Source organism: Lytechinus pictus, chromosome 14 (assembly GCF_037042905.1).
Source record: "Lytechinus pictus isolate F3 Inbred chromosome 14, Lp3.0, whole genome shotgun sequence".
Classification (NCBI taxonomy): Eukaryota; Metazoa; Echinodermata; class Echinoidea; order Temnopleuroida; family Toxopneustidae; genus Lytechinus; species Lytechinus pictus.
Genome location: NC_087258.1, coordinates 14,073,044 through 14,216,248, shown reverse-complemented (window position 1 = coordinate 14,216,248; position 143,205 = coordinate 14,073,044). Strand labels below are relative to the sequence as shown.

General features: G+C 36.9%; 5 protein-coding genes across 6 annotated transcripts; 2 read left to right on the top strand and 3 right to left on the bottom strand.

Moving 5' to 3' along the window:
* Positions 1–4,734: 4,734 nt before the first annotated feature.
* On the bottom strand, positions 4,735–17,822 carry LOC129276216 (trypsin-like). The gene is made up of 5 exons (XM_054912629.2): positions 17,468–17,822; positions 15,318–15,510; positions 11,012–11,259; positions 7,878–8,026; positions 4,735–7,179 (listed from the first exon to the last, which is right to left on the bottom strand). Exons 1-5 carry the CDS (start codon positions 17,529–17,531, stop codon positions 7,015–7,017), a joined length of 819 nt encoding a protein of 272 aa, XP_054768604.2. The 5' UTR covers positions 17,532–17,822; the 3' UTR covers positions 4,735–7,014.
* A 9,995-nt stretch (positions 17,823–27,817) lies between these two features.
* On the bottom strand, positions 27,818–34,968 carry LOC129275826 (trypsin-like). Its single transcript, XM_064109644.1, has 5 exons — positions 34,645–34,968; positions 33,677–33,872; positions 31,263–31,519; positions 30,957–31,105; positions 27,818–28,381 (listed from the first exon to the last, which is right to left on the bottom strand). The coding sequence occupies exons 1-5, from the start codon at positions 34,706–34,708 to the stop codon at positions 28,214–28,216; spliced, it is 834 nt and encodes a 277-aa protein (XP_063965714.1). The 5' UTR covers positions 34,709–34,968; the 3' UTR covers positions 27,818–28,213.
* Positions 34,969–65,970: 31,002 nt separating this feature from the next.
* On the top strand, positions 65,971–76,267 carry LOC135156687 (glutamate carboxypeptidase 2 homolog). Of its 2 annotated transcripts, none has more exons than XM_064109662.1 (7): positions 65,971–66,124; positions 67,044–67,430; positions 68,446–68,586; positions 69,690–69,822; positions 71,636–71,761; positions 73,321–73,504; positions 76,140–76,267. In XM_064109662.1, exons 2-7 carry the CDS (start codon positions 67,066–67,068, stop codon positions 76,250–76,252), a joined length of 1,062 nt encoding a protein of 353 aa, XP_063965732.1. In that variant the 5' UTR covers positions 65,971–66,124; positions 67,044–67,065; the 3' UTR covers positions 76,253–76,267. The 2 variants fall into 2 exon arrangements, with proteins under 2 accessions (XP_063965732.1, XP_063965733.1); XM_064109663.1 differs by lacking the exon at positions 65,971–66,124 and adding an exon at positions 66,273–66,867.
* Positions 76,268–86,393: 10,126 nt separating this feature from the next.
* Positions 86,394–109,994, top strand: LOC129276586 (aminopeptidase NAALADL1-like). Its single transcript, XM_054912973.2, has 11 exons — positions 86,394–86,473; positions 87,561–87,742; positions 88,925–89,047; positions 91,506–91,588; positions 92,439–92,570; positions 95,404–95,489; positions 96,356–96,446; positions 96,978–97,230; positions 101,009–101,093; positions 103,716–103,808; positions 104,303–109,994. The coding sequence occupies exons 1-11, from the start codon at positions 86,421–86,423 to the stop codon at positions 104,499–104,501; spliced, it is 1,380 nt and encodes a 459-aa protein (XP_054768948.2). The 5' UTR covers positions 86,394–86,420; the 3' UTR covers positions 104,502–109,994.
* Positions 106,846–136,412, bottom strand: LOC129276584 (inositol 2-dehydrogenase-like). The gene is made up of 7 exons (XM_064109214.1): positions 136,384–136,412; positions 134,835–134,905; positions 128,437–128,545; positions 122,736–122,863; positions 122,203–122,426; positions 120,865–121,030; positions 106,846–113,468 (listed from the first exon to the last, which is right to left on the bottom strand). The coding sequence occupies exons 2-7, from the start codon at positions 134,851–134,853 to the stop codon at positions 113,350–113,352; spliced, it is 765 nt and encodes a 254-aa protein (XP_063965284.1). The 5' UTR covers positions 134,854–134,905; positions 136,384–136,412; the 3' UTR covers positions 106,846–113,349.
* Positions 136,413–143,205: the final 6,793 nt, after the last annotated feature.

Genomic DNA, 143,205 nt, shown 5'->3' with positions numbered 1-143,205 from the left:
TTTCCGGGGGGGGGGGTAACAAATTGAAGATTCTGATATGCCTGTAACGCAATGTAATACATGTATTTGAGGGAACTTGTACATACAAAGCCTTAAAGGCCTTTTCTTAAGTTCTTTCATTTCATTTCCTATTTTTTTTGTATTAGTATTGGCATATTACATGTATGTGATTAGCATGTATGTTGTACTTTGTAAATATCTTTTAACGAAATTAAATAAATGGATCACATCAATCAATCAATCAAACCACGCAGCAAATAGATATCACAATCAGATAGTATTTTTACGTTTTTGTAGTACACAGATTTGGAAAAAAATGACATTGGCACTTTTTGCCATCTTCAACAAGATCGATATCTAAATTATTGACATTCCGACATGAAAACTGGACATTCTAAGCACTTTTTTGGTCATCTTTAACAAGATGAGTATATTATCTAACAATATTCAAGCGCCATGAAAACTATTGACATTCGGACCATAAAACTGGACATTCTAAGTGTTTTTTAAACGTATCTCGCTCATCAGAAAATGCGAGAGTGTAGCTCGATCTGAAAATGTTTAATCAAGCACTTGCATTTTTTTAAATCATGAACAGGATGCGTATCTCATTGAAAACAGAAGAATGAAAACCAAAATCAGGAGCAAGAACACTTTGTGCGTATTGATTGGAAACGGGTCCCATGTGGCGGTATTCTGACCAGATAATTATCTCATTCAAGCATTCAAGACAATGCGAGTGCGGATTTTAGTTTTATATGATGACCTGGGGAGCGTTTCATGAAAGGACTTGTCGGACGTTTTATCCGACAAGTCCTATTTTATCCGACAGTTACTATAGTAACAGTGCTTCTCAACCAATCAGAATCCAAGAAAGTTGTCAGATCTGACAACTTGTCGGACGAAAATATTGATGAAACGCCCCCCAGGAAGGTTTTTTCTTATCATGATTATTTTCCAATTATCCACCCCTTGTTTCTTTCACCTTTCTTCCTCCTTTTTCCCTTTCTTTTGTCCTCTCCATGTTTTCCTGTACCCTTTTCGCTGTCAATAGCGGGGGGGGGGGGGATCGCGCCGGGCGGCAGCATCCCCCCCCCCTTGATCCGCACACATTGTAACATTTTTTCTTACTCTTACTCAGTTTTAAAACATGTTATCCCATGTCACCTCAATCCTTTTGTTAACCTTTTCTTTATTTTTTTCCCCGGAGTATTTGTGATTGCTGCCCCCTCTATCTCTCTCTCTCTCTTGCATGCTCTCTCCCTCTCACATCTCTGGTATACGCACACACATCCACGCACACTACTGTCGATCTCTCTCCATCAGACCTCTGTATACCCCTTTATGTACAATACGAGTAGGGAAAATTAATTTTTCACAAAAATGATCACTAAACTGCAAGTAATTGTTATTTATGGACGAAGTAATATGTGACAATTAATCGTCAATACTAACATGATATATCATTTGTGTCATGTATGGGAAAATTGTTGTATTTAATATTCAAAATAGCTGCCATTGGCCCAAATAGCCATTATTTTCTATGGCAAAGGGGCCAACAAAAATCGCAAGAGTGAGCACTAAAATGCATATTATTAAGAGAAACGAGTGGAATACTGACTAAAAACACAATTGCTAACAAAATATATTATTTTATATGCCATGTATGTGATAAATGCTGTATTTTGATATTCAAAATGGCCGCCAAAGGCCCTTACAGTATTATGCCATGATAAAGAGGACCAACGAAATCACAAGAGTGAGCACTGAAATGCATTTATTTGTGATGGATAAATGGGATACTGTCTAAAAAACACATTTTTAACGAAATATATAATTCAGGTTTAAAGTTTGTGTTTAATACTGTAATTTGACTTTCAAAATGGCCGCCATAGACATTGATTGTATTATGTACAATGCGAACAAGGAAATAAACCATAAATGCACATAATTGTGATCAATGAGTAAAATATTGTCTGAAAGCATAATTTCTAACAAGATATATCAGTTCTTCTGCCAGGTAGATGATAAATACTGTATTTTGAAAGTCAAAATGGCCGCTACAGGCCCCAACAGTATTATGTACAATGCGAATGGGGACAAATGATTTTAACAGATTTTGGCTTTGCTTGACTAAATGATGTTGTATGAGTGAAATATTGTCTGAAAACATGATTACTAACGAAATATATCATATCATCTAAAATTTAGGTGATAAATGTTATATTTCAAAATTCAAAATGGCCGCCATATGCCCTTTTGTGAGAATCCTCATTAAAATTGTACATAATACAATAAGGGCTCATGACGGCCATTTTCCATTTCAGAATGCAGCATTTATCACCTTAAATGCACCAGATATGATATACCTCGTTAAGAACAATGGATTTAGACAATATTTCACTCTTACATCACAATTATATGCAATACTTATAGTCAAGCAAAGCCAAATTCTTTCCAAATTATATGTCCCAAATTACAATGTACATAATACTTTTAGGACCTATGGTATCCATTTTGAATTTCAAAGAACAGCATTTATAACCTCCATGACCAATATATGTGATGTATTTATTTAGAAATCATGTTTAAGACAATATTTTACTCATACATCACAGTTACATGCATTTTATGATTTTCACTCTTGTAAAAAGTAGATTCCCTATACGCATGTAACATAATTTAGTTAGGGCTTTATCAGCTATTTTGATTGTCAATATACAGTATTTATCACTTAGTACATGGCAGAAGAAATGCTTTATGTCATAAAATCATGTTTTCAAATAATGTTTTATCATACAATAGGATTTTATGGATTTCAGAGTCGAGTAATCAAAATTCTTACAAAATTACACGTCCCCATTTAAATTGTAAATAATACTGTTGGGGCCTATAGGGACCATTTTGAATTATACAATACAACATTTATCTCATGCATGACAAAAGAAATGATATGTTTTGCTAGAAAACATGTTTTCAGACATTATTTTACTCGGTGATCACAATTACATGCATTTTTTAGTTCTTACTCTTGTGAAAATTAATTTCTCCAATCGCATTTTACATAATGTATAATGGGCCTATGGCGGCCATTTTGAATGTCAAAATACAGCATTTATCACATAAATTGCATTAATATTTCGTTAAAAATTGGGTCTATGGCGGCCATTTTGAATATCTAGAAACGATTTTTTTTTTTTTGTGTGTGTGTGTCAAAAATCGTTTTTTCAGAGAGTGTTTCTCTCCTGCAACGCAAATACATACATTTTATAACCAATGTGCGGGCAATTTTATGATTTTCATGGGTAATTTGCATATTTTGGCGGCCAGATTGGATTTTGCCAATTTGCGGGAAATGCTCAAGGTTACACGAGTGGCATCATTCAGATTCGTAATCAGCACCCTCGAATTGACAAGAAGCCATATAAAAAATATTGTATATATGAAAAAACAAGGTTTGGTCAATTTTCTATGGGGCCTATCCTGGACTATTAGAGAGATTTCCTAAATTGATAACAGTGCGGTCTGAAATACGGAGGGGGCACTGTCCGAACCATCTTCTCGTCGCTTTTTCACTGACCAAATGCAGTCAGTCAGCAAGCCCTGAAAAAGTAGATTTTTTATCCAAGTGATATTCATGACTAGAGGGTTTTTGCATTGTAAATGAGCTTGGTGCGGACGAAAACACCTCTTTTTATTCGGCCATTGCTGCTCTAAATATTGACCAAATTTCATGTTTTTGCTATCTTTATAAAAGAAGAAAAATCATTCTTTCAGTTCATGTGTCTGGATCTTTAAAAAGAATTTGTAACATAGGTGAAACGTTTGATCTAAAACATGAAACAAAATAATTATTTTCATGCAACAAAACTTGTTGTTTTTACACTTAATTTCTGGTTGGGCCCAAATAATTTTTGAATTATGATAAAGCTGAAGATCTAAGCTTTAATATGATATATTTTTATAAGAAGCGGTATCTTAGATGGGTCAGCAGCCAGCTTTCCATAGGCCAAGTACATTTAGCAGTTTGAAAACAAGAATACTGCGCTCTGATTGGTCATAGAGACCACAGACCAACGCAAATTCCAATGTTCCCACACTGGGCCTCTGCAAAGTCACACACACCATGTCGTAATCTCTTCAAATTACCCGCGCCTGTTGTTTTGAAAACACTATTCAACCAATCAGAACTCTGGATTTTATGCTACTCAGAAATTTCAGAAATCTCGTCTTGCATTTTGGTGGAAAAAGCTGGCTGCTGACCCATCTAAAAGGTGCCACATATCAAGAGTGACATTGTAAGAAAGTATAGAGTTTGAGCTCTCTGATGATATGAATAATGTTTGTGCCTAAAACACACAATTTTGCACAATTTGCAAGAGAAAAAAAAGAGGAAAATTCCATTTGAGGCATCTTTTCATGCATAAAATTCACTTATTTATCAAAATATTTTATTCAAAAGAAATGATCAGTATAAGAGTATTGTTTACTCTTTCATATGGTACAAAATAATCAATTTCACTCAAGGAAAAAGTGGTTAAATTCTTTGAGAAACAAAGTCTCACAATTTAGGAGATTTTCCAGGGACATAGATAAATTTTGCTCAATTGCTCATTAACACAGGGGCTTGCAGACTGACTGAAATGTCTCTCACCCAATCAGATGCAAATATTTCAGTAGCTTGTAACAGTGGTAGAAAAAATAATTTACAAAAGGCTTGGCGAAGCGTTCCTTCTGTTAAAGGGAAGTTCATCCTGACGATAATTCATTTTAATAGATTTCAAAAAATAAAAATAAAGAAAAATATTGGTAATGGTTTGATGAAAATCCATAAAAAAACGACTGAGTTGTGAATTTTTGAAAAATGTATTGTGATGTCACAGACGAGCAGCTCCTCCAGTATGTTGCGTGATATAAATTCCCCCAAAATTGAATTTTCTGGAAAAAAAAAAGAAGAAGATTTTTTATGTGCGCGGGATATATCATCAGCCACATCATATTTTCATAACCCCTTTCATGAGAAAATATTATTAATCCTCATGTTCCGTTAAAAAAATGAATTTACGGACTTATATACATGACATATGGAGTAGCTTTACGTGTATGACGTCCAAAATTAAATGCCTTAATTTCTCATATAGAACTTTCGTATTTTTTTGATGGATTTTCATCAAATATTCATCAATATTTTCATTAAAACCAAATAATTTTGAGTGTGAACTTCCAATTTAGCAAAAAACACATTTCAATCCTTGAGTCTCTCTTCCCTTTTGCACCATGAACTCATTCTAACTCTCTCTCTCTCTCTCTCACACACACACACACACACACACACACTCGTAATTATCTAAGGCTAATATTTACTCTACAGTGCGTCCCAGAAAAAACGAAACCGAGATTTATCGATGATTTTTTATAACTTAATCACAAATATAATAGACAAGTGACCTACCATTGTAAAGCGTAGAATCCCCTTTTTCATCTGAAATTACTTAATTTTTTTTTCATTCACGCATGAGTGAGCAAAAACAATTTGAAGAGGGGATACCAAAAAGTCACTTGGCGGGATGTATCTGGGTTTCATAAAGAAAACCACATTTTAAAAAAGTTCAATATCTGCCTTTTAAATTGATACCTAAATTACAGAAAATGGCCAAGAAATAACAAAGTTCTGGTTATTTGAAATAAAGCTTGAATTTCGATAATTTCATAAAATGAAGAGGTTTTACAGGCTAGCGTTCCGAGTCACTCGACACTCCGTTTTGTTGACGATCAGCCATGCATTAAGTCTTTTGTTAACCGTGCGATAGCTTCTGTGGGAAAACGGTGAAAACACATTTATTTAATGAAATTATGGAAATACAAGCATTGTTCGAGGGAACAGAACTCTTTTACTTCCTGACCATTTTCTGTGATTAAGGTATCAAATAAAAGAGCAGATATTGAACTTTTTAGGCATGTGATTTTCTTTTTGAAATTCAGATACCCCCCGCCAAATGAGTTTTTGGTATCCTTTCTTCAATTTTTTTTTGCTCACTCATGCGTGAATGAGGAATAATCTAAGTAATTTCAGATCTAAGCTTTACAATAGTAGGTCATTTATCTATTGTATTTGTGATTGAGTTATGATAAATCTCGGTTTCGTTTTTTGTTGGACGCATTGTATAATAAGATATACAAGACAAAATTTTGTTGCATGCAATGTCCTCCGTCTAGTATTTTATTACCTGTCATAATTCATCAGTATAATTTATTCAGAGATTCATAATAGTTACACCGACGTGACATATAAGCCCGGCCGGTTATGTGTGTTTCCCTTCCCCCTCTCACCATCATTGTGGCATGGAGGTACCCCCATCAACATACATTTATACTCTTCTACCGCTGGCGAAATGAAGACTGACAAGTTTGGAATGTCATGAAAATTAGCGCTACCTCGTCGGTAGAGGTGGAACCAGATACCAGATTCCCTCATTTACAATATCCTAATATTAGTTGTTATTTTGTGACCATTATAAATTTTGATTTCTACCTTCAAGTTGCTATATCAAGAGCTTGATGATGACAACCGAATATCATCACTATTCGTGATATCGATAGCTTTATTGACGTAAGAGTTCGATCATCCTACCGATCGAGGCAGACGATAGATCATTACTCTGTAAGTGACCGGGTCAGCGGTGTTCAAACCCCACCATCGGTGCTTACAGAGAACTACCGGTACATCAAGTTACACCCGTTGCCAGGTGCTATTAAACATATTCTTGGGTTAATTTAGCACTTTTCTGGGGGTAGTGTTAACAACTGAGGATGCGATCCTTGCTAAACACAAATTGGTCGTGTTCTACACACCGTACCAGTACTACGTGTAGGTTTTGTAGGATATTTTTACTAGGATCTTTAGGGCCACATCATCAATAATTCTCAAGATCTACCAAAAAGTTCTATTTTTACTGTACACTTGAATCAGTCTCGATTAACCCGGAGGAACTGTGATTATTATTCAATAGCGCCTTAATTAGAGGCCATGGTGTCAGCAATCCAATCCAAATAGTTGACGACATTGGTATAGACCCCGTAGTTACCCGCTTGGGCACATCCATATCCCCAGCTCACGACTCCAGCCAGTTCCCAATAACCGTCTCTATTTTGCACCACCATTGGTCCGCCGCTATCACCCTGTATGAAAGAATCGAAATGAATACAATTCTCATATATTTCTAAGCAACACACACAGAGATACATCCATCCGATCGTAAAAGGTTTGGCTCTAATTCAATTATTGCATTTGCTTATGTTTTCATTCAGTCCCACCAATAATTATTAAGAAATCGAATATATATATTTTTTAATTTCTTTGAAATTAATAAAAAACCATAGAAAACTTAAATGATGTGATATCATATAAATTAATGATAAATAACCATAGTGGTCTAAAACTGGTTGATGTAGAAAAGGAAGCATTCAGTTTTAAATTGAGGTGGTATGGATGGTAGGTAAACGATACAAATTTTGATTGGAAATTATTGATTTGTAGGCCAGACGGATCCAGCTTTCCCCATCAGCCACCAAAAACCGATATTTTTATTCTTGAAGGGGGAGGGGTACTCCTAAGGACTGAACTGATTTTAAAGTACACTTCACTGCAAATGAGACAACATGGTTCACAATGCCTAAATGAATAATGCGAGCGTGAAGCGCGAGCTTTAATTTTGTCCTGTATATTTTATTTAGACCTGAAAATCTAACAATATGAGGAATTTATCATGAACAAGGTGAGGGCTTGACTTCTTGGTGGTTGAACGACGGCCATTTCATTCCAGCCGATTCTGCTTGATTTCTAATAAATTTCACGGGGGCCCACTCAGTCCATTTACCTGGCACGAATCCTTTCCTCCTTCTGGGTATCCAGCACACACCATCTCAGCCGGGTAAAACTCGCTCCCGTAAGAAGCCGTGCAAACTGCATCTGAGACGATCGGCACTCCTACCTGATTAAGAAACGTGGTAGTGCTTCCGCCTGAACCTATAATCATGATAAATGTCATTGACAATTAGTTGTATCTGCTGCCAACTGCAAACAGAAATTACTCTCCCAGATTGCTTCGAATTTAATTACCAAATCATAAAAGCTAAGTTTACAGCTCCTCTCCAAACTTTAAGAATTTGAATTAAAACCAGATTCGGTTGTAACTACAGTGAACAACCAAAGATTGGATTCATTTTTGTTCCTTTAAGGTAAAGAAGAAAATCATTTTCAAATCTATTGAGATGTAAAATTTAATGCTTAGTTTTAACAGTTAACTTTGAAGTTAATCCTTGGGATGAATATGAATTCAATGTTCTTCGGTCAGTATTAACAGCCGATCTCGATTTAAGTTTTTAATTCTTTTTAATTCATGAAATTTACATGATTGAGAGGGTTTACGCTCTAAACTTAGATATGATTATTTACATTGACGTCACCATCCGAAAGAAGTGACCAAGGCTCGAACTTCAAACCTCTGCATGATATATATTGAAAAATATTCAGAAAGTTATATCATATTTACCCCTCTCTTTTTCCTATTCTTTCCTTTACTCTTTTTTCATTGGTCGTGATTTTTCTTGGGGGTGGGGGCAAGAGCCCCCCCCCCCTCCCCATCTGTACGCCACTGATAGTATGATTAAAATGATTCTAAAACTATGGTTATAAATTTGACCATAAATCGTATCCTATAAGGTAACTCTACATGGGGGGAAGCCAAAACAGGAGAGGGGTGGTCCTTACTAAAGTCTAACGGGTTTAATTACATCTTAGCTTTATTCTTACAAACAAGTTAAGGTAGATCTACCTCATAAGGAGGCAGATTCGTAAAGCTTTCGTTAGTTAAGAGTGACTTTCAGAATGACTGGTGAACCTGCATGCAGGGCCAAATATATACCGCACCGAGGTCCGCAAGACCGTGTGCGGTATTTTATACCATGTTTATTTACCATTATAGTGGAATATATGGGTTTTTTAGAAATTAATTTGTTGTCATGGCAACGACCAAACACTTTATTGACATATTTCGTAACAAGCATATTCGTGTTCAGCACCCTCAAAATTGGGGAAATGGAAAAAAGTTCAGATTCTTACAGAATTTTTGAAAAACGACTAGGAGCTGTGTACTCTTATAATGTGACCGGGCAGGTACAGTTGCCCGGTTTGTCGGCGCGCGATTTGCCAGGAGACAGCGCTCGAGCTTTATAGCCCGTATTCTGAAGTTAGGTTTAACTTAGACCATGGAGAGAAAGGGGATTTCCCCCTAATCAGCCTCGTATATGGTTACACTTCGTAATTCCGAAGGTTCTTTATTCCGAAGGTTCGTAATTCCGAAACACGTAAATTGCCTATACCTCGATGTTCGTTAATCCGAAAACGTAAAAGGGTTCGTTAATCCGAACATTTGTGGCGTTATTCCGAAGGTTCGTTGTTCCGAAGATTCGATAATCCGAAAACGAAATAAGGTTCGATGTTCCGAAGGTTCGTTAATCCGAAAACGAAATAAGGTTTGTTGTTCCGAAGGTTCGTTAATCCGAAAACGAAATAAGGTTCGTTGTTCCGAAGGTTCGTTAGTTCGAAAACGAAATAAGGTTCGTTAATCATTTAGTTTTCGGACTAACGAACCTTCGGAATTACGAACCTCACTTTGTTTTCGGACTAACGAACCTTCGGAATTACGAACCTCATTTCGTTTTCGGACTAACGAACCTTCGGAATTACGAACCTTCGGAAATACGAACCTTCGGAATAACGAACCTTCGGAATATCCGAACCTTTGGAATAACGAAGCTTCGGAATTACGAAGCTTCGGAATTACGAATGTATGCGTCGTACATGACTATTCAAATAATTCGCTGGGAAGTCAAGCTGACTTTCCAGCGAATGTGCTTTTATGAAATGCAAAGTTGCTAGCATAGCAAGTAAAAACTGCTATTCTACCAGAGTTGCTATGATAGCAACTCTTTATGAAATGGGCCCCAGGTCTGCACATTTAAAGGTGCAAAGTTGAACCTATTTTCTTAGTGTGTATGTACAAAGCAAGTGGAGCGCCTCTGGCAGTCTCGCCTGCATTACGCAATTCAATAAAACAGCAGTGCTGACTTTGAAAATAACTATATTCATTCACTAAAAACAACATTCATTATGATAACATAAATTATGTTCATTGAACCTAAATAGCATTTGACCTTGATCGTATGACTAGCTAAGAATTGTGCAAGACGATCAGTGATACTTGATTGCCCTTATGTCCACATTTCATGAACTAGATCCATAAACTTTTAAAGCTATGATGGAAATTAATACCCCCAACACAGCCAAAGTTCGTTGACCTTGTTCATGTGGCCTGAAACTCACGCAGGATGTTCACTGATGCTTGATTACTCTTATGTCCAAGTTTCATGAACTAGATCTATATACTTTAAGAGTTATGACATTAAAAAAATTAACATTGGTTAAGATTTCGTTTTGATTTCCCCACATATGTTCATATTGACCCTAAATGACCTTTAGACCAGGGCCCCGTCTTACAAAGAGTTGCGATTGATACCACCAATCGCAACTATGGAAAGCCAGCAACGTCAACATCTAAAATTACATGTTTGTTCAAAATATTTTCTAGAAATGATGTATATTTAATACATTCACTGTTTTCTTGACAGTTCAGTATGCTTCTCTTTGTTTTCAAAGGATATTGAGCAAATCTCCTAAAGAAAAATTATGACATTGATGGATTTACATAATTATACTTGGGATTGATCGGATCAATCGTGACTCTTTGTAAGACAGGGCCCAGACCGCTGTCAAGACAGGTTTGTTGAAGCCCCGGCCTGCATCCTTACCCTAGCCGCGGCCTCGACAAGAGGCTAGCTCAAAGTATCCTATATATTGCCTATTAAAATTCGTGGATATACATAAATAATATGGCCCCATCACTTCAGACAGGCTCTATTTAAATAAGCACGAAATAAGAAAAGTACGTACTAGTGGTTCCCCAACCAGTGACATAGGCCATACTGCCATCCTGGGGTCTCTCGTTAACAAGGCAAGCTGGACTGATTGTATCACTGAAGGTGATAGGTTGGCTGAGCTTGATGAGTGCTATATCGTTTGTGAATTTAGTTCCCGAGTAGTCTTCATGAACGATGATGGTCTCTGCAGTGACTGTGTAGTCTCTGTCCGTTAATTTGTTGTGTGCTCCTAATACAAACGAGTAGTCCGCCGGCTTAGGCCTGAAAAGAAAACGCATACAAAATGACGAATTTTTATTTCCAGTTACTCGCTCAGTCTAGTCTGAGGGGCGGCGATCCGGGAGGGGGGGGGGGGGGGGCAGGGGGCTCAGTGCCCCCACTTTTGAGCACTAAAACATGTTCCTTTTTACCAAAGAAGAATGTCAATTTTTACAAAGTTGTTCTGCCCCTTTCACCCTGACAAAAACTTTATAGTAAAAATAACTGAAGAAATGTTAAAAATATTGATGAAAGTTTGAGGAACATCCATCAGAGATTTTTTGAAAATTATTAGAGTTTTATTTTTTATGAGTGACGTCATGAGCGAGCAGCTTAATTCCCATGTATCGTGAATTGAAATAAAAATTAAAGAAATGTCATTTTCTAAAGAAAAAGTGAAAATGTTTTTGATTGTACCTTCAGTACCTACAAACATCTTTGTGGACACCCGATCATGGAAGAAGAAATATTGGGTCATCATGAACCACTAAAAAATTAAAAAGTGTATGCATTTTGTATTATGCCTACATATAGGGAAGCTGCTCGTATATGACGTTACAAATAAAAAAAACTTAATATTCTAATATCTTTCTTAATCTTTGATGGATTTTCACCAAACCTTCGCCAATATTGTTCATGTTTTTCTATTTTTCCAACATTTCTTTAAAGTGGTAATTTTTACTTTAAGACCGATCTTGTCATGCCCGATCATGTTTTCCTTTAGCATCCTGTCGCCTTCGGCAGGTGCATCTTTTAATTGCAAAATCCATTTCGAATTGTGTTCATTGACCCCCCCTTTTTTTATTGATCTCTTTTTTCGTATTGAAATTTCTCTTCTGCAGTGTGCCCCTTTTCACCTCTGATCAAGTGCCCCGTTCCCCATTTGAATTTGCTCTTATTTACTTCTGATAAAACTGCCCCCATTTGTCTCGCCCACCTGAGGTGAAGGCGAGACTAAAGGCCACCGCACACCTTACAACTGTTCGCGATCCGATTTCGGAACAAATTGCATTTTGCTCATTTTCTGAAAATGTGAATGGAACATATCGTTTTATTTGAGGTTTGAATTAATTAAAAAAATACTAATATAACCATTTTGAAAGATTGCAAGCCTTTATTTCGGAGTAAAGGCCAAATCAGTTTCAATCGTTGCCAATCGTACGACTGCTATGACGTCATTACGACTAGATTTTAAATTCGCTTTTATTCTAAGAAGGATGACAGCATAGTTACAGATTTCAACATAGGTATTTGTACCATGCTTTAGAACATTACACAGTAAGATATTCCAAGTCTCAATGTTAGCATCAAATTCTACTACATTTTATTCTGAAATCGGGTCGCAGACCAATCGTAAGGTGTTCGGTCGCCTTAAGGGATTCAAATGTCGTCCGTCCGTCATCCGTCCGTCACAAACATAACTCTGCAACCGTACGTCACTTTCACCCAAACTTGGGTTGTCGATGTACTTAGGCGACCTGCATGTGATGCTGCAGGCTGAGGTCACATGGTACGGTCAAATGTCATTTTGAGATCACATTACAGTTTATGTGCAAGACTTTCTTATGACACATAACTCCTCAACCGTAAGTCACTTTTCACCCTAACTTGGATGGTAGATGTACTTAAGAGACCTGCATGTTATTGTACAGTCGGAGGTCACATGGTAAGGTCCAAGGTCACTTTGAGGTCAACGTTAAAGTCTACATTCAAGACTCTCTTTTGACACATAACTCTCCAACCGTAAGTGTTAATCACTTTTCACCCAAACTTGGGTTGTAGATGTACTTAGGAGACCCGCATGTTATGGTGCATCCGGAGGTCACATGGCAAGGTCAAAGGTCATTTTGAGGTCAACGTTAAAGTTTACGTGCAAGAATAAAACATAACTCTGCACAAAACTCTGCAACCGTAAGTCACTTTTTATCCAAACTTGGGTTGTAGATGTACTTATAATCTGGGTTTTAATTGAGCAAGGTGCCACTCGGAGAAGGCGAAATGTCCATACGGTGCTTCTAAACCAGTTCTTTACGCTGAATATGAATATATGAAGTAAATGGCTGTATCCTGAAAATTAATCTGTGAGGGCGCTTTTTTCAAAGGCCGCCATATTTTTCAGGAAATTTGAATTTTCGTACATAGATTTTGACACAAACATTCAATTGCCACAAAATTAGCGTCATATGAAAGATAGATAATTTGTTGTTTTTAGTTATTAAAAGGCACGTATACAGAGAAGACACGACTGTGTGTATTCTATTTAACGAACATATTTCGCCTAAAGAGGGCATTTGGTCCCTCACCTTACAGTGCCATCGGGGAGGCAAAATATGGACCCTCATCATCCTATTCCCTGATAACATGGCCCTATTATGTTCTCTTTAAGCAATAAAAAATATCTTTCGTGAGGGAATTTTCTGACGCTGATTTTCTCTTCAAGAAACAAAATCATTTCAAGGGAAATAATTTTCTATACCATTTTAACAGGCCCTAGCTACTACAAAAATTCAGAGTTGTAGTCAGAACCAGAATAGACGACGAGGGAAGTTCTACGACTACATATTTCAAACTTTTTTTAAACCACTCGCTGGCTACGCTCTCTCGCAGAATGTATAGCTACATGTATTGTATATATGATTTGTTTTTAATAATAAGAAATCTGCTTCAAAAAGGGTACATTACCACAAAACAGTACACAAAGCTACTTCAGGCAAAACGTATAATGTAATGCAGTGGCGTAATGAGCCAACATTTTTTTTTTTTTTGGGGGGGGGGGCTAGATATGGTGTATCGTGTTAAGTTTAAAAAAGGAAAGACATATTTATTACAAAATCCAATTTTGTGATAGATTTGGAAATAACATTTAGAAAATAATATATCGCACCCTTCTCGTTTTTGTTTTCTTGGTCGTGAAAAGTGTTTGTGGACAAGAGCCCCCCATCTGTACGACACTGACCATAAATATATATGAATATAAAATCATAGAGTGTACATATGCATTAGATAATACAAAATATGACTGGAATCATAATAATAGCAAATTGCTTGTAAAGAATTGCCCAAGAACATGAAGAAGACATTAGTAACAAAATTTGCATTAAACAACTTGAAAATAAAAAAAAAAGAGGCAAACTTCATCTGCATACAAATGCACAAACACACTCACACTCTCATGCACTAAACCCTGATGTTAGATTTTTCATTGAATAGACCCTATATAGCTTTTTAACACGAGCAATCTGATATTAGAGAAATTGGGAGCTGATTCCACTTAGTGAGGAAAAAAGTCTATTTCAGGTGACTTTTTTATTGCCCTAAGATTTAGATTTCGCGCGGTGAGAAGTCGACCAAACATCTGAACTTATGGAAAAGTCATCACAAGTACACTCCCAGCTTATAGAATTTCATGAAAAATTATTCATTTAAAGGTCAAGTCCACCTTGTTGATGTTGATTTGAATAAATAGAGAAAAATGAAACTAGCATAACGCTGAAAATTTTATCAAAATCGGATGTAAAATAAATAAAAAGTTTTGACATTTTGAAGTTTTGCTAATTTTTCACAAATCAGTGATATGCACAATCCAGTGACATGCGAATGAGACAGCCGATGATGTCCCTTACACACTATTTCTTTATTTTTTTTACTAGGTGAATTATACAATATTTCATTTTTTTTAACGGATTTGAAAATAAGGACCAACTTGACTAAAACGTAAGTATTAAACAATGCTAATTCCACATGTTCAGAGAGGAGTTAGTTGCTGTTACACTTGATAATGAGGAGAAAATAAGAATATTTCATATTTCATATAATAAAATACAAAACGAGTAGTGAGTGGATGACGTCATCAATCTCCTCATTTGCAGATCGAACATGATGTGCATATATAACTGTTTTGTGATATCAAGCAAAACTTTAAAATGTCATAACTTTCTCATTTTACATCCGATTTTGATGAAATTTTCAGCGTTGTGCTTGATGGATTTTCTCTTTTAAAGTCAGTATGCATATATTATTGAACCTCGTAATGGAGTCGAGAATGCAAGCCTCGAACTTACCTTCTACCAAAGCAATGTCCCGCGCAGACGATCCATTGATCATCAATAATGGAGGCGCCACACATATGAGCCCCATTCCTATTAAGGACCAGTGTCTGCCAAGGCCAGCTGTGTGGAGAAGCCACTGTACCCCCTACTATAAGCGATGATATATCCTTTGGAGGATAATATGGGTTTCCACACTCAGTGGTCGCTGGAAATAAAATATAAAAAACAATATTGTTGTTGTTGTTGATAGTAATATTAATGATGATGATAATAATAGTAACAACAACAACAAATACAATAATAATGATAATCATTATTATTATAATACTAATAATAAAAATAGGCCTAATATTGTAATTTACCCAGGGTATTGTTCCCCCACCTGGCCCAGCTTAACATGATGATTTTATTATTATGATGGTGACGATGATAATAATAATAATATCAATAACGATAATAATAATTTTGATGATGACGATAAATAATAAAACTATATTGATGATGGTATAGTCGAGACTAAAATCGAATCCGTGCAGACACTTTCAAGATCGATGTGTGTGACTGAGAAAATAATCATGCACTAAATCTCTTGGACAAATTAATATATTGTAGGTTTTTCAGTCACTTTATATTTCACTTTTTAAAGCACTGAAGAATGATTTTCGGCAGTTCGGGTGCGATCTTTTTTTTAAATTATTGTTATGATTATTAATTTTTTCTTACATCACATATAACATGTCACCGACACAGGTAACAATACCTTAGAACTCAGATTTGTGTTTTTGTCAAAGCAAAGTTAGCCTATTCCTTGATAATAGTAATGATGATAATGATACTACTATAGTCTACTACTACTACAATTACTTCTACTAATACTACTACGACTACTACTAATACTACTAATACTACTGCTACACTGCTTCTTTTACTGTACTTATATTGCTGTAATTATTTCAATCACTACTTCTGATGAAAGTAATTAGATTAACAGGATTATTAACAAAACCCATGAATTCCACGGATGGCTGTGGTAAGAGAACTGAACCAAATTAAACTTTATTCAACTTTATATTGTTCATGGCATGAAAATATTCAGGGTCATTTTTTTTAAGACCCAAACGAACAAAGATAAAGCAAATAAAACGGGAAAATCTAATACTCGGTTATTTTCCTGGCTTAGGCAATTGATAGAATTACTGTCAATGACCCTGTCTGACAAAAAGTTGCAATAGATGAAATCATTAACTACTTAGTAATCAATAGCTGACACAGGAAACATAAAAAGGAAGTGTGCACCGTACATTTTTTTCATCGTTTTACGAAAAGAGGCGCAACAATTCGATCAAAATAATGATGTATGGCTAATACGATATGTAAAAATACCAGGCCCAAGGCGTATAGGCTGGGGTGCACCCTCTCGCTGAGGCAGAGGAGTTCCGACACTGTCAAACGAAACAAGAGTATTTTGTACCCGTTCTTCTGCTTTAAACAGCTGATTTTCCCAATTTTATTTCCACCTCCCCAAGATGTGCACCTCCCCATGCTCAAAACAGCCTACGCACTTGCTTGCCGGTAGTGACGTTATCGGCTTTCCATAGTTGAGCCACTTAAGGCATGATCTTATACATCGAACCAGGTTTTTAAAACAGGGTTGACATAGTGCCTACAGCCTACTGCTTCTGCAAGTGAAATAATCTTATTATAAGCTGAATATTTGGAACAACTTTCCAGACAATATTAAGTCATGTTCAACAATATACTCATTTAAAGCTATACTATTAAAAGAAAAACAATCGAATCGTAATTATGCATCCCCCTCTTTAAGTTAATTATTCAACTGCCCTTTACTTCACCCGCACCTGCACCTGCATTGCACCCACTTGATCAATGAAGAAAGAAATGTTTGTACCATTTTACATAGCCGCAATCATTTTCAAGCTTATCCGCTCACGATGGCGGTCTCCTGCATTCGTTTAAACTGTTATTTTCTTTTAATTGAATGTTGCTTCTTGTTGATATTTATTTTTCATTGCTTTATTATGACTATTGCTTTATTGTTTTGTAAAACATAAATGTATCACCCAGATGTTATGTTGCATATTTATCTTGAATGCAGAAATAAAATAAAATCAATCAATCAATATGTGATTATAGTGCCTTACCTTCCGGTATGATCATAGCCTGGATGGCGCCCAAAGCGCAGGCGAGTACGAAGAATCTCAGCATGATGAAGAGTTGATGTCCGATGAACAACTTGAAGAAAGAAGTCCCTTGAATGGAGACAGGACTGAATCGGTGTTCTACTTAACCATTTTTCTTCCGGAAAGGGTTAGTGAAATTGCTTGGGAGTTAAGGGTCTAAGACCCTCCTTTTCACTTCCACCATTGGCTTTCTGCCTTTGCATTTTTTTTTCTTATCTTATATTGTTTACCTATTGAGTGAGATGCCACGTTGATGATTATATACCCCTACATCCGCAGTGACCGACCACGCCCTATGCAATGGTATCTTCAAATGAACAAATAAAGTAATCAATCATTTCGTCGCGAGAATACTATTTTGAGGTGTTTTTATGCAGTCAGATGGGCAGGTACCCATGGTATTCCAAAGTAGAATTAAGACATATTATCATCTATTCATCACGATAGGACTACCGACTGAAAGTTCGCTCAACTCGACACACTTGTATCTTCCGCGTGACATTGTGAAAGGGGTGTGACAGCTGATTTCTCTAACGAAGGATTTCATCATCAATTAGGAAAATAGAGTCTTCGTTTCAATTTCAATTCATTTTATTAATAATTCATAAAATGCAAAGCAGATATATACAATAAAATGTGTATGGGAATCACAACAAAAGCCTATGGCTTGCTAAACAGTGATCCCCTTATATACGAAACATACATTATGACATGGTAAATCAAGAACTTTCGTTCCATCTTTCTGTTTAACCAATTAATCAATTGCCATGCACTTTTTGCATACTTCATAAACCAGGCATTACCATGGTGTAGTTCTACCAACGTCCTCAACGGCCCAAAATAAATAGTTTTTTCTCAGTCTGTATAGCCATTGGTGTGACGGTACAACAGAATGGTCAGTTGAAAGAAAATCCATTTTGAAACAAAATTATCACAAAATTATCTGTTGATGAATTTTATGAATTATCAATTATTTTTTTTAAGTTGACGGATCATTGGAAATCAATAATGCTCATCTTACTAGCTTCATCTGATATCAGGATCAACTACTGAATTATCGAATACACAAAGTCATGAAGAAATTGATATGGCCTTTATGAGTAATGTTTAACTAAATATGTACTGTAAACAACAACACATTATACCATTAATGGTCAGTTCTTAGAGACGCCGCATAATACTATATAAATAGTGCATATATTGACCGAGCGAGCAGTTCAGAAGGAATTTTTTTAAGGAAAAGTATTTAAAATGAATCGCAAATATTCTGGAGGAAAAGAATAAGACAGTTCGTTCGATTCACCCCAAGTGCATTTGATTGACATATGAAATGTGATTACGTGAGTAATAATTGTCACAGATTGCTTTACTATGTTTCTCTTTGAACGAAAATTTCTCATGTACTTCGTATCCGAATTGTTTGTCTATCTATGATAGTAATCTTCGGAGAGAAGATGGTAAATATTTTGTAATACAATGGTGAATATTCCTGGCTCCCATACTTGAGCACCTGGGTTCGTGGGTTCGAACCTCGATGCAATCTTTCCCCAAAGCAATTTTTGCACCCCGGATGATGTTGAACCGGTCCTATGGGGAGCGTTGTGGCCCAGTGGATTAGTCTTCTGACTTTGAAACAGAGGGTCGTAGGTTCGAATCCCAGCCATGGCATAATTTCCTTCAGCAAGAAATTCATCCACATTGTGCTGCACTCAACCCAGGTGAGGTGAATGGGTACCTGGCAGGAATTGATTCCTTGAAATCCGTGTGCGCTGTAATCTTAGTAATTACGGCTGCCAAGCTACAGCTGGGGTAATAATATCCAGGTCATTTGGAAGCGCATAGAGACATTATTTATAATGTGATATGCGTTATACAAAATTGTTTTTTATTATTATTATTATTATTATTATGGGAGTTGATAATGTCTTTTTCCTGGCCTCCAATGGGAGTTGATAATTTCAAGAAGAACGTTATTGTCAGCATGATCAGCATTAATAACATATATGCTGAAGTCGATTTAAAGGGAAATAAAACCTTTGGAACAAGTAGGCTTGTGTCGAAACAGAAAAATCTAAGATTAAGAACAAAGAGAGTTTGAGAAAAATCGGACAAACAATGAGAAAGTTATGAGCATTTGAATATTGCAATCACTAATGCTATGGAGATCCTCCCATTGGCAATGCGACAAGGATGTGTGATGTCACATGTGAACAACTTTCCCTTTGATGGACTATAAAATACCCTCAAAATGTCTCTTTTTGCTTTTTGTTATGGTGATACAAACTCTTTATCCATGATGTATTCTTTAAAAATCTGTATTACATGCCCTCCTATAGAAAGAACACATGATCTACTGATAGATGTGATAAAAGAGGCAATTTAAGTAAAATATATACTAAAGTAATGGGGAGAGTTGTTCACAAGTGACATCACACATCTTTGTCGCATTGCCAATTTGAGGATCGCCATAGCATTAGTGATCGCAATATTCAAATGCTCATAACTTTCTCATTATTTGTCCGATATTTCTCAAACTTTCGTTGATCTGTTTCTTTAATTTTCTGTTTTCACACAAGCTATCTTGTTCCAAAGGTTTCATTCTCCTTTAAAGAAAACATCCCCCATATAGTTAGATAATACTGTACACCATGATAATTTCATCATGTTATGTTGATCATTGCCTTGCATAGCATAATCTAGACCAATGCACTGCTGGCTCACACCTTATTATACCCACGTGACATCGACATGTTATTAGTTTCGTGCTTTATCCCACATGAAACTATCTTTTGAGGAATGCATTTGGTAATGAGCTGAGCTGTCATCACAAAAAAGAGAAGGGGATTTTTTTATACTTTACTCGTTTTACGAACATTGCCTCTGTTGGAGAAACCATTGCCGTACGCAGAATTTTTTTCCGGGGGGGGGGGGCAAGATGCATAATCTTTTTCGAATAATTTTGAGAGCGAAAGAGCGAAGCAATCGAGCTTCTTGTGGGGGGGGGGGGGGATTTTGCATTTTCGAAAGTGAAATTAAAGTAGAACTATATTGAAAATCGTAAAAATGGAGAATCATATATCAAATTAAAGGAGAAAATAAGGAGAACACGATGGTGTAAATCATTTATCATGGAGACCGATGGAACTCAGTTAATTGATAGTTTAAAGTTCTCTCTCTGAATGCTTCAAACACGCAGAATTACGTCCGCGAAATTGGGGATTTTTTATGACGTCACTTTCTGTACGAGAGGCGTGATTGGCTCTCCAACGTGAAGCTCCACTTGCATGCAAAACATGTTGCGAGGGTACGTTTTCTCTACATTGTCACTGAATACTTCGATCCCGAAATGAAAGAAAACCCAGAATTTTATCTAGATTTGGATTTTCAAATTGATGATTATGAAGATGAAGAGAATGATGATGAAGTTTCTAGCTCTAGAAAAACAAAGTGACGTGGATAGAGGTATACATTTAGGGGAATTACGCCGGTGATTATGAGTCGGACAATTCAACTTGCATGCCGATTCGCTACCAACACATGCAGCTGATAGCTGCACCGCGGGTCAAATCCATGAAAATGAATTCCATCACGACCACATCCAGACAGAGTCTCTTTCTTCTATCAACATCATAATGAGAATGAAAATAATGATATAACTGTACTTACAAACAAGTGAATATATCCGAACCTAGGCTGAAGGTAAATCAACTCAAGGAATAACAGCAGACGATATGCACCGACGATGAATTTCACGTGGCTGGGAGATTGTCACTCGTTCTGTTAGATAAAATTTCTATCTCATTATTTTGACTAAATTACGAAACTCGGAGAATTAGTATTCTACATAAAAAATTAAGTAACACCTGGTACTATATTTTTTGAATTACGATAAAACCTTTTTGAAGCAAAGAAAATGAGGTGAATTAAAATTAGATATAAAAGATCATCCGCCTAGCTCGCATTCGATTGTAAACAATCAGCAAGGCGAGCACATAGAGTTGGCTATGGGCGAGCAAGCCACTGAACTGAAAATACGTATTTTCAGTTCAGTGGAGCAAGCTGGCCATGTGCTTTTGATTGTTTGTTTACAATCGCATGCGGCTAAGTGGGTGATCCTTTATATCTTATTTTAATTTACCTCAATTTCTTTGCTTTAAAAATATTTTATCGTAATTCAAAAATTAGTACCAGGTGTTACTTAATTTTTATGTAGAATACTAATTCTCCGAGTTTCGTAATTTAGTCAAAATAATGAGATATACATTTTATCTAACAGAACGAGTGACAATCTATTCCAGCCACGTGAAATTCATCGTCGGTGCATATCGTCTGCTGCTATTCCTTGAGTTGATTTACCTTCAGCCTAGGTTCGGATATATTCACTTATTTGTAAGTACAGTTATTGTATTATTTTCCTTCTCATTATGTTGTTGATAGAGGAAAGAGACTCTGTCTGGATGTGGTCATGGGGTCATGCTGCATGGAATTCATTTTCATGGATTTGACCCGCGGTGCAGCTAGCAGCTGCATGCGTTGGTAGCGAATCGGCTTGCAAGTTGAATTGTCCTACTCATTACCGGCGTAATTCCCTTAATTTACCACCATCCACGTCACTTTGTTTTTCTAGAGTTAGAAACTTTATCATCATTCTCTTCATCTGCATAATCATCAATTTGAAAATCCAAATCTAGATAAACTTCTGGGTTTTCTTTCATTTCATGATCGAAGTATTCAGTGTCAGTGTGGAGAAAACGTACCCTCGCAACAGGTTTTGCATGCAAGTGGAGCTTGACGTGGGAGAGCCAATCACGCCTCTCGTACAGACAGTGACGTCATCAAATTCGAGTCAATTCAGAGACCGATGCGAGGCATATTTCGGAGAGGCATTTTAGCGCTTTTTAATTGGCGATTTCCACCTTATGTATTATTTTCGTTATTTTTGAATGACCTAATGGTAATCCTCACATCATTACCTCTCCACTGATATATAATAAGGCCATATTCATAATCAATATATTTCTCCTTTAAAGGATTTCGTGCATACTTTTGGTGAATTTTATGAAAATTTTCAGTAAGAAAAAGAAAGAAGAAGGAGGAGAGGAAGAAGATGGAAAGAAGAAGGAGGGAAGAAGAAGAAGTTGAAGAAGAGGAGAAAGAAGAAGAGGAGGAAGGAAGGAAGGAAGAAAGAATAAGAACGTTAAAGAATGGAAGAAAAAAGAAAAAGAGGAAGAGGGGGAGAATAAAGAAGGAAGGGTGGAAGCAGAGGAAGAGGAGGAAGAAGCAAGAAAGGATAGAAGAGGAGAAAGAAAATATGAGGAAGCAAGGATGGAAGAAGAAGGTGCAGGAGGAGAAGAGGAAAGAGAAGAAGAAAACGAAGGAAGAAAGAGGAGGAAGAGGAGAAAGAAGCAGAGAAGGAAGGAAGAAGTAGAAAGAAGAAGAAGGGAGAATAATGGAAGAAGAAATAGAAGAAAGAAGAAGAACTTGCATATGCACGCTCTCTCCCTCTCACATCTCTGGTATACGCACACATAATACAGTATGTAGCTACATGCACACTACTCTCGAACTCTCTCCATGAAGGCTCTATCATAATCCAGGAGCAAGGACCTGAAAAATGAGTTCGTACAACCCAAACCACAGAAAGGTTTGATACCATAGGTAGTTAGTATGGACCCTCTAGATAACTGCTAGGTAGGTAGTAGTCTCAAATTGTGGTATCACTTTTTTTTTTTACTACCGTTGAATATAATGAGCAATGTAAAATAGCTAAAGATGAAAAAAATCAACAACTTTTAAGGGGAAGGTAAAATGTAACTTGCCATATCTCCGCTTATATTTGTAATGAATACGTCATTCATGTATCAAAATTTTGCTGGGTGACGGCCCTCACGTTACAGCAACATTCAAAAGTGAAATTGAGATATCGAACCTTCAAAATAGGAATACACTAATGGCCAGTGTCCATTTCCATCTCAAGTAGATGTGAAAACATTGAGACGATAAATTGCTTTTGTGTTTAAATATGTGGCGCCCTATAAAACTATACTTGGATTAAATATGCCTTATTCATCACAAAATGAAGATTTTTTAACATTTTCAGATATGTTCTACTAGCCTGCGGGCTATAATTTTTATTTTTGTAGTGCCGTTATGTTTGGATCCAACGCTGCTTAAATCAATTAGAATTACTTTTTACTGGCGATATAATCTGATCCAAACTTAATTCATTACCGATGGCGTAGGACCCTGCCCTCAAAAATTAAAATGACGGGGCCAGACATTGAGTTTGGGGCAAAATGTCTAAGGAATTGTGCGCGACCGAAGCGATTGAGCCAAATGGGGGCCTCAATGGGGGCTCCAAAATGGCAGATTTCCCCATAAATAGGCAAATACGAAAAAGGGGTGTGTAACTTTGGCAGGCCCCAGAGGGGATAGGCTTCGATGTCCCAGCACTTCTTTATATGTAGCTGATAGAGAAAAACCTACTATTTTGTCCCTAAGTGATTTCATGACACTAAAAGTGGCTTTACTACATAGCAAAATTGTTCTTTTTGCCCTATGGGGCCTCAAAATGGCAGATTTTTACATAAATAGACAAAATACTGAAAATGGCTGGGTGACTTTGGCAGCCCCCTGAGCGGGAAGGTTGCCAGCACCTCTTTATTTATAACAGAAAGATAAGAGTTTACTCCTTTGTCTTTCAGTGGTTTCAAATGAATAAAAGAGGGTTTACTACATAGTACAAATGCTATCTGCCTCAATAGGGACTTCAAAATGGCAAATTTCCAAGAAACTTCGGAAAAGGATGGGGTGTCTTTGGCAAATGAACCCTTTAAGATAATTTACTATTTAAAGAAATTAGAAATAAATTGAGTTTGAAGAAAGAAAATGGAATATGGTTGGGATCAGATTATATCCCTAGTGAACAAGAAATGCTAATTGATTCATGCAGCGTTGGATATCAAACTAACGGCACTACAAGATTGTGAAAAGTAGCCCATGTATGGTAGTAAGTACATATCTGAAATGTTTAAAAATATTGCCAAAATCTTCATTTTGTTTTAATAACGCATTTTAGTCCCACTGTAGTTATATAGAGCGCCTTATGTTTAACAACACAAAATCACTTTATCGTATCAATGTTTTCATATCTACTTGAGATGGAGGTGGATATTGGCCATGAGTGTATTCTTATTTTGCCTCTTTTTTATTTGTTGACCGAATTTCAAAATGCTTCTTCTTCGTCATTTCAAGTCTGATTACAATTCTATTTGATTTATATGTTAGCATTAGGTAGGAGATTCAAAACTTCTACACAGAAGTTTGAAACTCATGAAATATGGTAATTTATGCGCATTTTTTGAAATTCATAAAAAATGCTTCTCCTTCGTTATTTGTTGACCAATTTTAATTTTTTTGTTGTTGCTTCTTTTGGTAGCACTTCATGAGGTTCATCAAATTTCTACACAGAGTTAAGCAATTTTGACTAGAAAATTATTTATGCTAATTTATATAAAATGTATTCATAGATCACAAAAAATGCTTCTTATATGTCATTTCTTGATCAATTTCAATTCTGTTTCCTCGATTTATGTCACCAATATAATTCACTACAGTGTCAACTGAGCTGAAATTAAAATTGTGTTAGATTTCGTTGCGAGATGCCTGATGAGCTCCACATCATTGATGTGCTAGTTTGCTATTTTACATCGCTCTTTAAATTTGACTGTAGAAGAAAAGTGATTCCACAATTTGAGACTACTACTTCCTTAGCAGTAATCTAAAGGGTCCATACTACGTACCCCCCTATGGTGTCAAACATTTTCTGTGGTGTGGGTTGCACGACTTCCTTAAATGAGGCTTCTATGAGATTTTGCTCCCGGACTATCACAACTCTATAGACACACATCAACAATCTTACGCTCAAATAGGATAGCTTTTTTCTGTTTACCTCCATGGGGATTCCAATCGTTCTGGTTCGTCACTCCCCCATCACACACATTCCCACACCCTCTCTATATCTCTCTCACACACACACCCACACCCTCTCTGTCACACACACACCGCACCCTCTCTCTCTCACACTCACACACACACACACACACCCTCTCTTCCATTCATATACACAGATCCATGGATTTCACATTGATTTATGTTTACCTCTCATTCTAACCCTGTGTGAGGGTGTGTGTGCGCGCGTATGTGTGTATTTGTGTGAAATAGGGGGAGGTAGAACGACGAACTAGATGATGAATGGAAAATCCATTGAGGTATAAGGATAAATACTTCAGCGTGCGCATGTGGATGTGTTAATGCATGGGCATGTAACGGTATATTTTGGTAAATTACGAAAGTTAACCAGTAAGTTATCACAATGTGTCGTAACATGCTTGAGAAGACCTCGAATCCCTGATAATTAAGTACAAATTCTATGGGAAAGTTTTCTCTACCACTTCCTCATCAAATTACCATTTCAAAATTTACAGTCTTGGTGGCCTCATTTTTAAAGCAGCTGTAACTTTCTTATTGCTTTTCCGATTTTTTCTTCTTCAAACTTTCACCATTCTGCATGTTTTATTATTTTCCCCCTCGCTTACACACCATTTTATGGTCAAGGTTGGATTACCCCTTTCATTTTTATATTTTTTGAATATTTTAAAAAAGAAAGGTTTGGTTATGTACCGCGTGATTGAGTTTCTGTCACCAACCCTAACATGCTTACACTTTTATCTGAATATCCGATGGGTGGGGGGGGGGGGGCACACACTCATACGATGTGAATGCCATGCTTGTCCCAGTAGGGTCCATGCTTGTCCACAAGACGTAAAAAGGTTTGATTTTTTTTCAATAGTGCCGTGCGCATGGTGTGCGGAAATTGTATATTTTTTACCCTGTGTCATAAAAAACAGAATATATGAGACATTATTTAGGGAAGTGAAAACGTGTTGACGGTATTCTGAAATTGAAGGAATATTTCTTGTTTTGGGGCACTTTGTGAAAGTTTAGGGCGACCATGGTGTCCACGTGTTAATGACAGCCCCCCCCCCTCGGATTTACTTTTCGTCTGTCTATCCGCATTCATCCCTATACTCCCTCCCGAGCTCTTATTTCTCTCTCTCCCTCTCTCCCCCTCTCTCTTCACCCTTTTCTCTTTCGCCTCTCTTCCGATTGTTGAGTTGATCTTACTTTGGTTCCCAGATATAACATGCATAGCTGCAAAAGAATAACACCAGACCGGTATCTATATCGGAAAACACCAGGGAAGTGTGGAAAACACCAGTTGAGAATCAAACCGATATTGGTTCAACATTGATTAGTGTTGTTTAGATGCCTATCTGGTGATAGCCTAAATGTCGAAGTGGTGCCATTTCAACACATCTCTGGTGCTTTCCAAGCTGGTGTTAAATTAACACCGGATTTTTGTAGTGTGAGTAAACAGAGAACTGACGGATTTAATCCCTATCAGAGAGACTTTCTTATGAGAACTGTATTGTTTGAAATACGGAAGGGGCACTCTTGGGGACCGTTAGTGAGCCATATTCTCGTCGATTTGTGATTGGCCATTTTTCTCCCACCCAATCAGATGCAAAGATTTCGGTAGCTTGTAACAGTGTTAGAGGAAATAATTGGCAAAAGGTTTGGTGAATAGCTCCATATGTTAAAGGGGAAGGTCACCCTGACGATAATTGATAACAATACAAGCAAAAAAAGCAAATAAATAAATGAATGAATAAATAAATAAAATATAAATATTGTTGATGGTTTGATGAAAATCCGTCAAACAACGACTGAGTTATGAATGTTTAAAGTTTTTATTGAGATGTCACAGACCAGCAGCTCTTCCATTATGTTGCATGATACAAATTCCCCGAAATACATTTTTTTTCTAAAAATAAAATAAAATAAAATGATTTTATCTGTGCGGGGGATATATCATCAGAGACATCATAACCCCTTCTATTAAAAAAATATATTATTCATGCTCTGATTAAAAAAAAAACGGAATTCATATTACATCATGGGGGAGCTGCACGCATATGACCTTACAAATTTAGAATTTTAATTACTCATAATTACTGTCTTTTTTTTATGGATTTTCATAAAATATTCACCAATATTTGTCTCGCACTTTCTGCTTTTATCAAAACCAAATGATTATGAGGGTGAAGTTTCAATTTAACAAAACCACATTTCAACTCTCGAGCCTTTCTTCTCTTTTCCTCCAACTCTTTCTCCCTCTCTCCCCCTCTCTCTCTCTCTCTCTCTCTCTCTCATCTGAGGCTAATATAATAAGATATACAAGACAAAGAGTTGTTGCATGCAACGTCCTCCATTTCTATTTATTATTCGTCATAATTCATCAGTATATTCATAGATTAAAAATAACTAGTACCCTACCATCGGTGCTTACAGAGGACCATACCAAGTTACACCCGTTGCCTGGTGTTATTATTATAGCATATTCTTTGGTTAATTTAGCACTTTCTGGGGTAGTGTTAACATCTAAGGATGTGATTCTTGCAAAACACCAATTGGTCATGCTCTGTACACCGTACCGGTACTACGTGTATGTTTTGTAAGATATTTTTCTAGGATCTTTAGGGCCACATAATTAATAATTCTCAAGATCTACCAAGAAGTTCTATTTTTACGGTACACTTGAATCAGTCGCGATTAACCCGGATGGACTGTAATTATTATAGCGCCTTAGTTATTGGCCATGATGTTGGAAATCCATCCCAAATAGTTGGCGACGTTGGTATAGACCCCGTAGTTACCCGCTTCGGCACATCCATATCCCCAGCTCACGATTCCACCCAGTTCCCATAAACCAGTTTGTTGATTTTTCACCACCATTGGTCCGCCGCTATCACCCTGTATAAAACCAAATGGGTAAAAATACTCATGGATTTCCAGGCACATGCACACAAACACACACAAAATTGACCTATAGACCCCGTAACGGAGTTTCAAGGCCCTGGTTCGACACAAAAATAGCTAAAATTACACTGAAATGACATCAACACATTTTTTGTATCGTATAGTATCAAGTGGAACGCCTCTGGCAGTCTTACGTGCATTTACGCAATTCAATGGAGCAGCAGTGCTGACTTTGAAAACGACTATTGACTAATTATTCCAACGAAATACCAATCATTATTATGTTAATAAAACAAAACTATTTTCATTGACCCTAAATGACATTTGATCGTAATCATGTGACCTAACACTTGTGCAAGAGGACCAGTGATGCTTGATTGCCCTGGCTTATGTCCACATTTCATAAACTTAGATCCATAAACTTCAAAGTTATGGTCGCAATTCTACAAATATCCCTAATAAGGTCAAATTTCATTGACCTTAAATAAACTTTGACCTTATATGACCTGAAACGCAGACAGGATGTCCACGGACACAAAAATTTAACCCTGCAGGATTATGACATCATTGACATCCGGATTCATACATTGCTTACTTTTGCGCAAATCAGGCGCAAATCAAAATTCTGATATGATGCTCCCCTCATGACCAGTCAATATTATATAAATATTATCAATAAACATGCATTTATCTCAAATTCCTTGAAATCCAATTTTTTTCCTATACGTTTTACTTTCTCACGTCGTAGGGAGGACGCGTCCCTCCAAATTCTTGACGGAACAGTCCCCCCTCAAAGAATATCCTGAAGGAATTCGAGAAAAAGTTGAAATTAGGGTAAAGAAGCCGAAGGAAGAATGAAAAGGATAAAGAAAGAAAGAAAGAGAGAGACAGAAAGAATGAATGAAATAAGGAAAGGAAGGAAAGAAAGAAAGAAAGGCAATAAGAAAAAAACGTTGCAGAGTCACAGACTGAAGTTTGAATGAATGGACCGAGATTTTCACGCATACGCCTCCCCAATCTGCAGCTCCCAAACGCAGTTGGAACAGACATCATTTGCCCGCTATTTTAGCCATTTTAAAGGCAGAAGAAGATGCAGACCATTTTCAGCCTATAAACCTTACGCATTGGCGTCATCGCGCTGCCATCTTTAAACAGAGGTCAGTGCCATTGGATCAGATGCATAAAAAGTAGCAATTGCTTTGTTAGGCTTTTGTTTGATTCCGAATGCATAAAAATGAACGAGAAATGCTTTCGCTATAGTAAGCTCAAGCTATTGGTAACTGCCTGCTAGCATTTGCTTAGCGATTAAATAATTGTTAAAAATTGTATGCGCAAAGCGACCCTTTTGCTTGTGCTGCGTTTTTAAAAGCATTTGCTTTGTTTTTTTCAAGCTCCGTTGGAGCAGCTTGAACGTTTGCTAGATCAGGGCGTTTGCGTTTTATATCATGTTTTGTTTTATAATCATGTTTTATAACCTAAGAGAGAATCCCAGGGTGCACAGTCGCCTACGTGATTGAACATGTTTTCTTCCTTGTAAATTCAAACCGAACGCCAAATGTACAACTTTATTAATTAGAAACAAGTTAAAGGAATAGTTTGACACCACGTCGAGGGACAAGATGTTACGTGAGAGAAGCGGTATTTTGCACCGCCTGCCACACTTATGCATTTATCATGTTTATAGCCCGCCCCCCCCCCCCCACACTCAGTGTTATTTAGGGTACGCCTATGCTCGTTCCCTCCCTTTGAAAGCACCCCCCTATCGAAGGTCTGCCAAAATTTCTGAACCCCCCTTTCGAGGGCTTTTCGCGGGCTTTTTCTACCTTGGAGACCCCCCTAAATCCGGAGCACTGCTCAATGTACCCCCTATCTCAGATGAGCTCTCTTTCCAACAAAAGGTCCGTGCTTTACTTTTCAAAATGAAATCATCCTGAATGAGCTTTTAAAACTAGCAGGAAGTTTCAGGAATTCGATTGCGGGATTTGATCAATTTTTCTATGTTATTCAAGATATTTTATAACCCCCTTTTAAAATTTCTCAGGAGTCCAAAGAGAGAGATAAAAAAACACCCCCTTTTTAAAGAAATCTCTGGGTGAAAATACAAAAACACCCCCCTTTTTTGCAAATCGCGGGCCGGACTTGTCCTGCGAAAAAGTACCCCTTTACCGGACATTTTGGGAACACGCATGCGGTCCTTCCGACCCCGGAGGGGGGGGGGGGGGTTATAGTCCCGCCTTTGTTCTGTGAGTCATGTTCGCACCAGCGTGACTTCGCTATTTCAAACCGCTAGAATTTGCTTTCTCAAGGCAAGAAAATGGTTTAGAGACAAGCAAAGGGTTATGCATACGAAATATAGCAGTAATTGGCTAGCAATTGCTTGAAAGCAATTGCCACTTATTATGCATCTGACCCTGTCTTACGCGCAGGTGGTGCATCTCTGACAACTCCGTGTAGGCGTAGGCCTATCCCTATATCCTCTGAGGGAGGGCGCTATAATCATGACGTCGCATGCATAAGGTTCATACCGCAGGTTAGGGTTTGACTCAACGAACATTCACGGTCTACCTACCTGGCACGAGTCCTTTCCTCCTTCTGGGTATCCAGCACACACCATTGTATCGGGGTTGTAAGAAAGTCTGTAAGCCTTTTTACAGGTATCATCAGAGACGACTGGGACTTGGACTTGATTAAGCCTCCTGGGGGTAAATCCGCCTGAGGCTATAATCATTATAATGATAAATATTGAAAAAAAATAACTGTTCTGAATGATATCATGTCATTGACAATAACCACACATGTTCTAAATCAATAACAACACGTAAAAAGAAAGAAAGAAAGAAAGAAAGAAGAAACAAAATCTACAGTATGTACGTACAGAGAGTTCCCCATCCAGTGACAAAGGCCATGTCGTTATCATTGGGTCTCGCGCTCACAAGGCAAGCTGTGCTGATTTCATCAGTGCACGTGACACTTTGGCTGAGCTTGATGAGTGCTATGTCGTTGTTGGTAGTGGATGATTGATAGTTTTCATGAACGAAGATCTCGGCTGCAGTATAATCTTGGCGACTTGATTCGCTTCCGCTTGATTTGTCGTGTACTCCTAATGCAAATGAGTAATCGCTAATTTGGGGGCTGAAAAGAAACCAATTTAAAACGTGTTTTTATAAAAAAAGACATTATATGATGGGGGCCTAGAAAGCTACACACTTTGTTTACAAACGATAAAAAAAGAAACCAATTTAAAACGTGTTTTTATAAAAAAGACATTATATGATGGGGGCCTAGAAAGCTACGCACTTTGTTTACAAACGAAAAAAAATATGACAATTTTAATATTTGAACAAATAATAATAATAATATTCCGCATTTATATAGCGCTTAACACATCGGAACGACGTCTCTAAGCACTTTACAGACATATTATTACCCCAGTCATCGGATCCTTGCATGCCCGCATACAATGTATGCACCTTCTCCACTCCCTGGGGAGCATTCCAACAAGAGTTCAAAGACTCAATTGCTAGGCATACTACATATAGGCTTTCACATCCTACCGGGTACCCATTTAACACCTGGGTGGAGAGTGGCAAAGTGTGGATTAACGCCTTGCCAAAGGACGCTATAGGCCATGGTGGGATTCGAACACACGACCCTCTGATTACAAGGCGAGAGTCAGAACCGCTACACCACGACGCTTCAAACAATTTACTTTTCACTCAGTAAATCCTTATACCCAAGAAGAAAATATCACAAAATTCACTGATACGAAAATCCCGACGTTTTTTTCCCCAAACCGATGTAGAAGGGGCCCTAAAGCTACGCACTCGATTTATCATGCAAAGAAATAGTATTTCCTGTGCATTAATTTCTAAATTATGATCATATTATTATAGGAAAATATGAAATTAAAGTGAATAAAACACACTAAAATTCCAAGGAGTTGCTGGTTTCCACTGCATTTTTGTAGCCTCTGTAGAATTTCTTTAAAAATAGGAATCGTTCGTCACTCTGCATAAGACTAAGAGCAAGTACCATGACTACCAAGACGAATCTGATCACTTAAAGACGGATCAGTTTCCCCGGTCTTAGTTTTTTGGCTGATACCCTATTTCAGCATGTGCCTTCCAATCAACATGCTTCATATTTGGAGCAGCAAACTTGAGAAGCAGACGATTTCTGATATGTAAAATGTGATATTATTCGATCCGGACACTTCCGGACGTACGTAAGGACATCAATAACATTGAGTGAGAGATACACGATCTATACACGTTATGTGCCACGTACATGTGGAATATTATGGAGAAACTTGGGGAAATTGAATTTTAAATGGTTAACAAATCAATGACAAATTTGCCTCTATATTAGAATGTGCAGAAATTTTCCCAAATAAAACACATGAAACTAAGATTACCAAAGGTAAACAAGAAATGCACATCGATTTTCCACATGATTTAAGTGATTTGTTATCAATTGCGCATACAATCTGTGAAATATAAAGTTCCAATCACGAACTGCTTCAGGCCCTTCTCACGGTAACGATCATTGGAGCAAAGTAGACAAGTATAAAGAGAATTTTAATCAGATGACAATAACAGTCACCTGTTAGTGAATTCATTAATCTATTGAATGTCCATCTCTTCATAGGTCCATGTTTCATGTTTTGTGTGTATGATATATTGCAGCAATCATGGCAATGATTTTCTTACACATTAAATCAGTATAGTCGATTATATTTTGATATTCTTGGGGAAAAAACAGGATAAATATTGTTTATTCTGATGATAGAATACAAAAGAATAAGTGTTCTGTTTGTCTCTTTTTCTTCTTTAAAAAAAAAAACTTTATCTGCAGTCTGGAGTAGAGGCCTACATTTAAAGGGGAGTCAATAATGACTTATTGCCAAATAAAAACAAGGAATGGAATGGAATGGGTGAACTGTGTGTGGTCTCACATTGACTGTTTGTGATAAATACATAGTCTTAAAATATACGTTTTCACATATCTACTAATACTACAGAGAATAAATTGACCTATAATTGTATTTGTAAAGAGAAACTAAAATGTTTTGAGAGGAAAAATAATTGTTTTGCTACTTGGTAACATAATTATTGCGGTATAAATGTATTGAGTAATTGATTAGCATGATATCATTCAAGTGGATCTGTATTACTAGACTATACTAGCATTATGGGTCGGGAAACTGGCCAGGTATGAGTAGTTGAGGACTCGAGATGGCGCTATTGGTTTGTATCTGCTTTAAGATTTTAAATTTTGCTTTGAACTTACGTTTTTCCAAAACAATGTGCCGCGCAGACGATCCAATCTTTATCTATAAGGGTGGCGCCACAAATATGTCTTCCTCCACTGAGAACAAGTGTCTGCCAAGGCCAGCTGTTAGGTTTGGCTTCTTTGCCCCCTACTATAAGCGCTGCCGTCTCATCCGGATTAATTGCCGGATCTCCACAATTCACGCAAAACTGATCTGGAAGTATAAAAATAATGTAATATTCAGTCTTGATGATGATAATAAATGATAATAATAGTAATAATGATAATAATGATAATAATTATGATAGTAGAATATGCCTAATAATGGTAATAATAATAAGCACCCCCCCCCACAACAACAAAACTTTTGAAAAACTCCAAACGAACAAAGATAAAACAAAGCAAACGGGAAAACCCAATTTTCTTGGCGTAGGCAATTGATAGATTTACTTTCAATGGCTCTGTCTGACAAACAGTTGTGAGAGATCAAATCCTTAACTACTTGACAAGTAATAGCTGAGACAGGAAACATTAAGTATGCATCATACATTTCTTTTCATCGTTTTACAAAAAGGGGCGCAACAATTTGATCAGAATAAGGACGTATGATTCATACGATATGATTTGTAGAAATGTCTTGCCGGTGGCGGAGTCATCAGTTTGTCATAGATGGGCCACTTAGGCGCGATTTTCTACATCACACCAGTTTGTGAAACAGGGTTTTATAGTTCACATCTGCATGCGTCCAGCCTACTGCTTCTGCAAGTAGAATTTGGTGAAGTGGCGTCAATAACTCGGCATGCGCTAAAGGTTAATGAGGAGAACATCCAGAGAGAAAAAAATGGTTGGTGATATCAGGAAATGCAGATGTGAATTGAGGTGTGCAATGGTTTATGATCAGTAAACTTTGAGACTTAAGGAAAGCTATAGGCCCATTTACTTGATATGAGCAAGACTTGGGATATGTGATGTATATAGTGCCTTACCTCCAATTTGGATCATAGCCTGGATGGCGCCCAAAGCACAGGCGAGTACGAAGAACTTCAGCATGATGACGAGTTGATGTCCGATGAACAACTGGAAGAAAGAAGTCCGTTGAATGGAGACAGGACTGGATAGGTGTTATATTTAACCATTTTTTTCCGGAAAGGGTTGGTAAAGTTGCTTGGGATTTAAGGGTCTAAGACCCCCCTTTTTACTTCCACCATTGCCCTTCTGTCTGTCAGTCTATCTGTCTGTCTGTCTCTCTCTCTCTTGCTATAATTCTCTCTTGCTTTCTCCCTGTTTGTCGCTCTCTTTAACAAAGTTTTTCTTATCTTTGTTTACTCATTGAGTGAGACGCCACGTTGATGATTATATACCCTTACTCCTCACCCATAATGACTGAACACGCCCTATGGAATGGTATCTTCAAATGAACAAATAAAGTAATCAATCCTCTCGTCGCGAGAATACTATTTTGAGGTAATTTTATGCAGTCAGATGGACAAGTACCCATGGTATTCCAAAGTAAAATAAAGACAAATTATCACCATCACGATAGTACTTGACTTCCGACTGAAAGTTCGTTCAACTCGACACGCGTGTATCTTCCGCGTGACATCGTTGAAAGGGCGTGATAGCTGATTTTCGTAAGGAAGGATTTCATCAATCATGTCAATTCGCAGAATGGAGTCTTCGTTTCATTCCATCTCTCTGTTTAATTGCCATGCACTTTTTGCATATTCCTAAACCAAGCATTACCATTATGGTGTAGTTCTATCAACGACCCAAAATATATAGTTTTTCTCGGTCTGTTCAGTCATTGGTGCAACTGTATTTAAATTATCTTTGTGTAGTTTAAACGAAGATGAAATTATCTTCGTCTAGGAGTTGAACGAAGATAAAATCATCTTCGTGTAGGTGTTAAACGAAGATTAGATTTATATTTGTGTAGGACAAACGAAGATGAAATTATCTTCATGTAGGTGTTAAACGAAGATGAAATTATCTTCGTGTAGGTTAAACGAAGATGAAATTATCTTCGTTTAGGTGTTAAACAGAGATGAAATCATCTTCGTGTAGGTTAAACGAAGATGAAATTATCTTCGTGTAGGTGTTAAACGAAGATGAAATTATTTTCGTGGAGATGTTATAAAACGAAGATGAAATTATCTTCGTGTAGGTTAAACGAAGATGAAATTATCTTTGTTTCGTTGTGAAACGAAGATGAAGTTATCTTCGTTTAGGTGTTAAACAGAGATGAAATCATCTTCGTGTAGGTTAAACGAAGATGAAATTATCTTCGTGTAGGTGTTAAACGAAGATGAAATTATCTTCGTGTAGGTGTTAAACGAAGATAAATTCATCTTTGTGTAGGTTAAACGAAGATCTTCATGTAGTTGTGAAACAAGATGAAATCATCTTTGTGTAGATGTTGAACGAAGATGAAATCATCTTCCTATATCATTTGTACAAACATTTTTTAAATTATTTATGTCGATTTATACATATTAAATTGCATTAATATAAATGTACATTTCGTTTGATTTTTTTTGTCTTGGAGGAACATTGTTATTGAGGGAAGAAGAGAGTGTGTCGAGGTTTAGAAGTGAGAAATGAGATATCTGGTTGGTTGCATGCAAAAATAGGATTGAGAAACCTACGAATCAGTCTCAAATTTTGAATAAAAGTGAACAAAGATCCGTTCATTTTGAAAAGATTTATTGTTTATAAGGATCAACCTTTGAATTGTCGAATACAAAGTCATGAAGAAATTGCTATGGCCTTTATGAATAATGTTTATCTAAATATGAACTGTACAAAACAACACATTATACCAATAATGGTCAGTTCTTAGAGACGCCGCGTAATACCTTCACAAGGATTTTTTGAGCAAAAGTATTTGAAACTGATTGCAAATATCATGAAGGAAAGAATAAGACAGTTCATCGTACGATTCACCCCAAGTACAGTTGATTGGCATATGAAATGTGATTACGTGAGTAATAATAATTGTCACAGATTGCTGTACTATGTTTCTCATTGAATGAGAATTTCTCATGTACTTCGTATCCAAATTGTTTGTCTATCTATGATAGTAATCTTCGGAGATAAGATGGTAATGTTTTTGTAATATAATGATGATGATTATTGGCTTTCATACTTGAGTACCTGGGTTCGAACCTCGATACAATCGATATTTTTCCGCAAAGCAACATTTTCTTCCCTGTTATTGTTTAACCGGGACTTCTGGGAGTTCATGATTACAAGAAGACATTATTATCAGCATTAATTGCAGTCGTTTATGAAGCCGATTGAAAGAAGAAAAAAAATCTCCGAATAGTTTGATAATACTGTACACCAAATTATGACAATGATTCAATAATGATTCAATAATATATATTTAACATATATTTGGATGTGAATAAGAATTTTTTAGAACTAGGTGAGATAGTCGATAGTGAAAGAGTAGTAGAAGAAGAAATAAAAAACAAAGTTGAAGATATTTTCAATCGCCAGTTCTTATTGGATTTACGTAATGATCGAGCAAATGATGTTGAACAAAAATAAATTGAGAACTTATAAACTTTTTAAACAGAATATACAAACAGAGAAATATCTATTAACTGTTAGGAATCTGAAAATACGGAAAAACAACTGTCGATTTAGAATAAGTTCCCATAATTTACCCATTGAAACTGGAAGACATAGACGTCCAAATAAAATACCCTCACATTCAAGAACTTGCAATAATTGTAATTCAGGAAGGGTTGGGGATGAGTATCACACGATAATAGAATGTAATGTACACACAACTGAAAGGGTGGTGTTTTTTTACAAAATAGCTGAAATGTATAAACAGTTTAAGAACCTTAGCGATGAAGACAAATTTATATTGATTTCATAATGAAACTTGATAATGAAAACATAATTGATAATTTTTGTAAGTTCTTCAAAGCGATTATTAACAAAAGGTGTGAGTTTTAACATCAAGTACATTTTTCTTTTTAAATTTCATTCAGGCTATCTAAAATCCACCAAAGCCACCATTACCAAAGATATATCTCTAACGTTATACATTTATTTACTTCCTGATTTGTATTCGATAATTAGATAACTTATGTATATTGCATTATGCTACACCTTCTTTATGTTAAATTTCAATTCGTCATTTCTCTTTGTATATAGATTATATATTTATAATAATTGGAAATCTATGTAAATTATTGATGTATTACTGATTTATACGACATACAGTTATGAATGTTTTTGTTTATGTTATCATTGTATATAGTTTAAAACAAAATATTCATGCCATATGTATGAAGTTTGTTAATAAATTCAAATTCAATAATGTTATGTTTATCATTGCCCCTCATAGCAGAATCTAGACACATGTGCCGCTGGCTCGCACCTTAAAAATGTGACAGCCAAAAGAAAATTAAACCTCATTAGTTTTGTGCTTTATTCCACAAAAAAATATTTCGGAATACATGTGGTAATGAACTGAGCTGTCAGCTTGGTACAACAGTATACATCACGATTGTACAACAGGACGGTCAATTTTAAAAGAAAGAAACATTTTGAAACAAAAATTATCACGAAAATAAATAATGTATATGGTCTACCCAGCGTGCTACTATAGTGTTTGAAATCAATAAGGATTCCTCATTTATCTTTTTTTTTTATATACCACAGTTAATTGACGACGCATTGGAAATTCATATTAGTACCAACCATCAACTACATACGGAAATTTGCTATTGTCTTTATGAATAAGATTCTTATTTATTGATGTAGGCCAACTATACTTTGTTTTTAAAGAGATTCGACATGAGGTATAAATTTGAGTGGAACATAGCTATCACGTTTCTAGACTTTGCTGACATACCATAATTATACAGTCACACAAACTGTATTGCTACTCTTTCTTCTGGCCCCTGGGTCCCCGTAACACAAAGCTTAGCGATGAATAGCAACTATGTGAAAACACTTCTGGTTCCTGGTCAGTATTTTGAACGAAATGCGCGAGTAACAAGGATTTTGATTGGTCAGTCAATCTAGCGATTGGTCGCTAATCTTTGTGTTACGGAGCTCAGGGCCCCGTATAGCAAGGCAAAGCTTTACGTTGAATAGCAAAATGAAATAACGCTTCTGATTGGTTACTGGTCAGTATTTTGAGACAAATGCGTGAGTAAAATGAATCTTGATTGGTCAGTCAGTCTAGCGATTGATCGCTAATATTTGTGTTACGGAGCCCTGGATTCGATAGTGTGACTTTTGTATGACTTCTTTCAAGAATGGACTCTAATGGCTCTCAGCATGCAAATATTACGATATCAAACAACTTTATATGTCATATCCTAAAAAAATAAACTGATGTAAATTCTTTTCATTCATTCATTCGTTGGCGAAACGTCGCAACAGTGAATTTATTTCCATTTCTTTTGATTTGATTTTTATATCTGAAAAATATGAATAAACAAATTATTCTTTTGTTTGATGGGAAATTCTATTAAAGAGGTACTCCGGGCTGAAAATAAATATAGCTTAATAAATAGAGCAAAGAGGTGCAAACTTCATCAAAATCTGATAACAATTAACGGAGTTCTTGAATTTTAAAGTTTAGCAATGTTTTTTTGAAAACATTTATGATTGTGCACATTGTCATGAATATCATAGGTAATGTACGTGGGCTCAAGATGTCCCCACTTTCATTTTCTTATGAAATAATGATTATCACAAATTTTCATATATGTCTCCTTTGTACTAAAAGAAGTTACAGTAATCTCTAATATAGTTTTAAATCATGGAAGACAAAATGGTAATAAGCATAATTATATAATAAAATACAAAAGAACAAGTGAGGATGTGACATCATCAATTTGATCATTGAATATTCATGAAGATGTGCATAGAAAGAACTGTTTCATTGAAATAATGCAAATATGTGAATTGTTATAACTTTGTCATTCCTTGTCCGATTTTGATCAAAATTAATGTACAGTGTTGTGTTTGCTGACTTTTCTTTATTCTTTCAATTAATATATTCAGGCCGGAGTACCCCTTTAACATGTTTAAAGAGCAAATACCGAGTTTTCGCAAACCTCGGGGACGCGTCATTATGTAGGGTCAGGTAACACATAAGTTAACGATTAATCATACACTCGATTTTTAAAATTGATTGTACATTATAGTCAATAGAATCAAACGTAAAAAAACTGTTCTCCAATCGTTGCTAAGCTTTGTGTTACAGGCCCTATAGATCATCTGCATCATCTGCTATGCATGTACGACTGGTCATCACATCAGCATATGCCCGCCTGAGCCCGAGGCGGGCCTCTACTCTGGCAGCTGGCTGGAGATATGCGAAAGGCTAGGCCTACATGGTAAATTATGACATGGAATGGTGTGATTTTTTTTAAAGTGAGTTACAACTTTGTCTAACAATTTGGTTATTGCGAGTAGAGAATTTTTTCTAATCTAAACTGGGCTGGTGGAATAATCTTATTAAGTGACAAAAAGGAATCCAATCTTCTGTAAACAATTTTTGTAATATATATTTTTGATATGCATCGCAAGAGGGCCGACAATTTGTAACTTGAGTAGGATCATCTATTTTATAAATCGGGATTACTTTGGCTATATTTAATAGATCAGGAAGCATCCAGTGGAGTGATAAGGTAAAGATAATAATGTTCCAATGGAGAAATAATATAAGTTATAATTTGCTTTGAGAGTTTTGTACTGATGCCATCATAGCTTGTTGACTTTTTTATGTTAAAGCTTGTACTATTTTAATTATTTCATGTCGGTCTGTGGGAAATATATTGTATTTTGATTTGGCTGGGAGAGATACTCTTTAAAATCCGTATTGTCACTATAACATTCTTGGAAGCTAAATTGGGACCGATGTTTGTAAAGAAACGGTTGAATGATTGTGTGATTTCAGCTGGTTGAGATATTTCTTCATTGTCTATTTATGTGGTTCGTTTTTGTTAATCAATTTGTTTATAACTTTCCACGTGGCATTTGTATTCCATCTGCATCTTTTAATTCCTTAGAATAATAAAAAAAAATTGATGAGCGGATTACGCTGTTAATAGTATTGCGATATTTTTTATACTTCTTGAAACTTTGTTCAGACGGTTAGAAAAATACGATTTATAAAGGTTTATTGCGTCATTTAATATTTAATATTTAATTCCTCGAGTGATCCATGGATTTCTTTTTATCATTTTTGCGTTGTTTTCTTTGAACAAGTGGTATATTTTTTATTATAATAAGTTAGTTTATTAATGAAATATTTGTAAGCTCTATTATAACATCATGTTAGTCTTGTTGTAGAAATGAAGCTACCATATAAAATTCCAGTCTTAAGGAATGCTGGTGTAAAGATGCGGGGCTTTGGGCCATGACCTCCCCCCCCCCCCCAAAAAAAAAAAAAAAAAAAAAAAAAAAAAAAAAAAAAAAAATTCACGACCAATAAAAAGGAGAAAAGAAAGAAATGAAAAACAAATCTATTCCCAAAATAGATTTTTGCAATGAACAGGTCATACTTTTTGTTCACTTGCTTTGCTCGCTTGCACCTTTTTAAAATTTAATTCTACCCATTACGCCATGTTTGGACCCTGAAATATTTAGACTCGTTACGCTACTGACCCCCCTCCCCCACACCTTAAATGAAATCCTTCACAGAAAACGATGTTTGTGTTAGTTATTCCCCCCTCACCCCCCCCCCCCCACACACGCACACACAATCATGAACACCGATCGACACCCGTGATGATAAACTTCCAAGTCATCGAAGAAATGGCAAGTTGTCAGGACTAAGATGGCAACGAGCGAGGTTTCTTGCTTAAAGCGATCCCCCAGGCTGAGTAAAAGCTAAATAAAATTCGCCGAGGAAAACGCTGATTATTTCATCAAAATCGGACAACAAACAGACAAAGTTATTGGATTTTTAATTTTAGCAATAATACAGCCAAGTTTTTTAATAAAGTGATGGAGTATCATACAACTCAATTCCTTTGACATGTTTGATGCCACTAGGATAAAATATGTTAGGAATAATGCTTCATTGGAGATTCCTGTCTAACTATAAGACTGAATTATTGCTCAGTTACAAACAAAATACACTTTTGTAATGATGCATGTACCAATTGATTTTCGTTGCCTCTTTCTACCAGAAATGCGTTATAAAAATGAATCACTTTATGAGATTTTGATAAATGAAACATTTTTGTATATTCACTGAGTGAGCAATTCATTAGGATTTTTTAAGCAAAAGTATTTGAAAAGAACTTCAAATATTCTGGAGGAAAAGAAGAAGACGGTTTGTCGTACGATTCACCCCATGTACATTGATTGGCATATAAAATGTGACTACGTGGGTAATAAGTGTCACAGATTGCTGTACTATGTTTCTCATTGAATGAAAATTTCTCATGTACTTCGTATTCGAATTGTTTGTCTATCTATGATAGTATAATCTTCGGAGAGAAGATGGTAAATATTTTTGTAATATAATGGTGAGGATTATTGGCTTTCATACATGTTCATACTTGAGTATCTTTGTTCGAACCTCGATGTAATCTTTCATTAAAGCGAATTTTGCACCCTGAATAATGTTTAACCGGCGCCAGTCATTTCGATGGAGTGGGTTCGTATCCCACCGCTGTCACCACGCCATGGGTAAATAAGGGCCAACTTAATGTAAAAGAAGTAAATAAACTAAGCAACTGTGAGGTTTCGTGTAACTGTCATTAATAACCATGGCCAAGAGACCAACACAAGGACTGGCGCGCTTACACTTAGCGCATGTAACATCGAATCGTCATTATAACACTAAAACAACATACTGGCGCGGGCCTTTTGGGAGTTGATAATTACAAGAAGACATCAGCATGATCAGTATTAATTACAGGGGCGGCGGAGCGAGGTTGAAAGTGGGGGGGGGGGGGGCACAGGGAAAAAGGGCTTTTCTTTTGAAATCTTAAACATGGCAGTATGCAGAAAGTTTTTGCTGAGGGTTGGAGCACGCGTAAACTGTCTGGAAAAAAAATCGAAAGCGAGCGAGCGAAGCGACCAAGCTTATCGTGGAGGCGCTTTTGCATGGTCCAGGCTGGAGATATTTATATCTCAATAGATAGAGTAAAAATCCCAAAGCAAAATGCTAAAAATTTGATCAAATCGGATAACAAATAACGAATTTATTGAATTTTAAAGATTTGCATTAAACAGTTCTAGGCAAGTCTTTATGAATATATCCATTAGGTGGGCTGATGATGTCATATCCCCACTTCTTCTTTTGTATTTTATTATGTGAAATTAGGTTTATTCAACATTTTTCTACCAAGAACTAAAACAATTGGATTGACAACTGATTAAGTGCATTAGTTATTTATTGCTGCAACTTATTTTATCATTATGGAGACACATTACACAATAAAATATGAAACATTTATGATTTCATGTTATAACATAAGAAAAAGGAAAGTGGGGATGTGACATCACCAGCCCACCTAATGAATATTCATGACCATGTGCATATTATATAACTTTTTTTTTGTACAAAATATTGATAAACTTTAAAATTCAATAACTTCGTTATTTGTTACCCGATTTTGATCAAAATGTTCACCACTTTGCTTTGTGAATTTTACTTTATTTATTGAGATATACATATTTTCAGCCCGGAGCATCCCTTTAAGTGAAACAGTAATTGGATTTTGTGAATATTTCTGGTGAATTTTTTGAACTTATCTGCAGTAAAAAAATATGTGAGTTTTCTACATTTCGGGGGGGGGGGGTGGGGCTACTGCCCTAAAAGGGGTTCTCTTCCTATGAAAGGGGCACTGTACACGCTCGTGAGGGGCATTTTTCTTGCATAAAAAGGGCACCTATTCAGTGCTTCAAAAATTGGGGAACACTGTGCCCCCCCCCCCGGATAGCCGCCCCTGATATATACTAAAGTCGATTGAAAGAAAATCTTTTCCCCAAATGGTTGGATAATACTGTAACCTTTACCAAATTATGATAATGATTTAATAATGTTATCCCGACAAATGCGCTACTAACTCTCACCTTATACGCACATGCATAGCAGCTCATTAGTTTTGTGTTTTATTTCAAAGGAAAATATCTAATAAGAATAGGCCTAAAGTTGGAAATGAGCTGAGCTGTGTTTATAAAAAGAATTGGACTTTTGTATAATAGTTTACTCGTTTTTTTCAACGTTGCCTCCTTTGGGGTAACCGTTTGATTTGGCATGTTTTCATGCTCTGAAGTTTTAAAATTTATTTTTAATAGTTATATTCAGCTCAATACCCTAAGCTTCACTCTAAATTGCATATATTTAGAATAATTCCGATCAACTTTTTTTATTTATCATTCCTCAAATTATTTTGATTGCATGATATTGTAAATGAAATAAAATCGTTCAACTTAAAATTTATATATACATTGTATTTGCGTTTTCTAATATTCTATTCATAGATAGATATTCTTAGAAGATTCTAGCTGTTCTAGGTCCCATCTTACAAAGAGTTACCATTGATCCAATCAATCTCAAGTATATGGAAATCCAATCTCCTTTGAAAACAAACTTGAAGAGAAGTGAATTACATCATTTCTATAAAATATTTTGAACAAACATGTAATTTTAGTTGTTGACGTTGCCGGCTTTCCATAATTGCCATTGATCGGATCAATCGCAACTCTTTGAAAGACAGGGCCCTGTACTCATAGCTATATAGATATTATTACTAATTTGCTATTCCATTTTGTGAATATAAATTGTCAAAGACATGTGTATATAGATTCATGAGATTGACTCTTTAAGTTAATATTATTGGAATAATCAAGTCAAAATGTTCATTGTGAATTATGAATCAATTATGTTATTGATTTCATGTTATACAATATTTTCACATGTTATATAATGATCGAGGATCATGAAGAAATAAAATATGATAAAAAAAAATATAGATCTACATACCGTTATTCTCATCCATGCACCTTAACTGTTTCCAGCAAAAGAGTGCGCACTTCGTCAAGCTCTATATACCGTATATCGATCGAGCCCTTCGAGCGAAACTGTTTGATCCTGCTGTCCTGTGGCTGTTGCTGTGATCTTTCCGTCAATTTGGTAAATTTGTAATTAATTATTATGAATTTCGTTTATTGATGTATTCACATGATTATTGGGTGCCGATTGTTGATTGAGTAGGGCTGACGCTCTTATAAAGGTAGCTTTGTCTCTGAAATTTCCATGAATTTTGACAAATATCTCGATCACATCAAAAAATCGCCTAACCCAGGCCAGGGTCAGGCACTTGTTCACTGCAACCATCCTGCCTGTGGGGAATCTACAGGTAGGACTATGGTATGCCAATGCTGTACACAGCACACACTTTAAAAAATCGGCATTATCGTGCTTTCTGACTCCGGAGACAAAAAAGATCTGGGGGACAAAATTTCTTACATAAGCTTAGTCTCGACACTGGGTCTGAAGTTCCATCCGCGCTCGAGTTGGCTCACGATCAAAATCTTCCAGCGCGTGCGCACGTGGCTATACTTTCTTATTATCCTCGATCTCCCTCTCTCTCCCTCAAATCTCTCTCATTTGCTTTTTCGCTTTTCGAGTGTTGGCTTGGACTAAATAAAGAAAAACTATTGGAAACTGGTTTGTTTGATTCTGCTCTTTCTTTTTCTAGAACGTTGTTATCATTGATGGGATAACTGACTAAAAATAAAATTCGTGTAGGCCTATATGAGGAAAATGCCTCACACTTTGTCAAATCATTCTTGAACTCCAACATTCAACAAACTAAATGAATATCAATAATCCCTGCAGCTCGATACACAGCTTTCACAAACTAATTACTTTCCCAAAAATGATATCTACATGATACTATATGTATATTACAAGCGTGCAGGATTGCCTAATTCATATAGACATGTAAATTTCATGGCTCGTTATGTACGCGTACCCAGCGCGTGCAACGTGCTTGTTAATTTCTCACACCTGTTGATTGACAGAAAGCCGAATTTGCATCTGTCTTCTGAAAGTTGATAGAATCAAAATCGTCCTAAATTTATTTAGTCAGTGGTCGACAATCAGATTGATGATCTTCCCAATTCAAAGTTCTGTCTTATTTTGTCAGCCAAGTGGGAATCTATAAAAGCCTCTCATGACTGACTGACTTAACTGACGAAATCTGAATAAAATGATCGGCCAATTTATTTAGTCAGTGTCACAAATTTTGTTAATCTCTCTTAAATGTTACAAAGGAAAAAAAATCTAATTATAAAATAACCCTGTCATATATCAATCTTACATTTTATTTAGTCAGCGATAATTCAGCCATGCAGGTTTACATTTTTTACTCCACTGTTTTCAAAGAAATTTCACTGTCATTTAAGTAACACATCGTTTGTCTCCTCTTCACTCTGCAACTTTTTACTATCCACAAAATAAATCACAGTATCAACTGTCTATATATTTATCTTCCTTTTTTACTCCATTTTTTTACGATATACGCACGGTAATTAACCTGTATATTCCATCAACCCCTCTTTTCCCTTCTCTTCAAAACCACTCTGCCACTTTTAGACAGTAGGCTATCCACTAAATAAATCAATTCAAACTGTCTATATCTTTATCTTCCTTTTTGACTCCACTTTTTTAACGATATACGCACGATAATTAACCTGTATATTCCATCAACCCCTCTATTCCCTTCTCTTCAAAACCACTCTGCCACTTTTAGACAGTAGGCTATCCACTAAATAAATCAATTCAAACTGTCTATATCTTTATCTTCCTTTTTGACTCCACCTTTTTAACGATATACGCACGATAATTAACCTGTATATTCCATCAACCCCTCTTTTCCCTTCTCTTCAAAACCACTCTGCCACTTTTAGACAGTAGGCTATCCACTAAATAAATCAATTCAAACTGTCTATATCTTTATCTTCCTTTTTGACTCCACCTTTTTAACGATATACGCACGATAATTAACCTGTATATTCCATCAACCCCTCTTTTCCCTTCTCTTCAAAACCACTCTGCCACTTTTAGACAGTAGGCTATCCACTAAATAAATCAATTCAAACTGTCTATATCTTTATCTTCCTTTTTGACTCCACTTTTTTAACGATATACGCACGATAATTAACCTGTATATTCCATCAACCCCTCTTTTCCCTTCTCTTCAAAACCACTCTGCCACTTTTAGACAGTAGGCTATCCACTAAACAAATCAATTCAAACTGTCTATATCTTTATCTTCCTTTTTGACTCCACTTTTTTAACGATATACGCACGATAATTAACCTGTATATTCCATCAACCCCTCTTTTCCCTTCTCTTCAAAACCACTCTGCCACTTTTAGACAGTAGGCTATCCACTAAATAAATCAATTCAAACTGTCTATATCTTTATCTTCCTTTTTGACTCCACTTTTTTAACGATATACGCACGATAATTAACCTGTATATTCCATCAACCCCTCTTTTCCCTTCTCTTCAAAACCACTCTGCCACTTTTAGACAGTAGGCTATCCACTAAATAAATCAATTCAAACTGTCTATATCTTTATCTTCCTTTTTTACTCCACTTTTTTAACGATATACGCACGATAATTAACCTGTATATTCCATCAACCCCTCTTTTCCCTTCTCTTCAAAACCACTCTGCCACTTTTAGACAGTAGGCTATCCACTAAATAAATCAATTCAAACTGTCTATATCTTTATCTTCCTTTTTGACTCCACCTTTTTAACGATATACGCACGATAATTAACCTGTATATTCCATCAACCCCTCTTTTCCCTTCTCTTCAAAACCACTCTGCCACTTTTAGACAGTAGGCTATCCACTAAATAAATCAATTCAAACTATATCTTTATCTTTTTTGACTCCACCTTTTTAACGATATACGCACGATAATTAACCTGTATATTCCATCAACCCCTCTTTTCCCTTCTCTTCAAAACCACTCTGCCACTTTTAGACAGTAGGCTATCCACTAAATAAATCAATTCAAACTGTCTATATCTTTATCTTCCTTTTTGACTCCACCTTTTTAACGATATACGCACGATAATTAACCTGTATATTCCATCAACCCCTCTTTTCCCTTCTCTTCAAAACCACTCTGCCACTTTTAGACAGTAGGCTATCCACTAAATAAATCAATTCAAACTGTCTATATCTTTATCTTCCTTTTTGACTCCACTTTTTTAACGATATACGCACGATAATTAACCTGTATATTCCATCAACCCCTCTTTTCCCTTCTCTTCAAAACCACTCTGCCACTTTTAGACAGTAGGCTATCCACTAAATAAATCAATTCAAACTGTCTATATCTTTATCTTCCTTTTTGACTCCACTTTTTTAACGATACGCACGGTAATTAACCTGTATATTCCATCAACCCCTATTTTCCCTTCTCTTCAAAACCACTCTGCCACTTTTAGACAGTAGGCTATCCACTAAATAAATCAATTCAAACTGTCTATATCTTTATCCTCCTTTTTGACTCCACTTTTTTAACGATATACGCACGATAATTAACCTGTATATTCCATTAACCCCTCTTTTCCCTTCTCTTCAAAACCACTCTGCCACTTTTAGACAGAAGGCTATCCACTAAATAAATCAATTCAAACTGTCTATATCTTTATCCTCCTTTTTGACTCCACTTTTTTAACGATACGCACGGTAATTAACCTGTATATTCCATCAACCCCTCTTTTCCCTTCTCTTCAAAACCACTCTGCCACTTTTAGACAGTAGGCTATCCACTAAATAAATCAATTCAAACTGTCTATATCTTTATCCTCCTTTTTGACTCCACTTTTTTAACGATATACGCACGATAATTAACCTGTATATTCCATCAACCCCTCTTTTCCCTTCTCTTCAAAACCACTCTGCCACTTTTAGACAGTAGGCTATCCACTAAATAAATCAATTCAAACTGTCTATATCTTTATCCTCCTTTTTGACTCCACTTTTTTAACGATACGCACGGTAATTAACCTGTATATTCCATCAACCCCTCTTTTCCCTTCTCTTCAAAACCACTCTGCCACTTTTAGACAGTAGGCTATCCACTAAATAAATCAATTCAAACTGTCTATATCTTTATCTTCCTTTTTGACTCCACCTTTTTAACGATATACGCACGATAATTAACCTGTATATTCCATCAACCCCTCTTTTCCCTTCTCTTCAAAACCACTCTGCCACTTTTAGACAGTAGGCTATCCACTAAATAAATCAATTCAAACTGTCTATATCTTTATCTTCCTTTTTGACTCCACCTTTTTAACGATATACGCACGATAATTAACCTGTATATTCCATCAACCCCTCTTTTCCCTTCTCTTCAAAACCACTCTGCCACTTTTAGACAGTAGGCTATCCACTAAATAAATCAATTCAAACTATATCTTTATCTTTTTTGACTCCACCTTTTTAACGATATACGCACGATAATTAACCTGTATATTCCATCAACCCCTCTTTTCCCTTCTCTTCAAAACCACTCTGCCACTTTTAGACAGTAGGCTATCCACTAAATAAATCAATTCAAACTGTCTATATCTTTATCTTCCTTTTTGACTCCACCTTTTTAACGATATACGCACGATAATTAACCTGTATATTCCATCAACCCCTCTTTTCCCTTCTCTTCAAAACCACTCTGCCACTTTTAGACAGTAGGCTATCCACTAAATAAATCAATTCAAACTGTCTATATCTTTATCTTCCTTTTTGACTCCACTTTTTTAACGATATACGCACGATAATTAACCTGTATATTCCATCAACCCCTCTTTTCCCTTCTCTTCAAAACCACTCTGCCACTTTTAGACAGTAGGCTATCCACTAAATAAATCAATTCAAACTGTCTATATCTTTATCTTCCTTTTTGACTCCACTTTTTTAACGATACGCACGGTAATTAACCTGTATATTCCATCAACCCCTATTTTCCCTTCTCTTCAAAACCACTCTGCCACTTTTAGACAGTAGGCTATCCACTAAATAAATCAATTCAAACTGTCTATATCTTTATCCTCCTTTTTGACTCCACTTTTTTAACGATATACGCACGATAATTAACCTGTATATTCCATTAACCCCTCTTTTCCCTTCTCTTCAAAACCACTCTGCCACTTTTAGACAGAAGGCTATCCACTAAATAAATCAATTCAAACTGTCTATATCTTTATCCTCCTTTTTGACTCCACTTTTTTAACGATACGCACGGTAATTAACCTGTATATTCCATCAACCCCTCTTTTCCCTTCTCTTCAAAACCACTCTGCCACTTTTAGACAGTAGGCTATCCACTAAATAAATCAATTCAAACTGTCTATATCTTTATCCTCCTTTTTGACTCCACTTTTTTAACGATATACGCACGATAATTAACCTGTATATTCCATCAACCCCTCTTTTCCCTTCTCTTCAAAACCACTCTGCCACTTTTAGACAGTAGGCTATCCACTAAATAAATCAATTCAAACTGTCTATATCTTTATCCTCCTTTTTGACTCCACTTTTTTAACGATACGCACGGTAATTAACCTGTATATTCCATCAACCCCTCTTTTCCCTTCTCTTCAAAACCACTCTGCCACTTTTAGACAGTAGGCTATCCACTAAATAAATCAATTCAAACTGTCTATATCTTTATCCTCCTTTTTGACTCCACTTTTTTAACGATACGCACGGTAATTAACCTGTATATTTCATCAACCCCTCTTTTCCCTTCTCTTCAAAACCACTCTGCCACTTTTAGACAGTTAGCTATCCATACAATACAATTTCAACAAGCTTATTATTTATCTTCCTTTTTGACTCCAGCGCGTGTTATCGCGTTGCCAAAACCCATAGACGGAGCCAAAAAGAACGATAAGATTAAGATTCTAGGTTTTATCCTCCTTTTTGGCTCCGTCAATGGGTTTTGGCAACGCGATAACACGCGCTGGAGTCAAAAAGGAAGATAAAGTAATAGTACGCTGAAAATTATTGTGTGTGACTGTGTATGATATCATATCATCTAGGATGATCCATTATGATTTGGGGGTGTGATGATGCGAGAGTTATCATGCAACGTCGTGTCAACGGGGAAATTGTCCCACATGCGAGAGTCTTGTCCATGAGAGAGCTAGCTGAGTGAGCTCGCATTGAACGAAATAAATCTATTGAAAATCAACGAGGCGTAGTCGTGCTCAGTGAAATTCAGGTACTGTATACTTTATGGCTCCGGAGTCAGCATTCACGATATGGCCAAAAAATCATTAAAATGTCACTTTTGTGATCAAAATTACTAATTTCCATACAGTTGCAATTTATTTTTCATTAGTAACTTGGGAATAATTTTTGTATTCACCAGAGCGCTCAAAAACTTAAATTTTGGGCATATTTTTGTGTACGCCCTCTATTGGTGGAAAGTAATATGGTAAGAAAATTATCATTTTTCAATCTCTATTTTTAATTAAGAAAAAATAATTTAAAAAATCAAATTTACTTAAGAGCCAAGTTATAATGATGAATAGCTGTAATGGAAACAGACAGTGTAAAAAAATCAAGCATTTGTCCCAAAGAAAAAGAGAAAATAAGCCATACATTGCTACCCTTATTTTGCAACACATGGAGATGTAACTGAGAACAAGGTTATATCATAACCTTGTTCATTGAATGAGTGGGGTCAGGGAGCTCCGGCCCGCGAAGCGGGCCCGAGCCCAGGAGTCGACCGTGCAAAACGAGGGAGACAATGGGGTAGATTGGGGTCTCAGTAATCTTAATAAAATGTGGAAACAGAAATTATGCACTTACCACGATTATATGGATGAAGGTCTATCGTGACACACAAATCCTGACATCGAGGCACAGACTGGAACCTCAAAAAAACGAAGAAAAGTTCTGTCGTGATACCGCCTACCGGTACCTCTCCTTTCAAAATTCAAAACAACAAAATGGCCAATCGAGACCGAGGCTATATAGCCTAGGCCTATTTTGCTTTTTTGAGGTTCCAGTCTGTGCCTCGATGTCAGGATTTGTGTGTCACGAAAGACCATCCATATAATCGTGGTAAGTGCATAATTCTGTTTCCAAATTTGATTAAGATTACTATTATTGAGACCACTCATTCAATGAACAAGGTTATGATATAACCTAACCCAGGGGCTTACCGTGTATTTTACCATACTCACTGGACTAGGGTGATTTATGGTCTAAATATTTCTCCAAATGAATTGTGAAAACAGAAATTATGCACTTACCACGATTATATGGATGAAGGTCTAACGAGTGGCAGTTTCCTGACATCTGGGCACAAACTGGAACCTCAAAAAAATGAAAAGTTCTCTCCTTCTACCCCAGTCTCGATCGGCCATTTTGTTACAATTCATAACAAAAATGGCCGATCGAGACGGGGGTAGAAGGAGAGAACTTTTCGTTTTTTGAGGTTCCAGTCTGTGCCCAGATGTCAGGAAACTGCCACTCGTTAGACCTTCATCCATATAATCGTGGTAAGTGCATAATTTCTGTTTTCACAATTCATTTGGAGAAATATTTAGACCATAATTCACCCTAGTCCCGTGAGTATGGTAAAATACACGGTAAGCCCCTGGGCTCCCTGGGTTAGATATAACCTAGAGGCGCACGGCCAATATGGGAGACTCTCCAATACTAGGGGAGACAATCTCCCACCTTGGAGGCTTGCTTTGCAAAAGGACAAAAGAAACAGCACCAACAAAAGCATGATTTTCTCTACCCAAAATTTTGTCTCACTGAGGTCAGAAGCCCATTTGTTTTGTGTGTGATTGACAACAAAATTCCTTATCAAAACAAAAGTAGACGGTGAAAAGGGGTAATTTTTCATGAGGAATCTGCTAATCACATTTTTATTTGCCGCCAAGGTAATCCTTTTGCAACAAATCAATGTAAACAAAGGAAATTGGTTTACAAAAGTCTTTACAAAAGTCTCTGATATTGGACTCTTTTGGAGATAATCTCCCACAATGGAGACAGTCTCCAATATTGGCCGTGCGCCTCTACTGCCTAACCCAGGGACCGCCGGGCCGGTGCCCAGGAGCTCACCGTGTATTTACCCATACTCACGGGACTAGGGTAGATTATGGTCAAAATATCTAGCAAAATAAATTGTGAAAACAGAAATTATGCGCTTACCACGATTATATGGATGAAGGTCTATCGTGTGGCAGTATCCTGATTCCTGACATCGACAAGGCACAGACTGGAACCTCAAAAAAACGAAAAGTTCTCTCCTACCCCAGTCTCGATCGGCCATTTTGTTATGAATTTTGAAAGAATTAGGAGAGGTATCGCAACAGAACTTTTCATTTTTTTGAGGTTCCAGTCTGTGCCTCGATGTCAGGATACTGCCACACGGAGTTCAGCGGAACAACCAACATAACAGAGACCGAAGCTTTTGGTCTTTAAAGGGGAATCCAGCCTTGGCCATAAAATGTTGTGTTGGGAAGGAAAAAAATAGATTAAACAGAATGGCGAAAGTTTGAAAGAAATCGGACAAGCAATAAGAAAGTTATAGCTGCTTTAAAATTGAGATCACTAATAGTATGTAGATTTCAAATTGGCAACTGGGTAAGTAAATTATGACAAGGGACAAGGACAACTTTCCCATAGGCCATGTACTTTATAATCAGGGATTTGTGGTTTTCTCCTAAGTACCCCTTCCCCTGGGGCAGTAAACTAAATATAATCCAGGTAGTATATTGTTTTATGTCCTCATGAAAGAAAAATATAATTTGAAATAAAACTTTTGGGAAAAACAACATTTTAGCCATAATATGTATTGGAGTACATGGAAGAGTAGTCCTTGCCTTACATCACTATGACATCCCATATGCGGCCAATTTGAAGTCTCCATGGGTATAGTGATTACCAATATTTACAACTTTTAAAAATTCATAACTTTCTGGTTGTTTGTCCAATATTTTTCAAACTTTCACCTATCAACTTGTCTGATTTTTCTTTTTCTTATAAAAACAAGTTTTTATTTGGGTTGGATTCCCCTTTAAAGCTCAGGCAAGCCAGGTATAGCTAACCTCGCATGCATGTGTGAGTGGCCCAGGGCCAGCTCCATGCATGTCAGGACCGGGTGGGGGGGGGGGGGGTGTTGACTTTCGATTTCGGGGCCCATCTTGGACTTGGACTTGGTTAGCTTTACTCAGGTTCAGACAAAGTTTATAACTTTGCTTCTGTTTGATGTGTGATTGAGCTTGTGTTATTCCCATCTTCAGTTGAACATTTTAATATTTCCTATATACTGTATTATTTTCAACCCCACAGTAAGATACGCTTGACTCTCACTGAATAACTAAGCATCATATTACAAACACAATCAGAGATTGTGCTCAATACTATTTATCATTTCAGGGGATAGCATACATGTGATTTTGGAGAATTATTGCTAACTTTACCCAGAAAACCACCAATTACATGTAAGTGTCATTGTGGGTTTTTTCTTTGATTAGAGAAACTCTTGTGCTGCATGTACATGTTATAGGGAGTCGTCACTGTCCTTGGGCACTGCCCCTGCCAGCACAAAAAAAAATCAGGGTTTTTGGAGGACACCTAGTGGCATCCCTGTTTTGTAATGTAGTTCATATGAAATTGGAGTGACCATTGAGTCAAATTATATATTTCCTTCTTAGCAAGTTCATGTACCAGCATTTGTTTACATTTCCCGTGGCTCATTCAGTTGTCTCATCTCTTTCATTATATTCTTTTGTCCAGTAATTGTGATCATCCTTTGTTCTTACTAAGCTTTCTGTTCCTGGAGGATTGCAATGGATGCAGTGTTCCTTGTATCAACTGTTAAATTTTGATCTCTAAAAACAGATCTACTGAGGGATAATAATATTCCAGTGATGAGGGTGACATCGTTTTACCTCATACACGTACACAGTGTGCAAGACAGATTTTTAATCAGTCTCCTTTTTCAAGTGAACAAGAAAACATCTTAACTTGTGCCACATTTATGAGCCATGCTACCTTGGTGAAATAAATTTGATGTGATCGTTCAATCTACATTAATAATTTGTGAAGAGTCATTTTGTGCTTCAACAGGCATACACTTGACAAAATGTGACAATATTTTTGTTGTTACATATAAATAGCAAAATAAGACATAATAAGTGACAACAAACTCTTGACACGGGGGCTAAAATGAACAAAGAACTTTGAAGTTGTTAAAATTGATTTTGAGAAACTGCTGTCCAGGCCATTACATCATTGCTAGCTCGAGTTTCTATTTTCATCAATCTCTCTTTTATTAGAGACCCACTTGATACAAAGGCTATTGATTGCATAAATTCTCTGCGTAGAGCGAGTTGTACCCCATTAGGAAACTCTTTTTGAAGACTGGGTAAGTGGATACAATTTTGTTTTTATTTCAGATCTGCATAATATAGTGATCTACATTTTATCATGGCTACATATTAGGATAGATCCTGTCAAAAAGGAATTCAGAAAATGCTTTTCATTGGTTTCCCTTCAATGGCATTTACAGTATCTTGTGTAGAACAACTAACTGTTCACAACTTCTGAAAATGCATTACCTATTCCTTGCTTTGTAGTACATGTAGGCCTATATATTGAGGTTATTCTCATGCTCTACACTGCATTACTCTGCACTAGCTACAGAAAACTTACAAATGTTAAACTTTAGTTGCACTAATATTTTTGTGTGGTAGTACATGTACCATGTGTAGGACTATGGGTTTGCACAGTACAGTTCTAAGATTTCCTTGGTTTTATTGCTGTAGACTTATTCATGCTCTGTGACCCAAAGGGCTACAGAAAACCTACAAATGTACAGTGTATAAGTACTGGTAACAAGCACCTACATTTTTTCTTGTTGTATAGTTCAAATAATGTAGAATTAGTGTTCACATTAAACTCCTGGGCCAGAAAGTATTAATTTTATAAGTATGTTATATCACTTTGCATTTTTCTTGGCTATTGAAAGCAAAATACTCGTATTCAGATATCATTAATTTACTTTGTTAAGCCAAACCAAATAATGCGCAGTGTATGAATCCATCTGTGTGCAGAATGCATGACCGTGCTTAACACGTTTGTAAACTGCACGCAATTTAAGCTAGACTTTTATAGTCTGGTTAAATACTTATCCAAAAATGCAATCGAATCAAAGTATTTTACTTTTATAGCAAAATATTGAGTAAAAACTTAAAATTCTGGCTTAAGTATCGAGTTGAACACCGGCCCTGGAATGTAGTTGATTTAAAGATAAATGCCAGTTGTGGTAACGATTTCAAAATGAGTTCGTACAGAATTCAGTGAAATGTCCACCAAAGTGTCTGTTTGTATAAATAAAAAATATGTGCCAAAGGATTCTGGAAGAAATTGTGGAATTGCTGAGAAATTAGCAAATAAGCACGGGATTCGGGTCAAGCGTCGGGCCGACATTCAAAGCAACAATAATACACTCTCCCACGTGCGCTTATCTGTGTTGGTGATCTTCAGTGTGAACATTTTGCAGCGTAGATTTCAAGATTTCACAAAGTTCAGTTTATGTAACTGTACCAGATCTAGATCCTCGATGATATAATGACAATTAAGCCTGGTTTTACAGACTTTCTTGTGAAATCAGTGTTTACTGCAACTACTTTCATTTATCTTTAATGCTCTGCTGCTCTGTTCAATCACAAGAAAGCACTAACTAGGTGGTTTCAGACCGCCTCGAAGTTCGCCAGTTCGCCAGTTCCAGGTATTCTCTGATCGGGAAATTTACCCCGATCAGAAAATACCAGGTATTTTGGCGGTGTGAAAGCAAACTACGCGTAATATCCCCGAAAGAAAATACCCGATAAATAGTAGGTACTTGGCGAAATTACGAGAACTTTCGCGGGGATATTTCCAAGGTCGTGGGTATTTTGGCGGTCTGAAAGCAAATTACGGGAACTTTTAGCCCAGCGTGTCGTTGGGTGCGGCGCCGTGCATGGGTTGCTGCTGGGCTAGTGATTTTGAATTTCGCGCCTTGCTGCTTATCAGACCATACTGCGCATGCTCGTAACTTCAGGAACTTATCCCGAAGGGTATGTTTCAGGGCGGTGTGAATGCAGGAATAATTAATGGGTATTTTTCAGCCTAAAAAAGTTCTCGTAATTTAACGGGGATTCTTGTGATCGAGGCGGTTTGAAACCACCTAATGTTAACAGGCATCCCAGCTAGGTTCTTAGGAGTCAATTGTATTGTTTGAAATTCTATACTGATCTAGTCCAATGCAGGCCATGAATGTACAGTTAGCTGGATTACTGTGTCTTTTATTCATTCTCTTATGCAGGCATGTTGTGTAATGTTGTAATGTCGTTTGTACTGTGGATTAAACCTTGTAAACAACTGAAGAAAGGTAAAATGAAAGTAAACTGTACAATAGGTGGTTTCAGACCGCCTCGAAGTTCGCCAGTTCCAGGTACAGTATCGCTCGAAATAAAGTTGACAGATAACGCACGTGAAACGCGCTAACCGATGTGGGTCTGACTATCGCAATATTCACGCGCGTGAACGTCAGGCCAGTCTGTGGCAGATATCGCCGTGTTCTTGCCGGTGATTCGGCGCACGGCCACGGCCGCGAACTACTGTCTCGAGCTGCGATAATTATCGCGATAGGACTCCAATCAGCGAACCTTTTCTATATCATTCGCAAAGATTATGGGCATATATTATTTCTTTGAATTACATTTTCGATAACTGATTGGCTTGGAAAACAACTCACATGTAGCGATCAGTGGAATCGCTCTGCTTTAGAATAAGAATCTAGAATCTACTCGGCCGCGCATCACATGCCTGGCCAGGCCAGCAAACAATCTTGGTTCCTGGGCCTGGCCTCAGTTCTCCGCCGTATGTACGCGCGCGCGTGCGAAATGAAATGGGTTGATAGACGCTGACTACTACGAGTTTGTATGCCAGCGCAGCTGTCCCAAGCAAAGTACTTAAATTGTTAACGTTGAAATAAATTACTCACAATCGTCCCTCAGACCATGGACCTATTACATGCTCAGACCCAACCAATAATTATCCATTTTGTTTCTTCCTTCTCCAGCTCTAGCTAGGGTCCGAGTATCTGCCTGATGTTGACTCTTTGCTGGCTGAGCCAAATCTCAAGGCCCGTATTTAGAGTCACATAGCTTTTTGCATCATTATTATTACTACTACTACTATTATTTCTATTATCATTATTATCATAATCATCGATGTTATCATTAATTCTACCACTATACCGGGTTTTTTTTTCTAATGAGACCCGAGCCCTATAATGGATTGATTTAACTTGAGTGCAATTACACGAATGTAAGCTAAGAATTACCAAAATATGGACCTCTTAAGTGTTAAAGAATAGATTTAGTGATTTTGTTTCAAGCATGATAATTGTTTTGAGGGAATATCACATAATTTACCTCCCTATAATTCTCTCTTTTCTTCCTATTTCTCCACCTACTATGATCCCCGTTATGATAATTTTGTGTTCATTCATTAATAGAGAGTATACTGAAAGAAAGAATAGAAAAACACAATTACAATTATTATTATTTGCAGCTCATCAGTACGATGCAGCATTAACTTAAGTTTACGTTTGAAACAATAATTGAGTGAATAATTCGTCGAATTAGGCAGTCTTTAAAGCAGTTTTCTGAGTAACTTACGTGATGACAGTGATGGTTATTATGATCGTGATGACAGTGATGGGTATTATGATCGTGATACTGATATCGAAAAGAAAGGTAATGACGGTGATCATGATGGTGATGATTGTGATTGTAATCCTAACGATGATGGCAATGACAAGAATGGTGATGATGATAATTATAATGTTGAGATTATGATGATGGTAATAATGATCTTAATAATTGACCATTAGAATTATGAAATAATTCCGAGAATAGCAATAATAGTGATGATCATGGGCGGCGGATCAGAAGATAATATTTTGCGATGGGGGACAAATATTGATGCACCCTATGAACATAGGATATATCCCCTGCTTCAGCCCCCTCGGTGATGATTAATTAATGTTTTATGATGTTGACGGTGATAATGATAGTGATGAAGGTGCCGAGAATAATTATGATAATAATCCTAAAAGTTTGATGATTACAATAATTATATGTCAATGATGATTATGGCGATGGTGATGACATGGCAGTGGGGAGGGGGCATGTATGCATTTTTTTTTTTTTTGGAGATTCCATTTGAAAATTAAAGGTAAGTCCTATACTGAACAGTTTCACCGCGTGTTTCTCACCAAGGCGAACTTCTACTTCAAGCTATCGGTAATTACAGAGCTGCAACTCTCCAGTTGGTTCGGGATTCCACCCATGAACCTCAAACAGTGAACGAATGAACAATAACCAGGTAACATAATGGCATACGATGTCAATGGACAAAATTTTCTCCTTATGTCTATTTATCGTAAGGTTTCCATTACAGTGAGGCAAACATTATTTTGATTACATGGTGACTTCTTAAAAGTTGCCCAAGACTAAGTGTGGGATTTTTAAGGGGAAGGAAACACGCTGCATGGATTTTCTCCAAGAAACGTGATTTTTGAAACTTGTAAGAATGATGGTTTTTGGTAGGACTACATTTTTCAAAATTTTAAAGAAAAATTGAATTTTAGGCTTGAAAGAAGGTTAAAAAGAAGAGGATTTGTTTTCACAATTAGGTAATTGGCTGATCTACTTTTCCACTCCTGTCCTTCCGAGCTAGCATGTACACCCTTTACATGATGTCCTGATCCTTACTCTTAACCTAACAATAGATATCGATTGACCTATATATCTTTATAAACCACATCCGGTATAACGTATGCATCCACACATTTGCTGAGAATTTGATGTCCGACTTTGTACTCGACCCCCCCCCCCCCCCATAAACAGAAAATTCCGCGATTTACCCCCAAGTTTAATCCTGGCCAGGCATTACTTTTTAGTACCAGAAAGTACTAATTAGTTCAAATGCCCGTAAAAGAATAACAATAAAATGAGCAGAGAACGAAATAAACGAAAATCCCTACTCCACAACCTGAGCCTAAATAGAAATAGAAAGGCTCTGCCAAAGATCAGGCAAAAGCAGAACTTGTTCTTGTACTTTGTAGTTGTACAAGTGACTAGACCCTTTCACTCCAGTCGAGACGACGGTGGATCTACCGGTACCGGTAGGCGGTACATTACAGTCAACGGGCTCAACGCGTGTGCAGCCGTCCGGACTTACTTGGAAGTTGTGTTAAACAATTCCACGGCACGCACAAAATTTACAATTTGAAGCCAGCCCTAGGAGAAATATACCAAAATCGCAAACAAATACATATTTCTAATACCGGTATAAATAAAACTTCAATGCATGACCAATTGCGGCCCTTTATGTGATAGTCGCTTCTCTCCAAGACAGTAGTTGGATCTAATTTTAACAGATAAACACGAGTCTTAATATGGTATCTGCAAAATGCAAATAAAAAATCAATGCAGTCGAGCCATAATTTGAAAATTACGAGGAAATTAATTACGAGCAATTAAGTCAAATATATTAGCGTTCAGAAAATTGTGAATACCTTCAGAGCCCGGGGGGGGGGGGGGGTGTTCTCACGAAATAAGGCATACGGGGATGTGCCGCTGGAATGGGTCGCTTTTTTTGTTGAAGAAATCCCTAAACGTGGGGTTTGCTGGAAATTCCCTAAACATATGGCCCTAATTTTTAGATACTGGCCTTAAACATGGGTCCATATTCTCCATTTTTTTTTTTTTTTTTTTTTTTTGGGGGGGGAGGGGTTCAAATTTTAATGAATCCCTAATAATGGGTACCTTTTAGCCGAAATGACCCTGAGTGGGTATTGGTTTTGAACCTTCAGCCGCACACCCCCGTCCCCCGATGTAGAGGCAGAGGAAGCGTTGAAACGAATATAAAGGAAGAGAGTAGTTGGAGCCGAGGTTGGGCACAACGAATGGTGAAAATAAAATACAATAGAATATAATAAAAGCCATTTTGTCAGGATTAAAACATGTTCTACGCAACCTTATAATAATAATAAATGTGGACAGTGCATGGGGCCTCAGATCAGCTTGCATAATAGGTTATACCCCTGGTTATTTTTCCCGTATTTTATATCCCGCCCGGGGAAGGGGGTCTGATCAGGCCAATATAAATTGTTATTACCCAACTGTTGGACCAGCTAGATTTGCACCACGGGGGGGGGGGGGGGGGGGGCTTTAATTAACCAATTTGTCTATACTATAATTTTTTATTATTTATGTTTAATTAATAAATCATCACATACCAATCCTTTACATCAAAGTGTTCACAATAAATTTAATGATAAATCATAATTACGAAAGATTGAAGTGATCAGGAAAATAAAGAGGGGAAAAAAGAGATAGAAGGCAGAGTACATACATTATCATTTCATTTAAACAAAATTATACTATTACTGTAGTCACTTGCATCGCATGTAGGCCTTTTTTTATTATAACGTGATTTTTTTTATAAAATTTTGAATAAATAAACTTGAACTTGCTTTTGATACAGTGACCTAAATGTTTTTATAATTGGTTATTTGGCCAACCTCTCCTTCCGCCCCCCCCCCCGTTCTGTTTATGTTTCTTTCATTTTTTTAAAAAATATTCTTTAACAGATCCTTACCTTCCTCTTGCTCTTTCTCCCCTCCATCTCCGACTTCTTCTCTGAGTAATCACTTTCTTCATTTCCGCTGACAATGGGGAAGGGGTGCAGCTCCTTTGTCTCCTTACAAGAGGAGTTGCACCCTGATAGGGCAAAATGTTTTCCTTTTAAGGGAGACCACCCTGATGTGCAAGTTTAATGAAGTGCATACTTTCAAAGTAATGACATTTCAGAAACTTTTTAAATTTTGCTGAGATTTGATATAAACGAGACGACACTCAAAACTTCTTTTTCTGAAATCTTGTACCATTATTTGAGAACTCAGATGGCGTATTATCAATAAATCATGTCATCGACCTTGGCACTCTTCATCAATACAGCAAATCAGATGATCGATTGATACACGCTTGTAAAAAGTAAAACACATACATTAATTATTTAATTGATTTATCCTTTTTTTTCTCATAACTGTCTTGAAGATAAAATAGGCGTAATGTTTTTTTATCATGAAGACCATTCAGGGTTAATTCACATTCAAACCGCTACGTTTGAGATCTGAGTAGAACTTCAATTGAAACGGATTCTTCCTATTGTTGGCTGCTTTGTGATTTTCACACCTTCGTCCATTGTTCTCAAAACGTGCTAGACGGCGTAATTGACGAATATTGATCCCAGTCAGGTTCAACAGGTCGTAGTAGCTATATAGGGTCATTAACTTCAACCATACACCAACGCTTCTATAACACAGTATACGTGCAGGCACATTATGGCCCACTCTAGACCGTTGCATGAAATCCCCCGAAATCACTCATTATGCAGTGACTATATTTCTTAGTTCTAAAGGACAAGGTATATGAAATATATTTTAATTCCTTTATTAGCACCTCAAAACAATTTTGAAACATGTCCTGATCATTCGTTCATTAATCTGAGATGTTTGTGACTTCTCTTTTATTTTATTTCCTTTTCGCCGTTGACGGAATATGATTGCTTCTTCTATATTTCTTAGAGAATTTATAACGAAAGGTATATACAATATATTTTAACTCTTAAGCACCTCTCGGCTAAAATAAAAGAGAAGTCACAAACATCTCAGATTAAGGAACGAATGATCAGGACATGTTTCAAAATTGATTTGAGGTGCAAGGAGTTAAAATATATTTTATATACCTTTTGTTATATAAACTCTCTAAGAAATATAAAGAAACATTCCGACAACGGCAAAAGGATATAAAATAGAAGTCACAAACATCTCAGATTAAGGAACGAATGATCAGGACATGTTTCAAAATTGATTTGTGGTGCAAGGAGTTAAAATATATTTTATATACCTTTCTTTATGAGCCCTCTATTGGGGTGTTGCAAGAAACTTGCGATCAATTGCAAGTCTATTCTTGGTCCCTAAATCAATCAAGTCTTGTAATTAATTGCAAATTAGTGATTGATTGTTAATCTGCTCCTTGAAACAAGAAGTTTAATCTGATTTGCTACAGCTAACGTTGTAAAAATCAGTTGTGAAATTGCAACAGAATATTTGCAATTGAATTGCAAATATTTTCTTGCAACACCCCCTAAGAAATATATATATAAATATGAAACATTATTCCGAAAACAGCAAAAGGAAATTAAATAGAAGTCACAAACATCTCAGATTAAGGAACGAATGATCAGGACATGTTTCAAAATTGATTTGTGGTGCAAGGAGTTAAAATATATTTTATATACCTTTCTTTATGAGCCCTCTATTGGGGTGTTGCAAGAAACTTGCGATCAATTGCAAGTCTATTCTTGGTCCCTAAATCAATCAAGTCTTGTAATTAATTGCAAATTAGTGATTGATTGTTAATCTGCTCCTTGAAACAAGAAGTTTAATCTGATTTGCTACAGCTAACGTTGTAAAAATCAGTTGTGAAATTGCAACAGAATATTTGCAATTGAATTGCAAATATTTTCTTGCAACACCCCCTAAGAAATATATATATAAATATGAAACATTATTCCGAAAACGGCAAAAGGAAATTAAATAGAAGTCACAAACATCTCAGATTAATGAACGAATGATCAGGACATGTTTCAAAATTGTTTTGAGATGCTAAGGAGTTAAAATATATTTTATATACCTTTCGATGTGAACTCTCTAAGAAAGATAAATGAAGCACTATTCCGAGAACGGCAAATAAGAAACAAAATAAAAGAGAATTCACAAACATCTCAGATTAATGAACGAATGACCAGGATATGTTTCAAAATTGTTTTGAGGTGCTAAGGAGTTAAAATGTATTTTATATACCTTTTGTTATAAACTCTCTAAGAAATATAAAGAAACATTCCGACAACGGCAAAAGGAAATAAAATAGAAGTCACAAACATCTCAGATTTAATGAACGAATGATCAGGACATGTTTCAAAATTGTTTTGAGATGCTATAAGGAGTTAACATATATTTTATATACCTTTTGTTATGAACTCTCTAAGAAATATAAAAGAAGCATTATTCTGACACTGGCGAAAAGGAAATGAAATAAAAGAGAAGTCACCATGATATTCCCCCTCTTTTTGTGTTTAAATATCACGCATTGAGCTAATAATGCCCGAGCACAATTATAAAAAAAATCCTGTTCGTGTTACCACGATATGACCGAGAATTTTTTTGCTCTTGCCCCCCCCCCCCCCAAACCAAGTCGCCTCCTCCGAGACGGCTGTTGACTTGTCAACTAGCGCACCGTTAATCAACCCAAATCGACACCCTTGGATTTCGATCTCCGTGAGGGTAGTAAATTTCAAGATATTTACACGAGGTTTTAGTAAAACATCGGCGAGCCGATTCATCTTATTATGACAATCTTCCTGTTTATTGCGCTATTATCGCGATAATAATGCGACGTACGTCTACGAGGTACTTTTTTTTTGTTTTTGTTTGATATCCTTCCGCGCTGGCAATAACGCGCGTGAACGTTAATGAAAAAATAAACGCAGTACGGGCCGGTGCGGCGTTACGTCCGTTAATGGTGTCAACTTTATTTCGAGCGATACTGTATTCTCTGATCGGGAAATTTACCCCAATCAGAAAATACCAGGTATTTTGGCGGTCTGAAAGCAAACTACGCGTAATATCCCCGAAAGAAAATACCCGATAAATAGTAGGTACTTGGCGAAATTACGAGAACTTTCGCAGGGATTTTTCCAAGGTCGTGGGTATTTTGGCGGTCTGAAAGCAAATTACGGGAACTTTTAGCCCAGCGTGTCGTTGGGTGCGGCGCCGTGCATGGGTTGCTGCTGGGCTAGTGATTTTGAATTTCGCGCCTTGCTGCTTATCAGACCATACTGCGCATGCTCGTAACTTCAGGAACTTATCCCGAAGGGTATGTTTCAGGGCGGTGTGAATGCAGGAATAATTAATGGGTATTTTTCAGCCTAAAAAAGTTCTCGTAATTTAACGGGGATTCTTGTGATCGAGGCGGTTTGAAACCACCTAATGAGCATTTTTCATGCAATCCTGGTTTACAATATAAAGGAACTATAAATATTATAATGAAGGGTTTGATACCACAGTGGTCTTTTTAAACCCACATCAGCATTGTACCATAAGGTAGGAGAAACTCAGTATGCAGAAGAACATTAATTTGTCAGAAACCTGGATCTGAAAAGGTAAATTTATGAAAAAAGAGAAACTCCAAGAATTATGTTAATTTATTTATTATCAATTTGGCAATTACGATATCCAATAAAGATTTAACAATATCTGAATGAAAACGTTACGGTTAGTGAGTACATGTACAGGTGTAGCTTTAAAGCTGCCTGGGTTCGGAAAAGCTAACTTGAAACTGTGACCCCAGGATCTTCCTACCCAAAATCCCAGCGCCATTATATGATGTGTTATAGCGCCACCTTGTGACGCCAGCTAGTTCGTTACCAAAATATTATTCCTCGCCCCCTTTCGGCGCCGTGTTGTTAAGACAATGTTTCCTCATTAAATGGTAGGCCCAAATGTAATTATTGTGATCGTTGTGTCTTCTTTACTGTCGCAGATTATATAAAAATAATGATGGAAAAAATTAACCTAGATATTTCCTCACTACTTAAATATGCAACAAATTAAATTTTGTAGCTTTTATCATCAAGAATTAATGTTCCAGAAAATATGAAGTATTTCTTGATATTGCTCTTTTCTATTCTTTTTGTACATAGTATGATATTCAAGTAATATGAGGGCAGGAGGATTTGTTTTATTAATTTTTTCCTTGTAATTTGACATATTTTATTTTCTTGGTATGCTTAAATACATGTACCAACATATTTGAATGTTCTTCTCCCCAGTATCAAATTGAACCAACCTAAATGCTCAATACATGCTATTATTTATAAACTGTTTTCAGTTTCTGCTGTAAAATTAAGGCTGGGCCACTATTGTGCTTGTAGTACAAGAGTTTTCCATGCTGTGCCTGGCCATGACACCAAAACACTCTAGATACAACAATAGAACAACAATACCATGAAACTACTCAACTGAAACAAATTGATCAACATGTTATATCAATCATAGTATGGATAACTGAAAAGCATTGTTGCCTACATCATTGTATGATTCTGTGTACATTGTCTGCGTATATTTGTGCCCGATCTTGCTTATCAGGAAGTGTTGTACTGTGACGAGTGTGGGAGGTTTCGCCAACCACAGTGTTTAACAACAACGACAACCAGTGGTGGGCTTGTACAAATATTTCAAATGCAGACTGGGGCATTCACAATACAAAACCCATTATTTGTAGCAGTATGTACATGTGGTATTCTATTTCCTTTCAGCTTGTTTACTCAATATATGCAGTGTGGGGTGTATGTTTCAAAATTATGTAAATTTTTGTATTATACATGTACGGTATGGAAGTAATGTGGCTGGGCTGATAAAACCTGGTTAGAGTAGAGTGTTTCTCAAAATTTAAATATTTGATAACAGCTCAGAACAAGCTACTGGTAGATTTTATAGTTATAAATGTGGATATGGCAACCTTCTTTTGCATCAAAAGAGTTCTTAACAATTATCAGGAGACTGTTTTCAGACAATATGAGACTGCTGCCATCGCTATGTTTTTAAAATACTGCCCTTTAAAGCTGCCTGCCCTCAAATCTTCAAATTTTGAGATGTACAAAGTTTTATAAAGCCAGCCATTGCCTACATATAATGTACATATGATTGGCTCATATTAAATGATGTACATGTACCTACATGTATTATGCTGGGATTGCCGTGCCTTCCCTTTTGTGCCCACATCAATAGCCTTTTTTGCCCTTTTGAATGCCCTTGTTACACTGGTTCTGAGACGATTTTTCTACAAATTGCCTTGCCCTCTTATATGTACTGTATGTGCTCACTGCAAGGGCTGATGAAGTGTTGAGTGTTGTGGCCCAGTGGATTAGTCTCCGGATTTTGAAACAGAAGGTCTTGGGTTGGAATCCCAGCCGTCGTCATATCCTTCAGCAAGAATATCGGTTTCCAATGTGCTGCACTCATTCCAGGTGAGGTATTTAATGGGTACCATCAGGAAATAATTCCTCAAAGCTACGTTCACTGCAATCAGGGCCAGGGTAATATTAAGAAGTGCCTTGAGCATCTAACGCGATGGATATGTGCATACGAATACCCTATATTATCATCATTATTGATTACCTATCTGTATTTCAATTCCTTTCAGGTTTCGTTAATAACCCAGCACCATGACGGGCGACGGGAGCGGAGCAGCGTACACCCGCTTTGCGGAGGAAATGGACATTGATACGCTGGATCTTAAGGTCCGCAACAACTACGATAACTACGGTCGATGGCCTGCCATCAGGAGATGGTGTAGCCATCACAGGAAGACAATCGGCCTTCTAGCCTTTGCATTGTGCCTATTCTTTGTCGGTATCGTGATTGGACACTTTTTGCACTATGTGGTCATGGAGCACTGCGAAACCGAGACACACAATGAGACACACACCACACCTATGCCGCCTCCTACCACGGAGCCAGCTCCTCATAGTAATTACAGTGATATCCTGCACACCCTCATTAAGAATGATACGTTGGATTCGTATCTAAAGTAAGAATTAATTTTTGTTTTTATACATGTACATGTAACTATGTAAGCCACTGTATTTTTTCTTAATTTTAGTGCAGTACAGGGATGATCGCACTGATCCTCATTCAAAGTTGGAACATTGAAATCTATTTTTTTTGATAATATTTTGATGTACTTGTATCTTACATGCTGTTGCACGATTATTTGTTTTTCTTTTGCCTAATTGCATGCCAGCTTATGATGCAACAATGACTCGATGTGGAGATTCTTTGTTTTGAATTATCATCAATAGCAGGTTGCCTCATCCTCACACCTCCCTTTCATGTATTACTCATACCGGTAATTACTCCTCAAACATGGACAATAGGAAAATTAATTGTAATTCTGTTCATCGCTACAAGGAAAACCCAACAAAAGAATGAAATCATTATTGCCATAAAACACTGTTTCCTATCTGTATTGCACATGTATTTGTTTCATTTTTTAGATTTTAGGGGGGGGGGGTTGTGTGCACGAACAGAAAGTCTCTATTTCAAAGAAACAAAAAGAGGGATTTTCTCCAAAATTTGAAATGTGAGTTTATGTCACCCAAAGGATAGCTTCCTGTCAGATGTACATGTAAGACAGTAACAATTATGTGAAACACATATTAACAACAACCTTTAATGTGTATAGATTGGCAAAGCATTGTGGGCCATAATTAAATTGCAATTTGTGAACACCATAAGCATATGTGTACATTTACTTTCTCCGTTCAGTAGATCTGTGATGCAGAATGTGATTGTCTTTTCTTTAAAAATTTGAAAATATCAAATAAAATATTAAAGGCATCTGTCATATTTATATCTCCTTCTTTTTCTAAATGACACTTTTGCCCTTGTATGGTTCTACAGTTATTTTCATTTATGATACACTTTTTGTCAAACTGATTTTTTTCCTGCAAAAATGAAATTCATTATTGTGCCCAATATACATGTACATGTATGAGTGCAAGTTCAAGACCTAAATATGTTTTCCTTTTTTTTCTCCCTCTCAGACAATACACACAGCGGCCTCACTATGCAGCCTCTCCTGATAGTGAACAGATCATAGCAGGTATAAAAAATGCCTGGGCAAGTGCTGGGGGATTCAAGGTTTACACAAAGAAATACCAAGTCCAGCTATCTAGACCAAACAGGTGAGGATCAGGGTCATCTGCGATAAAGGGGTGTGATTCACTGATATGCGCCATTTGTGGGCACGTCGTGGTCTAGTGGTTCTGACTCTTTCCTTTCAAACAGTGGGTTCGAATCCTAGCCGTGGCGTGTTTTCCTTCAGCAAGAAATTTATCCACACTGTGCTGCACTCAACCCAGGTGAGGTAAATGGGTACCGGCAGGAAATAATTCCTCAAAAAGCTGTGTGCACCTGAATCGTTAGCCTAGCTTAGCCGGGTAATAATATTAGCATGGCCCGCTGGGAGAATAGTTTTCGGAACTGAAGTGGCTACCCTGCGTAAACATGCTGTTATTATTATTATTATTTGTGAGGGCAGAATAATATGCAACATAAAATGCATCTAAAAGCACTTTGTACTTTTACCCAGGTATTAGCACAACTACCCTGATCAAAAACCAAAATGGTGTCATGCTACCCCTCTTCTATTAAAATGAACTTCATTGGCTACAGTACCTGTTCCTGATAGAATACATTATCGAATACTTGTTCAAACCTATACATGTAAATCTCTGTCAACCACACATCCTTCTTACATGTACATTTCTTTATTATTTCAGCCACAAAGATCTACATACTCTCTTCGTTTTACAGCTGCTCCTTCCTATGTCATTCCGAAATCCATAAAATAAGGCCGGTTTCAACTCTTTTCAATCTCTTCCCCCCCCCCCCCCCATCGTTGGAACAAACTCCCTCCGTCTCTCCGTCTCTCCGAAACCTCTCTTTTCTTGACCTCTTCAAAAAACATCTCAAAACACACTTATATAACCATAAACATTAACTTGTCTTATGCCATCAACAGCGCTTTGTATCCTCTGGAAAAAGCGCTGTGATAAATCCAACTATTATTATTATCTGGTGCTAGGCATTCAAGGTATCCTATCCTATCGTATGGATGGAGAGTGGCAAATGTAGATAAATAAAAGCGTGCATCGGCACTGGAAGTATCTTAATATACGCGGTATTAGGCGTAATTAATACAGAAAATCTGCATAAACCATGGGTTCAACCGATGGTTTTAAATGCACCTTTGTGAATTTGGGCCTTTATATGTTTCCATTGACAGGACCCATCCCACTCGTTTTGATACATATGGTAACCCTCCAGTTTGCTGTAATACTACGTACTACCCAAACGATGACCCAGAAAACAATCTTCTACCAGGCTTTAATCCTTATGGCGCAAACATAGATATTGAGGTAAGTTATATGACATGTGATATGGAGGTTAAACTTCGGTCACAGTATAAAGGAAGGCTCTTTATTAAACAGCATATAAACCATTTAAAGGGTTGTACCGAACACAGTGAATCTTGTTCTATACGCCTACATGTATGTATTATTTGAATAGTGTCTCTCTTTTCTTCAGACAATCAGAAATATAGTATTTTGCATTTTGGTTTAAAAATTGTAATGGTCACTTGATCTCTATTGGAACACATGAATAGCAGGAGCATACTGAAACATATTATTTCTTGGCATATATTGTTTATAACTGTTGAAAAAGATTAGGACACTGTACATATTAATGTTAAAGGGATCGTTTAACTTTGTGAGCTGATGATTTAAGAAATTCTCAAACTGAGTTGAAACGTGCGTATGAGTGCCTGTAACAGACCACAATATAGGATGAAAAACTCTAATTTAGATACAAGTAGCAATTTATTAGCCTGATTTTTAGAACCGTCTAGTAGACGGGTTCAGCTTATGACCAGTTTTCTCCAATTCAAAAAGTCTGTTGGCTATTTTGACTGCCTTCTGTTGTGTGTATCTCCTGTACACACTATTAGCTGCACTGTACACTCAGTGTATACCTTGTACACACTGTATGTAGGTCATGCTGTGTTCATCTAGAATTAATGTGTTGTGGTGCACAGATTCCCTGTATACACATACATGTAGTCACTGAAACCAACTCCCAATTATTTTCAAACTTTGGTTTACATCTCCAAGGTTTTAAAATTGATCCTGTAAATATAATACTTTGAAACTTTTGAGATGGTATTTTTACACTATAAGCCTAATGTTTAGCCCATTTTCAGGAACCGAAAGGAGAATTTTTTAAATCAGAACAAAGTGAAATGATCACTTTAATAGAATACCTGTCTATGATGGCAGATGTGGTTTACGGTACACCATGTGGAGTGTTATAGAAACAGTGGATAGAAGAAGAAAAGAAATGGATAGGCGAGAAAGTGGAAATTTGAGAGTAGAGTAATCTTTCTTGAATGTAGTCCTGAAAAGGACTGTAAACCAGAAGAGATTGATGAGTTGAAAACAGCTTGATTAGTTGGATGGATGAGGAGATGCTGGCTTGAGTCGGCGAGTAGAGATGATGAGTAGAAGCAGTAGAGAGACTCGACGTTTTGGGCGGGTTGACTGTCCGTCTTCAGGACAGAAATGCCTTATTCTCTTAAATTTAACGAGGCCTTATCACAAGGGCAAAGTTTAGTTTATAAATCATATTTACACTCATTTACTTTATAGATGTTGATCTTTGAATGAACCCTAATTCCTTGTCACAGTTTTGCATACATAGGCCCAGTCATTTCTGATATCCATTTCTTTTCTTCTATCCACTGTTTCTATAACACTCCACATGGTGTACCGTAAACCACATCTGCGATTTGTACATGCCACCATGCAAACCTTCAAACAACATCCGTCTATGATGAGACTGCAGATTAAAATATTGCATCGTGGATAAGGATGCAGGATTTTCATTGGGTGGTTGAGGGCTCAAGATGGCGCTGTTTAAAATGACTGTTGCATTGTGGCTTTTAAGACCAACAACAGATAAAGATTTTAATAAAGAAAATACCAAGAATAACTGCTGGGGGGTTAATAGTGATGTGTGATATGTAATCATGGCAGAAAAGGTATTTTCTAAAATCATTTTGGTTCTCATTAGAATGAATACCTATTTTGTGACAATCTTCGATGTAGCAGTACCATGGAGAAAGTTTCTTGTTTCCTTGGTAACTAAAACTTTTTCTTCATCTAATCTTCACAGGCAGATCTGGTTTATATCAACTATGGAACTTGGCGCGACTTCATAACATTAAAAGAAATAGCAAACATCCCCATTGAAGGGAAAATATGCCTTGTCAGGCAAGGCAAGCTGAACATTAGATCAATTGTAAGTATCCCTGTATGCTCATCAGTGAGTACAATATTAAAGCAATATTGACTGGCCTCGGGGCGATACGACATATATCGCCCAAACTAGATTTATATCGCCCGAGTCGTAGAGGAGGGTGATATCAATTTAGTGTGGGCGATATATGTCCTTTCGCCCCCAGGCCAGTCAATATTGCTATTATTAACCAAATCAGACATCTAGAGCAAAAATCGTTAAATTTAGATATTTTAAAGTTTATCAATGAGAATCTAGTTTGTCATGTTGAGCAGACTGGGCCTCTGAACTAGCATTGTGACGTAATTGAAATGACTGATCCCTGGCCTAGGGACGCAGTATCCAGCGTTGTCTCAACTTGATTGCCATTGTGACGTATAGCACTGTGCGGTTCAAGGACGCGTACAATAACGCGTAGAATACCCGGATGTTAGCTCTGCTTTATTGCCCGCTACAATTTCCACGCATTTTTTCATTGACTTTCCTGAGCGGGCAATAAATTGGGCCCGTGGATAAACAATTGGAAATTTATTGACCGGCCATTCGATCCCAGTCTTAAGCAGGCAACAATGTATCAAAGTTGCCCTGCTCAGATGTCTGATACGGTTAATAATAGGTAATAAAGAAAAAGAAATGCCTTATTCTCTTGAATTTAACGAGGCCTTATGACAAGGGCAAAGTTTGGTTTATAAATCGTATTTACACTCATATACTTTATAGATTTTGATCTTTGAATGAACCCTAATTCCTTGTCACAGTTTTACATGCATAGGCCCAGTCATTTCTCATTTCTTACTGTTTACCCCTTGAAAAGACAAGGGCTCTGTATGTAAAATTTATTACATCCAACATAAAGAGTTGTGCGCGATTCGGTGGATTCACGATACGGCACGCCATCTATCAGGTGCAGCGCACAGGCCTAAATTTGCAGTGCATCATGGGAAAAAGTCGACATCTATTGCGCATGCTAGTACTTCAGTGAATGTATGCAATTATTCAGCGCTGGTTGACCGCTCAACTGGATATGCTTTTTACTAGGGTCCAGGAGGTAGGAGAGAAATTTGCCCACATATTTCTTTTCAAAATATAGACCATGTTTGATGAATTCTTGCCATATGGTTAAAATTCATTTTTGAAGCACTAGCAATGTGTGCTGCCTGCGTGCGATGTCGACCCCAAAGTTAGACATTTGGCCTGGTCGCTGCAATCGATAAATGGTGCACCATATTGTGAAGCATCAGCAGAATGGGTGATTTCAAGTTCAGTGTTGACCTTTTGGTGTTGGTGTTAGGTCAATTTTTATATGAGTATAACACCAAACATAAAAGAAAGATGGATCTGAAAAGTCACTCGCTAGATGTTGAGCTGTCAATATTGTGATCTGTATCATTTGTGCAAACTCAGAATAGGTTTTCGAGCTACATCTAGGAGATGCAGTCCCAATTGTGCTTTCAACACCAACACCAGACTTGAAATAACCCATTAAATGAATATATTTAATTTAATAATAATCTACCTCCCTTTCCTCTCTATATATTCTCTTTACTCTTCCTATGTGATAGGCCAGGGCATGCCGTTATCATGGTGGGATAGCCCTCGTGGTGTTCCCAGATACCCTTCACTACACCCCAAACATTACCAAGGATGCCGACCCCAACACCTGGTGGCTACCGGTCAATGCTACCATCCGGGACCCGGTCAGAATGGCCTTTGGTGACCCTCTAACACCGTTCCTGCCTTCTCTCGGTAAGACGACAAGACTCATTTTATCTAGGAATGTCTACTCTGGAGGCCTTGGCACGGTATCATGAAGTTTAGCCATTGATCTTAGGGCTGATCTCTGCAATTGATTGCTTTGATTGTGTATGATCAGGGGCCCATCTTAGAAAGAGTTGCAATTGATCCGATTAATCGCAACTATGATAAGCCAGCAAAATCAACATATAGAATGCATGTTTGTTCAAAAGATTTTCTAGATATGAATGTATATTCATGAATTCATTGATTTCTTGACAAGTTGGTGTGTTCTCCTTTGTTTACAAAGGACATTTTACAAATTTACTGTAGAAAAAAATTATGACACTGATGGATTTCCATAGAGTTACATTTGATTGGATTGATCATAACTCTTTGTAAGACAGGGCCCAGTTGTGAATATCTACCCCATGATCAATCACTAAGTTTTATGTTACAAACCCCAGGTTATTTATAGCCTTTGCATACATGTAGGTTTGTGTGCATGGGATATGAAGTCAGTGATGTGAAGCAATGCGAGACACTAAGCACACCCAAACTCGACTACTGTAGCCTGACATCTAAAGTTCTTGTGATGATGACATTGATTTCCCCTATTAACATGTTTTGGGAAGATAGTGGACTCGTACGCGACAATTAGATGCCGTTGATTGTACGTCAACCGACAGATACAGATATTAAAGCAATGTACTGGCAATAATAGGTGCTTGCACATGCTTTGTACGTTGTTCCGCTCCACCAGTCATGTACTATGCATGGAACACAAAGTACACAATTATGAAATAAATGCACAACAATCCACTGGTCAACATCCAAACTTACAAACCCCCAATGGCACTTTTAATGATATACACTGCATTTTGTTTTATTAATGGCATTGTGTTTGTAGTCTAGCATTGCAATTGAGCACCGTAGGCACTTTGCAACCAGTATAACACACGTCACAAGTATTCAATTTTATTAAAACTCTCAAACTGAAACTGTCTCTGTGAACCCTTTTTAATGGGAGGTGTGCGGATGTAATCGTACGCATAAATGAATTTTTGATCGAGTTAGAGTACTTTCTCCCCATTAAGTAGACTTTTTATGAATCCGTCTCTTTCTGAATATTCATTTTCAAAGGCCATTTGTGATTCTGTGTGTGCTTTCTATAATGTGCATTGTGCTTTGTGATGCGTTTTTTTCTGAGCCCTGTCCTCAAAGATTTGCAATTAATTCTGTTCTCATCTATGGAAAGCCAACGATCTCAACCTCTATTATGCATGTGTCTGCTGAAAGCATTTTCAAAAGTGAATGATTTATAGTGATGCATGCGTAATTGTCATGATAAATCAGAATGCTCACTATTTTCGAAAGGATTAAGCGTACATTTCCCGCATGAATTATAATGACATTGATGGATTTCTGAAGTTGATTGTATCAATCACTGCTTCTGTAAGACGGCCCAACCGTTACTGGTTCCTCGTTTATCTTCACAACAGTCAAAGCAGGGCTCCACACTAATACCTTTTTTCTTCTGGTCCAATCAGTCATGTCGGACCAGTAGATACCCGGATTTTCAACTTTTTACTGGTCTGAACCTTAAATTTACTGGTCCCCCAAAATGAATAAAAGCATTCAAAATTATTATGCTGTCGTTTAGTGATTTTATTCCCCCCCTCAAAAAAAAAAAAACCTAATAAACAGTACACACTCACAAAATAATTCATGGGAGCAGTTTCTCAATTTTGGAGAGCCATTTTTATAATGTACAAAAGAGGAGAAAAGATCATTTGTATCAGTTTGATATATTTTTACTGGTCATGTCGGACCAGTAAATCTGGGTATTTCTGAAAAGGTACTGGCCCAACAGCAATTTTTACTGGTCTGGGACCGTAGGACCAGTTCTTAAGGATTATTTGCCAGACATACGATTTATGAAGCCTTTTCAGTAGTAGACATTGAGATATTTACTCTACAAGGTCTCCTTCTTGAAGTCCCCTTATAGAATACCTTTTCGTCAATTTATAGGAATTGATGATAGAAACCTTTTCATTGCCTTTGGGAACATTCCAATAACTTGGGGAGTTTGGGGGTTACCAAAATGATAAGAATTTTTTTCTTTCTAAAATCCTATACTGCATTCAGAAAGTGTACCTGGGACTAAAACTTTTTTGGGGGTATGAATATCATGCACCACCTTTTCAGAAATTTTCTGGGAAGTCCATGATGAGGGATTTTATAGTTCTCTTGAATAGATGTCAGGAAAGAAGAATAAAGTTGAGTTATCACTCTATTAACCGTAAATAGACTGGGCCATTTCAATGCCTGATTGCGATGAAAATCAGTCTTCTCATGGTTAATTTAATTGATTGATATGTAATGAAATTGGTAGGCTTTCCTTTTTCTTATGTGCCCCAAGTAAAGAAAGGTTGACTGTGAGAGATAGCATGGACATGTTGATAAGATTTTCTATGTCTATGTCATAGCCCTTCACCAACAGTATCACTTGCATTCATTGTCAATTGCTTTCCTTTTTCTAATTTAGTTTAGAAATTTATTTAACTTTTTGTTTTAGCTTGAATTCATTTGTTCTAATTCGTGCACTTGTGACCTTTTGCTCCCCACTCCATCTTTTGCTTAATAGAGTATGGTTCTGTGAATGATTCAGCGCAAGCGTCAAAGCTACAAGGTATGATTTGCCAGACTCACCCGACTATAAGCTTCTTTCATTCTTATTCAAAGACAAGAGTGCTGTGATTAAATAATCAGAGATATGCTTCTATCTTTATATGTGTGCACCCTCAACTAATAGGTTAGAGGAACAGATTAATCCTCTTTTAAGCTTATGGGTTTTCAATATTCTACAGGGTTTTAAATAGAATTTCTTTGGACTAACACTTGATACTAACACTATATATATATACTACCATGTAGTTCTGTCATGTTGGTTTTAGGTTTGTACGGGGTATTGTTGCACTCACTGAATAATATGAAGAATTTACCTAGTTGGTTAGAACTGAAAACAAGAGAATCAAACTCATGCCAGATCTCCTGGCCCATGCATATTCCTTGCACTTTAGTTCATGCACGCACATGCAGTTGCACGGACTGCCCATCCCATTTTCCAATATTCAGTAAATGGTATCTTTCAAGATTTGTATTGCCCATTGGTGTGAACTTGCCATCAATCTTGTATACTAGATTCTTTGCAAAAAATAGCTATATATAAATTTGTTTTTCACTTGATTTGACTTTCTGCGTCATATTCATTTAAAACATTTTGATTGTGCCAGAGTGACAGAGGCCACTTTCCTATTCTATAGAACCCTTTGCTGTCAGTTCAAAGCTCCTCTTCTCAACCAATGTCTATACATGTAGCTGTGATATTCACAATAAAATGTACACATACATATTATCGTGAATATGTATGTATAATGTAGCCTCACCTCTTTGGACTTCAAATTTCCTTGCACTTTCTTACATCAGCCCGCTTTACTTCATTTATTTCTTCACACTAGGAATGTATCAATAGGTTGAGGCTGTTGTATGCCTCTTCTAAAGCAATCCAGAAACTGCTTGCTGTGTACTATTTCTCAAAGGGCTCTAAAGGTAATTCTGCTTCTCCCATGATTGGGGACTTTCCCCTTTCATAAATAGGGGATTCCCCCTGCCCCACCCACCTTCTGTCATTGCATGCAGTCCGTTTGTCATATCCTTCATACACTATCTATTTCACAAAGGGCACTAAAGTTAATTCTGCTTCTCTAATGAATAGTGAATTTCCCCTCTTGCATGAATAGGGGATTCAATTTCAATATATATATTCAATATGTAAGCACAGTATTCTTCAGTTTGAAATTACAAATGGTGTCTGAAAAAAAACTATGTGTTTGTTTTGTGTGTAATGGATAGATTTTATACTATACCGCAAGCAGCCTACCCAGGAACTGATTAGCATACGGGTAATAGCTCGATAGGCCTAGGACTTGGTCCAACGTTAGAATTGGTCCAGATTGGTTAAACATCAGCAAGGACTCGGTCTACACGTAGATTAACTTAAAGAGGGATATAAGACAAATATGTCGGCTGTTTCCTCCAAAAGCACATTGGGAATTACTAATCCTTGGTTGGACTGGCAACTATTTTTTCCTTGGCGCTTCGGGAAAACAGTAATTTCCAGACTAACCTCTGATAAATAATTCCCACTGTTCTTTCTCAGAGCCTGATATACATGTATTTGTATACTACATGTATGTACAGTTGAGGCCAAAACTTTACATACAATATACACCCATGGAATTCAGTGAAATTTGTTCGCTTGCCAAACATCGTCAAATTTACTATATCTTCAAAAAAATAAATACTACCACGACGAATTTGGTATCAAATGAAAGTGTATTAAGCTCTTTCACATGATTGGGATGCCATTGGGATTAAAGTATATTTCGGGTGGAATTTTCATTGAAGAAAAAAAGTAATATTAGTGCCAAATGTGTTCTATTGTTTTGTTATTACATTTTCAGACATCGTTTCATAGAAATATATAAATGTCAAATCTATGATTTATATTAAATTTTCTATCATATGTCACTACTGAACAAAAAAGTGTAATCTGAAATGTTTGTGTCGAGAAGTAACTAGCACAAATATGAAATGTTTTTGTCAAGTTTTTATTTTTGATTTGTCTAAAATATGAAGATTTTTTTGGGAAAAATGACACCTCAATATTTTTCAGCTCCTGATGACAAAGCAATGTGATGAAGAGGCATGACATACTCATTTGTTTGATATCAAATTTGTCATGATAGCACAAATTTTTTATAAGATAACAGTTAATTTTATGATGTTTGGCAAATGTCAACTTTTCTTTGGATTTCCTGGGTGAATGTAAACTTCTGGCCTCAACTGTATATCTATATATTCATGGTCCTGATTTATTAGTCTGCAGGCACAGACCCCACATGGGCACTTTTAAATCAAGTGGGTCTTGAGAGGGAAGTCTACACCGATGTTTTGAGGGTTCCATGACATTTGCTCCGGCGACAATTGCTCCGCTGCAAATTCCACACATTAATGAAATGACAAACTAAAACCCTGGATTTTTAATAACGCTATACCCTACCCTAAACCTAACATAAAACCCTATTGCAACCCTAACCCTATATCTTAGACGAAATAAAACCCGAAGTAATTGTCGCTGGAGCAAATGTGTCAACGTTTTTCAGAAACGATGGGTTTGTGCCTGTCAAGTGTCAACTAATTAATCATTATGGTTTCTCCGTCATGGTTATGGTGATAATAGCATTCATAATTAATAGATATTTAATCAACGTTATAACCAGAACCACTATAATCAGAATCGCTATTATTATTCGGGGGCGGTATTCTGAACATTGTCTTTTCTCTATATTTTTTTTTTCTCGGAGATATGACAAGATCAGTATTCTGGTGGATGTTATAACTTTTGTCACAAAAATTGTCATGAATTTTGTCTCTTCTCTTTTAATAGCGCGCAACAAAAATATGCGGCTTTAAATGCACGTAATCCTTTTATACAAGCAAAGGATATGACAAAATTTATGACGGGGATAGCAGTCATAAATTTTGTCATATATTTTAGTACCAAATATCCCAAATAACTGCCGACTAAATGTCATGCAAATAACCATATTTAGATTAGATTGTGGTATTACTTTCACTCATCATCCATGACAATTTTCAAAAATATTTTTTTCATGCTACAGTTAGTTAGGCCCTACATATTAATTCCTCCTTTTTCCTCTCCTTTCCTTCTTTTTCTATTTTTCTTCTAAAATCCTTCACAGCTCTATGTCTCTCTCTTTGTAATAAAGCACATATATATGCGTAGTTGCACGATGCCAGCAACTGTATTTGGAATACGCCCTACCTGCCACGTGGCCTACCTATTGGTTAGAAGGGCTCCCACTGGGAACTAACGATCATTTGGATTGGTTTGCTTCCGAAAATATGGGCGGGAACTTAATAGAGAGAGATATGACAGGGAAAAGACATTGATCAGAATACCGATTTGTGACAATCATAGCGATGTCATATTTGTCGGAGAGAAATGACAAAATTTGTGACAAAAGTTATGACAGTGTTCCAGAATACCATCCCAGGATCATAATTAAACATCCTTTTAAAGTTAATTCCAACATTAGTAATATGATCATTTGGTTGCATTCACCTTTAACCCATTCGGTTACTGTGGTGACCATCACAGTTGTAGTACGGTACTAATCATTATTGCCATGATCACATCTTGGTGGGTATATAACTACATTTTTTTTCATCTTCAAATATTTTCATGATTTGGTATTACATTGTATGTACATACATAATGTATATGCATTATGAATGGCAATATTCATGTACATCTACTTTTAATTGCATGCACCTAATGAAAAATTAATATGTCATTGAAACTTGTAAAATTCTTATTAACTGAATTGAGTCTCTTGCATTGCAGAATGATACTTGGTACATGTCATGATTTTCCATGATGGTATACTTTTAACTACTGGCTAGGACTCTTGTGAAAATGAACAAGTGTTTAACATCCACAACTTTTCTCTATAAAGCCAATCAAATGCTCGAGTTCAGGAGCTTATTAATGATGGTAGCTTGTAACTTGCCTTTGATGCGGTTTGTGAAAAGGGGACTCTGTCATTGAGTGTACCCATCAGTCATGATAATACTAAAGGCACTTGAAAGAAAAAAAAGAGGATGAAATAAAAAATACCATACTTTTACTACAAGATGAGGAATATGAAAGTTGCCAGTCTTCTTTTTGAGAGACATTATTCACCGATCATCTGTGGCTGGAGCTCATGACATGCACAGCTTCTTCAGAATTTGTATTTTTATATTATTTTTAATGAGAACCCTTTTAAAGACCCTGACCGGTGTAAAAACAGTCATATATCAAAATAAAGGTAATGATTCATACAATAAAAATATTACATATATCTCCTTCCATTTCTGACAAATATTAAATAAAAATCAAAGAAACTGCTCCTCCAAAGTACGCTTCGATTGAGCACCCCCACGTCGCCTGGAAATGATGACGTCACGTTGTGTCAGGAGGGTTGTGATTCCATAGGTTTGTGTACAAAAGCATTGGGTATTTTCTTCCATTTCCATGTTATGAATCCATATTTTTTGTTCGTTTTCAGATGAAAATGGCACTCAAAATTATTCACTGTTCAAATTGTTGTAAACCTACAACTATTCACTACCTTTTTTGTGATTTCTTTGTTTGGCTCTTATTGGGCCTAAATTGCTATGTCAGGAAAAGTTGTTTTACATAATCTAAATGCAGATAGAATTGAAATCTGCGCCAAATAAGCAGGAAATAAAATATGGCAAAAACTAGTTCAAAACTGTAGATTTCATAAATTCAAGCTTGTGGGTAAAAATATATGTGATATCCCTCTGTGATAGAAGTGAAGAGAATGAAATGCGTTATCTGGAAAGCAAAAAATCACCCAGTTTTTCTGTGTACAAACCTATGGAATCACGACGCTTCTTACACAACGTGACGTCACGGTCTCGAGGCAGGTGAAAAGCACAATAAAGCCTATTTTCTAAGCGGGGTTCGAAGCCCGATAATTGGAATATTCACAAGCAAAATACTCATCTGGGAAGCGGTGAAAATGCATAAAGCATACCTTGCTGTATTAGTCTGGTCTGTTAGCGAAATTATGTGGACACGGTGGACAAAAGCATGATTCTTTCTCCAGACCTTTGTTTATGTATAAGAATTAAAAATGGGGTATGCTCCAAAAAATCTGGCTGCAGGAACAGTGAAAAAATGGGTGAAAATGTCAGAATTTATGAGTTTAGATTGGTCTGATATATAGACTAGCGCTAGTGCAAAACTCAATAGCAGTGCATTATTTTGCATTGGTTTAGTTCTTGAATTCAGACCCCTTTTGCACAGAGTTCTGTTAGTCCTCACATCTCAATGCACCAAATATCTGAATGCAGATGCTAAACAAGCCGAAGGGTGACGGTGGAGGGGGTTGAATGTTGGTGTGTATGTACATATTTTGGTCTTGGGGTAAAGATGTGCATTACACATTTTTTGCATGGAAATTGGAAATTGCGTTGCCATGGTAACAGTGTATTATGACAAAAATAAGGTAGAAATCTTGCAGTTAGAACTACTTCCTCTGTTTTCATCCGATTCTCATGAAATTTGGCACACACATTGGTCTTGAGATGAAGATGTCTAAGACACATATTTGTGTGTCTTTCAGAAATCTTGTTGCCATGGTAACAACATATATGGTAAAAATTGGGGAAAAAACTTACAATTCAAAGTAACTGCTTCATCAGTTTTCGATCAAATCACATGAAATTTGGCATACACATTGGTATTGAAGTAAAGATGTACAAGGCACTATTTGAGTGTCTTACAAAAATTGTGTTGCCATGGTAACAACATATTATATGGCAAAATTTAGGTAAAATCCTTGCAATTTGAACTAATTCATCAGTTTTGAACCAATTCTCATGAAATAATTATGGCTCACACATTGGCCTTGAGGTAAAGAACCTTTTTTGCATTTGTCAGAGAGTGCATTGCCTTGGTAACCACATATAACCAGAAATATGGGGGAAAACTCATTGTGGATCAATCTACTTCTCAGTTTTCAGCCTGAGCTCATAAAAGTTGACACAAATATTCATTTAGGGTAAAGATTCATATTCAGTGTTAAAAGGGAATCCAGCCTTGGTCATAATGTTGTGTGCATGGAAAAGGAGAAAAATAAGAATGGTAAAAGTTTGAAAGAAATCGGACAAGCAAAATAAAGTTATGGCTGCCTTAAAATTAAGATCCCTAAGGCTACTAGTATGTAGATTCCAAATTGGCAACTGGGTAAGTAAATTATGACAAGGGGCGAGGCCGCAAGGACAACTTTCCTATAAGACTTGTACTTAATTATCAGGATTTTTGGTTTTCTCCTAAATCCTTACTCCATTGGGGCTGTAATATAAACCCGGTAGTATAATGTTTTACGTCCTCATGAAAGAAAGATATAATTTGAAGTAAAACTTTTGAAAAAGAAATTTTAGCCAATTAATTATTCCAGTACATGGAAGAGTGGTCCTTGCCTTACATCACTATGACATCACATATGCGGCCAATTTGAAGTCTTCATGGGTATTGTGATTACCAATGATATTCACAACTTTCTTATGGTTTAATTGTCCGATATTGTTCAAACTTTGACCTATAAACTTGTCTCAGTTTTCCTTTTCCTCTAAAAACAAGTGTTTATTTGGGTTGGATTCTCCTTTAACGTAATAGCGCAGGGTATTAATCACCTTCAATAATATCTATAGGTTCTTTTTTGGGGGGGACGAAGGAGGTCCTTAAAAACTGACAACATAAAAATATAGAAGGTTAAAGGCCATGACCATTAGGAACTCTTAAAAATTATTACGACTAGGAACTTAACCCCCAACCCCCCAAAAAAAAGGGGGGGAGAAAAATCCTCTACACTTCAGCGTATTAATTAATTTAGTTGCATGATTAAAGGTACACTTTATAATATGTCAGAAAAAATATACTTGGAGAGAGAGAGTAAAAAAAGGAGAGAGGAAACGGAAGGAGATGGTATGGTAAAGCTCAAAATCAAGAGTGATGTGATAAAGTTAAAAAGAAAGAGTAGGAACGGAATATGAATAAAAGACTAAGTACTAGGAGAATATAGACAAACAATGGTTAATAATTGGGTACCGTAAACAATTTTCTATCAAAGCAGAATGCATTAAACTTCAAATGGTCTGAATTGCAAAGGACTCTACTTACCTTTTAAGGGGGGGGGCATTTTTCTGCTCAAAAAATATATCAGCCCCCTATTTTTTTCGGGGGGGGGGGGGGTTTAAGTTCCTTGACATAATCTTTTAACTTTTACTTTTATGAGGTCATTTTCTAAAAAAAAGAAAAGGAAGTAAGGTCTTGCTTTGAAAATGGAAAGACCCATAAGGGGCAAAGGTGTAAACTGGTTTGAGCATGGGGAGGTAGAACTAAAAGTGGTATGGGGAGGGGTGCACATCTTGGGGAGGTGGAAATAAGTTTTGGAAAATCAGCTGTTGAAAGTAGAAGGGGTACACATTTCGTTTTGCTTGCCAGTGTCGGAGCTCCTCTGCTTCAGCGGAAGGTTTCACATTCACCCAGTGTACACCCAGCCTATGCCCTTGAAGGATGCTTATTTTAAGAGTGTTTATCATGTTTAATGTTCCTAATGGCCACCGCCTTTAACCTTCTTTATTTTGATGTCAGATTTTAAGGACCAATCCCGCCCCTCTGCCAAAAAACCTAGAAATATTATACTGAATGTGATTAATACCCCCCACACTCTGGCGTAAACATTTTAATGCAGTTGAGTTTAGAACAGCGCTTCTCAACTGGTGCCTCTCGGCCCACTGGTGGGCCGAGAAACACTTGCAGGTGGGCCGCGATAAGCTCAAGAGAGAGAAATAAAATAGGGAAAACAATAGTATACACTATTATACCTTTCTGAACATGTTAAGATGTTTTGTCCGATCGGTCTATCTAAAATCTAAGCATACTTTTTTGTTATCATGCATGCTGCAAAGCATATACATGCACACTTCACTGTGATGTTTTCGATCTAACTTTGATGTAAACCTCATGTGCATGCATGTTGTGTATCATAGTAGTTAATTGTCGCCCATTTATCGGACATTTCTGAATGCAGATTAGTTCTCAAACTGCTTGTTGCGAATGTGCTTCAGAGCTTTGTGTTCAAATTTCATGAAACGTTTGTTTTTTCATCAAAATTGACGGTTTTTTTATTTTTCGGTAGGTGGGCCTCGAAAAAAAATATGAGAGTCAAAGTGGTCCTCGAGTAAAAAAAGGTTGAGAAGCACTGGTTCAGAAGACATTTAGAATTTAATATGAATCTTTACCCCAAGATGAATATTTCTTCCAACTTTTATGAGCACTGACTGAAAACAGGGGTAGTATGATCCACAATGACTGAGTTTTCCTGCATTTCTGGCTATCATATGTGGTTACCATGGCAATGCACTCTCTGACAAATGCACACAAAAAATGGTTCTTCCACATCGTTACTTCAAGGCAAATGTGTGAGCCAAATTGCATGAGAATTGGTTAAAACTGATGAAGTAGTTCTTCAAATTGCAAGGTTTTTACCTAAATTTTGCCATATAATATGTTGTTACCATGGCAACACAATTTCTGAAACACACACAAAAAGTGCCCTGTACATCTTTACTTGAATACCAATGTGTATGCCAAATTTCATGTGAATTGATTGAAAACTGATGAAGCAGTTTGAATTGTAAGTTTTTTTTCCCAATTTTCACCATATGATATGTTGTTACCATGGCAACAAGATTTCTGAAAGACACACAAATATGTGTCTTAGACATCTTCACCTCAAGACCAATGTGTGTGCCAAATTTCATGAGAATCGGATGAAAACAGAGGAAGTAGTTCTAACTGCAAGATTTCTACCTTATTTTTGTCATAATACACTGTTACCATGGCAACGCAATTTCCAATTTCCATGCAAAAAATGTGTAATGCACATCTTTACCCCAAGACCAAAATATGTACATACACACCAACATTCAACCCCCTCCACCGTCACCCTTTGGCTTGTTTAGCATCTGCATTCAGATATTTGGTGCATTGAGATGTGAGGACTAACAGAACTCTGTGCAAAAGGGGTCTGAATTCAAGAACTAAACCAATGCAAAATAATGCACTGCTATTGAGTTTTGCACTAGCGCTAGTCTATATATCAGACCAATCTAAACTCATAAATTCTGACATTTTCACCCATTTTTTCACTGTTCCTGCAGCCAGATTTTTTGGAGCATACCCCATTTTTAATTCTTATACATAAACAAAGGTCTGGAGAAAAAATCATGCTTTTGTCCACCGTGTCCACAAGTAGGGCATTTTTTACGCTAACAGACCGGACTATATTTAGTAGCTTATAAGCTTTCGATTGGTATATAATTTATCAATTTCATTTTCGGGTCCGGTCTGGATCTTTAAGTATTAACGAAACCCCAGGACCACTGAATGGAGATAGAGAAATTCTTTGTTTTTACCGTAGGAGTGGGCTATAAATGGGTGATTTTGGGTTTTACTTTGGCAACAGTTTTTTTGTGTTCCTTTTATCTTATCTCAACATGAAATTACAATATTTTTTGTCTCGGGTCCGAGAAAAAAGTGTGCCAGGCCAAAATCCAAAATCACAGTTTTGGCCACAACTTCTTTATTTGGTGGTCTTTTTCTCGAGTTTTGGTGTCTATTCATATGTTTTTTGGGGTAGGCAATTTGTTTTTCCAATAATTATTACTTTTAAACCATTATTTGTAGAGTTAAAAGGTAATTTAACCTCAATTCACCCATTTTTAAGCCCTTTTTCAGCCAAAAAGTAGGTTTCATCATCCTGGGGATCTTGGATATTAGATGATACGAGTTCAACAATAGCAAGCAGCTTCACATAGCTATATTGCTTTTATTTCTCTACTTTGGGTTTTACAGATATTTGCGAAATATATCTTATTAAATAAAAAAGGTTCAATTATCTACTGGGGCTATACAGTATACAAAGTATACTGCACTGCATACATGTACATGTACATGTATGTCCATGCATTGACCACCGTGACATATAACAAGGCCTGTATCAGGCCTTGTGTTCAGAGGAAATGAAGTAAATGTGGTGTTCATAGTCGGATGATCAATAAAGGTGAATGTTTGATTTTAAATGAAATAGCAAAAGATGATGATTTGGTTGTCTATAGGGGAAATGCATTAATGATATTGTATCATGTCTTTGTATCCCTTTTCTTGAAAGAAACTATTTCTGAGGATGTCAATGATCCAATGGACTTTCCCATACAGACCATCGGCTATGAGCAGGCAAGACAATACCTCACGTGAGTAGTTGAATATTGCTTCGGTATGAGATGAGGGCTGTGTGGGTCTTGAAAGGGGAACATATGTGGTATCTCCCAAAAAGAATGTCAATTTGGGCCTTTTCACACTTGATTCTTAAATCATTGTAATGATTGCTATTGTAATCGTGACTGTGATTAGCGTTCGTGATTCTAATCATGTTCTAGTTTGGTTTCACATGTGCTAAATATTCGTCATTAGCCTTATTTTTCACTGGAATCATCATTCAAATTACGATTTTATTTACCGTGTGAAAGGGCGGTTTATTTATTATCAGTACCTGTTCACCTCTATCAGGCTTTGAATTCAGATATTTATGCATTATAACTAGATCTATTCTAATTCATATAATTATACATTAAAATTAGATGTATAGGTAGTACCTCTCTCTATAGTCATATGTAATGTCAATGTGTGCGATATGTCATGCAGCAATGCCATATTGCTGAAGCTCTTCCTATTTTTAGTCAGTTGGGAAAGTAGCCCTTCCAACTCCGTTTTCAAAAGATTAAAATCATTTTTGATTGATAACCACAATATTTAAATATTACATGCTTTATCGCTAGTGTATGTTATGTTTTTAGGTGTTGTGTAATTTGTATTCTTTTTGGTGGCAGCGTCAATAAGGCTTTTCTGTCTTTTAAAGATGTCTCTTCATTCATAAATTATTTTTATTTCTTGTGTGTCTTTCTATCAACATGTTAGTAAATGTAATTTTTAATCTATGAATGAAATGAATGCATATGGATAAATGAGAGATATTATGGACCGATCAGATAGTTCAGAAATGCAATACAAAAGTTATAAATTTCATAAAGAAGGGGTGTATGAATATTATGGTCCCGCTTCATCTACATGTAGCTAACCCCTCACTGTGACTGAGCGCTTGTTACTCATATTGTGTTGAGTTAATCAACTGAATAGGGAAAATATGCTTATACTTTGGTCTCTGAGCAATTGTTACACATCTTGTGTTGAGTTAATCAACTGAATAGGGAAAAAAGTATGTGCTTATACTTTAGTCTCAGATGCCTTATTCTTATAAAAAAATTCAATTCATCTTTGCAGCAATATGTCCTATCCAGCAGCTCCAGCTGACTGGCAGGGTATCAAGCTTAGAAACCACACCTTCAAGGTTGGACCGGGCTTCAACTCTCACGCTGAGAAGTTCAAGATGAAGGTCAACAACGTCCTCACAACGGAAACCATCACAAATATCTTTGGAATGATCAAAGGAGATGTAGAGCCAGGTCGGTCTAGTAGCTTGTTTTACCACAGTCCTGGGATCTGTTTCATAAAACTTGTTACAAGTACAAATTTACAATAACAGATAAAAGCTACTGAAATCAGCCAATCTGATTGGCTGATTGTAAATTCGTTTCATAAAGATTTGTTATCATAACAAATCTTTATGAAACGGGACCCTGGGCCCCGTCTTACAAAGAGTTACGATGGATTCAATCAACTGCGGAAAGCCAGCAACGTCAGCATCTAAAATGCATGTTTGTTCAAAATGTTAATAGATATGCTGTTTATTCATACATTCATTGCTTTCTTGAAAAGTGAGGGTACTTCTCTTTGTTTACAAAAGACATTGCACAAATTTCCTGTAGAAAAAATATGACACTGATGGATTTCCTTACATTTGAGATTGATCAGATCAAATATAACTCTTTGTAAGACAGGGTCCAGCTCAGTCCATGGTTTAATGCTGACTTGTGTTAAAATTATGCAAATATGAACATATCAAAATTGTTTTAAATTTTTAAGTTATGTTCGAAATTACCCTTGAAAGTTATTTCAATATTTTTTTGAGTGATGGAAGTGGTGAGTTGATATTCTGAATAGACGAAGAATTGAAAAGGTATGAGAAGGTAATAATTTTGCTTAAATAATGATATTAAAAAATAAGTGGCGTTATTTGAAAAGATCGAGATTCACTTAGCTATGGGAAGTAGAACCAGGAAGAGTCAGTTTGACCTAAAATGAAATTCAAAATCTAATTGCGTTTTCAATGCTGTTATCATTGGAAACCAGAGAGATTTACTTAACCTATGGGGAGTAGAATTAGTAACAGGAGCAGCCGTTTTTATATAAAATTAAATTAAAACCTAATGGTGTTATCAATTCTATATCTTGTAGATCTTGTAGATTATGGAAACCATAAATATTTACAGGGCCCTGTTGCATAAAAGTTACTACTATGGTAACTCTACCATCCAACGGGAACTACCTTGGTAACAATGCTCATCAGCCAATCAAAATCAAGGACTCCATGAAAGTTACCATTGGATGGTAAAGTTACCATAATAGTAACTTATATGCGATGGGGCCCTGGTCTGAAGTAGAACTAAGATCTAGAACAGACATTTCGACTTCAAATGAAATTTTAAACTTACATGTGATAGTGTTTTCAATTCTATATCTCCTAGATCGATATGTGATTATTGGAAACCACAGAGATTCACTGACCTATGGGGGAGTAGAACCAGGAACTGGAACAGCCATTTTGATGGAACTTGCTCGTGTCCTCGGAGGACTCTATAAGAATGATGGTAAATAACTGTTACTTTGATTTTGAATGTATATGTTTGTTCATTTTTGTTGTACTTATTGAAATGTTAGGAGAGAATTCTACTAATACCAGTTCATATACTTGCTAAAATATAATGACTAACATTTGTTAAAAGTTTCAATAATTTAATGAAGTGTCATCTGGCATTCAAATCTGACACACAGTGTAGTGACCATTGATTTTTCTTTCATCTATTGATCATTCTTGAAAAAGGACATTTCAGGATATTTAGCACCCTCCATCTGTAATGTTTGTATTTGTGTTTTAAAATGCACTCTGATAAACACTTTTCTTGGAAATGTAGCGATTGCGTATCAGAAAGCAGCAAACAATTTCAGTCCATGATTGAGAAATTTCTTTTTTTACCAAATCGGATAAAATACAGTTAGCTAAATTTTTGGTGAGAGTTTAGACTGAAATAAATCTTCATGTAGTAAAGTCACAAAATACATCAACTAATAGAAGTTGAATACTAATTACTATTCACATCATACCAGATACATTCATGTTATGTGGTAGTAAATAATGATGATATTATAATCATGATGATTCATATCTCAATACCTTATGCTACCTATCTCAGACCTGTATTTTAATGTAGTTTAAAATTATGTTACCGCATATGAATTTTGTTTAATAAACTATTTCCTTTCTATATTCTATTCTCTTCTATTCTGTTCTGTTCTATTCTGTTCTATTCCGTTCTGTTCTCTGTTCTGGGTCATTCCATGCCAATTCACCCAATGAATGTGCAATTTTGCACCCGACCCTCTCGGAATTCGTTGTAAATTGGTACACATAAAATTCACCATGGCCCACGCACAAAACAAAAAAAATTAGTCCAATTGGTCCGTCGGTTCTCGCGCTACGGCCCGCCCTTTACTCCTTGTTTTGACAAAAATGGGCGTGACCCTCAACTTTCAATGGCCACTGCGTCGTAACGTGTTGACCAATTTTCATGAAACAGGTACCATTTATTAGGAAATTCAGAGAGGAATCCAAAACATGCATCAAACAATGTATTGGAGCAATTCATAAGGTCGTGACCTTTGACCTTTACTTTGACCTTGAGTTTGACCCCCGGACAAATAATTTTTTAACTTGATTTTCATGTATGTTATTTATTAGTATGATATTGACAAAATATGTTAGAATCAATGATGATATTTTATTTCTTCACCTTTTAAAACTCTTCCAAAGATACCATGAAATTTCACTCTAGTCCTACATACTGATATTCATGTTAGTAAAGTGTTAACCATTTACATGATTTCTTCCAATCTTAAGTTACAGTATCCATGCACATGAAAAGAAATTAAGCTCATCAGTTCACAAATGAAACATTAAACATTTATGCTCATGAATAGGTATCTGTTTAGGCAATTTGATGTTCAGCAATATATGTCATATATATATACATATATATATATATATTCTTGTTAGTAAATAGGCATATACTCAACAATTTGATGATAAAAGTAAACACTTTACTAACAAGAATATATATATATATATATGATATATATTGCTGAACATCAAAATGCCTAAACAGATACCTATTCATGAGCATAAATGTTTAATGTTTCATTTGTGAACTGATGAGCTTAATATCTTTTCATGTGCATGCATACTGTAACTTAAGATTGGAAGAAATCATGTAACTGGTAAACACTTTTACTAACATGAATATTAGTATGTGGGACTAGAGTGAAATTTCATGGTATCTTTGGGAGAGTTTTAAAAGGTGAAGACATAAAATATCATCGTTGGTTTTAACATATTTTGTCAATATCATACAAATAATTAACATACACGAAAATCAAGTTAAAAAATTATTTGTCCGGGGGTCAAACTCAAGGTCAAAGTAAAGGTCAAAGGTCATGACCTTATAAATCGCTCCAATACATTATTTGATGCATGTTTTGGATTCCTCTCTGAATTTCCTAATAAATGGTACCAGTTTCATGAAAATTGGTCAACACATTACGACGCAGTGGCCATTGAAAGTTGAAGGTCACGCCCATTTTTGTCAAAACAAGGAGAAAAGGGCGGGCCGTAGCGCGAGAACCGACGGACCAATTGGACTTATTTTTTTGTTTTGTACGTGGGCCATGGTGAATTTTATGCGTACCAAATTACAACGAATTCTGAGACGGTCGGGTGCAACCACTGGGTGAATCCAGATGGAATGACCCTTCTATTCTGTTCTGTTCTGTTCTATTCTATTCTGTTCTGTTCTGTTCTGTTTTCTGTTTTCTGTTCTATTCTAATACACTAGAAAAGTGACCACAGTTTTAGGGGGAGAGGGAGGTTGGATTTTATTGAAAATTTGACAGGCTCTGAGATAGTTTGAGTGAGTAGAACTGTGTGATTTATGTTCAGTTGTGTTTGAAGAGGAAGGGTGTTAAAGAATGTATTTTGTTGTCTTTTTTGTGTAGGATGGAGGCCGAGGAGAACCATTATTCTAGCCAGCTGGGACGCAGGAGATGACGGGAATATAGGATCAGCGGAATGGGTGGAGGTATGACTGAGGAAATAACAATAATAATAGCCAATTTTTATAAAGCGCTTTTCCCAGAATGGCTCAAAGCGCGTTATAGCATATTATTACCCCAGTCATTGGATTCATTTCAATCCGCACGAAAAGTGCACAATTTCCACTCCCTGGGGAACATTCCTTGCATTCATCGCAGCCTCATTATGGCGCTGGCAAAATCAAACATACAGTAACTTTCACATCCTACCGGGTACCCATTTAGCACCTGGGCCGAGAGTGGCAAAGTGTGGATTAACGCCTTGCCAAAGGACGCTAGACCGCGGTGGAATTCGAACACACGACCCTCTGTTTACAAGGCGAGAGTCAGAACCACTACACCCCTGCTCTTATATTATAAGATGGGGGTGGTGATAAAGATGTAGGTGTTGGTCATATGGCAGTGCAAAAGCTGAATTGGGTGGAATCATAAATTCAAGTACAAACATTTATTTTTGATGCAGTTCTGCAAACACTTCACCAAAGAACAATATCAATATAATGAGAAAAGAAGGGGGAAAATAGATTTTAGAAAGGTGGAGAAATGGAGAAACGAAAACATTAGATGATATAAAGATAAGGTGAAGAATAAACAGAAAAAGCGAGGATTAATAGGGGGATATAGTGGGGTGTGAATAGTAAAATCAAAGACTTAAGATATGCAATCATATTTTAATATTGAAATGCAGTTCAAAGTAAGAAAATTATTTTTCAAAACTCAATATTGGTTGTAGAAAATATATAAGTTGATTAGAAATACAAATTATTTATACACTGTATATGTATATTTGGTAATCTTTGAACATCAAGGGTACAATTCATATCATCTATCAAACAGGAAAATGTTGAGGTATTACGAGAGAGAACTGTTGCCTACATAAACCTTGATGGTGCTGTGGAAGGAAATTACACGTTCTCAGCTACAGGGAGCCCTCTATTGACGGACATCATATATTATGCTACCAAGAGGGTAATTCAGCATTTTTTTCAGTTAGAAGAAATATGTTATTATAACTATCCTTGAATATATATATCCTTGAATATATATGTCATTATCATAGTTTGAATTTGATAAGTAATATATATTTTTATCAGAACAGTAAATACATTGCTATAATTTGTGTTGTAAAGGGGTAAAGCAAGTTAAGTAAATGGCAGCTGGGCCAGCCTTCAATTTCATACTTCAGCCAGAGTTTTAAGTATTTTACTCAGTATTCTGTTATTCAATTGCCATTTTTGGCTAGTATTTTGCTTAAATCTAAGTCAATGGCAAAAAGAAGCTGCTGAAAGCTGCTTATCTTATAAAAGAGAGCCAATGGAGTAAATTAGAAAGTCAAAACGGGCCTAAGCTTTCGATCCTAGCAGAATCTTCGTCGGAGGCAAAATGACAAAGTCTCCTACCTGGCTCAAGTCTGGCTCGCGTGCAGTTAACAGATGAACATACAGGCAGTCAGCAATACTGCGCACAGATGGATACATACATTGTGCATAATTTGGCTAAGGCTTTATGACATCACAATGGTTATTATTATATTGTATAGTATTTTGCTTAAATTTGGCTTGATAAAGGCCCGGTCACATATAGGCGACGCACGAGGGGCGCATGGCCCACGTGTTGAATTTTTGCAGTTTTGGTCAATGCGTTGTTACTCGCTAGATCTGCGCCATTGTTCGTTAAGCGTTCGACGAGCGCGTTTTACCAACGTTATGTATTCGACGCTGTTCGCTTGTGCGTCGTGATTTTTTGAGCATGCTCAAAAATATGCGCAGAGCTCGACGCATGACTCTATACGCCATGAAGTCGCCGAACATTCGCAAAGCGCGCTAGACCAACGCTAGACGTACGCTGAGCTTACGTTGAGTATCCGTCGCAAGTTCGGCGGCTGATTTCGAACGAACGACTGGCGCACACATGACGTGCTTTCCAACGAACACGCAACGAATATGAACGAGCTGAACGAGTGCTGAACGAGTGCTGAACGTGTCTCTAACGCACACAACGTTTATCTTGCGTGTTCCTAACCTATACCCGGCGTGTGCCTAGCGTGTAGTCATAGGGCATATAAGTGGATCCGGCACCAACTCCTCATCACTTTTTCTCCAGCCCTCGAAAGAATCACCTCGGAAGATGGATGATCCTGACACTCAGTTGAAATATAAAATTGCAGTTCTCCAACATCAGCATAACTAAATGTCACTGACTATTCACCAACTAAAAGTCTCCAGATGGACAAAATCGATCGATTTAAGGTGAAATAAACATGTTACTATGTTCAATAACCAGCTTTCTCTTTTGACATAATTATTTGTAATATTAAAATCGAATACAAGCACATTGTTGAACAGTTGAAATGAGAGGTTGATAACAATCATTTACCAAGACCTTTATTACCACTTGTTTCCAATCTACACTGTCCACGTGAGAAATGGGCAGACACATAGCATATTATTTCAATTAAACATATGAAATAACAAATTTTCTATTCCTAATACTTGTAACAATTTTATTTTTTAACTTGACAAAAGGATGAATACAAAACACATTATTTTTACGTTAAAACGATCAAATAACTAACCTTTTCTCTATCAACAATCGCTTTTTAACAATGAAATGGAATAATACAAAACGTTTTGTGTAAAAGCAATCATTTATTTTACTTTTTTAAAACTCGTTTTCAATCTTTATACAATTACACTGTCTATGTGAGAAATAGGCAAAAACGAAATGCTTTGTTTCAAATAAATATTAAATATCCAACTTCATAATTGTACAACTTATAACGTTTTTTCTATTTACAAAACTCATGAACATTAAACACGGATGAAGAAAGTAATATCATTTTCACATTCAAAAAATTAAATAACCAACATTACTATTGTCAACTTCTTAAAAATTAATAGATGCGTAAAATTCGCTACCGCGTCCTCATTATTTGAAAGCTTAAGAATGAAATATGCATTAAAAACCAAAACTGTCCTTGTGCATCTTTCTATAGCATCCCTCCCAATCTTGATCAAGACTGATTCTCACCGGCACCAGACAAAGTAGGAGTATTCAAATCTCTTGGTGTCATCTGGCCCGAGGTCGAAGATGCCATCTGACCTGAGGTTCTTTTTAGTTTTGCAGCCACAGTCACGTGACTGAAAATTTTCGGTCGCGGGCTGCGCGTTGTACTCGCAGTGCTGTCGCAGTGCATGCGCTAGCCTTTCGTTCAACACGCTCGCAATACGTGATGCATTCGTTGAGAGGTTTTGTATATGCGCTCTGTGCACGGTCAAAATGCGCCCAGTATACGCGCAGCGCGTTAGCAATATGTTATGTATTCGATGCAAGTTCGCGAGGCTTGACACAAATTCTGACAGGAGTTGAGCGCACATCGACGCACTGGCCCTATTTTCCAATTTTCAATGCGCGGGTCGTGCGTCGGGCTATATGTGACCGGGCCTTAAAGTAAAATACTTAAGAAGTGAATTGAATAAGAGTATAAACAAGTAGAAGCATTTTGTGCAGCCAAGAAAAATAGTGACATTCAATCACTACTTAGAATTAAATAAAGGCTCAGGTAGTCAGATGAATAGATATCTAGATCAATTGATTGATTGATTGTTGGATGAATATATTGATATATTGATTGATTTGTTCATTCATTGACTGTTTTGTCGATTGACTGATTGCTTCACTCATTCATTCACTATTTCACTCAAATTTTCATTCAAAAATCTTATTCACATTAATCATATCTCACTATTTCACTCAAATTTTCATTCAAAAATCTTATTCACATTAATCATATCTCTTGTAGGTAAAATGCCCGCATGCAGCCCATTCTAACAACATGAGGGTCTATGAGAACTGGGTGAAGAAAAAGCCCAGTCAAACAGGGGCAGAGTAAGTCTATTCATTTTCTCATTATAGAATGAAATTGTTTCAGATTGCGAAAGTTATGAGTCTTCTTGAAGGTCACATGGAATGTTAAACTCACATTTATCATAGGAAATTTTCCTGGAGGCATTAAGTATGCAGGTAAATGATATATGCTTTAAATCCCAAATGCATATAAATCAAGATTTAATATCTGTTTTAGATTAATTTAATAGACTTATGATGCTGGAATATTTTCTGGAAGTTGAACTGAATAAAGGACCATCACCACATTATGGAACTCTTTGGGTGGTATTCTGACAATTAAACCTAGGTTTGACCCTAGTCTAAACTAAATTTTTACACCACATTTCTACAGAATGCCGGGCTTCATAATATTTCTTCCATGGACCATGCTTATATATATATATATATATATATATATATATATATATATATATATATATATATATATATATATATATATATATATATATATATATATATATATACTTCGGGAATTCTATCCTTGTATAGAGTGCTTAATGTCCTTCACAGGAAGAGCGACATGCATTGTTCAATGGTATTGAAAAGTTTTATCAGTTGCCTGAAGATCGCACCTCACGTAGGTTGCGTGAAACTCAGAGTTGCAATTAAATTTGATGAACCTCCAGTCAACCTTGTGAACTTGTGTTTATTATATATATATTTTTTTATTTTTTTTTTATCCATTCTGAGTTCTTGTTTCAGGATGACTTTCCTAATCCTTTGGGAAACATTGATTCTTTGCTCTTCTTGCTCTTTTAATCAAAATTATTCATATTTTCCTGTTAAATGGGTTACGAGGTCTTGTGTACTAGGTTATAAACATGCCTTTGTTTTATTCCTGACAGGATTGAAGCTCTTGGCCTTGGTAATGATGCAGCCCCATTCTTACACGTTGCAGGAGTGCCTGTACTGGATCTCAAGTATACATACGATAAGGTACAAGATCTCTGATTCATTCAGTAGTACCTACAGCCAGTAAAAGTGAATACCAGTTGTGGCAACTTTCTCAGAATGAGTTTCAAGAGAATCCATCATTTTCTCCCCAGTTAGTGTATATTATTGAATTCTGTGTCAAATTATTCTGGTAGAAACTTGGTAGTTGGTGAAAAAGTAGGCATGACATTCCTGCCATGTGTGGGCTTTTTTCCGCGGCCATGAAAATGTACTGTCCCACATGTCCTTATCTGTGTTTGCAATCGAAGTGTGATGATTTTTCACCAAAAGTTTTCAGTTTTCACGATATCACTGAGTTAGATATATGGAGGCAGTTTAGCTTTAAGGCCAAGTGCAATGATATTTTACTCGACTTGTAATGACGAAACCACATGACTGACAAATTTACATCTTCTCTGAGGAACATGGTAATTAGGAATTATTCCTTAAGAAATGACAATGATTTTCGAACCTTGTTTTTTATGTATAAGTAATGACGTCCTGTCAAATGTTAATGATTTGTATTTATCGTAGGAATATTACGGGGGCATTCCCACATATCCTGTCAAGCACACGGCCTATGATACGTATGACTACGTGAAGCGTTTTATCGATCCCGATATGTCGATACACGTTGCTGTGACGGAAGTCGTTGCCGAGGCACTTCTCTCGCTGGCTGACGATCCCCTGCTTAAGATTAATGTGGTGAATTATGCAGACAAGCTTGTGGAATACCTGAGAGAACTGAACATGAAGAACTTCACTGTACCCCTTGATGAAGGACTAGGTAAGACAGTCTGGTTTACTCCAGTTTTATCTGGTACAATCCAGCTTATTCATCATGTCAAATGTACAGTTCACTGTAGATCTGGTTCCCTGGTGGAGCGTTGTGGCCCAGTGGATTAGTCTCCGGACCTTGAAACAGAGGGTCATGGATTTGAATCCCAGCCATGGCGTAATTTCCTTCGGCAAGAAATTTATCCACATTGTGCTGCACTCAACCCAGGTGAGGTGAATGGGTACCTGGCAGGAATTTATTCCTTGAAATGCGTGTGTTCTGTAATCTTAGTAATTACGGCTGCCAAGCTACAGCTGGGGTAATAATATCCAAGTCCTTTGGAAGCGCAGAGAGACATTATTCATAATTGTGATATGCGCTGTATAAGAACTGTGTATTATTATTATTATTCCCTTAACACAAAGGTTAGCAATTAATGGTACGCTTGATTTTGATGATTGATTGTACATTGTAAGTCAATGCAATCAATCGTAGAAAAATGTTCTACGATCATTGCTAAGCTTTGTGCTACGGGCCTCAGGTAAAAGGAAAGTCACTGGTTAGTTTGCCTTAGATACATTTCTTAAGTGAGAATTAAGATATTCATTTCATTGGGGATGTATTTGAGTACCCAATATTCTATCTGTATAAATTGGATTCTGGTTCAGCTACACTTAATGTGTGTAATGTATAATCTACACTCCCTAGCAACTATTTGGTCAATGAAGAGTCGAGCTGCTACTGTTTTTGTATTGAATGGGTGAACGTCATTTCTTGTTTGTTTGTTTTTGTCTTTTTTCAAAATAAGTTTTCATGTTAAGCCTGGATATCTTGCTATAAAGAAGTGGTTATTTTATTGGCATGGGTAAAATTTTTGTATATTTTCTCTTTAGGTTTTATTCTTAGTCCATTTCTTTTACTTAGTTTGCTACATTGAAACCCTTCTCCTTCAGCAATTTGAAGAAACATTGAATATCATTCAAGGAATACAGGTAGCAACCTCAGATAGTTTTCAGGACGAACAATATCTAATATGAAATAAGTGTATTCCATGACTTTATTAGTAAACATACATCAATGTTTGTTTGTTTGAATATACAGTGGTGCTACAAAGTTAGTGAACCCCACCAGAAAATGCTCTCCGTCATGCTGATGTGTTGAATGTAGACAACAAGTCTATAATGTCCGGCGAGCCAAGAGAAACAAACTTTATTGAATGTGATATTTTATCACCTGAATTTACAATTAAATATCTAAACATGCAGGGTTGGCATATTTCCCGCTTCGGAGGCTTATTTCCCGGACGCCGGGAAATAAGCGGTATTTACCGCTTTTTTCCGGTATTTACCACTTTTCACCGGGAAATATAATTTTCCACTCACTTTTCTATATAGGGATTGTCAAATTTTGAACATAAAAACAAAGGTGGTGAGTATGGTTGCTCTGGTGTGTACCATTTGTGTGAGTGTGTGTGTGTGTTTGCTTGTTTGTGTGTTATCTATGTCTGTTATCATGAAATGCTGAAAAGTACAATCAAATACTAAAAAGATCCCAAATAAATACACCTAATTTTCTCAAAGATTGATTTGTTTACAATAGCTTTCAATCAATATGAATATGACAAACTGCACAAGTTATTTATTTTACATTTCCCATGAAACATTCAGTAGCTAAAGTATGTCAATTATGTTGTTATTGTATTCATTTTATATTTCTTAAAGGAAACAACTTTTGACACCTCTTTCCACTTTGGTGTACATTTGTATAAGTTATGCTTTTTAATTTTTGTGTTTGCTTTGTTTGTTAAACTTGTAAAAGTTATATCAAAAGAATTGCAACATTAACAAGGCAAAAGCAATTTTGTGTCTCGCCCACTTTTGAAAATAACCAGAAATATTGTGATTTGCAAGGGCACGCAAGAGAATTATATCAAAACTTCATTGTGAAATGACTGGGATGGAATAACATTTGTCATAAGAGCCTTGCACACAAACTTAAATGTTGACCTGAAAATGACCTTTGACCTTACCATGTGACCTCCGACTGCAGCATAACATGCAGGTCGCCTAAGTACATCTACCATCCAAGTTTTGTTGAAAAGTAACTTATGGTTGCGGAATTAGGAGTCATAAGAGAGTCTTGCATGTAAACTTTAACTTTGACCTCAAAATGACCTTTGACCTTATCATGTGACCTCCGACTGCAGCATAACATGCAGGTCCCCCAAGTCCATCTACCATTCAAGTTTGGTTGAAAAGCGACTTACGGTTGCGGAGTTCGGTGTCATAAGAGAGTCTTGCATGTAAACTTTAACGTTGACCTCAAAATGACCTTTGACCTTATCATGTGACCTCCGACTGCAGCATAACATGCAGGTCCCCCAAGTCCATCTACCATTCAAGTTTGGTTGAAAAGCGACTTACTTTTGCGGAGTTTGGTGTCATAAGAGAGTCTTGCATGTAAACTTTAACGTTGACCTGAAAATGACCTTTGACCTTACCATATGACCTCAGACTGCAGCATAACATGCAGGTCCCCCAAGTCCATCTACCATCCAAGTTTGGTTGAAAAGCGACTTACGGTTGTGGAGTTATGTGTCATTACAGGTTTGTGACGGACGGACGACATTTGGATCCCTAAGTCTCGCCTTCACCTCTGGTGGGCGAGACAAAAATGGCAAAATCCGAGGTTATGCTGCAGTCGGAGGTCACATGGTTAGGTCAAAGGTCATTTTGAGGTCAACGTTCAAGTTTACATGCAAGACTCTTATGACACCTAACTCCGCAACCGTTAGTTACTTTTCAACAAAACTTGGATGGTAGGTGTACTTAGGCGAGCTGCATGTTATGCTGCAGTCGGAGGTCACATGGTATGGTCAAAGGTAATTTTCAGGTCAACATTAAAGTTTACGTGCAAGGCTCTTATGACAAGTGTTATTCCATCCCAGTCATTTCACAATGAAGTTCGATATAATTCTCTTGCGTGCCCTCGCAAATCACGATATTTCTTGTTATTTTCATAAGTGGGCGAGACACAAAATTGCTTTTGCCTTGTTCAGGCTACAAAAAGATCTTTTTCTGTAAGCATTATCAAAATTCAAAACCAGCAACCACTAGTACATGTACACACTGATACATGTAAACACTAAAACTCCTTACATACAGTAGAATACAGAGCTTTATTCACACTTAAAAACAAAAATCATATTGTAATGAGATACAATGGCATGTAAAAAGTTAAACCCCGAGATAAATATTTGTTTATGTTTTAATATGATTATTCAATTTCCAGGAACATAATTTGAGTTTGTGTGCGTATGTGTGGACCTATGTGTGTTTGGGTATGTACATGTATGCAGTATGGATTTTATCTGTTTGTGTGTTTCTACTATGAGTTTTGTGATTCTAATTATTTCAGAACACTATTTTCATTTGTTGAGGTTAAAAACAACTAAAATTTTTGGGAAAAAAGAATTATAAATCATATTTCCCGTTTTTTCCATATTTACCGGACGCCCATCTTATTTACCGGACGGTATTTACCGGTATTTACCACCGGTAATTACCGCTACCGGTATTTACCGCCCAACCCTGTAAACATGGCAGAACTTGAACAGTTTAAATATGTTCATTTCTGGTGGGGTCTAATAACTTTTTAGCACCACTGTATTTTTTAAGAGCCGGGATAATAATACTCAAGTCCTTTGGAAGCGCATAGAGACGTTATTGTCATGTGATATGCACTATACAAGAAATGTTCATTATTATCATTATTTATTTGTATAAAGGTCACCTAAATCAAGCTATACAGAAGTTCACTGCAGCTGCCCAAGAATTCCACAACCAGTACTACATTCCACCCGATCTCGTTGAGTAAGTCGCATCAATTTATTTTATAACTTGAATTATACTTCATAGTTTGCATTGGTTTATTTTCAATTGGTCTAATGCCAATTTGTCTTATTACCAACTCGTCTACTATCATTTGGTCTACCATCAGTTTGTCCACTCTTCACATGGCAAATAGTCATTTCGTCCACTCACCATTTCGTCTAATATCCAGTTGGTCTAATTGGGCGAAATGAATAAAAATAAAATGGATATTAGACCAACTGTTTATGAGATGAAATGGTGATTAGAAAAAGTGATGATTGGACCAAATGGTTGTTAAGACGAAATGTCGATGGACGGAATGACATTAGACTAAATGAAAGTAGACCATGTGGTGAGTGGACGAGTAGGCAGTAGACTTATTGGCAATTTTCTGTTTGCTTTGTGTACTGTTTGTGTGTAATATGTTATAACAGGGGAGCGTTTCATGAAAGGACTTGCCAGACCTTTTATCCGACAAGTTCCATTTTATCTGAGAATTGCTGTAGTAACAGTGCTTCTCAGCCAATCAAATTCAAGGAAAGTTGTCAACTGTGACAATTTGTCAGACGAAACTGTCGATGAAACGCTCCCTGGGTGTACAAATTCACTTTTGATATTTTCCAAGTTTTGGCAAATAATGCAAGTTTTGACCATCGATTGTTTCTGTTTATATAGTAAAATGCATTTCAGTATTAGTTATACCCCTGTTAATACTTAGCCGGAGTCATATCGACAGCTTTAATTTGATTGATGCATCGAATTTTGAAGGCGCGGCGGGGAAAATCAAGTCAATTCTTTTTTGCTCCGGCAGTCGCGTCAATGCGCTATGCATGCATTGCATGCACTGACGGTATGCGCTGGCCGGGTGAGCGTTGCACAAGCAGATGACAGAGCAAAGTACTTTTTTTTTCCGATGCACCGATTTTGCAAAATCTGCACCGGCGCTCGATGACATCGATCGAACACCGATTTTATAATCGATTCGACTCGGGCTTAGTTAATACTGCACATGCCTCTACTTATCAATTTTCAAAAACAACAGATACAAATTTATATTTTCCAAGATTGAGCAAGTAAGGCTATTTTTGACCATCGTTATTAAACTTATTTTGTTTCTGTTTATATAGTGAAATTAACGTAGATGTGTGTATATTTAGATAAAACCCTGTTACTGCACATGCCTCAACTTATTTATGTTGAAAACAACAGATTTGAATAATTTATATTTTCCAAGTTTGAGCAAGTAAGGCTTTTCTTGTCCATCACAAACACTTTGTGATAACAGAGGCGTCGATCCTGGGGGGGCAGGGGGGGCGATCGCCCCACCAATGAAAATATTTGGGGGCAAACATATCATTTTGCCCCCCCAATAATTCCGGATATGCATTAAAGAAAAACAAGATTGTAATGTTCAGCAAGCGAGATTGAGATACACAACTCGTTCTTTATTTAAAATCGTGCTCAAAATGTCCGCTTTTCAGATTGGAATATAAAAATTTTCAGCTCGCGCTTCGCGCTCGCATAATTTCTGTAGCAAAAACCCATACTTTTCATGATTAAATTGGTGAATGTAAATGTCCCATTTTCAGTTCTAAGCCTCAAAAGAACTGCTTCAATTTGCAATCATCTTTTCTTGGATATATAGCTTGTTCTTTATCAAAAACGTCCAGTAAACTGTCATTTTTTCAGATCGAAATATCAAAATTTTCAGCTCGCGCTTCGCGCTCGCATCTATTCTCTTTTAGATACAAATCTTAATCATTGGTACCAAAAATGCTTAGAATATCAAGTTTTCAGCTCAGAATATAAAGAAATTTGAGCTCACTCTCGGCACTCGTACTATCTGTGTAGTGAGATACGTGTCTGTGTCTCATGAGTCATACATATATATAGATATATACATATATATATATATATATATATGTGTGTGTGTGTGTGTGTGTGTGTGTGTATATAATATATATATATATGTATGTGTAAAGTTATACATGTACAACAGCATTGGCAACTCTTTTTATTTAAATATTGTAAAGAAATGGATAAAGAGAACAATGGTAGGCGTAGCTTAAATCAAGGTTCCCCAAAGCTATCTACCCTTTGGAAAAATTGGTGATGCCGAAAAAATGTCTCTGCCGGGAATCGAACCCGGGCCCCCAACTTTGAACGCCGGTGCCTTAACCACTAGACCACAGAGACGGGTTAGTGGCTAGGGCGACCCCGATCCGATTGACCGTCAGATAGACATATTTTCGATACTACACCAATTATAATTTCCTTATATATATATATATATATGTATGTGTGTGTGGAGGTGTGTGTGTGTGTGTGTGGGTGGGTGTTTTGTACGATCGAGCGCCTTTGGAACGTTAATGATTTCGCCCCCCCAATCTGAAAAATGGATCGACGCCCCTGTGTGATAATGTCATGTCTGTTTGTGTATATAGTGAAACATATTTGCCTATATTTGGATATACCGTGTTAATGCACTTGCCTCAACTCATCGATGTTCAAGACAACAGATGTGCGAATTTCAACTTTCATATTTTACAAATTTGGGCAAGTAAGGTTATTTTTACCATCATCATTAACACTGTGGTAATGTGATTGTTTCTGTTCATATAGTGAAACCCATTTACGTGAGCTGAATGACAGAGTGATGTTGGTAGAGAGAGCCTTCTCTGGGGATCCGGGCAACTATTATCTACCTCAGCTCAGGTAAGATCAGAGAGTTACAATTGATCCAATCAATCTCAACTATTATCTACCTCAGCTCAGGTATTACTAGTCATTTACAGGAAGATTTGCAATCGATCCAGTCAATCTTAACTATTACCTACCTCAGCTAAGGTAAGGCCAGGGAGTTATTTACATGAAGAGTTTGAAGAGTTGCGATTGATCCAATCAATCTCATCTCAACTATAATTATCTACCTCAGCTCAGGTAAGATTAGAAAGTCATTTAAATGAAGAGTTGCAGTCGATCTAATCGAACTTGGCTATTATCTACCTCAGCGGAGTTATCAGTCGGAGTTATTTACATGAAGAGTTTGAAGAGTTGTGATTGATCAAATCAATCTTAACTATTATGTGCCTTGACTCAGATGAAACTTGTGCTACTTGTAAACGAATCCTCTAAGTATGAGGACAAATTCAACATATGATTTCTTAAATTTTGATGTCATTGAATTGTCTCTTTCCTCAATTTCTCAGACACGTGGTATATGGCCCCTCAATGAACGGGTACGAGGGTCAAGGGTTCGGACCCTTGACCAGAGCTCTCTACATGGCTAAATGGCTAAAAAACTGGGAACTGGTCCAGCCCGCCCTCTCTGGAACCATCGCAAGGATAGATTCTGCCGTTCATCTCTTAACTGGGACTCCTTTATCCGCAGCCGTCCCGCTCACCTAATGACTATTATGTTGGTGAAATATGTATGATCTCAATGAGAGCAACTTGGTAATGAACATCTGCCTTGTCACATTCAACAAAACTTTTGTGATGAACAATTTGCTATAGATAAAGTCTCGGAGAGAGTGATGCTAAGCATCACCGCAAGGTTCCATGAGACAACAAACATCCAAGGTTGTTAACCTCTAAACTTACGAAGCAAACAGTGGATTGCTGCAATAAATTTTTATCAAACACAGTTTACTCTATCAAGTAGAAATCCCCCCCCCCCCCCCCCCCCCGTTATATGGTTTCTTAAATGTCAATTCTGTGTTCTAAACACCACATTCCGGTGACATCTACAAAACAATATGATGAAGCAATTATTATGAAAAGTGAAAACCTATAAGAAAGTTTCTGTGCAATTAGCTTGAAAACACTACGAACAAGTTTGATTGGCAGAATTGTCACTTGCGCATGGTTTTGTTATATTGGATTATTCTTTAATTTCCATCATTTTCACTGTGTTTTTTCTTAATTCAATTATTTTGGCCTGGAAAATTGTGTTTTCCATGAAATTCTGTGATTTGTTTGTGTTTTCTGGAGAAAACTGGGGACTCTACTCTATTAATAGAAATTTAGAAAATAAGTTTAGTTTATTTAGGTTTACATTATGCAAGTCTTTGTCATAAGATTGATGTGCTTTATTCACCTAACTGATAGTGATTGTGAAAGTTTATGTCCTCTTGAGAGGGGAGAATTATTTTGACCGTGATCATTTCAAACAGCACAAAATGCTTGTCTGATGTCTCTTTTTGTGAATACTGCCAATGCAATAATTAGATAAGGTATTTCTCATTTTTCTTTTTCACTTTTTTTAACTTGATTTTGATCTCTAAGCATTGGACATTTTGGGCCTTTGGTCTTAAGCAGACTAGCCCTAAAGTTTGAAATTACCTTTTTATCAATAATAAGGGATATAATTTTTGTGTTTCATTTTTTTTAATGATATGAACATTGTTTCTGGTAATTGATTTTTGTTCCTGCATTCCAATCAGCATACTGTGGCTTTTTTATTCTTGTATTCAAATTTTCTTTATAAGGTTGTCTTATATCAAATAATGCAATACCAGGCGTGTTTAGGGGGTTTTCTCTCTATAAGATTAATTGAAGGCCTTGGATGCCCTACGGATTGCACTTTGAGGTCTGTAACACAAAGCTTAGCAATGATCATAAACACATTTTCTACGATTGATTGCATTGACTACAATGTATGAATGTACAATCAATTGTTTAAATCAAGCAGAAGTTTAATCGCTAATCTTTGTGCTAAGGGACCCTGGGATATTTTTGTATCCTTTTTAAATTTTTCCTATTTTGTGCTGGAGCCTTGCCCTATGAATATCAAAGTGTAAAGTCTGTTAATGTCACCAGCTATTGTCTTGTGAAGCAAACCAGAGAACCTATGGCTGTTACAAGAGTAAATTGTGAAATTCATGATACTGATTTTGATGAAATACAATGTATTTTTTGTACAAGTATTTCTGTTTTTTCACTGTGATTTTGATAATGATGTTGCCTTGTGGACTATGCCAAGCCTTTGTATGCAGACAGTTTCAGCGATTCCACAACAATTTTTTTACTTTTAACAATCCGTATATTACCCATCTTCAATATTGTTGACTGGATACTGAAATAACCTGGGCTGAACTAGATCCATTAGGCATCCTACACCTCAACAATAACCCTTTAGTTCTCAAATAAAGCTTCTGAAGTTTTATTCAGCTGTTTGTATATTTACATGTGCATTTGCCATATTGAGAGAGAGAGAGCAACTTGTTTATATGGTGATATGAAGTGCGAATAAGGCTTTAATTTCGCCTTTTACTGATATATTTATTGTTTGACAAGATAATGACAGTATTTCAAGTAATTTTGATATTTTCTTTCATTTTACTTGAATTGGGGCTGCACATCATTTACAACAAATTTTCTCTGAAAATGTGTGTCAATTAACTTGAGGAATTCACATCAGCAGTAATTTAAAGATTTAGAAGTGTCAATTGAACTCAGCCCTTGATTTTATTTTAAAAGCCATTGAGAATCTAGATTTAGCCATAAAATATGTAAGAGTGCTGAAAACGTTTATTTTGTACTGCCTGTTGGGTGCTCAACCTCTAACAAGATATATATTGAATATTGAGAAGATATTTGGGGCAATTTACTTGTATTTTACCCTTTTTTTATTCACATCACAAAGTTTCTATGAAATATTGCCCTATAATTTGTTAATGTACATTTGTAATAATCGTTTCTTGTGCTGAAATTGTAAGAGGCTCGGTGTACTTGTACAGAGTTTTATTGGTGTGTGGTAGTGCGTAGTTAAGGTGGTTTGTTTGTGAAATTATGACCTGGGTGTTGGTTTTTATTGTAGAGTGTTAGCCAACTTAGCCTGTAGATACCATTCAAAATTTCTAAATCTAAAAGATGTTTTCTTTTGTGTGTGTTAATTTGTTGTATTTGATTAATTCTGTGTAATTGATTCTTCAAAGTTTCTAAATCTAACAGACGGTTGTGTGTGTGTTAATTTGTTGTATTTGATTAATTCTGAGGTATTGACTTGGTGGCTTCATTCATTTTTCAGTATCATGATTGTATATGATGTGAGTTGGTTTTAAACATGTGTTTGTAATTATGATAAATTACTACAACTTTGCTGCAATTTCTGTCGGTCTTTCACTTTTCTCTGTGATCATCTAATCACCAAATTTATGTTAAATATCGATGACAATGTCACCCTTGTATTCGCTGCACTCTATATGGAAAATAGTTTCTTGGGGTATATTTTCTCCATGATATAACAGAATGAAATATTAACTTTGTGTCTTGAATGAGAGCAGTAAATGTCAGGGGCCTGATGCAGAGAGTTGTGATGCAAATAAGAAATAGCAGTCGCAAGTTCCAACTTCCTGCTTTTCATCGGTTGAAAGTCAGGTTGCGCTTGATTTTTGGAATTGCATTTGATTACAACTCTTTCTACAAAGGGCCCCGGAAACAAATTGTAGATTGAAATGGTTCTTCTGAAATGATTTGACTTTGAGACAGGTTTAGTATTTGTTTCTGTGGTAAAGACACACATACAGTGGTGCTCAAGTTAGTGAACCTCATCAGAAAATGAAGATAGTTAAAGTGTTCAAGTTGTGCCATGTTTTAGATAATTAATTGTGAAGTTAGGTGATAAAATATTACTTTCAAGAAAGTTTGTTTCTATGGGCTCGCCGGAAATTGTAGTGTTGTTGTCGACACTCAGCACGAAGGAGTGCATTTTGTGGTGGGATTCACTAACTTTTGAGCTTAACTCAAGATGGGATTTCTGGGGCTCGTTGCACAAGTAGTCATGTTTAATCACAACCAAACCAAAAATCAAGTATAAGTCCCAAATACAGGCTTTTGATTGTTTGCAAATTAACTTGCGAGGTTTATTTGCAGTTGTGTTTGATTGCGATATTTTGTGCAACAGCCCCTGGTATTATGCGGTTCATCTGTAAGTTATTAGAATATGCAGGTGGAAGATCTTATCTGATTTACTAAATACAGCATAAAATGAACTTCTTGTGAAAATGGGGCAAATTTTTCAGCAGATACCTGTTAGAAGACTTTCTTCAATTAATGTTGTGTGCTACTAGCCTGCTATACATGTACAAATAAAGTAATATATTTTATTATTGTTTGATTGAATTGATTGAAGTATATTACAATTTATAAGGCCGTGTGTCATAAAATCTATAATTAAAAAGCTAATTATAAAGTATAAAAATGTGTCATTTGATATGTTGAAAGCAGATTTGTTGTTGAAATAAACACATTTCATGAAACAGTGCTCTAGTACCGAATTTGAAATTGATATTTGTGACCAAATTCATGAAAATCAGTACTCGATTCAACAATTTTATATTTTCACATCGTGCGTACATCTACTTTTTGTTCCCAATTCATTTGTTAACTTTTTAGAACTTTTTTTTCTAGGGAGATTTTGGTGTTATTTGGTATTTGCCTGATCGCTAAGAAAGCATGAATGCTTTTTTCGCAAGAAACAAGAGGACCCAACATTTTAAGGTTCTTTCCAAGGGACCTGGTAATCAGGATAGATGCAGGACAAACTCAAGTTATTATGCTTCCTATACAGCCCACTCCAAAATTTAACAGCTGATTTTATTAAAAATATGTTTCAGACACATGCTCTGTTTTGATTGGTTAATTTATCTATTTCCTTGTTTTTAAGGTTTGAATACACACAAGCGTTAAAGTGGTCTAAATTACATGTGAAGGTTTTCTAAGTCACTGCAGTGCTGATTTCTAATGTTCAGCATGATGCATGTTCACAACAACACATTTTTTATCTTATTTTGCAAAATGAATTCAAGGAATTGAAGATACCGTAATTCTTATCTTTATCTGTGTAGCATAGTGATATATGGGACCCATCAATTTTTCATGCACAAAATCATTCTCAGAAAATCAAGTGAGCGTTATCATGCACTATTCCCAGTCATTTATGATTATTAATCAATAATTTGTCTCGTCTATCAAAAATGTTATGCATGAAGTACAGTTGTATCTATTTTAAAGTTGGACATGTGAATCAATTTGTAAATAATTGTTACTATCTTGTATTATTCAACCATATTGTTTATCTAAATATGATTATTTTTCTGTTTGTACAAAGTACTAACTGTAATATCCATTTTAAGTACAAACTCAAATTTATTACGATGTAACGTTGTTTGATACGTCACCTCGTTCAAATATTTCATATTTTTCCAATGTATTAAAAATGTTTTATTCATGATTTTATTGAAATACATGTATATCGTAGGTGCATTACTGTGGTCAGCTTACTGTATGCTATATATGTATATTGTATTTTTTTTTATTAAGAGATTGTTTTTATCTCTTACTAATGTGATGTAGTAATTCATTGTGTCAACTGCATGTAGTACTGCTGCCAGTGTATCAAGTTTTAAAAAAATTTAAATCGGAATTGAATAAATGGGTGATGTCACGTTAGGGACATTGCCTTTGCTATTTTTTTTACTTCTTTGTAAAATAAGACACAAATCGATGATTTCATTGAAATTCAAAGTAAACATTTATTGGTCATTTGTGTTCAGGACATATTCAGTTCAATTATTTGACTCTCTTTGTTCTCAGAAAAAGCCAGTGGAGGCTTAATTTCTGTTTCCAGCAGACAAAAAATATTTTGAATCATTTTAAAATTTGTATTTGTAGTTATTAAAAATGACTTGTAAGTTTATATCACAATGTATCATATTACTGAATTTGTGTAATAGATGGCCCTTTTAATCTCTCACTTTAATGTGAGCATGCTTAATTCATTCTCAAGTGCTTTTTATATCTTTGAAACTGTTACCTTTATACCTTAAGATCATTAACACTATTACTGCTGCTATTTTGTATTTTCCATGGTACTTTCTATTCCAGCACAAAGAAAAATTTGTCTTTTTATCTCGTCTTGATAATAAATACAAAAATTTCTTTGTACTTTTTAATAGTTTCGCCATTTCATTGTGTGAATCTTGTTTTCCACATAATAAGTAGAAAAAAAGATTTCCTTGGATTGTTTGGTTAATGGATTTCTGAAATTTCTGAAGGTGACTTTCGATCCGCCTTCTTGGCGGGAGAAAGTTTTGCTCCAAACCGTTTGATATAATACAGACAGCATTTTAGCTGGAATGAAAACTGAAACATTTTTATCACTATGAATCTTTTTATCTATCTGCCTGTCTCTCTCTCTTTCTATAATATATCTTTATTTCTCCATAACAATTCCCTCCCACTTCTTCTGCCTCCTGCAATTTCCCCTCCGTCTCTGCCAATCTCCCTGAAGTAACGAGTCCAAATAAACAAATTGTAATGATTTACTATATATATATATATATATATTTCCGTTTTCACATAAATCAATCATTCTCGCATCGTTGTCCAAATTTTGAAAAAGGCAGTAATAAAAATAAAAAGTACAATCATATTAAAAGTTTATAATCAACTCACACACCTTACTACTGACAGACAGTGAAAGGCAAAATTTGTTACAATGATATCACATTTGTGCTGGAAATTGAATAAATTTCTCTGAAATATTTCGAGACATAGAACTCTGAAAATCTATCTATACTGCAGTCGTATTTCCCCTACGGCGGCCGTACGATGAGTCGAAATAAGCCTTTTTATTAGCTGGTACAAAAATGTTAAAATGGTTGTTTTCGACTCGCCGTACCACGGCCAAAGGCCGGGGAAATGTGACTGCAGCACCCTTACAAGATATCTCATTTCCAAGAAAGAATAAATGGTCAGGCATCTCCCACAATACTAAAGTTGTATATGAATAATGAAGAATATTTGTGTGGAAGCGTTGGGTGAAGCAGTTCTGACTCTCGCCTTGTAATAGTAGGGTTGTGTGTTTGGATCCCACAGCGTCCTAACGTCCTTTGGCAAGGCGCCAATCCACACTTTATCACTCTCCACCCAGGTGTTAAATGGGTACCCTGTAGGATGTAACAGCCTACGAAATATGTCTAGCAATTGAGTCTTTAACTCTTGCTTGAATGCTCCCCAAGGAGTGGAGAAGTTGCGTACATTGTGTGGAGGCATATCGTAATCCAATAGCTACAGTTATGGTAATTAAATGTAAAGCGATTATACACACAAAGTATTCAGACCTATGTAGATGGAACTATTATCATTCTTATTATAATAATATCAAACAGTCTCATACCATTTTCATATTATGTTAAAAAACTAATACATAATCATAAATTCCTAAAATACCAATACAAAGAAGTATTATTCTCAAAGCTGTACATTTACTTGAGACAACAATTTCTGCCCTGCTTTGAAAAAAAATCAAATAAACTGCAATTTTAATATGTTTGAAGTTTTCAAAATAGATTTCTTCATCGAAGCAAAATTTCATATCAAAACACTGATCGTGCCTTGAGTTACAGCCGGTTAACCAACATACTAATGCACTGAGATCCATGTACTGATTTCACTGTATTACAGGAAATTACTTTTATACTACTTGCTTTATTTTGTCAAAGTAGGGGAGATTTTACCACACCTATTTCTAGATTTGAGGAAATCCTTTTTTTTTTCACAATCAAGAATTTTTACGTATTTTTGGTAAGATTTCGCTTGCGAGGCTGCAAGCTTCACCGGACCTTTGTCGTAGCTGGAGAAGCCCGACGAAGCCTGCAGCTTCTCAAGGGATAGCTTACCAAAAACAGGTAAAAATTCATTTTTGATTGTGGAAACAAAGGATTGTTTCTTCATGTCTACAAACCAATCACATGAATCTTTTCAGTGATTTATTTCAAGATTATTTCAGACATATTGCATGACTCTAAAGGCCACCGCACACCATAGTTTATTCAACCCGACTGCTCTACGACTGGTCTGCGACTGAGTGAGGGGAGATGAATCGCGAGGTAGTCACCAGCCTCGACACAACACTTCTTGCAATCCGACTACCCTGCTGTCTGCGACTCATGCATGCGCTTTTTGCTTTTGCCTTAGCAACTGCGTATGCGCGTTGCACATCACGTACGTGTCCGTATTTAAGTGCGACTCTGCTGTCTGATTGGCTGGAAGTTGGAGTGAGCTTGCGATCCAGTTGTAAGGAATTGACATGCCGAATCCTTTACGATTTTCAGTGCGATTTGTCTCTGACCGGTCTGCGAATCTCAAGCTGACAAGAGCTGTGACGTCACATTTCCCTTTACTCAGTTGCAGACCAGTCGGGTCGTAAGATGTGCGGTGGCCTTAAAGGAACTACCAAGTATGAAATAGACCCAAAAAGAAAGCATATGTATGAAAAGGTTTTTGTTCATACATGATGCAACAAAACTCGGCAAGATCTTGCGTACAAGGTCAATGGGGTAGGAGGTGACATTGATACGTTGTGCAGAGTCGAGAGACATGTATTGTTGCAAGTCATGGTTGCAATTCTTCCTCAAAGTTTCCACAAAATAAGTTGTCCAGAGAGTTGTGTGGACAAATGAATGATGCTCAGCATTTTTTACCTGGATTACGACATAGTGAAATAATTGTGCTATAAATTTGACTTCACAATTGTTTGTTCTTTTTTTTCGCAAAAATTGGCAAATTTCAGCAGCTCAGGAATTCCCAGAATTGGAAAAACTCTGAGCATGCTAATAAATTCATTTGAACTGTCAAATTCAAAATCACTATTATTATTCTTTTTTTTTAATTGAAGTACACAGCCATAATATGGCAAAAGGGTGTACCTGAGCTATAAGCGGTGAGAAATGAAATCTAGAAAAACGACTCAAGTTCGAGAAATTTACATTTGCTGTAGAATCAATGGGCATTAATATCTGGTGATGGGGGGTTAGGAATTGAGGTATACTTTAAAGGTTATTTTTTTAAATGCTTAATTTTTCTAATTTTTTCACATCCAGGTTAAAAAAACAGTTTTATCCAGATACATCCTTTTTCCCAACAATATCTAACAAAAGCTGCTATGTTTTTTGTGTCAAGCAGACATCTATCTTGTTAGATATGGTTATTTTGTAATATTGTTTTCTAATAGAAAACATATATATTTTTACAAGTACATTGTATGTTGATTAAAAGCAAGTATCAAAATGATTCCATTGAAGGCCATGGCTGTATATACCGTTAAATTGGGCTTGGAGATTTGTAATGCCTTTTTTATTTTTTTCCATTTGTGCTGTAGTAAAGAAACATGCCCTATGGAAAAGTAGGCTTGCCCTAAAAATTTCAAAATTGAATAAAACCTGAAATTGACTTTGAAATTGACCTTGACCTATTCTACACCTACATATGTGATAGCTTGGTTCTTTCGGAATGACTCTGAACATATATCACAGAGTCTAATCGCTCTTATGGTGTCTTCCATGGTAACTTCCATCGAGTTGACTTCACCTACAACAGGATGGGGGAAAAGAAAAGAAAAAAGGCAAATTGTTTTAAAAGGTGATCCATCCCTTGTAAAGATGGTGAATTTATTCTCACAAAGCAAAGGGTCAAAATAAGAGCATCAGTGATATTCATGCAATATTTCCGTACTGGCATATGAACAGGGGAGTCTACGTACAAGAACCTTTCAGCATTGGATTCAGCTTACAAAGAATGAAGATGATGACGCCCATGAGTAATACTTCCACACTAAAGTGCGTCCCAGAAAAAAGGAAACCGGGATTCCCATGTCTTCTTTTTTCAAAGGCAAATGAATTATGGTATTTAATTTACATAATCATATACCTAATTCTATTATTTGTCTTTATTTTGATACCTAATATGAGACAAAGACTTCAAGCATTCATGAGCAAGACGAGTTTGAAATTTTAATGTTTAAACCAGGTTACGCAGAAAAATTTGACAATATTGGTTCGTGATACGACAACCATCCTTATTCGACGATTGGCTCATTAGCAATTCTTTTGTATTCTTTGTTAAGACTCTCTCACTGGTCCCTAAAATGAGAGTGGATTCACTAGCCTGGGAGCAAAATTTAATGGGGGCCCTATTTAACGAGTTCGTACAACCCACACCACAGAAAAGGTTTGACACCATAGGGGGGTAGTATGGACCCTTTAAATTACTGCTAGGTAGGTAGTAGTCTCAAATTGTGGTCTCACTTTTTTTCTACAGTCGAATTTATAGAACGATGTAAAATAGCAAAATATTGAAGAAAAAAAAAACATCAAGGGGAAGGTAAAATGTGACATGCCATATCTCTGCTTCTTTGTATCATAAATACATGTACCTCATTGAGGCATCAAAATGTTGCTGGGTGATAGCTCTATTAAACGATGAAGCAACATTTTAAAGTGAAATGTGGATATCAAACCTTCAAAATAGGGACGTACCCATGGTCAACTTAAATTTTCGTCAGAAGTAGATATGAAAAAATTGGGATGATAAAATAACTTTGTGTTGTGTAAAATGTGGATCTTTAGTAAATTACATATATGTTATTCATAACTAATATAACATGTTAGCAACATATTAAAACATTTCACGACCATTTGGGCGACTATTCATAATCTTGTAGTCCCGCATATATGGGATTCAACGCTACATGAAAAAAATTAGAATTACGCGTATTCTGGCGTTATAATCTGATATAAACTAAAATGCATTACCACTGGCGTAATGAGTCAAAACTTTTGAGGGGACAAGACATGTCTTATGGGGCAAAACTTCTGTAACGCTGTGAGCGAGCGAAGCAAGCAAGCCAAAAAATTGATGTTTTAAGAGACCACGATCAAGGACCCGTACAAAAATGAATTTGTTCAACCCACACCACAGAAAAGATTTGATAACATATTTACTATGGACCCCTAGATCACTGGTATCATCTTTTTCTACTGCCAAATTTGTAGAATGTAACATGACAAAAACATGAACAACCTTAAAGGGGAAGGTAAAATGTGACTTGCCATATACTTATTTAAAAAAAACATAGAATAATGAATATAATTGCTTTGATTTACAAAATAATTGAAATTGCGTTTTCTGCAAAAACTTTCTTCAGTCAAGTTCCTCAAATTACTTTTTAATATTTTTATATATTTGTGTGTATTGATAGGCTTCTCTACCATGTTGCAAAGATCATTAAAAAAGATATCATGACATGCAAAGGCATCTTAATAAAGCTACCAAATGCTATCTTTGATAACATCCAAATCTGTAATTCCTGAAAGCCCGTAAAGTCTTCTTCGATTGATGATAGCAAATCCTGAAAAAATGATGGGTTTTCAGAAGCAACTTGCACCAATATGGGAGATGAAAGACGTATACTGATTTTGGCACAAGACATTGTGTACTGCGCATCCTATTCCCAAGTTAAAATGCCAAAGCATGTGGGACTGGGTTTTACACTATGTCATCTCACAGGGTCCAAACAGCTGGTAACAATGCTGAATAGAATGGGACACTGTTGTTCATATGAAGATACGATGACGTGGAAGTAATGAATACCAGTATGGAAAAAGAGATCCTAGCCAAATCAGACTTGTTTGGGGTAGTAGTGCCTGATAATATAATACCAGGAGTTTTGAGGAAACTCTTGAGGGTAAATCAACCACACATGCAACAACGTTGGCCCTCTACCAGCAAGGTAACTTTCGTCCCGTGCCAAAGACATCTGTGCATGCACATCACTTGTAGAGAAAGAAAACTTTGGATACAACCAACATTCAGAAAACTCTCATAGAATTAAGTTTCTATGGAAAACGTCCCCCACCAAGAAACTTTGTTGGGAAGATTAGTGCCGACTGGTTCAAGATAACAAATAATTGCTAGTCGATTCATTCATTAGACCTAGCTTGGGCTATGGTCAGATTGTGTCCAACAAAGGTTTTTGAAGTGAGTTTGACTCAAGGTCACCCAGGTGAACAGAAAATACCTGCTTGGAGTGCATTTAATGCTCTGGTTGATCAACATGCCCCTGTTAAAGCCACTATTGGATACTGTCCTATGATCAGTGGCTGGCCTAACAACTTCAGCACAGTATTCACTGTTATGCAGAATCTCCAACATATGATGGCAAGTCTTGGCCAGAAGGAATCCGTCATTACTTTCGACTTGGCTATATTATGAAAGCCAAATAGATTCAATGGCGGAGGCATGATGAGTTTGGTGACATGGTAGTTCGGATGGGTGGATTTCACATCCTTTTGAACTACTTTGGCACTTTTGGGAGGGGAGTTTGAAAATTCTGGTCTTGAAGATCTACTGATTGAGTCAGGTGTGTATGGAAGTGCTACAATATCATCTGCCATGAAGGGCAAAGCTTATAACCGTGGTGTGCGGGCCCACAAGTTGACGATGGAAGCCCTGTTCCGTTTGCAGTGGCATGCATTCACCTCGTGGTATCATCAGAGAGATGATAAATCAAAGACCATCGACAAAGAGACCTTAGTAGAAAGCATAGCAGCTGTTCAGAATGAATGCCATGGACGACCACGGAAAGACCATTGATGCTTTCAACAGCTTGAAACAGATATTTGAGTGATGGAAGATGAATTCCTGAAGTACCAACAAGACATAGAATCATCATCAAAGTTGTTCCGATTTTGAAATGATTACATCAGAATGGTTCAACTTCTCCTTGAATTCACCCGTGCAGAGAGAACAGGAAATTGGCATCTCCATCTCTCGAACAGCCATGATTCCTCATTTCTTTGCCATGGATAGACCCAACTATTCCCGGTGGCTTCCTATCTACATGTATGTTTCAGATATGCAAAAACTTCACAAGACACACCCTTGGGTATACGCATAATTTATGAAGGGAAACCACAAAATCAGTTGTTCTGGACAGCCATTTACTAAAGTATCTACAGATATGGCCCTAGAACAGTCGATCAACTTGGACTCCAAGACAAGGGGTGGAATCGTTGGAATCACCAAACAGCCCAGGGCACTTGAGAGGTGGTTCTTGACATCTTATCAACGAGGAGCTATTACCGCAGCAGTAAATGAGATGTGTGGTATGGGAGAAAATGAAGGGAGTCACAAAGAAGGATCACCATCGAGGATAATCAGAGATGAGGAGGATGTACAGAAGATATTGCAACAGTTTTCTGCAGGATTAATAACCAATCCTTTCACGTATGATGATTCTGATGTCTTGTTGAATCTTGCAACTGGCATGGTCATGTCCCTTAATGAAGCATCGTGCTTACTTGATGCTTATCAAGGAGGAACTGTGCAAAATTCAAAATCTTCAAATCAAGGCGTTTGCTCGCATGGCAAAGCAACGTAAAGTGAACGCTTCGGCCGAAAAGGTGATAACTGTCGATGCAGACCAAGTGATTGCTGCTAAAGCAAGAGATGTAAACTTGAAGGATGTGCTTGGTTATGAATTATCAACTGTTCCCTTCTCAATTACTCACATGGATGGTACTCTAAGAAAGACAAACAAAAGCCTACTACTAGGTGAGTTACAGGAGAAAAGTGATGTCCTGCCCAACCTTCCACTCCCTGAATCTGATGTTTCTACTGCTTATGTCATTGATGGAATGGCTGTCGTCCAAATGATGAAATCTGGAGGAGCAACAACTTTTGAGGAACTTGCAGCTACTCATTACAGAACAATTACATCTTCACCAGGAAGGAATGGATGCTCTCGAGTTGACATTGTGTTTGACCGGTATCTTCCACAATAGATAAAGGCTGGAGAGCATTCAAGTGGGGAGCATCTTCCGCTCTTGAAGTAAGAATCCAAGGGCCACACACTCCAATTCCAAGGCAATGGCAGAAGTACATAGCCAACCCAGATAATAAACAAAGTCTTTGTGATTTCCTGGTTAAGACATGGACCCAGGAACTTTTAATCGAGGGACTACAAATAGTGATTGGTGGTGGTCTCAAAGATGACAGTGAGAGGGCTGTTTTGATTACCAGGGGAAAGCACATTGATGTAGATGCACTCCTTTCAAACCATGAAGAGGCTGATACACGCCTTCTGTTACATGCCAAGCAGGCATCCCTAGACCATCAGAGGATTGTCATACAGTCACCCGACACTGATGTGGCAGCTCTTTGCACAGCTCATTATGCACAGCTTGGCTCAGAAGAGCTTCGGGTTTTGCACTGGAGTCAAAGAAAATCTGCAGCATATTGGAATTCATTCCACATACATGTATGAGCAACTTGGAGACCTTGGGAGCGTTTCATGAAAGGACTTGTCAGACGTTTTATCCGACAAGTCCTGCTTTATCCGACAGTTACCGCAGTAACAGTGTCTCTCAGCCAATCAGAATCAAGGAAAGATGTCAAGATCTGACAACTTGTCGGACAAAAATGTTGATGAAACACTCCCCAGGTCTGCTCATCATTACCCGGGATTCATTCAGTAACTGGGTGTGACTAGACTCGTTTTATGAATTCGCCGGTAGAAAAATGGAGAGCACAATTTGAGACTACCAGGTACTACCTACAGTGATCTAGGGGTCCATAGCATATATGGTGGCAAATGTTTTCTGTGGTGTGGGTTGAACGAACTCATTTTTGTACGGGTCCTTGATCCTGGTCTCTTAAAACATCAATTTTTTTGGCTTGCTCGCTTCGCTCGCTCACAGCATTACAGAAGTTTTCCCCATAGGACAAGTCTTGCCCCCTCAAAAGTTTTGACTCATTACGCCAGTGGTAATGCATATAGTTTAAATCAGATTATAACGCCAAAATACATAATTCTAATTGATTCATGTAGCGTTGAATCCCACATATACGGGACTACAAGATTATGAATAGTCGCCCAAATGGTCGTGAAATGTTTCTGAAATGTTTTGATATGTTGCTAATATGTTCAATTAGTTATAAATAACATATATTTAAGTCCACTTTAGTTTACTAAAGATCCACATGTTACACAATATAATATCATACTTCCCTTTCTATCTTTCCTTTTATTTCCTTTCCACTTATTTAATACTTGGTCATGATTTTTTTTATTGGGGGGGAGCATCCCCAAGCCCCCGCCCATCTATGATCTGTATGGCACTGTTCAAAGGCACCACACACAATGAAAGGATTTGAAAAATAAAATTCACGCTCCTTCTCCAATACTTCGGTTGAAATAATTTTTGTTTTTGCTTATTAAAAGAAGGAATATTCAAAGCTAAAAGAGAACATAAAAAGAAACAGCAACAGAACAATTCAAGCAAATAAATAGATTTGAAAATGAATTTTGACCGCATAATTTAAAAATTATGGCAAAGATAATGAAAAGGTTAAGAGGAAGTCTACTGATTAGCAAGAAGTCCAATCATCATATTTACAATTTCATGCCATTTTGGCGCAAGCCTCCTTTTTAACCCCAGACAAAATCATTCTGTGTTTGCTCAAGCATGAACGAAACTAAATTTTCCTATGGCATTCGAAAGATAAGACTTCAGAGCACCTATTAACATCAAACTATAGACATCATAATTTGAAACAAAAATTTTATAGACTTTTCAAATCTGTCCCGTTTTTTTTTATAACGCACCATATAGGATCAAAGCAAGTGAAATGCTAACTAAATTTCAGTTTCCAATGTGTTTTGGTTTGGCACCTAAGTTTGAGATCCATACCAAGAAATGGACTGGCCTTGAATATTGATTATTTAAAACAAGGGTTCACCACAGAAGGCAATGCAGGTGTGAAGCGAACATCAAAGGGACGGCACTACATGATGAAGAAGGTAGTACGATCTTAGAAAAGCATTTCTTCTCGGAAAAAAATTTCCCATAAATTCCCATAAAAAACATTGGTCCAGCTATGAGATATGGCTTATTATAAATAATCAAGCTATTAACCCTAAAAGAGCCGGGTTATTTGGACCCATCTCACAGCCGCGGGGGGGGGGTGTGGGGGGGGCGGATTCCACCCCCCCCTGAGATCTCGGCCTTTGAAATTTGCACAGTGGTAGTGTGCGATGTAATCTACAAGGCTGTATGGTTAATTTTTTTGATAGAATAAGATTTTTCATTTAATGAATTAATTATGCTAATTTATTTATGAAATAAAACATTTGCTCTAATCAACTATCATACTGCCTCAAAACTGTTAATTTTTTATTCACATACTCTTTGACGGGTCCCAATCAAATGTATTTAAAAAAAATTTGGTATCGCAATTTTTTTCTTATGTAATTTATTGTTTTTTTTTATTTCTTATGTGTTTCTCTGTTTTTCGACTTTTTTAAATTGTTTATTCGATGGAAATTGTTGCATACCTAATTCTGATCATAAAAAGACAAAATTAATTAAGTTTAATCAGTAAAAGTAGAAATAATGATACTGTTGATACATTTATGAATTTTGGCTAAATACACAATTTATATTGGATTTGTACATGAATTCACGTTTTTGGTCTGACATGCACTTACATAATGTTGCGTAATTTCGTAACCGCGTATCCGGGCATCGCAAATTTGGTCTCAAAAGTTGAGGGAAATGGTGAAGGGGTGAAGGGGTGAAGGAAAAGACAATTTTTACATTTTAGATACTTTTTCTTAAATCGAAGATGAATATATTTCAGAGGTTTCTGCGTAATAAAAGGTGGAATTGAGCCCTCCCAAAGTCCCCTCTCTCATTTTCCCCAAATATGTTTCATACGCAGTCGCATGCCTATATGCGAAGGTTTACTTACTCAACGCTAGTGGGCGTCCTTCCCCATGAGCATTTATCGAGCATTTTAAAAAATCGCTCTGAAGTGTCCTATCTTCCCCTTGCAGTATCTTTGACACAATCTAAGGTGCTTGATACTTGGTATCACATACCTATAGTCGTACCTTTATGAAATGGGGCCCTCTGGTTCTACTTACCTTTCACAATGTCTATAAAATGTGTCATTTCAAGCTGGTATGACACTGCATATCTCTCTGCAAAGAAATATTGCACCGGATCAAGGGTCGCTCCGTCTGATTTGTGAATGGTCACTTCAGTTGGCCTCATGTTGCCAATTTGAAGCATTCCTTTCGATCCATGAACCTAGGGATAAAGTTTTTGAAAACCAATTAATTACACATTAGAATGAATAAACATGGCATTCATACTGCATGAACATGTAATCTTTATATTTTCTTATTCTTCTATGAATCCCTTAAGATGGTTATGCCATTTTTTTCTATTTGGGAGCTGATTTGTCAATTTGGGGCACACGAATAGAAAATGATTTTGGTTCCATTTTTTTCAACCACGTCTCGGGAAATCATTTTGAATCTGACAAGTCACCATAGGGATTTGCTAATCTTGAGATTGTGTCCATCTGTTTAACTTTTGGTGATTTTTTTTCCTTGACTGGCCACTGCAATATTTTGAAATCCAGCCCCAGGGCTGATCCAAGGGGGGGGGGGCGAATCCAGCCCATGCCCCCCCCCCCCCCGCCTTTTGAGAGGCATAATCAACATTTGTAATGTAAATTTGCCATTCTAACACAAGTGTGTGCCCCCCCCCCTTTTTGAAAGTGAAGACCTTTTTTCTTTCTTTTATTTTTTGCTTGTCAAATTTTCCTCGGAAAAATGTGCCCCCACTTTTGGGAAATCCTTGATCCGCCCCTGTACAGCCCATACCCAAATTTTAATCCTGTAGGTTGTCAAGGGAAGGCTTACATTTACCAATAACCATGGCCATACACAGAATTTTTGTCTGGAGGGGGTGGAAGGACACACAAAAAAATACTTGAATGCGAAGGAGCAAAGCAACCAAGCTTGTCATTGGGGTAATTTAGCCTTTTCTGAAGTGAAATTGGAGGATTTCCTGCACACTTTTGATGAATTTTGTGAATATTTTCGGGGGGGGGGGGACTGCCATACACAGTTGTGCTCAAAAGTTAGTGAACACCACCATAGAATATATTTTTATAACAAAAGATCTTGTATAATTCATATTGAAAAATCATATTTTGTGAAAAATTGAAAAAATAAATGTTTATTTATTTGAATTGAAAATGCACTCCTTCATGGTGAGTATTGATTGTAAACATCAACACTACACAATGTTCGGTGAGCAAAAAAAAATAAATATTGAATGTAATTTATCACCTGAATTCACAATCAACTATCTAAAACATAGAACTTGGAACACTTTAAATGTGTTCTCTTTCTAGTGGGGTTCACTAACTTTTGAGCATCATTCTATAATACCATATACATGTATATTACCTCCAGCCGCTGGTCATATCCAAATGAGGCTTCTCGGCCCGAGTCTATGGTCACGAGGATTCCAGATGGAAACTTCAGAGAGACCAATGTTTCATCCAAATCCCCTACCTCTGCAATCCTTGGGTCGAATGCATGGCCCTGGGCAAAGACCGTCTCTGGAAACTCATTGGTTAGCCAACAGACCAGGTCAATCTCATGTACGACACAATCATGAAAGATATCACCTACATGGGAGAAAAATAGGCTCATGTCAGTTATTTCTTTAAATAAAGCCTATTTCAAATTTGTGTAAATCCCTTAAAAGAGCATGTCATTTATCAAATTTATAACTAGATTGCAAGTTAGTAGATACAACAAAAATAGTGAAATGTGAATGAAAAACAGAGCTTATAATTTTCAGCTTCCCTTTTAAATTAGCACATAAATATAAATCCAATTTATCTAAAAAGTATAATAAAAAAAATATGTTAATACATTTGATATTGTTAAAAAGAAATATAGGGAACACTTTAGATAGTACTACCTTCCCATACCTGAATCTTTGAGGTATTTTAACGTTGGTGCCTTTGGGTCCCTTGAAACTATTTTAATACGATGGACCTGGCCAATCTCACCAACTTGAATCCGATCCCTCAGTGATCTTTTTGACGAATCAAACCTCCTGTTCAAGAGAAAACACAAACCTTTAATTCATTGTAGCACACATTCAATTTTGTTAGAAATTCAAATGAAGAGGATATTTGGTGTAGTGATATACCCATTTGGTCTCATATGAATTGCTTAAATTATAAAATATGATTATCCAATTCTACCAAGTCTATATCGGCAACGGGTGTATCCAGGGTTGGCTATGGGAGGGGGGAGGTGTAAAAAATATTCTTCCAAGCAGACAAAAAAAAGAGAGATCAAAGGTCGAAACCATCAGTGATCCCTAAGTAGTGATTGTTTTGATGGATCAAACCTATGCAAAAGGAAAACAGTAAACATTTTATTTATTGTAGCACTTTATGCAGAGTATTTGGTGTAGTGGTATAACTATATGGTCTACGAATTGGTCCAATTCCAAGATTATCCAAACCATAAAAAGTTGGGTCCATGGAAGTAGTGGGAGCAAGTCCCCCTACGGTCCACTAGATCTGCTCCTGATAGGCCATAAACCACAATTCTAATCTACGTAGTGCCGTCTGCACCATTCCGAGTTTTCAAATTAGCGCGCTATTTCTGATCTGGCAAATTATCCCGATCTGAACAATCTCGAGATTATTTGCAATGGAGACGCAATTATCGCGCTAGTTCGTAGGATTAATCTCGAGATTGAATCCCAAGTTGACTTGGGATTATTTGCAAAATAGCACGCTATTTTACGAATTATCGCGCCATTTCGTAGGTGCAGACGCACTCGGGATTATTAATTCACGGCGTCAGACCATAATGCATCAATGCCTCGCTCGATCAGGAATCGCTCTTCTTGCGATGGTGCAGACGGGGTTTCTTGAATCTCTAAGATTAATCGCGAAGAGGGCCGATCGCGTATCCGGGCATTGCAAATTTGGTCTCAAAAGTTGAGGGAAATGGTGAAGGGGTGAAGAAAAAGACAATTTTTACATTTTAGATTTTTTTTCTTAAATCGAAGATGAATATATTTCAGAGGTTTCTGCGTAATAAAAGGTGGAATTGAGCCCTCCCAAAGTCCCCTCTCTCATTTTCCCCAAATATGTTTCATACGCAGTCGCATGCCTATATGCGAAGGTTTACTTACTCAACGCTAGTGGGCGTCCTTCCCCATGAGCATTTATCGAGCATTTTAAAAAATCGCTCTGAAGTGTCCTATCTTCCCCTTGCAGTATCTTTGACACAATCTAAGGTGCTTGATACTTGGTATCACATACCTATAGTCGTACCTTTATGAAATGGGGCCCTCTGGTTCTACTTACCTTTCACAATGTCTATAAAATGTGTCATTTCCATCTGGTATGACTCTGCATATCTCTCTGCAAAGAAATATTGCACCGGATCAAGGGTCGCTCCGTCTGATTTGTGAATGGTCACTTCAGTTGGCCTCATGTTGCCTATTTCTAGCATGCCTTTTGATCCATGAACCTAGGGATAAAGGTTTTAAAAACCAATTAATTACAGATTAGGGTGAAGAAACGTGGCATTCATACTGCATTAACATGTAATCCTTATACTTTTTTATTCTTCTATGAATCCCTTAAGATAATTATGCCATTTTTTTTTATTTGGGGGCTTATTTGTTAATTTTGGGGCACACAAATCAAAAATAATTTTGGTTCCATTTTTTTCAATCACGTCTCGGGATATCATTTTGAATCTGACAAGTCGCCATAGGGATTTGCTAATGATTTTGAGCTTGTGTCCATCTGTTTTTGGTGATTGTTTTTCTTTCCTTGACTGGCCACTGTAATAGTTTGAAATCCCGCCCCAAGGGCTGATCCAGGGGGGAGGGGGGCAAATCCAGCCCATGCCCACCCCCCCCCCCACTTTGAAAGGCATTATCAAAACTTGTAATGTAAATTTGCCATTCTAACACAAGTGTGTGCCCCCTCCCTCCTTTTATAAAGTGAAGACCTTTATTCTTTCTTTTATTTTTTGCTTGTCAAATTTTCCTCTGAAAAATTGTGCCCCCACTTTTGGGAAATCCTGGATCCGCCCCTGTCCAGCCCATACCCAGATTTCAATCCTGTAGGTTGTCAAGGGGAGGCTTATATTTACCAATAAACATGGCCATATGCAGAAATTTTTTTCCGGAAGGGGGGGACAAAAAAATGAAAGCGAGGGAGCAAAGCAACCAAGCTTGTCATTGGGGTAATTTAGCATTTTCTGAAGTGAAATCAAAGGATTTCCTGCACACTTTTGATGAATTTTGTAAATATTTTCAGGGGGGGGGGCGAACTGCCATACACAGTTGTGCTCAAATGTTAGTGAATCCCACCATAAAATTTATTTTTATGACAAACGATTTTGTATAATTCATATTGAAAAATATTTTGTGAAAAATGGAAAAAATAAATGTTTATTCATTTGAATTGAAAATACACTCCTTCATGGTGAGTATTGATTGTAAACATCAACACTACACCTAAATTCACAATTAACTATCTAAAACATAGAACTTGGAGCACTTTAAATGTGTTCCATTTCTAGTGGGGTTCACTATTCAACTTTTGAGTATCACTCTATAATACCACATATATTACCTCCAGCCGCTGGTCATATCCAAATGAGGCTTCTCGGCCCGAGTCTATGGTAGCGAGGATTCCAGATGGAAACTTCAGAGAGACCAATGTTTCATCCAAATCCCCTACCTCTGCAATCCTCGGGTCGAATGCATGGCCCTGGGCAAAAACCGTCTCTGGAAACTCATTGGTTAGCCAACAGACCAGGTCAATCTCATGTACGACACAATCATGAAAGATATCACCTACATGGGGGAAAAATAGGCTCATGTCAATTATTTCTTTAAATAAAGCCTATTTCAAATTTGTGTAAATCCCTTAAAAGAGCATGTCATTTATCAAATTTATAACTAGATTGCAAGTTAGTAGATACAACAAAAATGGTGAAATAAGAATGAAAAACAGAGCTTATAATTTTCGGCTTCCCTTTAATTGGCACATAAATATAAATCCAATTTATCTAAAAAGTATAATAAAAAAATATTAATACATTTGATATTGTTAAAAAGAAATATAGGAAACACTTCAGAATGTACATGTACTACATCCCCATACCTGAATCTTTGAGGTATTTTAACGTTGGTGCCTTCGGGTCCCTTGAAACTATTTTAATACGATGGACCTGGCCTATCTCACCACCTTGAATACGTTCCCTCAGTGATCTTTTTGACGGATCAAACCTCCTGTTCAAAAGAAAACACAAACCTTTAATTCATTGTAGCACACATCCAATTTTGTTAGAAATTCAAATGAAGAGGATATTTGGTGTAGTGATATACCCATTTGGTCTCATATGAATTGCTTAAATTATAAAATATGATTATCCAATTTTACCAAGTCTATGTTGGCAACAGGGGTGTATCCAGGGTTGGCTATGGGAGGGGGGGAGGTGTAAAAAATATTCTTCCAAGCAGACAAAAAAAGAGAGATCAAAGGTCGAAACCATCAGTGATCCCTTAGTGATTGTTTTGATTGATCAAACCTATTCAAAAGGAAAACAGTAAACATTTTATTCATTGTAGCACACTTTATGCAGAGTCTAATATGAATTGGTCCAATTCCAAGATTATCCAAACCATAAAAAGTTGGGTCCATGGAAGGGAAGTAGTGGGAGCAAGTCCCCAGGGCTACCGTCCACTAGATCTGCTCCTGATAGGCCATAAACCACAATTCTAATCTACGTAGTGCCGTCTGCACCATTCCGAGTTTTCAAATTAACGCGCTATTTCTGATCTGGCAAATTATCCCGATCTGAACAATCTCGAGATTATTTGCAATGGAGACGCAATTATCGCGCTAGTTCGTAGGATTATAATCTCGAGATTGAATCCCAAGTTGACTTGGGATTATTTGCAAAATAGCACGCTATTTTACGAATTATCGCGCTATTTCGTAGGTGCAGACGCACTCGGGATTATTAATTCACGGCGTCAGACCATAATGCATCGATGCCTCGCTCGATCAGGAATCGCTCTTCTTGCGATGGTGTAGACGGGGTTTCTTGAATCTCGAGATTAATCGCGAAGAGGGCCGATCGGGCTAAAATCTCAAGATTGAGCAAACTCGGGATGGTGCAGCACCGCCTCGTGAGGTGACAGAGATAAGTCTTCAGACTTTGAACCACAAGGTTCAAGGCTAAAATCACAACTTGTATTATATAACCACGTCCTTTGGCAATTATTATCTACATTTGCCATTCTCTATCTAAAAGTTGAACTCAAAATACAGAAGTGAATTTCATACAAAGTGATAATCATCCAACAACAAAAAAAATGGAGATTTGGTTACAACTGTCCTTCATTACAGGAAATGGGAAGATATGGCTTTATACTCCTTGAAAACTGTTGACAGTTCATGTACATGTGTTTTTATTTTGGTATAAAATCTCCAAATGGCCCAAATAACAATAACATTAGGCCTATAGATGAAGGATGGTTTTACGGATCTACATCACTACCTCTTCAAAAACTAGTATACACATCATTTTGGTTTGGCATTAAAGGGGTACTCCGAGCTGAAAATAATTATATTCAAATGAATAGAGTAAAAAAAAACCACCTAATTATAATATGATACCTACAACTGTATGTGCCATACCAAAGTTGAATATATGAGGCTCTGAAACTAAACATGGTCTTAACCCTAAATAAGACTGGGCTATTTTGTTGCCTAGGAAGACGGGGGGGGGGGCTATGATTTCGGCCATCAACCACGCAGTTGCGACGAAAATTGGCACGCGCATTAACCATGGCATTATCTACAAAACTATAAGATCAAATTCCGCAAAAAATTTCATAGCTTATTAATTATGCTAATTTATGCGTAAAATCAAGTTTGCTCTAATGTGAACCTAAAATGCTCATTTTTGGTTCACAGACTCTTTATAGGAATCTGATCAAATGTACTTTAAAAAATTTCAACATCACATTTGTTTTCTTATGTATCTTATTGTTTTCTAAATTTCTCATTCTTTGTTTATAATTCAACTTTTTGTTTTTTACTGTTTTTTTTCAATGGAAAATTTGGCTTAAAACACTATTTGCATTGGATTTGTACACGAATCCATATTTTTGAGCAATTTTGGGTCTGCATGCACTTACGAAATGTTGTGTTATTTCAGAAACACATACCTGGGGGGAGGGTCGCAATTTTGGTCTCAAGAGTTGTGCGAGACTTGAAAGTAAAAAGTCAGCGAAAGTAAAAAGTCGCGAATTATGTCGAGGGGGAGCTGAATCACCCCCCCCCCCCCCCGTCTCATTAGGGTTACAGTGGGGGTCTCCAGTACTACATGTACCGGTACATGTAATCTCCGATCAATGATTGCTATTACGCACATATACATGTACGTACACGTATAGTACAAATCCCCATCCACCAGGCTTTCAAATACAAGTAACTCTAGATTATCATCTTTAGTAATGACACAGTTTCCTGATTTTCCTCATAAGGAACTCATTCTACAGAGTCGCTTCCTTTTGTCATAGCATGGGAAGGCAGATATAAACATTTCATTTCATCACAACAAAATTGAACTCACCTATTAAAACCGCAAAAGAGTGGTCGGCCACATTCCTTAGCTTTCTCATAACAGGCTCTTACACTGGTTAGGTCAGGAGCTAGAGGCTTCTCACAGAAAACGGCTTTACCTATAACGGAATCATACAAAAATATAGTGCATTCGTCTTTTCAAATTTCAAGGATCAAATTCCAAATTCCGAATAACGAATGATATCAACCAAACCTTCTGCAGATATGAAGGAAATTTAGTGAGAATATGACAGATGAATATGATTACAGATATTATGAAAAAGGCAAAAATTGATTCGTTAAAAAAATGCACATGCGCATTTTTTTGACGAATCCATTTTTGCCTTGTATGTAGGCCTATATAGGATTAAATACAGGCATTGCATGGCTGCTGTAATATTAGCGTTTAATGAACAGTTGAACAAAATGGCACAATATCATATACAGTGGTGCTCAAAAAGTAAAACCCACCAAAAAAATTACCTATTTAAAGTGTTCAAGTTCTGCCATGATTTAGATAATTAATTGTGAAGTCAAGTGAAAAAATATTACATTCAATAAAGTTTTTCTCTCTGGGCTTGCCGAACATTGTCGTGTTGTTGTCTTCATTCAACACTCAGTATGAAGAAGTGCGTTTTGTGGTGGGGATCACTAACTTTTCAGCATGATGTACATGTAACTGTAGCGCCAGTATGTTTTATTGTTTAATTGTGCCACAACAAGTGGCTTACCATAGATGTATGCGATGACTCTGCCACGGCCAATAAATGTCTCAACACCTATCTGAATCGTCTGTTGTTTTCCCTTTTATTTAATTGCGTGGTGGCTTACGGTGTGATCAGAATTCCACGGCTAACTTTCGCTACTAGGATCAAAGAATCCAGATTGCGGGAAATCTTGCTCAGAAACTTGGGGACAGGCGCTCACCAGGACTAAATTTAGTGTGATAGTTTGGGTAGGCATACAGAGTTGAGTATTTATAAAGCGTACGTAGTCCCATATATAGTATGTACTGTACTGCAATGCGCGCCGCATCGACGAAGCGATGCACGGTCGTGGCGGGGCCCACCCGCGTCGGGCTCGCATCTATACAGAGATGTGTAGCCGACGCTGAGGCACCTCATCAGTGTAGGTGTCCTCCTGCTGTAGAGCATGAGTCTATCGTGACTTGTAGTAAATCTAAGAATGACACCCCATTTTTCCCTGCCAGTGTTAGGGGAACCTCCGAACAGTTGACAGTGGAATTGCATAGTGGTTCTCCTTTGAATTTGATAAGTGAGTCTCCTGCTGATTTCTTTGGCCTTGAAGTTGTAATCGATTCGTTTGGTTACAGTGACTATGTTGACCCCGAAGTGTCGTTTGCCTTACCATCTGGCATTGTTGGCATTACATCTTTTTCTCTTTTCCATGATGGATGTGAGTTGTATTATGATGGTTTCGTGGTTGAAGATGGTGTGGTGAACTTTGACGTGATGGCTGGGGCTCCCTTTATGGAGAAAAATGATGTTTCCATTCGACCTTCTAAACACCAAATCATGTTTGGAGACTACCGTATTTTTTCTTACATGTCACCATCTGATCAACTCCCCCAATCTAGTCCCACTAGTTACTAGTACGACTGAGTTAAATTTAGAATGTGAGATGTATGCCGTGGGAGTGATAACACAAGAATCTGAGAGTGAGTGCGAACACACTGATCCTGGATATGAAAGTGAGTGTAAACACACTCTCACTCTAAATGATTGTTCTCCAGTCCACAGAGAGATCATGGATGTTGAGTGTGATGGTAGGTTAAATGAGACTGGAGCTAACCATCAACACATTCACAAGTCCAATGACATTAATATTAACATGCACAGTGAGATCATGGATGTTAAGTGTAATGTTGGGGTGAATGAGACTGGAGCTGACCATCATCAACACATTCACAAGTCCATTAACATTAATAGCATGCTCAGCGAGATCGGATTGATGACCATGAGTGTGGAGACAGAAAGTATAATGTTGATAACACAGACTTGGGGTTTGCGTTGCCACTACGTGGGTCAAAGATGGATGATGAGAATAGTAAAGACCTCGAGTGAAAGTGTTGAGAAAGTCACACAATCCGAAAGCTGTAAGCCTGCTGTGAGTACTGATAATAATAGCTGTGATCGTGCTAAGCTATGCGTAAAGACAGTAGGTGCAGTTGGGTCACATTACAATTGTCAGGTAAAACATGAACATGATATTAGTTGCGACAGTGACCTATCGTGTGTAAAGGTTGTAGGTGAAATTAGGCCACATAACAACAATCAGGTAAAGTACCAATATACACAATTTGATGGTGTTTATGATACTGAGCTTAGCTCTGTTCCTGATACTGAGCCTAGCTCTGGTGTTCCTGATACTGAGCTTAGCTCTGGTGTTCCTGATACTGAGCCTAACTCTGTTGTTTCTAATACTGAGCTTAGCTCTGGTGTTCCTGATACTAAGCCTATAGCTCTGGTGTTCCTGATACTGAGCTTAGCTCTGTTGTTCCTGATACTGAGCCTAGCTCTGGTGTTCCTGATACAGAGCCTAGCTCTGGTGTTCCTGATACTGAGCCTAGCTCTGGTATTCCTGATACTGAGCTTAGCTCTGGTGTTCCTGATACTGAGCCTAACTCTGTTGTTCCTGATACAGAGCCTAGCTCTGGTGTTCCTCATACTGAGCCTAGCTCTGCATCTGGTGTTCCTGGTACTGAGCCTAGCTCTGGCGTTTCTGATACTGAGCTTAGCTCTGTTCCCGACACTAAGCCTAGCTCTGGTGTTCTTGATACTGAGCCTAGCTCTGGTGTTCCCGGTACTGAGCATAGCTCTGGCATGCCTGGTAATGAGCCTAGCTTTGGCATTCCTGATACTGAGCCTAGCTCTAAAACTAAGCCTTCCCGTGGTGTCTTGGTAATGAGCCTTCAGTTAGCTCTCTTGTGTCTTGTAGTGAACATAGCTCTAGTAATAGTATGCTCTTGTTTCATTGGTACTAATCATGTTTCGGAAGCTGAGCCTAGCCTTGCTGTTGCAGGTTATGTACACAATGCTGACTTCACTTCAATAGAGCATTGCGCCGGCATTCGATCGCTTTCGCATGACCTTGATTCTCCTTTCGCGACACTAGAGAACCGTATTCGCGACATCCCTGCCTGTCTTGAAAACCGAAACGCTGACTCTCCGTCAGGCATAGAGTTCGTCAATGAGAGTATCCGCAATACAGATCGTTATCGTCATTTCGGCTTCGTTCGCTGTACTCATGATCATGACTTGCCGAGGTATGTTCGTGGTGAGCCGTGTCACCGCACAGACACTTACCTTGATATTGCGCTGTGCTCCTCTCTCATCGGCAGTCACCATTACTGTACAAGTATCTTATCCTTTCAGGTGTTCTATGGATGCACAGCTCACATGCCTTCTGTAGCTAGTATTATCTGGTCACCCTACATACATGGACTGTATAGCTTATAGTACAATAGACAAGGATTTGGCACCTTGCCTTAGTCCCGAGACGCCTACTCTCCTTCAGGCTCTTCCTGATCCATTGACCTTGCCTGATATCCATCATGCTACGGATCCTGATGTGATTTTGCTGCTATCTTACCTGTGTGACTGCATCAGTTCTGGTAACCAGTCCTCTGCATATGATGTCATGATTAGTCTTCCCACCACACAGCTCTTTGAGGACAGAAAAGAGACACAGTAGCACACCCCTACTCCATTTTCATGGTAGTTCTTCACACACTGTATTTCCGGTGGCCAACCCGGTCCATACCCCTGCTGTCGTTGATCAGCCCTTGAGGATCCAGCCCCCCGTTGGATCTTGGCCTAGATGCGTCGAGACCATCGAACACGAGGATTGGCTTCTCTGGACTTGTGGACCTCGCCCACCGTCAATTTTCTGATGGAACTCGCATGATCCCCAATTCCCATGATGGACCTCACATGATTCCCTACCCCCCTGATGGAACTCAATTTTCTACTCCCAGCTTGATTGTCATGCCACCTTGGCCTTTTGGACTTCTTCAGGCTCATACAGTGATGACATCACACGCTCCAGCAATTTCCCCCGTTTTCTGACTGCCGCACGAGCCCTCAGTCTCCTCGCGCTCGGTGTCCCACAGACCCCCCCCCCCCCTCCAACCATGCCCCATGGCAATATTTGCAGGGTTGACACTTTCATTTCAATAGTGTATACATCTTCACCATTGTTATTGTATCTTGTTTGTTAATGTTTTTTTTTATTTCCAATATTGTTACTCATGTTTTGCTTTGTGATTTAAGACGTGTGCTTTCGCCTATTTTTGTACTTTTTATGCACATATATTTATTATATACAAGTATTGAAGTTGTGTTTGGTTTTTACCTTTTTATGATTATACCAGTAAACAACTGTAAATGTGTTACTACACAGATTTGATGCACGAGGAGAAGGTATATTTTTGCCTTTGCTTTTCATTTGATGTGTCATTATGCGTGTGACATTGTTTTTAAAATATATTATGCCTTTGACTCATCATGTGTGTTTTTGGTGTTTAGTGATAAGTGTACCACCAATTTGCATTATTGTGTGATATATTTTTTGTTTGCAGTGACCTTTGACGTTTTAGGTATTGTGCATTTAACGCAGACCTATTCTCATATTGTTATTAATAACTTTTACAGTGGAATTGATATATGTACTTTATCCATGCTGTACGTATATTGCCTATTAATATTAGAGATGTAGATTTGATTATTATCATGTGCACATTTATATTTAGATTGTAATGATTGTGGCCAGTTTTGGTGTGCCAATTGTTTAATTGTTACCCGACTTATGTTATCCTGTTACTTGAATATTTTTGTTTGTGTTCTCTAGTTTTGAACGTTAGGCCTATTTTATACAGTCATATTGAATATGCATGGTTCTTGATAAGTCAAAGAAAAAGAGAGGAAAGTAATCACGCCAGTATGTTTTATTGTTTAATTGTGCCACAACAAGTGGCTTACCATAGATGTATGCGATGACTCTGCCAAGGCCAATAAATGTCTCAACACCTATCTGAATCGTCTGTTGTTTTCCCTTTTATTTAATTGCGTAGGGTCCTTCCTTTGATATGTATTTAGATCCCATACATTCTTTTTGCTTTCTCATACTGTGGCAAATAGAATTCTTAACAAAGTATGATACAAGCATGCAAGCAGTCAGGCACATGTTCAAATTTATTATCTGTTTGAAAATCAATGAATGAGGATTATACAAATGTAAAGATAAGCTATAGCAATGCTCACACAGAGGCAGTTTTGGTCAGAGAAATGTCAGAGTAGTGTCCGTCTGAACAAGACTGTGGGAACTTTCTCTGTTCAGGGGAACTTTACATTGAACCTTTTCCTCCAAACAAGATAGTCCTGAATTTTTCCAGGAATGTCTTGCTAGCTACCACGACTAGACGGCCAGTGTGTTGGCTCAGTTGGTAGAGCGTCCGTCTCACAACAGGGATCGTCTCACAACAGGGATGTCGGGAGTTCGAACCCCGGCCATGTCTGACCAAAAGACGTAAAAAGATGGGAGCTGCTGTTATCCTGTTTGGTGTTCAACTTGTAAGGGATAGAGCATCGTCGATCTGGGCAAAATGAATTTTTGGAAGAATTTCTATTTCAAACAATAAAATATGGATTTATTTAAAAATTATCTGTGCAGACAACCCCTTGGATAACCTTACGACCTAAGCTACCATTTTGAAGGAATCCATTGTCTAGATTAGCATTTAGCAACACTACCTAGTTACTCCATCAAAATACAGATTTCCGGCAGTTACAATCGTAAGATCTGCATATGCGGTGCTACTGCTTCAGGAAGATATACTGACCCCCTCCATCATGATCCCTGTAAAGTTTGTGATAAGCTGCATCATGCATGCAGAGATTCTTACCACGATGTCCGTTGGACACACTAGGGTCGCGGAAAGGTGCTTCTCAAGCCAATCAAGACAAGGGAAAGTGGTCGGATCTGACAACTCATGCCCATATGTAGGCAAGCTATATGGTCTATTAACCCACAAAAAGCTATAGGTGCAAAATTGATACTTCCTTTATCATTCTTCATGTAATTCGACTTTCAAAATAAGGTTTTGATTAATGCCCATTCAAATAAACCCCAGGAACAAACTATAAAATAAGTTAGAAGTTACATTGTAGAACTATTAAATTTCCTCACAATCTCCAGTTCTCCATTAGAAAATTCAATCCATCATGGAAAATGGTATTAGCCAACTTGAAATGAAATTATGTCAAAATACTGAAAGAGAAATAAGAAGCATGGGACAAGTTTGGGTTATGAGAATATGAAGTGAATATGAAGAGAAGCAATTTCTCTATAATAAATGATGAATAATCAAATCAATTAATTATTCATTACCAGCAGATAAGGCATCCATTATAACTGTTTGGTGAGTACAGGTTGGTGTACACACTATCACAGCTTGTGTCCTGTTTCAACAATTAAAAACAAAATTTTCAGTCAGGTGAAGGGCCTTGAGTCTTTGTCATAAAAAAAAATCACGAATCTTAAACATACTTTTATGAAATTATGCCCCAGAGCTCTAAAAATAATCTGGTATTACTTCTGGTTTGCAAACAAAAATAATTGCATCTACTAGAATAATACCAATTTGCTTGAGTGTTTAATTGTTCTTTACATGTACCCTTCATAATCACAACAAACGAAAACAACCCACGGCCACCCCCTTCTCCAAAAATAAATACATAATGAAAATAGAAAACAACATGTAGGCCTGCATAATAAAAAAGTATACGTAACTTACACTGTATGAAAATTGACTTGAGTACTTATGTTCATTTATAGCAACAAGGCAAAAGCGATTTTGTGTCTCGCCCACTTATGAAAATAACCAGAAATATCGTGATTTGCGAGGGCACGCAACAGAAATGTATCGAAACTTCATTGTGAAATGACTAGGATGGAATAACAATTATCATAAGAGCCTTGGACGTAAACTTTAACATTGACCTGAAAATTACCTTTGACCTATAAACCATGTGACCTCCGACTGCAGCATCACATGCAGGTCCCCCAAGTCCATCTACTATCCAAGTTTGGTTGAAAAGTGACTTATGGTTGCGGAGTTAGGTGTCATAAGAGTCTTGCATGTAAACTTTAACATTGACCTAAAAATGACATTTGACCTTATCATGTGACCTCCGACTGCAGCATAACATGCAGGTCCCCCAAGTCCATCTACCATCCAAGTTTGGTTGAAAAGCGACTTACGGCTGCAGAGTTAGGTGTCATAAGAGTCTTGCGCGTGTAAAATTTAACGTTGACCTGAAAATGACCTTTGACCTTACCATGTGACCTCCAACTGCAGCATAACATGCAGGTCCCCCAAGTCCATCTACCATCCAAGTTTGGTTGAAAAGCGACTTACGGTTGTGGAGTTATGTGTCATTAGGTTTGTGACGGACGGACGGACGACATAATTTGGATCCCTAAGTCTCGCCTTCACCTCTGGTGGGCGAGACAAAAATGATGATGATTGATGATGATGATGATACAAAAAATTATTTGAAAATTATACTAACTAAAAACGAATAATACTACACAACTATGATGATGGAAAATTTATAATAATATTAACGATAATAATAATCTGATAATCAATAATGATTAGGCCTGTAATTATAAATTAATAACAATAAAAAGAATAATAATAATAACAATTTCATACTGTAACAATAACATAGAGTGACTAAGTAAATATTACCGAGGGCTCTGTTCCCCATGACATCAACAATCTGTCAAGTGTAATGACTAACTGACTATGGCACTCGATCTGAATGAATTCTGATCCGCCTGAAATGACAGAATAGCAAAGTTTTGACCCAGTCCCAGACTCCAGCAGTCCAGAAGAAATTCTTTTTTTTTCTAATTGCAGATCTCAACTTACTCTTCATCATTCCAGACTTGACTTGCATCTTTGAAACCAACCTGAAGCGAGCGGACAGACTCAGCGGACACTTTGATATCGCGATATCACAGATTGTCCAATTTCCGCCGATGTGAACACACGGCGATTTCCCGTCCTAGTAACATGTAGTCTCTCTTTCGCAGACCCTTATTTCTATTTTCAATTGAAGTTGTCTCTTAACCCTTATTCAGATGACTTTTTTCGTCGTTCAGAGTTGTTAAGTTACTTGGTAACTGTTAAAATATCAATATTGATATTTGCTATCTTTTTTTCTTTCATTACAGATTCAAACATCCATCCGAACAACCGAACATGGCTTGTCGGCGAAATATACCGTCGGGAAGAAGAAACATTTTGCCGTGAAAGAAGAAGCAATGAGTGGATGCCTAGCTCTTGGGAACTCTTCATGATTTAAGATTGATTTGTTTATAGAATTCACAAAAAAGTAGTTTAATCTTTGCATACTTTGATGAAAGCATCGTAGTTAGATTATTAATTTAAGTGTAAAACTGAGGATGTTAGCATTAAAAAAAATATGCCGTCAATGGGGAAATGTGTTGAAATCTCAACCCTTATAATACTGATAAATATGTAAATGCGGATAAGCAGAATTTTCTTTGACTGTTATTTGGTAGATAAGAAAAGTTTTTAAAAATGTAAAGAATAGAATGTGCTATTGAAATGTGTATGTAATACGAATTAATTAGACCTACCCAGGAAAATGATATGAATAATGGAAGGCCCAATTACCACCCCTTCTAATTTTTGCTACCTGATTTCATTCCATTAATTTTACCAAAGACATGATAAAATTGTGATTATGCTTGTGATTGTAATTGCAATAAAACTAATAAGTAATAATAAAGTAACGTGAACTCATTACTTTAATTGTCCCGTATAGTTTTCATAGGCGGATCTTAGGGGCGAGGAGACCCGAGCCCCCCCCCCCCCCCGAAGATACCAAAGTACACATCCCTTTTCATGATTTAAACCACATGAAGAAAGTGTCCCCTTTTTAGGTCTGAAATCACACATTTTTCGCGCTCACATCAATTTTTTTAGTTTTTTACCTAATTTACCGTTTATTTCGAAAAGTGCTTAGAATGTCAATTTTTTAGGTCAGAATGTCAAAAAAATTTAAATAAAAGTTGAAATATGTATCGTCTTATGACTAACTGCAAATCGTCCTTCACAGGTCCCTTTTCGATCAAGCCAGAAACCATATTAAATAATGTCTGCTTGCGCTTCGCGCTCACAGTAATTATCTTTCTACATACGCATGTTCTTCAGGTTCACAAACATTGCCCAGAATATTCAATTTTGAGAACAACATACATGAAGCTAAAAAAATGTTCAGCTCACAATTCGTGCTCGCACTTTTTAAATAGGGCTATGAGATTATTACATCTTTTTTAAAGTTGTTTTCTAAGAACAAAGCTAAGAAATTACTCCTATGACATCGGCGTTTTGCCCCCCCCCCCCCCCAAGAAAATGTGGAGAAAAGAAAAGGAATAAGTAAAAAATATAGGCCTATAATTCATGTTACATGAAAGTCTATCACAAACTTTGATTTTGGGATTAAAATGTCAAAATTTTGCTCTCTCGCAACTTTTTATCAAATTTAGGCAATATTCCATATCGAGCCCCATCAAAATTTTTGGCTCATTACGCTACTAAGACAACACCTTAAAAGAAACAAACCAAAATTAACTTTGAGTGGCAGATCGGGGAAAATAATCTTATGGGTGAAAAAAATCCGGACACGCCCCTGCATTATCATAATGGTATTATTTTTCACGTTTCCATTCAAAATACCCTTTTTTAGTTTTTTTACACGATTGTGGCATTTTGCTCCTGGTATTGTAATTTCTGTAGTAGCTCCATTGTGGAATACCGCCGTCTACGTACGCTCCTCATATGTAATAGGAAGCACGCCACTGATGGATCCAGGAATTTCGGGAATCCCCTTAAGACCCGTACCTAAAATGACGTAATGGTTGGAAAAATCAACACTGGATAATTATTAGCCTGGGTCTTTAATGGACGCCTGTCAATTAACCCTTTCAAAAGAAATTTTTGTCTCCCCAGTATCGCTTAGTATTTATTCGAAGAAGAAATCCCTTGAGTTTCAGCTTCTTTAAAGTTGACTGAACTTATTGGGGGCACTTTGAAAATAGCTTAAAACGCCCATTTTTTTTGGCCTGATTATGACTCGTGTGTCGTAATTAGTATGGGTCTTTAATGGACGCCTGTCAATTAACCCTTTCAAAAGAAATTTTTGTCTCCCCAGTATCGCTTAGTATTTATTCGAAGAAGGGATCCCTTGAGTTTCAGCTTCTTTAAAGTTGACTGAACTTATTGGGGGCACTTTGAAAATAGCTTAAAACGCCCATTTTTTTTGGCCTGATTATGACTCGTGTGTCGTAATTAGTATGGGTCTTTAATGGACGCCTGTCAATTAACCCTTTCAAAAGAAATTTTTGTCTCCCCAGTATCGCTTAGTATTTATTCGAAGAAGAAATCCCTTGAGTTTCAGCTTCTTTAAAGTTGACTGAACTTATTGGGGGCACTTTGAAAATAGCTTAAAACGCCCATTTTTTTTGGCCTGATTATGACTCGTGTGTCGTAATTAGTATGGGTCTTTAATGGACGCCTGTCAATTAACCCTTTCAAAAGAAATTTTTGTCTCCCCAGTATCGCTTAGTATTTATTCGAAGAAGGGATCCCTTGAGTTTCAGCTTCTTTAAAGTTGACTGAACTTATTGGGGGCACTTTGAAAATAGCTTAAAACGCCCATTTTTTTTGGCCTGATTATGACTCGTGTGTCGTAATTAGTATGGGTCTTTAATGGACGCCTGTCAATTAACCCTTTCAAAAGAAATTTTTGTCTCCCCAGTATCGCTTAGTATTTATTCGAAGAAGAAATCCCTTGAGTTTCAGCTTCTTTAAAGTTGACTGAACTTATTGGGGGCACTTTGAAAATAGCTTAAAACGCCCATTTTTTTTGGCCTGATTATGACTCGTGTGTCGTAATTAGTATGGGTCTTTAATGGACGCCTGTCAATTAACCCTTTCAAAAGAAATTTTTGTCTCCCCAGTATCGCTTAGTATTTATTCGAAGAAGGGATCCCTTGAGTTTCAGCTTCTTTAAAGTTGACTGAACTTATTGGGGGCACTTTGAAAATAGCTTAAAACGCCCATTTTTTTTGGCCTGATTATGACTCGTGTGTCGTAATTAGTATGGGTCTTTAATGGACGCCTGTCAATTAACCCTTCCAAAATAAATTTTTGTCTCCCCAGTATCGCTTAGTATTTATTCGAAGAAGGGATCCCTTGAGTTTCAGCTTCTTTAAAGTTGACTGAACTTATTGGGGGCACTTTGAAAATAGCATAAAACGCCCATTTTTGGGCCTGATTATGACTCGTGTGTAGTAATTAGTATGGGTCTTTAATGGACGCCTGTCAATTAACCCTTTCAAAAGAAATTTTTGTCTCCGCAGTATCGCTTAGTATTTATTCGAAGAAGAAATCCCTTGAGTTTCAGCTTCTTTAAAGTTGACTGAACTTATTGGGGGCACTTTGAAAATAGCTTAAAACGCCCATTTTTTTTGGCCTGATTATGACTCGTGTGTCGTAATTAGTATGGGTCTTTAATGGACGCCTGTCAATTAACCCTTTCAAAAGAAATTTTTGTCTCCCCAGTATCGCTTAGTATTTATTCGAAGAAGGGATCCCTTGAGTTTCAGCTTCTTTAAAGTTGACTGAACTTATTGGGGGCACTTTGAAAATAGCTTAAAACGCCCATTTTTTTTGGCCTGATTATGACTCGTGTGTCGTAATTAGTATGGGTCTTTAATGGACGCCTGTCAATTAACCCTTTCAAAAGAAATTTTTGTCTCCCCAGTATCGCTTAGTATTTATTCGAAGAAGGGATCCCTTGAGTTTCAGCTTCTTTAAAGTTGACTGAACTTATTGGGGGCACTTTGAAAATAGCTTAAAACGCCCATTTTTTTTGGCCTGATTATGACTCGTGTGTCGTAATTAGTATGGGTCTTTAATGGACGCCTGTCAATTAACCCTTTCAAAAGAAATTTTTGTCTCCCCAGTATCGCTTAGTATTTATTCGAAGAAGAAATCCCTTGAGTTTCAGCTTCTTTAAAATTGACTGAACTTATTGGGGGCACTTTGAAAATAGCTTAAAACGCCCATTTTTTTTGGCCTGATTATGACTCGTGTGTCGTAATTAGTATGGGTCTTTAATGGACGCCTGTCAATTAACCCTTTCAAAAGAAATTTTTGTCTCCCCAGTATCGCTTAGTATTTATTCGAAGAAGGGATCCCTTGAGTTTCAGCTTCTTTAAAGTTGACTGAACTTATTGGGGGCACTTTGAAAATAGCTTAAAACGCCCATTTTTTTTGGCCTGATTATGACTCGTGTGTCGTAATTAGTATGGGTCTTTAATGGACGCCTGTCAATTAACCCTTTCAAAAGAAATTTTTGTCTCCCCAGTATCGCTTAGTATTTATTCGAAGAAGAAATCCCTTGAGTTTCAGCTTCTTTAAAGTTGACTGAACTTATTGGGGGCACTTTGAAAATAGCTTAAAACGCCCATTTTTTTTGGCCTGATTATGACTCGTGTGTCGTAATTAGTATGGGTCTTTAATGGAGCCCCAGACCCACTTCGGTTCTGGGCTCCTGGATGGTAATCAAGAACACTAGGTCACATAGTACTCTACATCACAGGGGAAATTTATGTAAGAGAATAAAGACGGATCCAAGGTAAAAAGATAATATAGGTTTTCCTGTCCAATATCATGTCGGAGTTACTTAAATGTGTTAATTTGCCTTTTAATTCACGCAATATTTTTCATCGGTCATTCAAAGTTTAGAATAAGATTCCTTAGAAGACGCTATAATTTCTTTATAAACACTAAACTCAATTCATGGTCAAGACTACCTCAACTTTGATACTTTCAATATTTGATTTTTAAGTGCTTTTGATTTCGTTCGAAGGTAAAGATGTTTGTAACGGTCTTACAAAGTAATGAAAGTTCTTTTTGTTCTGAATTTCGGGCAATGAAACTCAAGAATAATGCATTTAAGCTACAATTACCGATATGACTGCTTGAACATCCAATTTAATTTTTAAAGTTCAAATTAATGATATTTTATTTGTTTGTTTTGCACGGCATCTGTATTATGTGTGAATATATAAGTTTCTAACATGTCAATGTTTAAACATGTGTATAATAATTGATTTGCACTTTGGCTAAATTAGATATAGGCCTATGTTTAGCTCAAATTTGAATTTAAACGATGCCTTTAGTTTTAATCCTTTTTTTCCACAAAAAACACTTGCATTTTATGTATTTTTTTGCCACAGTAGCGTTTCAATGTATAAATTTAAATGCCCTCATTTTTGGACCCAGGTATGATTTATATTGCAATTTTTGCAAGGGGTTTTGCATTTCGTTTACAAAGATGTTAAAGGAAAATTCCATATTTTTCCTTTTCACCCGACAATGCTGACTGTATGGGCTCAGTGTGATGAAAAAAATCTTACCCGCGCCTAAATACTTACTTTTAGAAAGTCAATCTTAACGGTATATTCTTCAAAATAAAACAACATGCTAAAGGGCTAAAGCTTTATTGTTCTATTAAAGAAATGAAATCTAAATCTAACTGAAGTTTGTCATATGCTGAAACCCGAAACGAAAAATTATCAAAAGAAATTGTGAAAGCGTAACTTTGGAAAATATACAAGGACACAACGATATTCAGATCAGTGACTAGAGATCGGGTGTTCAATAGTTTGCCTAAAATGCCGATATCGTGGACATAGAGGGCGCTCATGCAAAAACACCTTATCGGAGAGCCAACCGGGGGGCGTCAAAAGAAAAGATAAAAGCGCACGCTTCCGTTTTCGCTGCAAAAGCGCACGATGGCGTCTTGAATGGCAAGAGCACTGACCCGTAGGTAAGAAAATGGACAATGTCACGCTCAGCGGTTTCGCCGTGGAATATAAAGGAAAAAACGCACACACACTTTTGACAACACGCCTAATATTGGGGGCACTTTGAAAATAGCTTAAAACGCCCATTTTTTTTGGCCTGATTATGACTCGTGTGTCGTAATTAGTATGGGTCTTTAATGGACGCCTGTCAATTAACCCTTTCAAAAGAAATTTTTGTCTCCCCAGTATCGCTTAGTATTTATTCGAAGAAGGGATCCCTTGAGTTTCAGCTTCTTTAAAGTTGACTGAACTTATTGGGGGCACTTTGAAAATAGCATAAAACACCAATTTTTGGGCCTGATTATGACTCGTGTGTCGTAATTAGTATGGGTCTTTAATGGACGCCTGTCAATTAACCCTTTCAAAAGAAATTTTTGTCTCCCCAGTATCGCTTAGTATTTATTTGAAGAAGGGATCCCTTGAGTTTCAGCTTCTTTAAATTTGACTGAACTTATTGGGGGCACTTTGAAAATAGCATAAAACGCCCATTTTTTTGGCCTGATTATGACTCGTGTGTCGTAATTAGTATGGGTCTTTAATGGACGCCTGTCAATTAACCCTTTCAAAAGAAATTTTTGTCTCCCCTGTATCGCTTTTTTCAAAACTGCTTGCTCGCTACGCTTTCTCGCTTAAAAGTAAAGCATAAATCAAAATATAAGTACAATAAATTAGAAATCACTTAAAAAGGCTTTGCTGAACTTAATTTCTACAAAACACACAACTTCTTCACGCAATTGATAATCTCATTTCGAAAATATCCGTTTGCACCAAAATGCTCATTTTGACT

Bases quoted from the DNA above. Each gene is read 5' to 3' on its own strand.
- LOC135156687 (XM_064109662.1), top strand. From the start codon at position 67,066: ATGACGGGCGACGGGAGCGGAGCAGCGTACACCCGCTTTGCGGAGGAA. The intron at 69,823-71,635 runs GTAAGTTATATG...TAATCTTCACAG, and splicing joins GCGCAAACATAGATATTGAG to GCAGATCTGGTTTATATCAA. The intron at 71,762-73,320 runs GTAAGTATCCCT...CCTATGTGATAG, and splicing joins AGCTGAACATTAGATCAATT to GCCAGGGCATGCCGTTATCA.
- LOC129276584 (XM_064109214.1), bottom strand. The intron at 122,864-128,436 runs GTGAGTTCAATT...TCTCTTGAACAG, and splicing joins CTCTTTTGCGGTTTTAATAG to GAGGTTTGATTCGTCAAAAA. The intron at 113,469-120,864 runs GTAAGTAGAACC...ATCCTGTTGTAG, and splicing joins TTTTATAGACATTGTGAAAG to GTGAAGTCAACTCGATGGAA.
- LOC129275826 (XM_064109644.1), bottom strand. From the start codon at position 34,708: ATGCTGAAGTTCTTCGTACTCGCCTGTGCTTTGGGCGCCATCCAGGCT. The intron at 31,520-33,676 runs GTAAGTTCAAAG...GTTTCTTTTCAG, and splicing joins GCACATTGTTTTGGAAAAAC to CCCCCAAATTAGCGATTACT. The intron at 28,382-30,956 runs GTAGGTAGACCG...GGTTTTATACAG, and splicing joins GAGGAAAGGACTCGTGCCAG to GGTGATAGCGGCGGACCAAT.
- LOC129276586 (XM_054912973.2), top strand. From the start codon at position 86,421: ATGGACTTTCCCATACAGACCATCGGCTATGAGCAGGCAAGACAATAC. The intron at 92,571-95,403 runs GTAATTCAGCAT...TATCTCTTGTAG, and splicing joins TATATTATGCTACCAAGAGG to GTAAAATGCCCGCATGCAGC. The intron at 97,231-101,008 runs GTAAGACAGTCT...ATTTGTATAAAG, and splicing joins ACCCCTTGATGAAGGACTAG to GTCACCTAAATCAAGCTATA.
- LOC129276216 (XM_054912629.2), bottom strand. From the start codon at position 17,531: ATGCTGAGATTCTTCGTACTCGCCTGCGCTTTGGGCGCCATCCAGGCT. The intron at 15,511-17,467 runs GTAAGGCACTAT...TTTTATTTCCAG, and splicing joins GGCTATGATCATACCGGAAG to CGACCACTGAGTGTGGAAAC. The intron at 8,027-11,011 runs GTACGTACTTTT...TCATGATTATAG, and splicing joins CACTGGTTGGGGAACCACTA to GTTCAGGCGGAAGCACTACC.